The sequence below is a fragment of the Phaenicophaeus curvirostris genome, chromosome 3 (genome assembly GCF_032191515.1).
Source record: "Phaenicophaeus curvirostris isolate KB17595 chromosome 3, BPBGC_Pcur_1.0, whole genome shotgun sequence".
NCBI classification, from domain to species: domain Eukaryota; kingdom Metazoa; phylum Chordata; class Aves; order Cuculiformes; family Cuculidae; genus Phaenicophaeus; species Phaenicophaeus curvirostris.
In genome coordinates, this window is record NC_091394.1 from 88,399,683 (window position 1) to 88,543,408 (window position 143,726).

Sequence of the window (143,726 nt, forward strand, 5' to 3'; positions counted from 1 at the left end):
CACTATTTCTGGTTTAAAACTAGCATTATTTTATTTTATGATACTGTTGTGATCCTCTCATTCATCTTTACTGATGACACATTATCCACAAAACCCACTGCTTTCTTCTGCAGACTGGATTATCATTCTAAAGACTTGCAGTCCAAAGCTTGGGCTGCTATATTGGGCTATGGATGGCAACTGCAGTGGTGCTGGTCCCTCTACATCTTCAGCTGGAGGTGTATTTCAGTCTGGTTTTCAGCACAGAACACAGACAAGGACAGTGGCCCTCCCAGATGTCTGTATTTCTCTTTTGTGCTGGGCAAGTCCACTGAGAAGGTACTTGTTAGTGCAGCATATGAGTCTTTCTGAGCCTGGAAGGGGTGGGTAGGAAGACGTTATTAATTTAGTCAATGCTGCACAGCTTGTAGAAACACTGTCAGCTTCTGCCTACACACATCTCACCTCCTATTGTTACAGAAATTACAGCCGCTGAAAGAGATGAAAAAATAACACATTTCTCTTTTGGTTTTCATAGTAATAATGGAAATTCAATTCTTCTTGCCCCAGTGGTATGGGCCTGCTGTTTGGACTGGGGTCCTCTGAGGGACTAGGGCAGCTGTGGAGACATATTTCCCTGCAGGGGAGCCATCAGATGCCATAGGTGCACTTAACCTATTTTAATGGTTCTTGAGTGTGCGGACCACATTTGTTTGGGTAAATCTCACATACAAGGAGCCAGTACTTTCCAGGACTAATTCAAATCCAGCTGGTGCTTTCCCATTTCTTACCAGTGGAAGACCAGCAGTCCGCAAAGCTGTGGAGAGCTCACATGAAAACTTCAGCAGAAATTACTGAAGGCAGATACAAGTTCATGGTGACCCTAAAACTATTAGATGGCTTATCGTTGACTGAAAAAGAAGCTGCAGATGTGTCCTGAAAATAAAATGGGCAGTAAGTAGCATAGACATGAATGACATTATGAATTGTCTCAGGGGTTTCCAGGCTCAGAGAGATATGAGAGCTTTTTCCACCATCTCCACTTCTCTCTCAGGTTTTGCTTTCATTTCTGCTTCTCACAGGTTCCCACTCTGCCATCACACATAAATTCCACCCAGGCTCCTGGCTCACCCCCCTCCCTTTTCCTATTTATCACTAAACCTCCCATGTCAAAACAATCGCGTTGGCTCTGCTTTCCCCTTAAGGTTATACTTGTGTATTTATTCTTCCCATATAACAGCTATTTTGTCAAAATTGCCTTTTCACTGGAGTTTTATGCTTACTGATTTCATACCTTGCCTGTGTTCTTTTACAGCTGGGGCTGGATATCAGAGCGAAATGTCTTTTTTTTACCTGTGCTAAAACTGCCACAGAAGAGCTGTTGCTGGCACACCTCAGAGCGGGCTCCCCAAGAAAAAGCCAACTTAGAGTCTGTATGAGAGATGAAGAAAACCTACAGAATATTTTAAAGACTGTTTACTCTGAAGGGTGTATTGTTTCAGTAGCACATTTATTCCAGTCCTCTTTTCCTTTTTTTCCATTCATGTTAACGCAGGGTATTTTAAGAGCCCATCTACTCACGTTACTTATTCCTCACTTCAAGCCACAATCCTCTGTGATGCTACAGTAAATCGTTCTCCCTATGATTGCACAGCATCACGAACAGGAATATGATTTTCAACCCTATCTGTACTGAGTAATTTCAAAGTATTTCTACTCTTACTAGCTCTGGCTTAACTTCAACAGCTTGTACAATTTTGAGGACATTTATCGTGTATCTGGCTATTCTGACGCTGTTCTTAAATAGACAGAAGTGCCCGCACCGCGCTTTAGTTATAACTAGATGAATTTGGAGCTTGTACCTTTCTGGCTGGGTTCAGTCCTGCCTTTAGTCACGTTATTTCCATTCACAGCAGCAAGTTCTGCTACAGATAGGGGGGTGATGGCTTTTAAAAATAGCACCACGTATTTTACGCCATCTCTGAGCAAGGGTAAATCCGATTCTGAAAACGCCAGTAGGTGAAGCATCTACATTACGACTTTACAACGGTTCTTGGTTGTTTTCTGACTCTTCCAGCGTGAAACAGTCCCTCCTTTACCAACGGGACACGGGGCAGGAGAAAATGGTCCCAACTTTGCTTGCAGCTGCTCTGCGATGTTCGCAAAGACCCCGCGTGGGGAAAAGCCGCTCAGCAGAAACGGGGGGTGAACCCGCAGCGGGGGTGCCTGGGGGGAAGGAGGCTGGGGCGGAGGGGAGGGGGCTCGGGGCCGGGGGAGGGAGGTCGGGGGGCTCGGAGGAGCCGCAGGTGCCCGGGGCGGGTCTGGGCGCCGCCTCCCGCGGGCGCTGCGGCCGCCAGAGGGCGCGATGGCCCCGCGGTAGCGGCGCCGTGGGAGAGCGGGGCGGCCCCCAGCGCCCCGCGGGGATGGGAATGGGGGGTCCCCCCGCCGCCGAGGGCTCGCGCTCAGGAGGAAAAAAACGACTGGAAGAGGGAATAAATAAGTGTATCGATGGGAATTAACCCCCCCTCGCCTGTCTGGAAGCGTTCTGAGGGGGCGCCCTGGGGTATCCTCCCTCCCGAGCACGGAGAGGGATGCGCGGGGGCTGCAGCCGGCAGGCTCTGCGGGGCCGGGGACGCCCCGTCGGGGCTCGGCAGCGGCTCCGCGCCCCCTCCGGGCTGGCCGAGAGCGGGGCGGGGGGGCAAAGCGGGGGCGGCAGCGCCCCTGGGACCGTCCGCAGCTCCGCAAGGTGACCCCCAGCGAGGCTCTGCCCCCGCCTGCCCCCGCAGCCTCCTGTCCCGGTTTAATCCTCCGCAGGCGCCGGCAGAGGCGGGATCATCGAGCGGCGACCGGGGCGGGGGGCGCCCGAGCCACACACGCTCCTTTGTGCCGGGAGCCGGCGCCTCCCCCCTGCCCTGCGGGGCCGAGCGCTCGGAGGGGGCGGGGGAGGCAGCGGAGCCCCTTTCCCCGCCGCCGCCATCGGGGGGCATCGCGCTCTCCCCGCTGGAAACCCGGCGGGAGGAGGGGAACGGCGAGGAGCCGCCTTTTCATCCTCACTAGTAAGGAGCGTGTGTGGGTTTTTTTTTTTTTTTTTTTACTATGTTTACTTCCGACCTCTCCTCGTAGTAAAAAGCCAACCAAGAAAAAAAAAAATAGTAAAAAAAATTCATGGGAGGGTGTCGTAGCGGGGGTGAGCCGGGCGCGGCGCTGCTCGGCGGGGCGGGGGGACGCGCCGAGGCCCCCCCGGAGCTGCCCCCGCCCCCGCGGCGCCTCCCGCCCGCCCCTCGCCGGCGCTTTAAAGAAAGGAAAACGAACTAAAACTTCTATTGTACCGGCCGGAGCGCGCCGCGCCGCCTTGGATCCTACGGGCAGCCGCACGCCGGGAACGCGGCTTCTCTCCGCTGCTCCGTGTGGTTTATTATTTCTTTTTACACCGTGGTGGGAGGAAGACATCGACGTTCTCTCGGCGTTTTATCTTTTTTTTTTTTTTCTTCTTCTCGTATTTTTCTCCCTCGCCCTTTCTGGAGGTTTTTTGGTTTTTTTTAATTATATTTTACTACGTTTCCCCCCACCCCCTCCCTCGCCCTGCCGTTCCCCGCACCGCCCGCAATAATCGCCTCGCTACGTCTCGCAGCTGGCGCGTTGGAGAAGCCGGTGAGTCGCGGGGCTCCGCTCTTCCCACCCCTCGATCCTCCCGCGGTCGCGGCGCTTGGACTGACACGGGCTGGTGACACCGGGGCCGTGGGGACCCACCGTCCCCCCCGAGGGACGCCGGGCGGCCCCCAGCCTAGATCGTGCGCTCGGATTTTAGTTTTTTGGTGTGGCTTTTTAGCTTAGGGTTTGTTGATTTTTTTTTTTTTTTTATTTTTTTTTGCTGGGGGGAGGGTTGTTTCTCCCGCATATGCGCGGGCAGGTTGCGGTTATTGTACGTATTGCGTGTATATATATATGTATGTGTATATATATGTATATATAGGGTGATGTGGTGAAGTTTGGCAGGGTCCCCTCGCAGCACCCAGGTGGGTGGCTGGGGAGCAGCCTGGCTCTCGGCTAGAAGCCGCCGGGCTCCCGGGATGGGGATGGGGATGGCGCTGCGGCTCCGGGAGGGGGGGACGGGGGCTCCGTGGCAGCTCGGTGGCGGCGAACCGGGAGCCGGGGAGCCCCTCGGGGGGAGCCGCGGGGAGGGGGGGGTCCTGCAGCCCGGGTCGGTGCCGCCCGGTCGTAGCGCGGAAGGGAGAAGGGTGCAAAGGGAGGGAGGTCGTGCGTAGATTTTTTTTTTTCTTTCTTTCTTTATTCTTGTGGGTTTTTAAGTTACGAAACGCGGCTGCGCGGGGAGCCGGGAGGGAGCGCTGCGCGGCGGGCGCCCATCCCCGCGGCGGAGCGCGGCTCACCCCGCACCCCCGTCTCGCTCCCTCCCGCAGGCACCAGCCGCCGCGATGCCGCTCAGCGCCGGCTTCCCCAGCAAGAACTACGACTACGATTACGACTCGGTGCAGCCCTACTTCTACTTCGAGGAGGAGGAGGAGAACTTCTACCTGGCGGCGCAGCAGCGGGGCAGCGAGCTGCAGCCCCCGGCCCCGTCCGAGGACATCTGGAAGAAGTTTGAGCTGCTGCCCACGCCGCCGCTCTCCCCGAGCCGCCGCTCCAGCCTGGCCGCCGCCTCCTGCTTCCCCTCCACCGCGGACCAGCTGGAGATAGTGACCGAGCTCCTCGGGGGGGACATGGTCAACCAGAGCTTCATCTGCGACCCGGACGACGAGTCCTTCGTCAAGTCCATCATCATCCAGGACTGCATGTGGAGCGGCTTCTCCGCCGCCGCCAAGCTGGAGAAGGTGGTCTCCGAGAAGCTGGCGTCCTACCAGGCCGCCCGCCGGGAGGTGGGGGGGGGGCCCGCCGCCCGCCCGGGGCCGCCGCCCGCGGGGACGACGCCGCCGCCGCCACCGCCGCCGCCGCCGGGCATCGCCGCCTGCCCCGCCGCCTCGGCCGGGCTCTACCTGCACGACCTGGGCGCCGCCGCCGCCGACTGCATCGACCCCTCGGTGGTTTTCCCGTACCCGCTCGGAGAGCGCGTCCCGCGGGCCGGAGCGCCCGGCGGCGCCAGCCCCTCGTCCCTGCTGGGGGACGACACGCCGCCCACCACCAGCAGCGACTCGGGTGAGTGCGACCCACGCGCGTCGCCGCCCCCCGCGTCTTGCGAAATGCCACGTTAGCGAGGCGCGGGGAGGCTCCCCGAGGGATGGAAAACCTGGAAAACCGCCCCGACCTCCGCTTCGGAGGAGAGGCGGGTGGGAAAATTAAAAAAAAAAAAAAATAAACGGAGGGGGAAACGCCTAAGGGGGTCGGAGTCGGTCTGCACCGCCGTGTCCCGGTGCCACCCGCGGGCCGGGAAGGAGTTAACTCCCGCCCGAGAGCCGGGGGGGAACGTGCAGTCAGGGAGGTGCTAGTGAAAGTGGCTGCACCAGAGTGGATGGGGCTGGGAAAGTTTTTAGAAATGCTTCCTTAGGTATTTGACAGCGTGTTCCGCTCCCTCAAAAATTGGGTTTGAAAATGAGTTTGTGCTGAAAGCTCTATAGCCTTCCTTTTTTTTTTTCATTCATCCCCTCTCTCGGAATTTCCACAAATTAGCAGATCAAGCGAGATTCAGAAAACGTCTCTGAATACACATGTGTTAAGTAAGCTTTCTTTTGAGGCGTGGCCAAAGCCTTCTAAATCCTTAATTAGGGGCAGCTGAGTCTGGGAGCTTTATTGCGCTGTACTGCTGACAGCCGAGGTTAAACTTCCCTGCTATCTTTCATACGCTCCTCGGAATTACGCAAGATCTTTGCAGCTTTTGAAATCAGGGATCCGGGGTTTGGAGCGCGGTCTGTGTCCTATTGCACTTGAAGCATTGCTTCCTTAAAGGAAAGGCTATTTGCAGGCAAGTGGAGTCCAGCAGCGTCAAAGGGGTTTAGTAAGGGTTTATCGTTGAGTTCCTTGCTCTGCAGCTCAGAGTAACCTTCTCTTATAAACGAAGAGGTCTTGAGACTATTTGCACAGATCAGCTTTTAAGCCTTACGTTTTTGGGTTTTTTTTGCTTGCAGAAGAAGAACAAGAGGAAGATGAGGAAATTGATGTCGTTACATTAGCTGAAGCAAATGAATCTGAATCCAGCACAGAGTCCAGCACAGACACATCAGAAGAGCACAGTAAGCCCCACCACAGCCCGCTGGTTCTCAAACGGTGTCACGTCAACATCCATCAGCACAACTATGCCGCTCCTCCTTCCACCAAGGTTGAATACCCCGCTGCAAAAAGGCTAAAGTTGGACAGTGGCAGAGTTCTCAAACAGATCAGCAATAACCGAAAATGCTCGAGTCCCCGTACATCAGATTCAGAAGAGAATGACAAGAGGCGAACACACAATGTCTTGGAGCGCCAGAGAAGAAACGAGCTGAAGCTGAGTTTCTTTGCCTTGCGTGATCAGATACCCGAGGTGGCCAACAATGAAAAGGCACCCAAGGTTGTCATCCTGAAAAAAGCAACAGAGTACGTTCTTTCCATCCAGTCAGATGAACACAGACTGATTGCAGAGAAAGAGCAATTGAGGCGGAGGAGGGAACAGTTGAAACACAAACTCGAGCAGCTAAGGAACTCTTGTGCATAGGAACTCTTGGGCATCGCTTAGAATAACCCAAACTAGACTGAAACCATGATAAAATATTAATGTTTCTAATATCACTCATGAACTACACCAGTCCATCAAGTATGGAACTATTGCAACTGCATGCTGTGCGATTTAACTTGAGACTACACAACCTTGGCTGAATCTCGCAAGGGTTTGGCCAGAACCTCAAAACTGCCTCATAATTGATACTTTGGGCATAAGGGATGATGGGACATTCTTCATGCTTGGGGATGAACTCCCCAGTTTTTTTTTTCTTTTAAAATTTTGTATTTAAGGCATTTTTTCATATGAGAATCGAAAAAAAAAAAAAAAGTCGTCCCCAGATTGCTGTATATATTTACACATCTTATTGCCATGTAAATACCTTTAATAAAGTCTTTATAGAAAAATGTGCAACATTAATACGCAACAGTTGTGGCAACTGGATTTATACTTGTCTTGAACTTCTGTGCCATAACATTTCACAATTTTGTTTTTTATTTAAATACATTTTTTTCTTTTAAAAAATGATTTTTATTTTGTTTTTAGATAAATAAATATTTGCCCAAAATATAATTAGCTAAATTCTGTGTAAAGACTTTGCTTTGTCTCGCACTGTTGTCATTAGATGCTTATTTCCATGACATCCCTCTCCATGTCATCGTGGCAGTGACCTTACAAAGGTCAAAGAGGAGGTGGGTGAGAGGTGATGACACTTGCAGCTTAGCAGGGAGATGAGTTTCTTTCTTTTCCTTTCTATGAATTTAAGTAGATAAAATTATTAGATTAACATGTTTTTCTGTTAGACCAGTGTCTCCAGTGAAGGTGCAGGTAGCAATGTCTGGCTTGGCTGCGGTCAGCTGCCTGCTGGAAGTAAAGTTGAGGTAGTTTACTTTTACACCAGTCACTCTAGTGTATGGGCTCTGTATTCCTTCCAAATACATTTAATTACATTTGCAGAGCATGACCTCCATTCTGCACTAGAGACACAGCTACATATTTTGAGGGTTGCTTTGTAGTAGGCTCACCTTAATTGCTTCCTGTTTGATTTTGAATAGAAGTTAAATGGGATAAGAAAACAAACTGAGATGGTAAGTGTTGAAGTGGTTAAAACAACAGCGGTTTCCCTTTTTAAGTGCTGAAATCAGCAGAGCCAATCTTCCTGGTCAAACACCTTAATGCTTTATTAATATGAATAGTTACTTGGGATTTCAAGGAATACAAAGTTCAAGGACAAGGGCATGCAAAAACACACTATGGGAACAAGGGAAAAGTACAGCCATTTCTCACCTGGAGACCATGCTCAGACATACTTCTAACATTTGCCAGACACATTAAATCATATTTACATCTAGGAATTGTCTTATGATCACCTTTGGGGGAACTGTAAAGTACTTACTTGACACAGCTCCTAAGGTTAGATTTGTTATTTTTTTTTTCCTACTTTTACCCACTTACCTCCACGATAGTAAAAACTTGAGCAAGAAGTCAATGAGCCCTTTGATGGTGGGGAACAAAGTGCTTTTGAAAAAGTAGAACCTTGTATTTTTCAGTTTTCATAATTCCCATTAAATGCATGTTTGCTTGATTCCTAACCATTTGGCCAGATAGCACCAGTGGCAGCAGCTGAACTGTGACTGATAGTTCAGGTATTCCATTGATTTTGAGTTCAGAGCACAAAGCAGAAGAGTGTGGGTGTACATGGGGTGGGAAATGGAAGTAGCTTTTTAAGGTAGGTGCTAATGGTCTCTGCCCTACGAAGCCTACAGTAACAGTCCCAACAATTTTGCACATGAGGCTTCCAAAAGATATGTCTGAATCTCATTCAGTGAGTGCTGGGCTGAAGACTTCTTGGGGGAAAAAAATCATTGTTATAAAACCAGGAGAAAGTAAGCCTTTTTTCTTCAGTTTGTCTGCACTACCTGCTTGTAACTGGCCTTATAGAAGTAGTCTGCAGTTGCTTTTTTTTCAGTGTGTGGTTCAGATATTCACTTATGAAGAAAAAGAATGATGCAAAATGAAACTATTAATTGTATCTGAACTGTAAATCGGCACATATTCCAGCTCTGAATAACACAAAAGTTCTATCTTTTATTAGACAGGATAACTTATTTTAAAAGAATATGAATTTCACTTGCCTTTTGGCACACTCCTTATGTTAGGTATTGCTTTGGAACAGAAGCAAACTGTGGTGTGAGAATTTCTAGCTGCATCCCCATCCTCCAAAACAAACCAGGAGGTACAGATCCATCCACACACTATGAAAAAAGTCTGTCACCTTTGGGTCCCATTTCCATGTATTGGGAAAACCCCCTCGCTTCTTCCCATTAAATGAGGTTAGACCACAGTAATTAATAAACTTCCCCTTATTTGTCGGCTTCTTAAATCATTTGGAGAATATTTTGGGGTTTTTTCTAGCAGCAGAAGTTCCTAGGTCTTTTGGTGAATAGGATACTTGCAGTTATTTAATTTCTAACTCTCTTCTTTTAATTGAGCATCAATTCTTCTTGCCACTTTCCTACTTGAAGAGTATACTAGATCATGAACATGATCACAACTTGCCACTCCAAAAGACTATGATTTTTCTGGGATGACGTTTCATATTTATGACATTTCTTACTTTGTTGAAGGTACCGAAGGCACCGAAACAATACATTAACAATTTAACATTTATTTAATAATTTAAATAAATTGGTGAGGGGCTAAAATGTCTCCAGGTCACTAAACTGCTGCTACAATAAAGAGGAAAGTGGTTTCCACTTTCCAGCTCCACACTAGAGGTTAGGACATTTGGAATACACAGATATCCCACAGGAGTTTATGTGCTGGATGCAGTTAGTAGCACATTGTATGTGGATAGGAAAGTGTTGGGTTTTGCTGCTGTTTTGGAGCAATAAAGGAGATGAGCTTATAAAAGAAGCTTCTGATCCTCGAAATAAAATACAGTATTTACAGTGCTTGCCAGACAGCTAAACCAAAACACTACTTGAAATACAAGAGGCATTTTTAGCTTCATCTCTGTGCTCCTTTGCTTTCACAGGCGATTTCAAGCCACTTCTCTTCCAGAAAAGCACTAGGCAAAATATGGCAGCAAAGGAAACTAGAAACAAACCATCATAGTGAAAATAAAATTGCTTTTATCATATACTCTCACTATTCTCATTTAATAATACTGAATTTTAGGGTTCCATTTTCATTTTTTTCCTGTGTTCGTCTTTCCAGCCAACTAATAATCTGAATGACTTCAGTGTATCAACACAGAACATGCTGGGGGACCACTGGGATCTACAAAAGCACCTGTGTGGGCTTAATTCACCTCCTATCTGAATATGGGGGAAGTCCATGTTTCTTCCAGGGAAACAGACTCATGTCAGCAGAGGATGCTCTTGAAAATTTTATCACTGCCTATAAAGAAATCACTTTACTTGCCCCTGCCATAACCACTCTTGTTCCTGTAGCACTTTGCAACCATTGCAAGCACTTGAGAGATGACAAACATTTCATTAGAGTTGTATTAAAAGCAGAATTTCAGGTAAGTGGAATAGAATTACTGTAAACTGGAAATAAGCCAGGCCACTTCTGTTAAAATCTGAATGTATTTCAAAGCGGAAGATAGAGGTGGTTGTTTCATCTACAGAGATGAACCATCTTCTAATATGCTGGAGATTTTTTTTTCTATTATGGATCTGTGTTCGAGTCATCTGCCAATGAATTATCAGAAAAATAAAACTGAATGATAGGGGATCCTAACACAAGCAGACGGCTTGGGAAGAGATTTGGGATTTACTTCCCAGCTTATGGGTTTGCCCTTTCCTTATTTTAAAAGGACATCTTAGGGAGTTTCTGAAAAAAGACTGCTGACTGAAAACAAACTAGCCCCTGGTTTCCCTTTGAGGTTTCCACTCACATGTAGCCTAAAACTGCGTAGTTAAAAAAAAAAAAATCAAGAAATGAGATAGATAAGCCACAGAAGCTGGATTTCATTTCCAGTATAAAACATTTGACATTCAACAGGTTTTACCTGCTTTTGTGCCATTTACTCATCTCAGGCATAGCTATAAAGTTAGTGAGGACAGACAACTGTGTGAACCTTATCAAGATTCAGAGTAACAGCTCAGAAGTCGAAGGGAGGGTGCAAGGGTTTGGAGCATCTTGCTGATGGCAGTGGACTCAATGGTTTGAGTAATGCACATCACGGAACAGCTGCAGTTATTGTGCATCCAGGTGAAAACAGGGTTGAGTGAGACACTGGCCAGGCAGTGACAATATCACCTTTTAATCAGTTCTTGACTACATAGTAGTGTATTTTTTCACAGTTTTCTCTGTAAACAGAGACCACAAACCTTCTCCCTAAGTGCCCCCAGACTCCATCCTCCTAGGAAATGAGATAAGTTCATTTTTCTCATAATGAAGAGTATGACCCTTGGTGCTGAATGTTAGTGCATATGAAAAAGTTTTATTTGCCACTTACCAGAACTATTTAATATTTGTAGATACTGAATAAACCTTGCTTGAAGCTGTGACTAGTGCATGGGTGCCTGAGCTACAAGGCACATCTGCATGGTCATGCTTGAAAGCATGAGATGTAAGGGAGAAGTCGTTGGCTGAGAGTGGAGCTGCACGACTGGCTGACTTTGATGGCAAAGTATCTTATTCCCAGAAGAACTGCAGTTTCCAGCTTGATGTAGGACTTGCTGAGCTATTCCTTGTTGTACATATCTGGGAGAAAGCAGCTAGTCTGTTTAGTTCCTGAGTAATTATTATGGTGACTGCATTTTGTTGCTAAACTCACCCTTCACATATGTCTCTCTATGGGTTTTGCCATGGATTCTGTTTTGTTGAATACATTTCCATTCAAGACAAAACCTTTCTTGCAACCATGTGTAACTTTTCTTGCAACCTTCTGTGTCCCAGTTGTATGGAAATATGTTTCCCCTATAGGATCAAAATGAACAAGAAAAGAAGAAACAAAGGAAAAAGTGCAATGAATGAAAAGGTTTTAAAATTCAAGCTGCAAAATAGAGCAATCTGACTGGGTTACAAAGACTACCAAGCAGAAAAATTAACACTGCTTGGAACTAATTAGCCTTATCAACTCCTTCATGCTAAATTATCCATGATGACCGGGGACAGAAATAGCAAGAGGAAAAAAAAAAAAAAAACAAACATGAAAATTACAGGAATTGTGCTTTATATACAACTACTATGAGAAGACAAAACCCTCAAAATTCTGCAGGCTGAAGTGAAGTATGTGTGATCAAATACAAAGCTCTACTCCTGCAGCCACATCCCTAGGGACATCTCTGTGGATCACTGCAGGTTACAGCTGCACAGCAGCACTCCCCTTTCCCAGCACATTTTTCTTCCAGACACCACGCGTGTGCAAGGTGCTGCTCATAGGGATGCAGCTGCTGGTGTGAGAGCTTCTTTCCACTTCTCTTTCTCCCATTAATCTGCTCTGTGACAACAGCAGAACCAAACAAAGCCTCTTAGTGCAGGTAGTTTCTGTGATCTAGTGCCCAGCTGAGTGTCTGACAAAGCTCTTGTTGGCTTATGACCAAGGCCGTACTGCTCTATGGATGAACAGGGGAAGAGGGATCAACTCTGCAACTGTGCAGATAGAGCAAATGTCAGTTAAAGGACTGCATGCTTCCCCACAGTACAAAAACATCCTTGCTCTTCCTCCCTTGTAGTAAAGCGATGTCTACAATACCAGGTGGGCTCCACTGGACAGACCCCACAGTTCTCAACTTCTAAATTTATTCAGTCTGATTTCTTTAGTTTATTTAGGTTTACTCAGTCTGATATGGACAATGCTGTTTCCTAGAATTATTTCCATTTTCATGTGACTGCATTACAATCAGTCCTTAAATAATTTGGGTTTATTCATGTTGCATGTGTCCCAAGAAGAAAATCTGCTCAATAGTAACTGCTACCAGAACAAGACTTTCCAATCAGAAAGGCCAGTGTTGAAGTATCTAAAACTAACTAAAAATGTAGACAATATAGTGAGAGTGCTGGATCAGACTACAAAGATGATCTTCCCACCCCCAGTGTCTATCATGCTTTTTCCACTATTCTATGCTTAACTTTCAGTCTACACATTGAATGCAGGAATAGAGGAGTAACCAGAATTTATATTAAAAGGAGGTAGCAAGGTATTTTGCAAGCATTATGTTATAATCCATATTCCAGGCACATACAAATTTCAGAGGGAAATCAAATATGATCTGCTAGTTTCTTAAGAACCTGAGCAAAGATATTTCTGCCTTGAACAAGGCTGAGTTTTCAACAGTAAACAGCATAGCTATATAAGAGCTACAACTTAGCTTTTAAATATTAGATTTTGTTTATGTTGTGTAAGTATGATGGACAGGAGTGGAAAAGGAGGTGGTTTTGGTTTTTACTTTTGGTAATCAAGTATTTTTCATAGACAGAGATTTTACCAAAAAAAATTCAACAGTTTCTAATAGTTCACCACGTATTGGCTACAGACACTGTGATTCACAATGGATTCAGAGAAGAAAAGACATTTTATTTTGATAAATTGTACTGTTTAGTAATATTAATTCGATCTGCAAAATTCCTCTTATCTGGGGTAAAGCAGATTTTTCTTTGGGCACAAGTAAAATCTTATGTGTCCTCATTATCTTTCATCATTATGGTAAAGAATAAGATAACATTGTATTGTGCCTAGACTTTTACACTTTGAGGGAATGTAAAAGACTATATGAATATCTTATGAAGTGATTGCAAAATAGAATTGACATCAAAGTGATTTAACTATGTAACGTATTATTCCCTCCCTGTAAAATTGGATTCATACTGACAAACGCTTTCCTCCTCTTCCATTTGTGAAAGAGAGGAAAAAATATTACTCTCCTCCCCTTATGTTACAATATAGCATTTCTTCTGTATTTTACAAGAGCAAAAGTATTCATCAGCTTCTGTACTTTTATTCAAATTTAATTTTTGGCTTTTATGGTGCTTAATTAAAATTAATCCACCCCTTTCCCATTCATTTCAGCAGGCTGCCATAAAAGTGAGACCTGAGTGTGACACCCAAAACAGTGAACAAAAACTGAAAAAGCATTAAGGGGGCTCTGGGAACCAAAATAATTGCCACACAGTTATGACCTCTTAGCAGCTGGAGCAAAATATCTGGGCAGTGAGGTGACTGCCACAGAGGTCTGTGCAGCTGCACCATGCTGCTTGGCTGTGCAGGTTCTCCCATCCCTCTAACTCCTTTTCAAGTCTCTTTTTCTCTATATCACAGTGGCCAAATTCCCATTAATGTCATGCACTACTGTATGGGAATCCTACGTACCAGAAAATTTTAACCTCAGTTGATGTTTCCATGAGGTTCCTCTGTAAATGTGGCTGTTGCTGGCCCTTGAGGAGCTTCCTCAGAGGAACAGTAACTCCCATAGAAAAGTGCCAGCTCCTGGAACACACACTCCATGCACACGATGCAAAGTACCCATGCAGTGTGAACTCATTTTGCTAGTTCAAACCTGTTTAAAACTTTTTGAATAAAATCCTTGTCCTGCCAGACGTTATGGCAAATCTGGTATCCTACCACAGCCGCTCTAAAGTCATCATGAACACCCCATAGTGTGCAGGTCAAGGATGGCATTGATACGAATCATATTTTCCTGCTGGATACTCCAACCATGCATGGTTTTGATTTTGTGATTATGAGGTCACCACAACTTATTTATTCCCTAATTTAATTGGCTCTGTGTAAATTAGCTTCCAGTTCATACCTTAGTTGTCTTGCTCTGCATTGGGAGCAAAATCTCAGCCTCTTCATGAAGCACCACACAAACCACAAAACACTTATTGACTCCAGCCCAGCCAGGATTACAACCTTAATTTTGCAATCTTTCTTTAATCTTCTCTTAATTAATTTCATTCTGATATCATTATCTAGGTTGCCCCATTCATTTAGCATCACAGCATCTATCTCTTCATTCTCACTGGAAGCCTTTGGTAACTTTGCAAATGTTGCAGTTCTATCTCCCATTCCTACCTTTTGATCTTTCCTAACGATCTTCCTTTAATGTCTGCCGAGCTCAGCCTTTTATCAGGCAAAGCACTCCACCCACCCTAGTAGAGGGGGGCACTGCTCTGATCAAGGTAGGTATGAGGAGCTAAATTTCTAGTGTCTGCCTCTCAAGGTGATCCTGCTGGCCCGTCCTGGCTCTCCAGCCAGTTTGGGAACCGGTTCAGCCAAATCATTTTAAAACCGAAGGGCAAACAGGATTTCATAAAGTTTTGCAGCCCATTCCAGTTTTAACTAATTTCAGGACCTGCATTGTCTCTTGTGAGGGTTTCTTGGTAACTGCCTTGGGTGGACAGTTCTGGTGTGGGTGGGAAAATGCAGTAACCCCACTGCTTGCAGCGGGCAATTTAAGTTGAAAAGTATATAATCCATACTGTGATCTCATTCCATTTACCTTGGTTTATGAAATGAGCTGCTTTTTTTCTTTCTTTTTTTTTTTTTTCCCCTTGCCACACAAAATTACCGTGCTGCTGCTGCTTCTGTACAGTTAATCTTAGTGGTAACACCTGAGTATAGAAAAGCTGTTACCTCTTCTCCTTGGCTTCAGTGTGACTATGGCTGAGCTGATGTGAAGCAGAGACCCTGTGAAGAGGACAGGCAAAGCAGCTGGGTCAGAGTGGGAGGATCTCAGGTGCCAGGGTGCAGTGGGACCCCCCCTTTGGCCCCCAATCCATCACATACCACTGGAATAAAAATGCTTAGAATGGTTTGAGTTGAAAGGGACTTTAAAGATCATCTAATTACAACCACCCTGCCACGGGCAGGGTTATTTTTTCTGATATAATCTCTTCCTAGGTGGAAAAAAATTATATTAGCATGACTATGCCCTTGCTACATCACTGTAATGCACTGGATTTTTTAAAAATGTGTACATCTTGGGATAATGAGCTCACAAAATTGCTTAGGCAACTTAGACTGTGGAGGTACACAGTAATTTCCACTGTGCCATACATGACCTACCCCTTTGATCCCTGCAGTAAATGCTTGATGATTTATCTCTATATTGAGCTACTATCTGCTGATGGCGGACCATGGTGAAATAGCTAGCATGCTGGATATCTCCATGTTCTTCATCAGAGACTCACACACAGGCTGAGGTTGGAAGATACCTCTGGAGGTCATCTTGTTCACACCACCTCCTCAAGCAGGGCTACCTTGAGCAGGCTGCCCAGGACCATGACCTACAGACTACGACCATGGCTTCTGAGTATCTCCGAGGACAGAGGCTCCACAACTTCCCACAGCAACCTCTGCCAGTGCTCAGCAATTAACATCCTGGTCATTACTGCTGTGCAGGGTGGGTCTTGTTATTATACAGAATTTAATACAGAGTATGTCAATATTCAAAGGTGCTGAGCAGGTCCCATTGCCTCCAGCTATGGCTAAGGATGCTCATTGCTCTTAAGGATCAGGCAAAAAAACTTGCTGCAGTTTTCATCTCCTGAAGTAGTAATGATTTCTGGATGAAAAGATAGCAGAGAAAGGATAATTCTGGGATACAGACAGATACAAGTGCACTGCCTGCCCTCTGCCATTTTTTTCTGGGTAACTTTAAACTCTGATACACTCTGGCTCTCAGGCAAGACAGATTTTCAGAAGTTCTCAGATGTCAGTGGATGCACAGCTCAGCTAAAAGCAAGCACAAATGGAAAATCTTGTCCTTCAGTCTCTCCTGTTACATCAAGGATTTGCTTTGACCTCTTTAAAACTTACTTAGTCTGCCCTCATTTTCTCACTTTCATTCACTTGTACCTATTGGGATCATTTGGCTGTAAGACAAACCATCCAAACCAATTGGGATAGCTTCACTGTCATGAAGTGAGAAAACAAAAAGACACCCCTAAATCCTGAAGGCAGAGACCGGACACTGTTAGGGAGGCAAATAACAGCACGCAGAACCTGTGTGGTGCTGGTTTTCTTGAGTAATAGTCCATTTGTGTGATGCTTTTCATGCAACGCATGCTTTCTCTGCCCATCATCACTGAGGTGAAGCTATGCAACATGCCAACAAAATAAGGTGCTCTGCCTAGTAGTGGAAAGGTCTTTTCCCAGCACATATTACAGTTTGCTTAGACGGGTGGCTAAAAATGGTATGTTGATTTTAACCAAGATTGATGGTCAACATGAATATGCCGCCTGCCTCACTTCTTCTTGGACACTCAGCAGAGAGCCTGGCAGACCTTAAACAATGGGATTGCCTGTTGATTTGGGGATTAAAAGCTGCCTGTTGAAGCGCGCTCTGAGAAAATGTGCTAAGAGCTTCTGCTGAAGGGGCTAATTCATAATCTAGTCAAGTAGCTTCATAACCATGTCTACCATGAAAATTTGTTATCAGCATACTGTTTGAATCACAGATCAATGCACACTGATTTTGGCAAACCTAATTAGATTTGATGGGGAAGAACATGTTTGCATTTTTTAGGCTCTGTAGTTCCCATCTCTTTATGTGTAATTTCATTTTTGATCTGTTTAACAGTGCTTAATGGTTGTGAATCATGATATTGCAGACAAGTCAGCTGTCGTTATCCCACTTACACAGCCAACCCCATCAGTTATCCTGTACTGAGAATGGGAGACTGGGAGTCAGGACTCCTGTGCTTCCCAGTTACACCAGCCAGAAGTCACTGTGTGCTCTCTGTATGGCTACAGGCAAGATATTTTACATATCTGCACCTCAGTTTACATATCTGTGAACTTGTGTATACATATATATGCATCTTAGAGGCATTGTAAAACTTCATCGATCACTACTGCTTCTAAACTGCTTCCATGTCTTTTGCTTCCACAGCACAACTCAAAATTAATTATTATTTGAGATGTGGAAGGTGCAGAGCCTTGTGCTTATCTACCTTTTTTAATACTGTGGCTATTCTGATTTCAAATTTGCCTGTAACATGCAGTCGCTTAAATTTCCTCTTGGTATAGCAAGGTTACCAGCTACATGGGGGTCCATCACGAGGTCAGGGCTTTAATGAGACACTCGATGAGACTAAAGTGGTGTGTTGGTGAGAAGCTTATGACAGATGCCCACACCAGATACTTCTTGCCCCTTCTTAGGTCTTTTCTTCAGTTCCTGTGGAGTTTACTTAGCAGCTGTTAACCACTTTGTCTGCATATTTATATACCCATCCCAGAGGGAATCCTGTACCTTGTAGCATAGGAACAGCAGCATCACACCTATGGAAAGGGCTTCCAACTCCCAGGACATTATCCTCTTCCAGTGCACATTCACCTCTGACACGGAAGCTGGGAAGAAAGGGGCCAGCACAGGACAAAGGATGAAATGGCTGGTTGCACCCAGGCTGCAGCCACTGCCTGGGTGGCAGAGATGCAAAGGAGGGTGTTGAACCAGGTCTTCCACTTCTTACAAAGGTGCTGGATCCTTACATGAAACGTGGTCAAGTGGTGCCACCATTGCTAGCTGTGCTAAACAGAGAACAAATCTTATAACTGCCTTTCAGGAAGATGCCAGCCCTGCAGCCACAAACCAGCCCCCTTGAGTCCCCAGAGGACCCAGACCCAGCACCTGCCCTATGCTGCCCCTACATCCATGAAGCACTTTGGGATGGTTGAACCCTAAGGTGAGTGCGCAGACAGCAACTGGGCTTGAGAGGAGAGGGACATTAGGTCCAGCATGGGTTTCACACGCGGTCCTCCACTCCCATCCTGCTGCAGAACGAGGACTGTGAATTGCCCTCGAGCATGAGTCATGGCTTTGTTGTGTCAACATGGCTGTCGTGACACTTCAGGAGCTGCCAGTGTCACTCTCCCTTGAAAATTGCTCACATGAATATTGTATATTTGGTTTAGATGGAGAGATTAGCATAAAGGCTAAACCACAAAGTAAACAGAAAGGGAAGGACCCTGGGGATACTGTGGTGGTGTATGCCAGCTTGGCTGGTCTGACCTGTTTATAATGTCTAACACAATCACAGGTGCCAAAGAATAATCAGAGAGTTAAACAGTTTCCTCTTTATGATTTAGCAACAGGATCCTTGTGTGAAGAGGGCAGGGCCCCTGCTGTTTTCCCACGAGCCGAGTCCTTCAGATATGGGGAAGCAGACACAAGGCTCTTCTCCAGAGGCTGGTGGCGTTCTACCTACTCGGTCTGTCCTTTGCTGCTGTTGAGACATAGAATCTTCATGTGGGCACTGCCAGGTGCACAGGGCTCTCCTGGTCTCTTCCTTTCTTCACAGGGTCAAGGAACACAAATCAATGCACCCTGGATGTCTGCATCCCCATAGCTGGGTATCTCCAGCCAATTGTCAAGCAAAGCATCTCCTGGAGGATGTCCCCTGGGTTCACCACGCTTGCTGTGGGTTCTCTTCCTAATGCTGCAGAATCGGCTTCAGTGGGCTTGCACTATCTATCTCATCTCCTGTGACCAAACCAATGGCAATTACCTCTTGTCTGACTATGTCTTCATGTCCTGGGTTTTCTATCCCTGCTGACAGCACCACCACATTTCACTTCCTCTCCCAGACTTGCAACTTCTGTTATGATCTCTCACCTTTCACACAAAACAAACAAGCTTGACTCCTCCCCAAAGACTCAGTCAGTCCTTTTCTCAAGGGCTTCCTTGGGAAATCTGACTGGGATCCAAATGGTGCTGTTTCTCTCTGTCTCTTGAATTCTTTCTTCTTTCTCTCATAGCATTTGCTTTTTCACCACTGATGCTAAACCTATGCTGACAGTTTTGTTAACTCTCCCCCAAACTGAAGCATGCTCATCTCTGGATCTACTTTCCATCCTGTCAGTCCGACACAAATTTAGTAATGCAGACATTTGATTTCATTTTGTCCCACTGCTTTCTTGTTTCTTGTTTCTTAGATCACAAGTTAGTAATTGCAAATACTCTCTGTAATCGCAAATGGATAATTTTCGGCTCTCTGCCCCACAGACCATCTTGCTGCAGACTCAGACAGGCATCACTTTGAAATGTCACTCTTTTTTCTTTTTATTTCCTAATTCTACAAACCTGGGAAATGCATGGAGCATCTGAGTCACATGCTCTCATAGTTGGGCCATCCATGACAAGATGGTTCATATCAACCTGCATATCCTCTTTCGCTGCTCCAGAGTCACTGCTAAGCTACCCTGAATCAGAGCCTTAAGAAATCTCCCACTGCTTGGAAGATGCTCCCAGTTTTGCAAAACACCTTCCCTACAATCTTACACAGAAGGTTTAATCACACAGTTTTGGGGTCCTAGCACAACTGAGACCAGCTTCACTAATATAGCTGTCTTATAAAGTGGATTATCTTTTTTTTTATCTACTATCTTCCTCTATGCTCAATATAGCAATCGAGAGAGGTACTAGCCTACATTTATGGATAATCTGTATGAAGAAACAGACAGGCGGGAATCTAGTGACATAATTAAATTTGAAAAAAAACCCCAAAACATGAGTTCTGGGGAGTGGAACTTGCAATGATGATGGTATATTGTGCTCCCACAACTCTGAACAGGGATATTTCTTACACATTTTGGTAGTGACCATACTACTGTAATACCTTCCCCCTCTTCATCCTTCATCTTACATCCACCATTGACAGCACAAAGAAAGCAGTGGAAGTCTTTCCAGCAGCTTCAGAAAGTTTCCAGTCTTTGCTTCTGCTCTATTGTTGTCACTGAATCCTAGCTCTTAGAGCTTTGTCACTACCAAGATCACAGGTGAGTCACCATTGCCTAGAGATAGATCACTGTTTGGGGGCAGGAATGCATTTTCTCCATTACAAGTAAAATTAAAAGAGCAAGGAGTTGTAATGGATTATGATAAGCACTATTGCCTTGTACCATTATTTTACCATGGAACAAACTTGATTTTGGTAAATACAGCAGGAAGGTGTGTGCATGGCTGAGGAGAAGAGCCAGTTGTGTCAAATCATAACACCTGCTGCAGAACAAATGGTTGTACGCTGGCTTTGAATACATTCAGGATGGAAATTACGTGGTTTCTAACCTTCAGAGAAGTAAAGTTCTAAGATAATAACCAAGAAGGTGATGTGAGGACAAGACATTGATGCTCAACGTGATGCCTTCATGGGCAATCTGATGTGAAATGATGGCTCCTATTAGGAGAGGAGCAGATGCAATAACCCAGCCCTTTCTTTGGAGCATCTGAGATGACTTGGGTTTTTAGAGAGTTCCAGAATGAACCTGTAACAAGATTAATGCCTGGACGAAGGAAGGTATAATTATTGCTATCATTGCACATTCGCAGCTGTTTTTTTCTGCTATGTCTCTCCATGATCCATGGGGGGGTGGGGGGGTGGTATGTGGAATGTGTGCTGATTTACCCTAGCCTCCACTGCACCTACCTGCCCTGGTTTAGGACTCTTCACTTTCCTTCTGCCTGTGGTCAACAGTTGGAGGCTGCCACGTCTGTGCTGTGCTGACTGCAGGGAGCACCTGATAGCTCTCATTGGCTCCACTGGCACTTCACCTGACTTGGCCAGCTTTGCCTGACATGGATTAAAAAGCACTCACGTGATCCCTGAAGCCAGCAAAGCTGGTGGAGCCATAGACAGAGGAGCAATAGCAGACTGCTGGAGGGCAGAAACCTTCAGCTGGCACAGCCTTGTTGCAGCTTGGCCCCTTGTCTTTGCCTCAGATCTTCTTTTGGCCCCGAAAGAATATGCTGCATCATTTGGCCTTGATTTTGCTGTGTTTGACTTGTAGGTGTGAGCTTAGAGCAATTCAATTGCCTCGTGTATGTGTGCTAAGCTGCCGTAAGGCTGATTATACTCAAGTACTTTATTGACACTGACTGAATATACTCAGGTTGTAATGCAAGAGGATTTTTGGAGTACAACCATTAGAAAGTCTGCAGGGCTGAGCAATACAAACACAAAATATATTCTACATGCCTATGGAAAGAGGCTCTTAAGTGTTACCTCCTGCAATAAGAAATGCTGTGTGCGATGGAAATAGTAGGTTCCCCCATGACCGCTGAGGTTCCAGCCACGCCATTGCTGGGGAAGGTGTTTGGTGGTCACCTACCACCACCTTGCCAGCCTCCCTCAGAAGAGTTATGGTATAAACAGTGATTTGTGCATTTTTATGGGGTCTGGAGCCTGACTTCCTAACCTCTGGGCTGCCTCACAGTGTATGGGGGCAGCAAGTCCTTCTTCCACTGGTCACACAAAAAGGCAGGCAAATGCTTTCACTCTCTTTTGTATCATGTTTTCCTGGCTTTGTCACGCTGGGAATTGTATGTGAGATACCTATCTCACATCACAGTGCACACAGCTGTGTTCACAGCCGAGCTGCTGGTGCTGCAGTGATACACAGGTAAGTCTGTGGCACTGGGAAAAAACAGTATTAATTTGAGCTGATGTTTAACAGCAAATTTTGTTTGTATTTTGCCAAGTAAGAAGGGAGTCCTAGGCAGAAAGGAATGACAACTCAATTTTCAGGGCTATTCGATACACATTTCTCTCCTGCTCTGGCAGCCATGAACTGTGAAGGAGCCATCAGGGCCCCACTTAAGGGCAACACCCACATGAAGCCAGAGTAATAGCTCCATACCATTGCTTCCCCCAAACTCTAGAGCAAGAACAGGCTTTGGAAAAAAAAAAAAAGTGTCGGACTTTTCCAGCATTTGGGCTCTCTTCAGCTGACAAAACAATCCTTTGATCTCAGGAACCATAGATTTTAGCCGTTTTCTCAAGTTCATTGACCTCAGGAGGTAGTCTATTTAGGACTTGGCCTCGAGCCAGCTATAGGAATATGGACCAAAGCGATCTCCTGCTGCAGCATGTTGGTGAAGGGTATAGCACAAAGACCTTCAATCTGCCTGATCAGGAGGGCTCTCTCTGTGCGCATGCAAAGCCTCTTTGTCCAATCCAGCATTGTGTCTTGCTTAAACTGCAGCACCACAGAATTGTAGTTTGGATAAAGCTCCATTTTATCCTATAATTTTGTACCTCTTGTGCTAGCATTTGCTTCTCCTGTAATGACTGGGTTGTTCTTGTAGATCAGCTTTTTATTGCAACATTCAAAGCATTGTAAGGGGTTGGGAACATATTTACTAACTAAAAGAAACAGTATGTGCCATTCATATTTTCAATACTGCTCTGCAAATCTCAATATGCACAATATAGACTTACCCTAAGCAGATGCTGATGAGCCTTACAGGGCAGAGGCAGCTCCCAGACCAAGCACCACAACCCAAGCTGATGCAAACAAGTACTCTCAGGTTGGGCACATGGTAGGAGAGCCACGCTGAAGTTCCCACGTTGTCGCAAAGTGCTGGCACAGAAGGATTTTAGATTCTTCCTGGTCAGACTAAAAATAGTACGGGTGAAAAAAAACATGTGCCATTGAAAGCTTCTTCTTTGAGTTCCAGCTTGGAATTAAGAAGGATATATTTAATTTTTCCCCACTTCATTTAAAAAAAACTTTAACAAGCAAAATAAAGCTTGTTTAGTCCAGATATGGAAGATCTGCCTTTGTTTTATTGTTTCAGCAGTCTGCCGCCTGTTCTGTGTTTTTGATGGTTTTTTAAGGGACTGCGAAGCTACTTCCCATACTCAAATGTGGGATGCATGTATCCTTCTCTCATGTGATTATTTAGAGACATCCATGATATTTCAGCACTTGAACTCAGAGACAATAGGATATTTTTTGAAATCTGTGATATCTATTAGCAAGCGAATTTGTGGAGTTCAGGAGAAATGGGTCTGGAGGCAATTTTTAAGGTTAAAAAGCAGCATAAGATGAGCTGGAAAGGCTCCTTTGCTTCACAGTTGCTAATGTCAAAGCTGACTCCGCTCTTCTGTGGCCTGTGCCAGACCATGAGAGGGTGGTGAGGCAATGGAGCAGGCTGCCAAGGGAAGTTGTGGATGCCCTCTCCCTGGAAGTGTTAAACAATGGGTTGGATGGGACTTTGAGCATGCCGGTCTCATCCCTGTCCATGGCAGGGGGGATTGGTACTGGATGATCTTTAAGGTCCCTTCCAACCCAAACCATTATACGATCCTATGATTCTACGATTCTATGATGTGGTTCTGCAGCCTCCTCCCCTGCACATGCTGTGAACCATTGTATGATTCTATGGTTCTATGATGTGGTCCCGCAGCCTCCTTCCCCGTGCACGCTGCAAATGATCGTAAGATTCTATGATTCTTTGATTCTATGATTCCACGATTCTATGATTTTATTATTTTATGATTTTATTACGTGGCCCCGCAGACTCCTTCCCTGTGCACGCTGCAAGTGATTCCACGATTCTATGATTCCACGATTCTATGATGCAGTCCCACAGCCTCCTTCCCTGTGCATGCTGCAAACCATTCTATGATTCTTTGATTCTATGATTCAATGACACGGTCCTGCAGCCTCTTTCCCCATGCATGCTGCAAACCATTCTATGATTCTATGACTCCGTGGTTCTATGATTCCATGGTTCTATGATTCTATGATGAGGTCCTGCAGCCTCCTTCCCCACACACACTGCAAACCATTCTATAGTTCTATAGTTCTGTGGTTCTATGGTTCTATGACACGGTTCCACAGCCTCCTTCCCCGTGCACGCTGCATCCTATGATTCAATGATCCTATGATTCCACGATTCTATGATTCTATGATCCTATGATTCCACGATTCTATGATGCAGTCCCGCAGCCTCCTTCCCCATGCACGCTGCAAGCCATTCTATGATTCTTTGATTCTATGATTCTATGACACGGTCCCGCAGCCTTCTTCCCTGTGCACGCTGCAAAACATTGTAGGATTCTATGATGCTTTGATTCTATGATTTTATTATTCTATGACGTGGCCCCACAGCCTCCTTCCCCGTGAATGCTGCAAACCATTCTATTATTCTTTGATTCTATGATCCTATGATTCCATGATTCCACAATTCCACAATTCTATGATGCAGTCCCGCAGCCTCCTTCCCCCTGCACGCTGCAGCAAACCATTCTGTGATTCTATGATTCTTTGATTCTATCATTCTATGGCTCTGTGATTCTATGATTCTATGATGAGGTCCCGTGGCCTCCTTCCCTGTGCATGCTGCAAACCATTCTATGATTCTATGACTCCACGGTTCTATGATTCCATGATTCTATGACACTGTCCTGCAGCCTCCTTCCCTGCACACACTGCAAACCATCCTATGATTCTATGATTCTGATTCTATGATCCTATGATTCCATGATTCTATGATGCAGTCCCGCAGCCTCCTTCCCCGTGCATGCTGCAAACTATCCTATGATTCTATGGTTCTATGATTCTATGGTTCTATGATTCTATGGTTCTATGATTCCATGATTCCGTGATGCGGTACCGCAGCCTCCTTCCCCGTGCATGCTGCAAGCCATTCTATGATTCTTTGATTCTATGATTCTATGACACGGTCACGCAGCCTCCTTCTCTATGCATGCTGCAAACAATTCTATGATTCTATGACTCCACGGTTCTATGATTCCATGATTCTATGACACAGTCCTGCAGCCTCCTTCCCCGCATGCACTGCAAACCATTCTATGATTCTATGGTTCTATGATTCCATGATTCTATGATTCCATGATCCTATGATGCGGTCCTGCAGCCTCCTTCCCCGTGCACGCTGCAAACCATCCTATGATTCAATGATCCTATGATTCCATGATTCCATGATTCTATCATTCAATGATCCTATGATTCCATGATTCTATGATTCTATCATTCCATGATTCTATGATGCGGTCCCGCAGCCTCCTTCCCTGTGCACACTGCAAGCCATTCTATGATTCTTTGGTTCTATGATTCTGACTCTGTCAGCCGCGGCCCCGCGGCCTCCCTCCCCGCACCCGCGGCTCTCGGGGCTCCCCCTGTCCTCACGGCCCCGTTTCCCCCCCCCCCGCCCTTTGCCTCACGCGGTGCGGGGCGCGCGGGGGCGGGCGCTGCCCCGAGGCTGCGGCCGCCGGGCGCGCGGGGCGGGGGGGGGGGGGGGCGGTGACGTCACAGAGCCGCTCGCCAGCCCCACGTTCCATTGAGGCGAGCGCGTGCTCGGGCGAGCACATGGGCAGCGGGGCCCGCGCCGCTCGGCGCCCCGGCCCGCCGCGGGGGGCAGGTGAGGAGCCGGGGCCGCGGCCCAGCGCGGGGGGCCGGGGGTGGGGCTGGCACGCTTCTGGCTTCTTTATTTATTTATCGATTTGTTATTATTACCCCTTTACCCCCCTTTTTTTTTCTTTCCATCTTCGTCCCCTCGCTGTATGATTCGTGTCACCCCGGTGGGGGCTGCAGGTCGCGGCGGGGTCTGCAGCTCCGTCCCGGGGTGGGGGTGGGGGGCTCGCGTGCAGATGGAAAGGGGGGGGGGTGTGTGAGGAGAGGAATCGCGTTTCGCTTTATTTATTTATTTATTTGTTTGTTTGTTTGTTTGTTTTCTAAAAGGCCGGGTCGACGTTAGGCTAAAAATAGCAATCGCCAAAGCCGAAATCCGCGCGGACTGGGGGGGCCGGGGATGCTTTCCAGCCTCAAGGAAAAGGGGTCCAAGCTTTGCCCCGGGATGACGCGGCCGCATCCCCCGCGCATCCCCCCGGGATGCTGCTCCGGGGCACTGGCTGCCCTCCTCCTCCTCTTCCTTCTCCTCCTCCTTCTCCTCTGCTGCCTTGGCCGGGGCAGGATCGCGGGGTCCCCGCGGCTCTCGGGGCGGCGGGGGAAGGGGAGCGGGGGGTGTTGGGGGGTTGTGCCCCGTGCAGTTGCGCGGACGATGCGCGCAAGCTGCGGGTGTTCGCGGGGGCGATTTATCTGCGGGGCTGGGGCCGTCGTGGACACGGACAATCACGTTTTAACCTGGGTAGCACGAGGGCCCCGGGGAGTCAAGAGGAGAGATTCCTTGCATGCTCCAAAAGACGATTTTTACAAAGGTTTTTTAGGCCGTCTTTTCCTTAAAAAGCTGTGGATTTTTCAGCTACAACTTCCCTAGGCCGCATTTTATTTTTGAATCTTAATGCTGTTGAAATGTTTTTATTGACAGGGTGCTTTAGGGACTTCGCGTTCAAGTCTTGGTTGCTGCATCTTAAAATATTGTGCAGAGAAATGCCAGCAGAACCCATAATTGTATCTGAAAGATGCTGGAGGCCTTCAGTGAGGTCTTTTTGATCCCACTTGCATTGACAAGTTTAGACATGTTTGCCTGTCCACATATCTGGTGAGGCACAGCGAGTTGTGAACCCCGTGCTTGTTCCGCTTTACTCCTATGTTAAAAGCCAGAAATTGTTTAAGTCATTGATTTGGAACTAAAAGCTTTTCTGGGGGTATATTACAATATACTAGCCGTTCCTAAGTAAAAAGAGCATGATGTATTATGTACATGTTATAGCGTATGAAATGGAGTATTTATTTCTTCATGGAGCAGACATACAGTCTCACCGCTGTCAGTCTGTGCCAACTGTTCTGGATTATCGTAAGACCACTTATATATGTTGTTTTAAAATATGAGTATATTAAAAAAAGATCTAGCACTGAAGTGTTAACATCACTGTAAGAAATAAGGATATAGTCTGCGATTCAGTAGTCTCTCATAAACATCCGGTTTCCTTTTGATTGTGATTTTTAAAATTAGTTAATAAGTACGTATATTTTCCAAGCACATGGACCAATCAGATGCTCTTTTGTGCTAGGTGCTGCGTATCTCTGATAAACTGCAGGGAATTTCAATTATCTTTTACATACCTTGCATCATTTTAGCAATGCATCTCTAACTTTGTTTTTTTTTTCCCCTCTCATCTCTTATAGTGTTAAGTCATGAGTCTGGCTTACGGCTAGCTTAGCATTGTTATAATTCTGATGGATCAGACCATGCCGTTGTGTATTTTAAGTTACATCAAGGTAATCAGTTGTACAGGTGCAGTTTGTCAGGCAGAGGGAATGCCTCTATACCTGTTAGGAGTAAAATATGCTATATATCTCTACTTCCAGCATCCCTGGGAGAGCAACTGTGCCAGACTGACTGCGTGGGGACAATGAGAGCAGCTCTCTGGCTTGGCTAAGCCTGATTTTTCATCATTTGCATCTGTACGCTGATGTCCACGCAACGTCAGAGCAATTCTGCAATAGTGAAAATAAGGATGGGTTAGGCCTGCTGCTGTTGAAAGGCCCATCTGTTGCAGAAGTGGATTTTGTGTCTGAATTAGTTCTTAAAATGGAATATTGGCTCCCTGGGTGAACGTGCATGCTTGGAATATGACTTCGGTGGGAGCTAACAGCTTTCGGAGGTGATGGTGAGTTGTGTCTCCCGATGGCGCAGCACGTTTGTGCAGTTCTGCAGTCATGGTGCTCTTTCTCTGTGCCCCTGCCAAACCAAAGCATAGACTTTGGTTTAATTAAGGACTGTATCTGCTAAAATTGGAGCTTATGCTTAATTCTTTGCAAGATTAGAGCCGCATCTTCCTGTTTTTAATCAGAATGCTTTACAAAGCTTATGCTTCCTGGCTGTATGTATTTCACTAACTTTGTGCAAGGATTTGCTGACAGGGGAAGATACTGGCATTGCTGGTGTGGAGCAGGGCTAGAGAAAAGAATTATACCTGTATACTTTTAAGATACTGGTACTTCTTGTGTTCTTTTGTCATCTTCCAGCTGAAGATGTTCAGTGGGTTATTTCAGTATCACTGCTTTTCTACTGGTTTCTTTCTTTAGGCTTTTTCCGTAATTATGCTGGTGCAGCTCTGCTAGGACTTGCGAAGTAGGGCTTAGAAGTATGATATCTTAAAAAAATACATATTTTTTTCCCTGTTGGTCTTTGCAGACAAAAGCATTGTCAGGCCCTGAGAAGGGGAAATGCTCGCTTTTGTGACCTGGGAGGTGTTTCTGCCACTTGCAGCAATACTGAGAGTTCATCTTTTGCTCCCAGTACGTGACTTTATTGAAGGCTGGTGTCATATACCCGTAGTGCAGTGCAAGGCAGCACTGTATCTTGTCAGTTAAGTAGTGCAAGTGGATCTGTCAGAGCCATGGTGGAGCATCTCAGCTAATCTTCTCTGTGCATTGCGGCTGTAGAGGCTGAAGCGGTAGGCACACTGCACCGATTCCTCGCTGCTGGCCTAGGGGACGGCAGCGTGATCTGGGGTCCTCTGAAAGCCAAGAAGGGTGCTAGGCTGCAAACTGAACTAGTGGAGAGGAAGATGCCTACCTTGTCAGGAAGCTTTAGCCTGCTTGCAGCAAGGTGATTGAGATCCTACTTTGAAGCACAGTGCGTTATTTTCTGTCTCCTGGTAGCTTTGGCAGTGAACACCTGCATAGTTACTGGCAAGATTTATGAAGAGTGAGGAGGGAATAAAGACGTCATCTGTCTCTGGGACCCATTAGCACTGCATCTGGGCCACGTTTTCCCTCGTTTCAGCTGCATCTGTTCCTCAGCCTGTCTTACGTAGCAAAGTGCTCAGTGCCCTGGCAAGAAATACATCTGCAGCTGTGCATGGTTTATTTATACCTGGAGATGCAGTGCCAGCCCTTTGCTTGCAATGTTGGTACAGTTCTGTGGAGGACAGAGGTTTTTTTTTTAATTAACAGCGTTGCGATAATGTAGCGTGCTGAGTCTTTTCTCCATTCTCTCTCTGGCAAGTGCCAGAGACCATTGGGGATGGGGCTCATTGGTGGTGCTTTTTTCCACTGTTGCTCCAAGGGTGACACATGAGAAGCAGCAAGATGCTTACCTGGTGCATCAGCTCCACTCGGCTGAAAACAGCAGTCTGTAGGGTGACACAAACATGGGAACCTGCCAGGCACATGGAGCGATATGGATGGTTTGCAAGCATCTAGATCTCTATGATCTAAAAGCCTATTAGTGCATCCCTGGGTGATATCATTCTTTATGTGAATTCAAAGCATGGATGTGAGTATCAGTGCAGAGCTGTATCCTACAAATCAGGAATTGGGTGAGTATCACCCAGAGTTTCCAGGCAGTTTTGTCCCACCCACTCTGGTGCCTGTGCTGCCGTATCTTTGTTGTTATTGATATCTTATATTTGTCAGCAGATACTGCAGTTGCATCCCCCATCACCTCAAAGGAAAAGTGTGTGATCTGTGTGTGATTTGCTGCTGGTATAGTGCATCAGGCAGTAAAGGGTTCTTGAATGCAGCCGTGGCTGGCAGCCAGAACCAGTGGCTGGTGAATATTTCAGTTTAGTAATTATGGAGCAGGTCTTTAATGGCAAAGGTGATTAGCCAGTGGAACAAATGGCCAAGACAAGGGCAAATTCTCTTTCTCAGTCAATTCTGTCTTAAAACCTGAGTCAGGAAAAGCAATAGAAATTGTGTATAGAAATTATTTGGTGGATTGTTGCAAATCAGCTCAGTACAAAGTCCCTTGGTGGGAGAGAAAGTTTGATGGTGCCTGCCCCCTACCATAAGGTTGTGTTGGGTGAGCATTAAGCTCACTGGTGCTGCTGGAGAGTGGGCTGAGCTGAGATGGGGCATGAGGAACACCCTGGTGAGAAAAAGCAGCTGAAAGCCCTGTAAGGACCGTGCATTTTCATGGAAGAGTGTCATTGCCATGAGATATTTTGGAAGACAGTGTTTTGTCACCTTTTTTGCATGCCTCTATCAGGAACACCGAGGGCCAAAACATGTATGTGGCCAATTGCTGCAGGACATTGAGAGCTTCCAGAGGGGAGATGTCATCACCAGGTTTCGCACCTACAAGCTGTGGGCTTCTTCGGGCACAAGACACAGCTTCTCTCCCAGGGGTAGGAATGAGTGGCCAAGAAGCCTAAAGGAAGCCCCAAAATGCTCTCTCTGTTTGGGGAGAGGAAGTCCCTACCACAGGAGCATTGCTAAGAGCTGCAGGCTGCTTCCTTAGGGGCAGGTGGAAAGCAGAGGTGGTGGCAGAGACGAGACTACAACCATCATGTAGTTTATTAGGCAGCTTGTGGAGTCCCACAGCACAATGCCAGTTATACTGGGAAACCCCAGGCTCTGGATCAGGACAGTGCATGGATTTTAAGGTGGAAAACTGGTCCAAGTCCTCTTAACCACCCACCATCATCTTCCCTCCATCCAGCCGGTATGATCCAGTCTACTTCTTGTTTTGCTCTGAATGTACCTTCTGTGCTGCCTGGTTTCCCTGGGTAACAGCTGGTTGGGTGCTTAATCTGCACTTTAGCTTTACTGGTGGAGTTCAGCTGGTTAAGGGGTATATAATGCCAGTAATGTCTTTAGTGTGGATGCAGCATCCTGATTCCTTGCACTGTGAGAAGCCATCGTGTTAGTACTGCCACAAACTCTTCTGCGTTTTGCAAGGTTGCGAACCCTACAAGTTCAAAGTCACCAAGAATCAGATATGGGCCAGCCTCTCTGCTGCCATCTTACCTTTGATCTCAGGACATTTTGTGTCTTTCCTGAAGTCCCAGCTGCTGGATTTAAGAGATTACTTGCCTCACTTTTTTCCTCTCAGTCAGAAGAACTAAAACTTCTGATGTTTTCACTGGTGCTGCAAAGGCAGCATCCTGTGGGGCCCTGTATAAATCTCAGCTGGGGTTGGGAAGCTATTACTGATGACGTAGAAAGGAGAAGGAAAAAACCCGAGTATTTTGGGGGAAAAAGAAAGCCAAAACAAAACCCACAGCAACTTAAAACTCCTGATTGGCTTAACATTTTGTATTTTGAGGCCTGATTTTGATCATGTTGTAGCCATCTGTTTTTGAAAATGATGACTGAGCAAACTCCTGGCCAAAATGAAATACATGTTGCTTTGTGCAGTTCCCTGCACAGGTAGGGAGTGAGCACTGAATGCCCAAGTGGAAGGGGCTTGCAGGCTGTGCAAAGAATGAGTGATGCAAGAGGCTGGAGTATTACTGTCTGTGTAGGTTTAGGAAAGGTGGTTTTTCGTGACCAGTTTTCAGACAGATGCTGTGTCCTTGCACCCCCACAGTGCTGCATCGTTGCCATACATGTGATGTTGTGTGTGCTGGTTCACATGTTGGAAAATGCAGCCGTCGACTTGTGCCTGAGCGTGTGGAGCAATGCCCAAAGCCCAGGCTGTGCTTGAGCCCTGTATGTTACATCTCCTTTGCATGCAAAAAAGTCTAGCATGTGTCTTTCTTTGCTAATATTGAAGTTTGGTATTATTATCATCGTCATCATCACTATTATTATTACTATTATTATATTAGCTGTGTTGCAGACATAAAGTTTATTATGCATTAATGTAGTCATGCTATAGCAGTTTCTACATATGACATACCAAACCCCCTTTATGCATCAGCTGATGTTGTAAATAGGTAGCCACACCTGTCAGTGACCTGTAATTTAGCACACAGAGCAAAAAGCTACCATAAATCCTTTTGGAAATACTTAGCAGTGTTTCCAGCCCTGTTAAAATAATAATAAGTTGCTTGTTTTTTTTCCTTCCTTTATGAGAGTAGGGAAGTCTGAAATACACTTTCCCAGAAATGATTATGGTGTTAAATCCAGCTGAAGGCCTGTGACAAGTGGGGTTCCCCAGGGCTCAGTGCTGGGTCCAGCCCTGTTCAATGTCTTTATCAATGACCTGGATGAAGGCATCGAGTGCACCCTTAGCAAGGGTGCGGATGATACTAAGCTGAGTGGAAGTGTCAATCTGCTGGAGGGTAGGGAGGCTCTGCAAAGGGATCTGAACAGGCTGGACCGCTGGGCTGAGTCCAGTGGGATGAGGTTTAACAAGGCCATATGCTGGGTCCTGCACTTGGGGCACAACAACCCTATGCAGTGCTACAGACTAGGAGAAGTCTGTCTAGAAAGCTGCCTGGAGGAGAGGGACCTGGGGGTGTTGGTTGACAGCCGACTGAACATGAGCCAGCAGTGTGCCCAGGTGGCCAAGAAGGCCAATGGCATCTTGGCTTGTGTCAGAAATGGTGTGACCAGCAGGTCCAGGGAGGTTATTCTACTTCTGTACTGGGCACTGGTGAGACCGCTCCTTGAGTACTGTGTTCAGTTCTGGGCCCCTCACCATAAGAAGGATGTTGAGGCTCTGGAGCGAGTCCAGAGAAGAGCAACAAAGCTGGTGAGGGGGCTGGAGAACAGGCCTTATGAGGAGCAGCTGAGAGAGCTGGGGTTGTTTAGCCTGGAGAAGAGGAGGCTGAGGGGAGACCTTATTGCTCTCTATAACTACCTGAAAGGAGGTTGTGGAGAGGAGGGTGCTGGCCTCTTCTCCCCAGTGACAGGGGACAGGACAAGAGGGAATGACCTCAAGCTCCACCAGGGGAGGTTTAGGCTGGACATTAGGAAAAAATTTTTCACAGAAAGGGTCACTGGGCACTGGAACAGGCTGCCCAGGGAGGTGGTTGATTCACCTTCCCTGGCGGTGTTTAAGGCATGGGTGGAGGAGGTGCTAAGGGGCATGGTTTAGTGTTTGATGGGAACGGTTGGACTCGGTGATCCGGTGGGTCTCTTCCAACCTGGTTATTCTGTGATTCTGTGAAGCAGAGGCCAAGAACTTTGTGCTGCAGCACAGGCAGTTGAGGTGCTGGTTAAGGGATGTAGATAATGTTTGCTATGTGAGTTGCTGAATCATTTTATTCACAGGTATCTCACATCTGGCTCTGATTCTTCTCATTTTGCTTTTTGAGGTGGAGTAGGAAAAGCTTTGTATTTTTCTTAAATTTTAAAAAGGTTGCTACTAGATTGTATTATAAAATACTAAGAAAAAATACACATGTATGTTACAGTCAAAAATAATCAATCAATCAGCCTTATTTATAAACTTTGAGGTAGGGCTGGAGACTCCAGAGGGTTCTTCCCACCAACACTTCTCTGTTTCTGTGATTATAGAAGAAAAAATGAAAAGCTGAACTTCAGATCTCTGTAGAATGAGATGGAAGGAGGCTGAACAGTCATGAATGTGCAAGATTAGTAAGAAAACCTATTCAGCTGAGCACGTTCAGAGAGGAAGAAACATGCTGCTCTTTGCAGCCCAAGAAGCTGTAGCAGTGAGAAGTTAATCTTGAAATGTTTTCCTTATCTCAGTTAGTTAGTATTAAGACCCACCAGACCTGCTGGTTACGGATAGCTTGGATAGGTGATGGAATTCCCAGTACTCGGCTGTGGATAGGATTTGGAGACTTTTCCCTGGCAAGCTATTTCTTCTCTCTACTCTACCACACTTCTGCTTGCCTCTTTCATCTGTGAACATGTTGGGGTAGACGCTGCCTTTTGTGCAACTGTTCACAGCTTGAGAACAGTGGAGCCCTGATGTCAGCTGAACTATCAGAGCTTCACGGAAAATTATCAAGGTCCTGTACTTATGCTTGACGTGGTCAGAAATGGCAACAGTGACTTCAATAGGCTGCTCTCTTGGAAGGGGAGGTCTAGTGGTTACAACTGATGCAACTAGACAGGAAAACATGCTTTTGAAAACTTGTCATCAAGTAGCTGTATGGAATCCTGCAAGTGCTGAAGGGTGGGAAATAAAACTTTCTTTAACCCTTAGCTTAGTGTGACACATAAATGTGAGTACTGGCTTTGTATCTTCGTAGGTTCATTGATGGCCATTCTTCATGTGGCGAAGCAACGGCAGGAAAAGGGGAAAGGAAGAGAGGTTTCCAATGATTTTATAATTTTAGTTTTAAAGATAAACGCATCAGATAAAATTTACAGGTTACTAGATGGTAAACACCTTTCAGACAGTTAATACTGACCTGTTCAGAGCACAATATGTCTGTTAGCATAAAGCACAACATTATGTTGCTTGGTGTTGTAGGCTGTAAACTACTTTTGGTACCCAGTACCCCTGTCTTCCTTATAAATCTTGCAAACCTAGGAGGCTTTTAGCTAAGGCCTTGTTTTACAGGATGTTCTCAGTCCTTTTACTGAATATTTTTCTTGGGTACTTTTGTGAGATGCATTACAGAAAATAGGATCATGACTCCGTGCATCTCTGCTAGTTAGCTGCTAACACTGCCTCATGGAGCAGGGTGGCATGGGAGCAGGTAGTATGGGAGGAATTAAGCACCGTGCAGTCACTTGTACTGATACACCATGACTTGAAGAGCTTTCAGTTGGTCTTGCTAATGCATTTCATCTCCTTCTAATAATATTAGGAGTGCTACTATTCATAGTGACAAGCACCTATGTTTTTTTTCTGCTGCAAAAATCTGTTATCTCCGCTGTGGCAGCAGAAAGACAGGTAAAGCTCATGAAAGTACAAGATACCATCAGGGAAGGGGTCAGCTTGTGGGATCCTGAGAGCTGTGCTTTCTTGGAAGTCTTGAAGTCTGGGCTAAATCTGTTTTAGGCTTCCCTGAGGCGTGACAAAACCTGTGAACCCATGAAATACTGCTTATAGCATTAGTATTTTATTTGAAGGTATTAAGGGGTTTTGATGCCTTTTAGAAGCTGGAAAGCATTAAAGCTGAGCTCATGCAGCTGTGGTTTCACTGGAGGCTTGGCCAGTACAATGGGTCCGCCCAGAGAGGCTCTTGACCTCCTTCCATGGTGGTAGTCTGCCAGAAGAAGGAGCTTAAAGTCATGTCCAAGCCCTTTGGGATGTCTGGTACCGCAGCAGAAGTGATGAGATTGCCTCTTCCCATCAGTCTACTCTACTGTTTAAAAAGGCTTATAGTGATAGGACTAGGGGCAATGGGTATAAACTGGAGAGGGGCAGATTTAGACTAGACATAAGGAAGAATTTCTTCACTATGAGGGTGGTGAGGGACTGGAACAGGTTGCTCAGGGAAGTTGTGGATGCCCCATCCCTGGAGGTGTTCAAGGCCAGGTTGGACAGGACCTTGAGCAGCCTGATCTAGTGGGATGTGTCCTTGCCCATGGCAAGGGGGTTGGAACTAGGTGATCTTTAAGGTCCCAAACTGTCCTATCATTCTACGATTCTGTTGGAGACCCACACTGGCATAGCAATAGGTGATGTCCCTGGGTAACCCAGGATCAAATGACCAGGGCATGAAGATGATCTATAGCTGTTTAACGTTTTGCTCCCAGCAGGACACCATTGGCTCATGGGTAAGCCAGTGTTTAAAGCTGAGCTCTAACAGTGCAGAAAAGCTGCTCGGCATGAGGAAGAGGTTGAAGAGTCTGCCACTGCCATGCTGGTTTTGTTGGCTGACAGTATATGTCCATAGCTGATTGAGTTGGTGGCTTAGGAGCAGTCTTGGATTTCTTCTGATCATGATCTCTTCTCCAGCAGTGCTGGTGTTTCTGTCATCTTTGGCTGATTAAAAGCTGCAGTCCTACCTCCCTGGGGAGACTTCTTCTCTTGGTCTTGACAGTCACTGCATCTTGGCTTAACTACAGCTATGATATACCAGAGTAGGAAGCCTGCGAGTGAAGGAAGCTCCAACCAGTCCAGAAAGCTGCAGCCCATTTCCTCTGCTGTGTGGACAGTTTGCGGTGTCTTTCTGTTGCTGGCTTCTGCTGAAAAGGCAGATAGAGTTTTGAGATCTTTTTTTCTCTTTTCAGGGTGCTCACTGTATTATTTCAGGTAGCAGAAATACTGCTTAAAGCTTTGTGCCAAACACCATAGGAGCTTTCTGCAGGGGAATGAAGCTCTGCTCTCTGAGGGTTCAGTTTCACATGGACTGGGCAACCCCAGAAGATAAAGACCTCCACAAACCTCATCATATTCTGGTCCAAGGCAGAGTATGTTCAACTGAAGGTCCTTTTTGTAAATATTTAGCAGCGTTTTGTATAGTGTTTAAAAACAATTGAGAAACATACAAGCAAAACAAGACCAAAGGGCTGGAGGAAAGAGGAGAAACAACATGTATCAGATGTTAGTTCATCACTTAATAAAGTACCCAAAGGATAACCTGCTGATCACTGCAGTATTTAAAATGAACATTGAGGAAAATACATTTGACTGTAATTTCAGTTTACCTGTAGTGGTTTTTTTCCATTTAAGAAAGTAAAAAAAGGAAATAGCAAGATGGAGGTATGTCCCCAGACATCCTTAACTCAGCTGTCCCTTTCCTCTCTCCACCCCTTTCAAACTAGGGAATTACCAGGAATTTTCTGCACAGATAAGATTGAATTGTAACATGCTGCCAGATTAACTGGTCAAAGCAAGTTATTTTACCTAGTTGGTGTGTTAGATGCTAATTTTAGGGTTTTTTTAATTATAATTATGTTGCCTCCTTTATCACCTTGTGGACAGGCTCATAGATTTCAAGTTAATTCATATATGACTCTTGGTCCCCTTCTGTTTTGTACGTGATATTTAAATAAACAAGCACGCAAAAGAGGAAACGTGAATTCAAGATCACGATGGACATTGTGGCCATGTTAATTGGGAATTGTTCTCTGTGTGGTTTGGTGGATGTGGTGCTTCTGATGTGGATTACTGCTTACTGCTGATTTTTTCAGTAATGGGGGTTCTTTGCACCGTTTCCATTAGTGGTTTAAGTGGGATTTCAAAGAACAGAGAATGGGTAGGTCTTTGCTTGTTTTCTGCTGTGGTTCACCCCTTCCCAGCTTGCTGTCTGAAGCAAGATTTTTAGATGTGCCCATCCAGAGTTGCTATATCTGGTGCGATGATGGTATCTCCTTTTTGCATATCTTTTGTTCCGTTCTGGTTAGTCTGCCTTATTTGCTTGTACTTTCTATCTGTATCTTGTTTTTACCCTTGGTAATTTTATCTCTGGGGCAGAGACTGGCTTTTGTATTCTGATTTTATATAATGTCCAGCACAGATACATTTAGTATCTCAAGCTCTTGGTGATGCTATATGTAATCCCAATAACTGATAGCAGAGATATGCTTCCTGAGGATCTGTGCACATGATGGAATTGTGGTGGTCATACATGTGCAGCTGTAGCATGAATTTTCTTACATGGCTTCTGTGTAGTTACTCTGAATAGCAGTAAATGTTGCAGCCAGCTTGGCAAAAGAAGTGCAGGTGAAAATGGTCTGTGTTGATGTGTCAGAGCAAGTGGCGGATGGTGAAGTCTTTGTTTTTATTCACGGCAGTGTAGATAAAGCATGGCACATTTTTTCTAATTGTGTGTGTGTGTATGCATATACCTGTATCTGACTTTTATATGCATTTTGATATAAATATATATGCACACAAACGTGTGAAAGCATCATTGCCTCTTTAGCTCCAACTTTGCTTCCTTCTCCTGGTTTCCCTCTGCTTCTCTCTTTCTGTTTCACTTCATGTTTGAGCTTTATGCCTGTGGTGTTTTTCATAGATACGTTTCCCTTTTCTTCTGACATTTTTTCGCCTTTCTTTCCTATTCTCACTTTTCATTCTTTGCCTTCTTGTCCATGTGTTGCTGCTCCAAGTTGTTTTATAATTTCTCTTCTGCATGACTCCTCCTTTCTCTCACCAAGGCAGGTCGGCCAAGCACCCTGTTAGCATCTTTGCACACTCTGAGAGTTCATGGCCTGAGGAACAGATGCAGCTGTGCCCCGTATTTCTTGAAAAAAAAGGAATAAAAGACTCAAAGCTGCTCTCATTTCCTTTCTCTCTAAACGTCTCTCTCTAAGTTTTGTCTTCCCTTGCCTGCTCCAGATTGCAATTTCTGTGGCTGAGTAGATGTTTCCGAGATCTGATGGTAAGAATAAAATTGGGGTTAGTGGCTGTAGCGCTTCTTCCCTGAATCCTCAGCTTGGTGATGCTAAGTGGTGGCCTGTGGTCCCCTTCCTTCCTTGGCAGTTTCAATCAGCACTCTGAGCCTTAGCATCCTTCTCTTACTTCTCTTACCTTTGCGCTGCTAATTTTAGTGGTCTTCTGGCTTGCTGCAGGGGTTTCCCACCTGGTTTTACTGTCCTCTGGAGGGATGTGGTCCTTTAGAGGGTTGCCGTGCTCTGGTAGCAGAGGGCTTTCGGGACAGTTGATGAGGCAAGTCCCCATCCTCCTAAGAAAATGCTGCCTGGAAAGTGCAGGCAGGCAGTGCTGTGAGCAGAGGGAATCTTAAATGGAGTTGGGGGCACACCCTGCACATTGCTTCCCGCTTCTGTGCGAGCACCGAGTGCTGTGAAGCAGTGTCTGTTAGGGGATGACTTGTAGACTGTAAAGCTGAGTGTTTTGACTGCTTCCCATTATAGAAATGGAGGGATCTGAAATGGGAAGTGCTTTGATGTTGATGATCTGAAGAACATGCTCAATATCACTTGACAGCAGACATTTTATTCTTGGCTGCATCAGCCTTGCAGCAAGCGAATTTGTTGGGTGGCTGTGCTTGCACAGCTGTTTTGTTTTGGTTTTTTCCCCAAAATCCCAGGACTCAGCACTGCATTTCCCATGCTGGAAAGCCAACACTTCCCAGCCCTGGTTTGAGGCATTGGTTTCTTCGATGGGTGGCAATTCCTGAACGTGCCCAGCCTGTGCGCTCCATGGAGGTCAGGTGAGGTGAGCTCAATTTAGGCAAGTGGATCTGCGGAGGGAACTTTCCTTTGGATAGATGGAAAGACTTTTTATTTTTTCTTGGAAAGATGTAACCTGAGCGGAAAATTTCAAGAGATATCATTAAGGTGAATAAACAGAAACCAAACTCCCCGCTTTCCCCTTCATGTCACTGGTGATAATACATTCTTAAATGAAACGTGAACACTCAGTGTCGTGTTTCATTTAAGATGACTCTTCATCTCTTTTTTTTTTTTCTCTCTGCAATGCAGACTGCTTTCACAAGTATTGCAAGTGTCCCATGCCATCCAGGCCCCAGCCCGTCAGTCCCCTTGGACGAGAGGCTGTTTCAGGCCATGGTCATAACCCGATCTTGCGGATGACCCTTGCACCCAAGGATCACTTAATGCCAATTGTTAAGGTGCTTTGCGGTTTTCAAGATACTTGGGCCTGATCTTATTTCCTTGGCACACCCAAATGGGATTTTTTTGCCGTGGTTTAATTTGACTTTGGAACAAGTTGTTTATCTACTCACAAGTTTGGTGCTGTCAGTCCATAACACACAGCACTTGAACTTCTGTAGTACTTGCAGCCTTTGGGATGGGACACTGAATGACACTGGTTGACTTCGGGGGTGCAGAAGACCTTGCCTTGGGAAGGATAAAGAGCAGGTCATGGCTGGCAACCTGGCAGGCAGCTCAGAAAAATTGCTTTTAAAAGCCAGATCTACTTAATGCATAGCTATCACTGAGCAAGTTGACCCAGCTTCAATGGTGAGGCTTGCGATGCTGCTGGTCCTGCATTTCTGAGCTCAAGTATGGTAGACTTGCCCCAGTTATGATATACTGGGGCAGATGCTTGTGTTTTTCTTCACTGGCATTCTGTCTCTGGCCCTGCTCAAAGCTTAATGTTTCAGAAAAAAAAGAAGTGGGAGAAAGTTAAATAGATGGCTGAAAAGTAGCCAGACCTTGTGAGCAATTTTCTACCAAAGCATTTCAAGCTCAGTTTGACTTGTGCCCAAGTCATGCCTGCCTAGTGGAGGACTTGGTGATGATTTGTAGGTGGCAGATTTCAGCAAGCTTACAGCCTGTAAACAAATGAATGTTTTTCTTTCTTCCCACCCCCCCCAGTAACTAAGTGTGTGGCCTTTGCTACTTGAGTGTCTTTCCAAGCAGCTAAAAATTTTTTTCTAAGTAAGTGAAATATGTTTCTACGCTGCAGTTGAGAGATAAATATAGCTAGTGAATTGAAAGAACGCCATAGTATGTGTTATGTTGCCTTACCCAATATTTTTTTTTAATTTCTTTTTCTGGTGATTCTGTGCTAACTTAAAATGGAAAAGCTCGTGAAAGATGTTATTTTTCCCACTGAAAGAAATTACATGCCAGAATGTCATCCATTCCTTTAAGTGCAAACAGTAGAGGATTAAACTCTCCACCCCTCTTCTTCAGCTGAGTGTTGTGTTTGGAAAGCGGGAGTATTTGCAGCTGAGCCAGCTCTCATAATCATAATTCAGGTTGAGAAGCGCAGAGCAGCCTGTGATTAGCAAAGTAATTATTGCACAGTGTGTAAATTGAGAGGTGGGTTTTTTGACATGGTGAGAAGAACGCACACTGCAGCTGCCCGGGGAGGCAATCGGCTCATGTCACCTTGTTGATGTTCTCCATGTAAAGCTGGGTGCAGAAACCACATGGAGAAAAACATGCTTGTAAAATGATGATTGCTTTTGAGCTTTCCAGTAAATTCTACTGATGAAAGAGGAGCCAGAAAACTTGCAAATAAGAGTTTTACTCTGCTTTGATCCCCAGGGTAATTTTTTTTTTCTTTTAATTTGGATGCAGTTGTTGGATAAGTTCTCTCTGCTTGCTGGGAAACGAAACTTTGACTGTCTGATGGCTCAAGACCTAAAAACTGGGCTAGGAAACCTTCCAAAACTTCTCCTTCATGGGTGCTGGTTCAGATCTGGGCCAGGAGGATTGAGAGACATCTCTGTTATACCATGGTGCTGTGACATGTATAAAGCCAAGTTTGTAGGCTCATAGCTGATGACTCGTTCCCTTAACATCTAATCTGTCCTGCTGCATAACAGCGAGCTGTGCATTTTACGCTTGCTTTCCCTTCCATGCTCTGTCGGCAAGGGCTGAGTTTTTCCTGGCAGTGGGCAGTCGAATGTGCCAGAACTGCCAGTGCAGGAGGGGTTGGGAGGTGGCACTAGGCACACAAGTGCCATTGGCCATCGCTGGTGCAAGGCTTTGGGGCAGAGCTTAACACTGGGATGTTCAAAGGCAGGCCCAGACAGCTGGTACTGATCTAGCCCCCCAAAATGAGCAGAGTCTGGGAAATGTTTCCTAAGGATGGTTTTGGGATCAGCATCCTCAGATCTGAGCTGTCGTCCTGCCTCTGCCCAGGCTGCTGCCCTGCCTATGTACCCTCTCTCTTTTCTTTTTCTGTAAGTTATCTGCCTATAAATATCGTGCCAATAGAAATAAATCCTTAAAACAAATAGGTTTAGGCTAAAATGAACACAGGGTACTCTTGTGGGTTTACAACAGTTCAACTGAAGTCTAGTAGACAGTAGATCTCTTCCAGACTGCCTTAAGTATTTGCGTAGGACTTATACAAATAGGGCTCTGATTTTCCTCCATGATGCCTGCTGCTGCAATTGGCAAATAATAATAATGGAAAAAAAAGCCTTAATTAGGTTTGTTTTACTTGAGGCAAGCAGGTGGAGTGCATCCTTTGATCCTTTCCAACCTTTGTTTTCTGTCATTTCATCTTTTTCTTTCCTATATCTCTTTTGTTGACAATAATCAGAAAGATGTGTGTTTGTGCATGTGTGTGCATGTACGGGTATACATACCATACATTCACATACACATACCAGCTCTTTTTCTGTATTATGAAATGCACATATATTTTTCCCTGTCTCAAAGACAGCTAGTATTGCCTACATGCAACTAAACAAGCCGTTGAGGTAATACCACCGTGTATAGTTCAGGAAAGCCCAGTGAACATTTTTCTAATAAGAGGATATTCTGGTCCTCTTGATAATCAGCCCCCCATTGTAAACTCATTTTGAGTCACAGCTTTAAATCTTTGTTCCAGTGGAAAAGATTTTTATGGGCAGCCCAAACAGGCATTAAATCTTGTTTTTTTAGCAGAGTTTTAGCAGAGTTGCTTAAAATAGTACAGATTCTGAATCAGAAAAGTAACTCCAAGGGAAAGGATTAAAACTGAAACAATACAAGTCGTAGTTGGGTGGCACAAACCTTTAGTCCCACCCCAGACCCTAATAGAAATTTGGCAGAGGCATCAGGCTGGGTTTCCTCACTGCATGACACTGCATGCTTGTGATTGCTCTGCACACTTGTGTTCCCATCTTCTCTGCTAGTGGTCACTTGTCTTTTATTTTCTGACATTCCTGTTATTTTGGAAGTTAAAACTATGCTAGTTCTATGCTGATTTATTCCCCTGCTTCACACACCTCCCCTGTGTTTGCAAGGAGAAGGCTTTCCTGGAAAACACGCCAGCATTTTGGAAACATGGTGTCTCCATGATTTTGAGTTTTGACCTCTTTTTCCTTTCCCTTCTTCCATAATGCAAGTAGCGGATCATCAAATGGGCCTGCAGCTCTTCCCACTAGTCCCACACAGCTTATCCATTGCCTTTGTTTTCAGTGCTCAGCATTGCCATGGCCCTTGGGATTATGGTTTTATCATGACAGGGCATTATATTGACACAGTCTGTGCCTTGGGGAGGGTGCAACTTGTGTCACCAGTGAGGTGGCAGGTGGCTCAGAGGAGTCAGTGCCCAGGTCAGGATGAGTCTGGGAAACCTGTCCTGATTTTCCAGTGGTGTAGAAGATGCTTCTGGATGCATGGTGAATTTTGAAGGCAGCGCTGTAGCAATGAAGCTTAAAGCTCTTTTATCTTTTAATCTCGTGAGACCCCACCTGGAGTCCTGTGTCCAGCTCTGGAACCCTCAGCACAGGAAAGACATAGACCTGTTGGAGCAGGACCAGAGGAGGGCCACAAAAATGATTGGAGGGCTGGAACAGCTCTCCTGTGAGGAAAGACTGAGAGAGTTGGAGTTGTTCAGACTAGGTGTAAAAAAGAATTTTTTTATGGTGAGGGTGGGGAAACACTGGAAGAGGTTGCCCAGAGAGGTGGTAGATACCCCGTACCTGAAAACCTTCAAGGTCCTCCCCAGAGGAGGTTCAGATTGGACATTAGGAAAAACATCTTCACTGGATGGCTTAGCAAGCACTGGAACAGGATGCCCAGGGAGGTGATTGAGTCACGATCTCTGGAGAGGGATGGATAGGTGGAGAAGGTGGGTAGATGAAGTGCTTAGGGATGTGATTTAGTAGTGGACAGGTGTGGTTGGGCTTGTTGATCTCAAAGGTCTTTTCCAACCTAGCGATTCTATGATTCTGTGATTCCATGAGCAGAGCTCTGAGCAACCTGATCTTGTTGAAGATGTCTTTGCTTATTGCAGGGGGTTTGGACTAGGTGATCTTTAAATGTCTCTCCCAACCCAACCCAGTCTATGATTGTATGATTCCTTTTGCTGTTCATTCCTGAGAAATCCTGTGTTGAAAGGCAGCATACATAATTTTCTCCTTCTTGTCCTGGTGCTGGTCTTAGTGCTGGTGTAGCAGATGAGTACCCCTCACGTGGCATTGCCCATGCTCTTGCTGTGCTGCAGATGATGGATGCATGGCTGCTCGTGCAGCCCCTTCCTTATCCTCATGAGTTCTTGATGGGGGACCTTTTCCTGACAGGTGGGAAGGGACCTCCCTTTAACTGGCGCTAACTATCTCAGTGAATACCTCTGCTCGTATGCATTTAGCCTGAGTAAACAAGAACTGTGCTTTCATTGCTGCTTTATCACACAGGAACAGCAGATACAGTGTAAAGAGCTTTTACACTGCACAGGGCATGTATATATATGTGTGGATTTCTGTTCCTCTGTCTCGAGTATTTCCTTTGTTCTCCTGTCTGTGATACTAGAGCATCTTTCCAAAATTAAAATATGACAGTGATCTTAGTCTTTTCCTTATGGCTGTCCTTGAGCAAGGAGGAATGGTGAGGTTAGCATATGGAGCTGACATATTTATTATTGATGATGCCTTTTAAATGATTAAACAAATTTTCCTTACATTATTTAGGGGAATTATGATATTCATCATTAATGGAAGGATGTCTGGGGAAATGTGTGATTCACACTCACAAATACTTTATCTCATCCTTTCATTATTTACCTCTCCCAGCTCTTGCTTGTCCTTTTGGAGTCAGTATTTGTCCTTCTGTCAATATCTCCTGCTGCTTTCCTCCATGGTGTAGGTGACCCATGGCTGTACAAAGGTGAGTTGTCTTTTCTTCTAGACAGGTAAATTAACTTGCAGTGTTGCTAGTACTTACATAAGGAATGTGATAATCTGGGTAAGGAAATAAAGCTTAGAAACCCTCAAGTACATTTGAGAGCTCTTTCTAGCAAGTGTCATTCGTATTAATGTTCTTTATTTTACTGTCAAGGTTAACTGGAAGCATGAACAACTCTGACATTAGGTGTGCTTATCTTTCCACAATATGATGCAGTATCACAGCTGGGTTTTATTGTAAAATGAGACAATGGTAACTGATAATTTGTTTGTGACAGGGTAGGCTTCCCTCTGCAGAAGATGGAAGTCCTTCTGCACCCCTTAGTTTTACTGAATCCATAAGTCATTACAGCACATTTTTTGTTCCACAAAGCAGAAACACTGTTTCCAGAGTGCCCTTTTAATAGCTTACCTGCTACCCTACAGGACATCCGCATCCATTAGTGGAGCTTGGATTGACCTCTATAGTAAATTCAGTTTTTTAAGTTGGTTGTCTTAAATCATTAATCTAAAAGCTATTTTTTAAAGAAGATATTTAGATGGAATCTTAATTGTTGATATTTGTTATTTTGGCTGAAACTATGTATCTGGCTCATGCAAAGTCTGGCCCTGTGAGGTACCCCCACGCTCCATATGGAGATGGGAATCTCACCTTAGAAAAACCTGTACTTTGAGTCAGTGGTTTCCTCTAGACCATGCAGAACAGAAATAGCCTTGAGTAAAAAAAAATCTAAATAAGAGATTATCCCCTCCATTCTACCTGTCTTTACTAATGTTTGTTTCTGGCTTTCAGACTCAAAAATCCTCCCTGTGGGAGCCTGGAAAGGGGTTAATGCTTTTGTAACTTCTCTCCATACAGCTCTATAAGGAAAAACATTTGGTTTGGTACTTCTTCACCCTGTTTTATTGATGCCCTGCTTGCCCAGCTTCTCATGCTGGAGGAAGTAAGGTGCTTCTCACCTGGCATCTCCAGCTTCCTCGAGTGCCCTTACACAGTCTTTCTGGGAATAGTTGGGTAGTACAAGCAGGGACCTCACAGGTGTGTGGCAGCTTTAGAACACACTGATTTTGGGAGTCGACCCAGAGGGAGCTCTCTGAGATACTTCAGCGCTTCATGTTTTGCAGCCCTCATACTTTGGGCAAGCTGTTGAACTTTGAGGCACTTGGTTATGCAGGACACTGTGGTGTATTAGGGGAAAGGAGGCCCCACTCTATGGCTTTCACTGCTGATCGGTTCAAGTCCAAGAACAAAAGGATTTATTGTTTGTTTTTTTGATCCAACCTAATCTCTCTACAGAGGCTCTGTTTAATGTCTTAGTCTTGTTTGAAAACTGGAATTTATCTGCTGCTATTATTATCCCAATGCAAAGGGGCCACGAGACTTTTTGTTTGGTTCAGCCTGGCCTGGATCACTTCATGCTTGGGGTTCTGGTTGCAGGATGGGCTGCACAGGCCATGTCCTCTACAAAATAATACTTTCCCCCTTATTCCACAGCAGCCTGTCTTACAGCTACAGATCTTTTTGTTCTAAAAATCACCAGTGGGGTGACAGGCTGTGTGAGATGCTTCTGGTGGTCTCCTTCCCCATGGCAAGGGATACTTCATCACCAGCAATACTGAAGACTCAGAGAAACCCCATGCAGCTCCACCATCCTGCTCCTGGATTCCTTCACAGAAAACTCTAACCCATTCTGCGAGCTAAACCGGGTCCTTTCGAAGTAGGCACTGCTGCTGCATGGGATGCTTCTTGTTGCCAGCATGAGACTGCCACCTCTCTGATGCTGTAGTCCCATGTCGGATGTTTTCCTCTGTGTCTCCCAGGAAGCACTTGGCATCCAGCTGTCCCTTGCACCGTAGATAACAGCCCATTTATCTCCCTGTTTGGGCTGTGCCTGTGCTCATGGTCAGTCATGCGGCTCCCACGGGGCAATGCCGGCTTTGCCTGCACTGAGCATCCGCACGGGCACGTGGTCAGGGTGTGCAGAGCTCATCCCCTCTGGCCTCTGATTTGGCGGGGAAAGAAGGGAAAAAAATCCCTGAATTCTTCACCGCTGACTGTAAAGGGCAATTATGTAGCAGGCTTTTGGGCAGAGGGAGCTCAGAATGGTGAGGCTGCTCTGAATCTGAGCCGTGAGGCTGCACCGGATGAATCATGGGGGGGAAGCAAAAAATAATCTCTGAGTCATAATCCCTAGATTATGATTGGATTTGCTTTGGGCTTTTTTTTTTGTGCTCGTGCTTGCTGACTAATGCATAGAGAAGCAGCAAGACCAGGGGGGGACCACATGCCAGCAGCTGCTTGTGCTTCTGCCACCACTGGGTAGCAGGGCTGGGGGGGAAACACACTTGAAATAGCCCCATTTTGCAACCAGCACCTGCTCTTTGAGCATCTCAGAATGATTTACGAAGGGATTTAATATGGTGACGGCCACCCAGCACCCATAGCTTGGTGATATAAATACACTGAAGAGCCCTTATCTTCCTGGAAATGTTCCTACAGCTGCCTGAGCCTAAGACCCTGAGGAACATGAATTCTGTGTATTTTTACGGGGTATCTGATGTTTGGCATTTTATTCTGTCAGCCAGCTCTCATTGTGAGACATGTATAAAATCAATATTCATTTAATAAAATAGGCCAGCCCCTAGCCCTTTACTTGCACGGCAGCGGGGGCAGGGATGGAGTATTGAACTGAGTCCCTGGAACTAGTGCCATTCGCGGAGGCAGCAGTGTTAAGAGGCGGTGGCCATCCCCAAAGATGTGGCAAGAGACCGTGGTGGTTGCAGGAGGTTAAGTTGTGGGTGCCACAGCTGGTTGCCCCAGAAATTGCAGCTTGTACCTCGGGAACCAAGTTTTTGGCTGTCTTGGTGATTGGTGATTGGTGTCTTTGGCTGATTTCTTGGGTGAAGTAACTAAGCAACATTAATTATGTTATATCACCAACATAAGCAGCTGGTTTACACTCAACGTGTTTAAAAATCTTCTTGAGTATTTCTTTTGCTTGAACTGTACAGAATTGAAAGCTTAATGCACAGATGCACGCTCATACTTGCACACACATGCAGAAGAAAGAGATGTGGGTGATTGAAATTTCAGTGAGCAAGTGTTTTTGTTGGGATATGAGACTGTTCTTGTTGCCTTACAGTGTCCTTAATTAATTTTTCATTATTACAGGTATTGGTGATAGGATAAATGTTCCTCCCCAGAGAACAGCTGGTGGCATCCCAGTCCAGGGGCACAGCTCAGAGCTGCTGGTACTGAATCTGAGTTTCATTCCCCTTTGGGTTTCCTACACCAAAAACCGCTCTGATGGAGTGACAGTACATAGCATGGAGTTTATAAGTTGATTTGGGGTTTTATTTGCCCTGTGTATGGTTATTTTTCAGTTTCCTGATTGCATATGTTGCATCCCCATAGGAAAGGAGGTGGTGGTGTTTAGGGGGACGGTACATGTTTGGGTGATAGGGATGTCACCTATATCTAGTAAGGTTACCCGCTCCCCTGCAAACCAGGTCCCAGAAAGAAATAAGCTTCTCCAGAAAAAAGAAAAAAAACCCAAAACCTTTTTCTTATTTTCCTTACCATTTGCCTCCACAGAGTTATTTCTAAATTGTTAGCATTTCATTGGCATAACTACATTGGTTGGGGCTGTGGCTGTGTTTTGGAATTTATTTTAATTTTCTTTTCATCCATTTACTGGCTTCTGACACATCTTAAGTACAAATCAAGCCAAGGCAAATGTGAGATGCCTTGGTTTCTTGTCTATGGAAAGGAGCTATATGCCTTTGGTTGTGAGGATGGGAAATTTACAAGTCTCTGGATATGGATTACTTTTTTCTTCCTTGTGTGTGAGATTGAAGGGGGAAAGGAAGTCTTTGGATAGTACAGTAAAATTTGTATTTTTTAAGTACTGAAGTTTTTGCCTGCATGGAAAATCTTTAATGTTTTGACATGTAATTATTTTACTTCTTATAACTACATTACTTAAAGGAATGGAGTAAATGCTTTTACTCTGTTTTGCTGACCTGGAATGCAGACGGACCTTTTCCCAGTCAAATCCAGCACATTAACGTAGGATCATTTCCCCAACCTGCCTGATTGCTGCCTTCAGTCATTGTCTCAGGCAGCCTGCTTGAGCCAGTCTTGCCTGCTGAAGTGATGTGACCTGTGATGCTGTGATGACAGCAGCCTCTGGCACATGATCAGGCAGGGCCGGTTGTAATGTTTTAAATAAATATCCATCCAGCTGAACCTGGTCAGGGGTCTGAAATGAGAAATGGATTCTTTTTGCAAACATCCCCTCCTCTTACACTAAATCTAAATAAAAGGGAGATACTAATTAAATTAATGCACTCCTGGCACATAGAAGAGGCTGCAAGTGAAGCGATTAGAGAAGCTTTACTGGAGGGGTAATGCACCACCACTTGTAAGGCTTTGATAGAATGAGGGCAGACTTGTATGAGATGCTAAATTTCCTCTTTGCTTTATAACTGCATAATTCCCTGTGCTTTCACAGGCCTCCTTACTTGCATATGGTTGTCCAAACGTTAAGTAATCTTCAGCAGCTTGGGGCTGTCGGTGGCTGTAGTTTCTTGTCTTGAAGGACAGAGAGGCTTCATGCTAGATGTGGTTTTGCTGAAGGTGGAGCTCCTCCAAGAGACTGGTACCCGGCTGCCAGTGCCTAGGACAACCCAGCCTGGCACAGAAAGACCTATCTACACTCAGGCTTGTTATATTCCAAAGTAAACTACGGTGCTACCTTAATCTGGATCAAAATTCCCAGTTATTTCTGAGCAGCTACAACTGGAGCATTTTAGGCGATGTATCCTGTGGTTTATTATGCTAGAGTGGCTTCAGATTTGTTCTCAGCTGGTTGGCCCCATGGTTTATTGAGTCTGGAAAATGTGTGCTCAGTTTTTTCTCTGTGTCGATGAGATGTATCTCAGCTTAGGTAAAGTTGGTGCTGCAGCTGTGCCTGTATGCAGCTGGGCTTTCCCATTCACTTGGCTGAGAATTAGAAGGCAAACCTGGGGAGGGAACAGCCTTGTAAGGAGGTGGGGGTGTCCTGACCGGTACAAACCCACTGGACCCTGGCAGCTCCTGAGTCAATCCTTATGTTAAAAGGCAGTGGAATACAATAAATGAATCTATTTGTGTATTCTGGTAGTTGTATCAGAGTCACTGGGGACATCCAGAAGGAAATGGTGTCACACATTGGCAAAGCAACAGCTGAATTTACTGGCTTAGCTTAGATTTGGTTGTTGAAAATCTGCAGCTGAGAGGCTAAACTATGAGTCTGGGACTTCAAAGTAATTTGTATCTAAACATATGGATCTGAAAGCTGGAAACTTATCAAAGCTACATGCAAAGTATCTGAGTTCCTTTGAAAGCAAATAGCTTGGGAGAAATTTAAGAGGTAACCTCCAAAGACGTGGTGGAATTATTTGGAGGATAAGAAACCAGAGTATCTGCTGGACAGTGGAATGGAGTCACACACTGGGAGGTGGTAGGGACAACCTCTCTCTTGAAGTCAGATTATATGGCATATATCATAGCATGCATAGTGACCATGAAAACATAGAGTTCGTGATTCCTGGTGAATTAAGGAGAGGGGCCAGCAAAACCATTGCCATGGACTTCCATAGGGACAGGGAACTCAAGAAGAGTACAGGGATCTTGTTAGGCCATGCAGAGAGAAAATTAGAAAGGCAAAAGCCCAGCTGAAATCTGGCTACTGTTGTAAGAGATAACAAAAAAAGTTTTTGAAAATACATTAACAACAAAAAGACAAGGAAAATCTCCATCCTTTACTGAATGCAGGGAGGAGCATTGCCATCAAGAATAAGGAAAAGGCTGAGGTACTTAATGCCTTCTTTGCCTCAGCCTTTAATAGCCAGACCAGTTATTCCCAGGCTATTCAGGCCCCTGAGCTGGGAGACAGGAATGGAGAGCAGAATCCCCCATAATCCAGGAGGAAGTATTTAATAACCTACTGTGCTACCTGGACTCTGACAAGCCTATGGGGCTGGATGGGATCCATCCAAGAGTACTGAGGGAACTGGTGGAGGAGCTTGCCAAGCCACTCTCCATCGTTTATCAGCAGTCTTAGTTAAAAAGGAAGGTCCCAGACTACTGGAGGCTTGCCAATGTGATGTCCGTCTAGACAAAGGGCTGGAAGGAGGATCCAGGGAAACACGGGCTTGTCAGCCTGACCTCAGTACCAGGGAAGATTATGAAGTGGTTCTTCTTGAGTGTGTTCACCGGGCATGTGCAGGACAACCAGGGGATCAGGCCCAGCCAGCATGGGTTCGTGAAAGGTAAGTCCTGCTTGACTGTCCTGATCTTCTATGACAAGGTGATCCACCTAGTGGATGAGGGAAGGGCTGTGGATATTGTCTGCCTGGACTTCAGTAAAGCCTTTAACTTTGCATCCCATTGATACCTAGTCTGAACCTGCCCTGGTGCAGCTTGAGGCCATTGCCCCTTGTCCTGTCCCCTGTCACTTTGGAGAAGAGGCCAGCACCCTTATTTCTACAGCTTCCTTTCAGGTAGCTGTAGAGGGCAATAAAGTCACCCTTCTTGAGGCTAAACAACCCCAGTTTCCTCAGCCGCTCCTCTTAAGACTTGTTCTCCAGCCCCTTCACCAGCTTTGTTGCTCTTCTAAATTAGGAAAAATGTCTTTGCTGAAAAGAGTGGTGAAGCATTGGAAGAGGCTGCCCAGGGAAGTGGTGGAGTCACCATCCCTGGAGGTGTTCAAAAAACATGTAGACATGGTACTTAAGGACATGGTTTAGTAGGCATAGTTGGGCTGATGGTTGGACTCAGACACATGGTGTAAATTTTGGGGTTGTCCTATGCAGGTGAGAGTTGGACTTGATGATCCTTGTGGGTCCCTTTTGAATTCTGGTCATTCTGTGATTCCGTGATTCTTGATGATCTTAGAGGTCTTTTCCAACCTTAATGAGTCTATGATTCTATGCATGTGAAGAACATAGTGATAGGGGTGGGTGCCTTGCCTTGTCATTTAATTACTGGTGAAGGGTAACAAAAATCAGGCAGAGCAAGCTTGCTTGAATGCTTTGGAACTTCTTAGAGGAGTGTTATAATCTGTATGATATATGGCATTCTCTATCATGGTGTGGTTTTGTCCACGTGAGTAATTTGAGCTTGATGTTTAATTCATGTCATCCATACATAGCCCAGTGCTGAGAAGTGATTCGCTGTGGTGTTCCTCCTGCCCTCATTGCTGTGCCTGTAGGAAGGGATAAATAATACTTGTTTTCATTGCAGTAGCCTTTTAAACCTCTGGGTTTCCATAGCATCCACACGTCCAGAATGGGTTCCTATCATAGGGAACGGTTCTAACAGTTGTAGCATCTAGGTGGTAGATGATAAGCAGCAGCCAATTAAGAAATGCTGCTAATAAGAGGAGGAACACAAGAGTGTGTAACGCAGCTGGGATCACGAGGGTCTCTTCCGTAACCTTGCAAGCAGCCAAGGCATATAATCTCATTAATAAACTTATCAAGCTGCATCTTAAGACTGCTTGGGCTGCCTGCCCCACTACTTCTGGAAGGCATCCAGAGACAGGCATGGCTAGCGACCTTCTCACTGCAGTCTGAAGTCATTCAGCTTATACCCATTTGTTCTTGTGCCAGTACTGTCCTTTAGCTTAAATCACTCCTTTTATCATGCAGACAGCAGTCTCATCCTCTCTAAGCCATGCAGGTAGAACGGGGGAAACTCAGGAAGCTCACTCTGCCCTTTCAGCTAAGAGGGTCTTGGCATTCCGCATCTGCTTCTGGCAACTCACTCGTCTAATGGGCTCTGTTCAAATGCATCCTACCTGAACATAAGTTCCCAGGTGGGACACAGCATTTTGGAGGCAGTGCATCCTGCTGTTACTGTTATAGCCTTACATCTTCTTTAAATCTAGCAGAAATACTTTGCTTTCTGGCATTCTCCAGAGTGGAGTCGTCCTGGAAGCTCTGCTGCCCTGACATTCCTGGTTCTCCCTTCCCAGTTTTCGGCAACAGCCAGGGTGTTCAGTAGTAGCGGTGTTGTGTTGGTCATCTTCTGATCCCTTGTGCCTGGAGAAATGTGGTGTTTGATCCCAGCCCACCTGCGGAGAATGCTGAAATTTCTAGTGGGACCAGCCTTAACTAAAACCAACCTTTGCCCAGTTCTGTCACCAAGCCCTAAGCTTGGTGTCTTTGCATAAAGAGTGTGCAGTACTTGAAAGAGCATCAGTGAAAGCTGTTTATTTTTCATGGCTGAGTCTTTACCAGGGTTGTTTGGCAAAAAGACGCATTAAAAGTGTGTGTAATATGATAGCATTTTTATTTTTAGTTACAATTGTGGAAGTAATGATTGAAAAGATGCAGTTGTAATTCTGCAGTGATTTTGTTATAGTCATGGGAACTAATTGCTTTAGAGCCATTACCTGAGCTACCAAGCTGAGGAGTTGAGGTCAGGATGCTACATAATCACAGTGACATAACAGACTTGCTGCTGCTGATAAGATGAAATATCTACTTCCAGTTTTCTGCAGACTTTGGATGTGTTTAAACTATTTGGATCTTTTTTAACTGGGGATCACAGGGGCTGAAGTGAAACACCAAAGCTTTTAAACAGTGCCATGGTTCACCTGGCTTTCGAGAGGTCTTCCTCTGTGCTGTGAGTTCATTGCAACTCCGGTTACTCATGCAAAGAAGGCAGGACAATCCCCTGCTGTAGGTGGACAAAGAAGCTTTTTGCAGCAGTACAGTTTGAAGTAGATGTGTACTCTACTGTATATAAGGGCTTTATCTCTGGGAGAGGTTTATCTATCCAGTTGTACTTGCGGAGCTTGTAATTTGAGGTCCATCTGCCTGTCTGGCCCTTAGGAATGAACAGTCAGTGCAGAACAGATGGTGACAGGGCCCTTCCTTTCCTTGCTTCATTTCATTTGGGTGGAAGGGAAAGGAAGGGGAGAAAAAGAGAAAAGCTAGCAAATACAAGAGCAGAATTTCTGCTGCAGCTGTTGGAAACAGTAAGTGAACCACAGTGTGATGTTGTGGGTGTTTGTTTTATATTTCCTCATCCAGCTTTTATTACGTTACAGTCCTGGCTGTGGGAAGGACCATTCTCAAGACTTGGTGCCTTGCCTTGGTGATTCCCTGAAACCAGATGTACTCCCATTTACTAGAGTGCAGAACCCACACAGTGCTCTGGGTGGCTCTGCCTTTATGAAGGTTTATCATTTCAAAATAGTCATGGAAACTCATTGCTGCAGAGCTGAGCTACTAAACTGGGGAGTTGAAGTCTCATGACTACAGTGACATAATATGCAAGGTTTTGATGTGCAGAAGATTCAGCTGACTTACACCATTTCTCCTGGAGTTTGTCTGGGGATGTGTGGTAGCGGAGACTGCCACGTGAAGCAGCATCAGCACATTAAAGTAATCTGAAATGGGTTGCTGTTGGGTGCTGTGTGCTCTTACGTGGGAGGAGGGGTGGAGAGCAGTGGGTAGCAAATGCTTGGGCTGTCTTGCTTCCACTCACCTGGGCTGCGGAGTCAGCATCATTCTCTACTGCCAGACATGAAGTTTTACCCTGGTGAGATTCAGAATAGATCTGATGGAACAAAAACACATGAAGAAAAATATCAGAGGTAAAATATGTGTATCTATATGTCTACATGGAAGTATAGGTTGGTTTAAGCAGTGACCCTGTGGTTAAATGGACCAGCAGGGGTGGTGGCAGCTGGTCTCCCAGCAATGCAACCACTGTGGTAGATGTTGCCATCTCTGTCGGCTGTCTGCTCTACTTCCTAGAGGCTGCCACTCTTGCCATGGATGGCAGGAGGGGAACTGTGTCAGCTTCTCAGCTGCTACCTGTTGCTGCTGAGGAGTTAGTTTAAACTGTTGATTTAATTAAGCTAGAGAATGCACCAAGTTGTTTGTGTGCACTGGTGGTAGGTTCTGGCAGGAGTATCCTCTCACACCTGCCAGCTGCATGGGTCTGCTCTGCAAAATTTCTGAGGCTGGAGACTGTGTTGAGCAAGAGCAGTGCTTGGTTTTGATCATGTCTGGTGATTGTTTGTCACTATGTTTAAAAACCATCCTTTTCAATGGAAGGCTCATCACATGGTCTCTGGAGGGTTGATAGTCTTCAGTGTTATTCCTGATCCCTTTAAATAAGCAGAGCTGTGGTCTTTAGGTATTATGGCCTAAGGTGCCTCAGGGCATCCTAATGAATAGGACTTCATTAGTGCAAATGAGCCACTTAAAATAATATACAATAAGCTACTGCTGGGTACCGGGTGTTGCCATCCGTGGGGATGCTTGAGGGCTTGGATTCAGAAGGCCATTTCACAGAGGTCCCTTTCTGGGGGGCAGGGAGAGAAAGAGGATGGCAGGAAGTGGTGATATTAAGGCAGTTGAGGATCACAAGGTCTCTCATTCCTCAGTGTCCCACAAATGGGGCTATTTGTAGTGCTTCATTACGCTGTGTTAAGAGTCAGAAGAGAACAAACTCCCACCATCCCTCCCAGTCTCATGTGTGCTTTTCAGTGGCTTTATGCTGCCAGTGCTCATGAGAAAACTGGAAGGTAGGATGCTCTCGTATCAACTCAGGTGCACTGATGGAGATCTCCGCCAATGGAATTGTTTTGGTTCAAGGAAAATCAGCAGTTTCCCTCTTTTTTGGGTCCTGACTGGTGGTCATGCGGGTACATAAATTACATGGGGAACTAAGTGACAGCTGTGCACATTCCCCAAAATGGCTGAGTGGTCAGGCCTCCTCAAAGAAAGTTAAAATGTGCTCAAAGCTGTTGCAGATACTTCACCTCTTACTTGCAACAAGCTGTTTGCATCCAGCTTGAGTAGCCAGGTGGACCAAGGTTGGCAGCTGGGAGCAAGTATAACCCTGAGAGGGTGAATTCTTACACAAGTTTGGCTTCTACTGGTGAGAACAGTAGTTAGCAGCTAAACTAGGCTTTGTTAACTCAAGGCCAGATCTTCCGTGTAGGTGTGGAAAGAGCAGGCTGGCTTTGGCATGTCTGGATATCGACATGATGCATTTCCTAGTGGTAGGTGGTGGGAAAGCCCACATCTGCTGTGAAATGAACACTGCTTTCCTTGGAAAATTACTTACTGAGATAGCGATGATGGACAGCTCTCTCTTGATAAATGTGACTTCACAGATCATATTTTCAGCGTCATGGAAAAAAATGGAAAAGTTTCGTAAGGTGTCAGACTATTTAAAGAAAAGGTCTGGAGGTTAGAAGTGTTTCCATTCTAAAAATAAACACTGAGAATGATTCTTGAGCTTAGATCAGGTTATTTCAAGATCAAAATCAAGGCCAAAACAGTGCAGTATAAGTTGCCAAGTCATTTTTATCAGCTTTGCTAATACATGCTGCTTTTGAGGTAGGAAAAAATGGTAATATCTACCAGGATCTTTCCACTCTCTTCCCGAAAGGCTATTCCTAAGGAGTCCTGACTCTTCTGTCAGTCTTATATTCAAAACCCTTTTAGTATGTTGTGTGAAGCTTTTTTCTTTTGGTATCAGTTTACCCATCAGGAATAAAACTCTAATTTGTAGTATCTTTTTGGTACGGTGATGTGTATATAGTGGCAGTGTGTGGATGACTTGAAAGTGGTTTAGAAGAACATAAAGACAGATAGCTAAATAAACAAACAAACAAATAAATAAATACATAAATGCCATCAATGTGAATCCAGATAGGCAAATCAGAACAGTAGCAAATAAGTAGATAAATACTTGGGATTTGGGTTTTCTGACGCCTCAAGTAGTTGTAATAGCTTAGAAGTACATCTTGCTGGATGTCTCAGCTGTAGTGAGTACGTGAGCAAGAGCCATTTGGGCACTGGAGAGGATGTGGAGGAGTTATGACCAGGCACTAACAGCCTGGTCCAGGACAAGAGGCAGTGAGAATGTTTTGACTGAACTAACATCACACCAAAACATCCTCTTTGTGGCACTTTCTTCTAGGGTTATGCATTTCTGTAATGTTCTCCCTCTGTGCATCTTTGTTGCTGGCGCTCAGATTGTTGGTCTGTTGTGCTTTGTTGCCGGGCCATAGAGCCAGGGAGTTGCTGCAGGAAAATCCATCAGGGCTGTTTGACATGCTGGTGATGCTCTTGCTGTGCTGTCCCCTGGAAAGGGAGCATCAGTCCTCTGCTGAAGCTGCTGGTGCTTTTGCTTGCATCGTGGTGTGGTACAGACTTCGTGGAGGGGCAGATGGGGACTGAGCCATGGAAGGAGTCACCAGGCATGGGAACAGGCTCCCTTTTCCTGGAGCAGCCTGTTCTGATCCCCCTTGCTATGGGAGTGGCTTTGGGCCTGGGGTCCCACCCTCCTTGCCCTTAGGTCTCTGCATCCTATGAAGACACAACTCTGATCCTGGGACTTGTTGGAACAAGCAGCCGTGACAGAGATTGTTTTTCCAAGATAATCTTTTATTGGGAAAGCGGCTGGGCAGATGTAGGTGAAAGGTGATGCCAGCAGGCTGCTGGCACAGGTTGACCAGTACTTTCCAGGCTGTATCCTTGGCTATTTATAGCCTTGCTGCATCATGCTGCAGCTGCCATCTACCTCTCAGTAGTTTCAGGATCACAGGGCAGTGTTGGGACCGTGTGTGCCGTGTCAGCTGCAGGAACACATGCCAGCAGTTGAATTTGCAGCAGTGTAAGGTTTGCTGGGTTACATCAGCCAATGTGTAATCTGTTTGCCTGACTTCCAAATAAGCAGCATTAGATGGGTCAAAGGAGGGCAGAAGGTGTCATCTTTTTGAGAAAAAAATGATTAGGTTTAATGTCCTGTACTAATTGTAATTTTTTTTTGTTCTTTGCTAGCCCTGAATCATAAAATTCAGTTGTTACTGTGTGACTTACTATGATATTCTTGATGTGTTTAAGCACCCCATACTTCTTTCTTTTGTTTTTCTTTAACCTTGGGAGCTTCCTTCATCAAATATATCCCACAGTCTGATTATGTACCACGTGTTTCATCTTTGCATATACTCTCATAAGTAAATGGGGAAAATAAATGGAGAAAAGTATCTGGAAAGGCCTTTAACTTCTGCTCCAACATCATCCCTAGGAGGAATGAATTCAGTCTAGGAAGGACAAAAAAAGGGTATCTTAATGAACAGTCTTCAGAATGAAGTTATTTCAGTTATTTCAGCCAGATAGCCTCTGAATCCTAGCGGACTGGATGAAGACTTACAGTTTGAGGCTACCATTGCTTCATTTAAGGAAAGATAGTATCTGCCTGCAATAATGAAATAATCTCTCTCCATTCTTGGTGATACAGAAAGGGCATCTAAATGAAAACAATCTTCTGTTCTCTTGCCTTGTCCCTGGGTCAGATCATGACCATGAGGGAGAGGCTGAAATGGGATTCTTAGTGCCTGGGATGAGTTAAGTCAGATGCTGCTTAGAAAGGCTGATCATCTTCTCAAGCAACTCTTGGGAAGGAAAGGAGTGAAGCTCAGAGCACAGGCAGCAGCTTTTCATTGAGCGCAACTTGCCTACTTCGGGCAGGTGGTGACAGATGGATCTGCTTTTGGTGTTAATGTGCACAGTAGGTAAGAGACATCCCTGGCTTTGTGTGTCGGTGTTGGTGGGCCCTTCTACTCCCCAGAAGCCCATATGGATGTTTTAGCTGAGCCTGGGACAGGGGAGCCATGGAAGCAGTGCACGGTCAGTGCTGAAGAAGCAGTTGTACATACTCCATGTTTTTTTCCTCCCCATCCAGTGAGTTCAAATGGAGGTATAAGCTGCTTCATCCAACTGACCCTACCTTTGCTTGCTCACATACTTGCTTTCTTTTTTTTTTTTTCCCCAGAAGCAAATCAAAGAGCAGTCACATGCATCTCTCTCTTGGCACTGAGGCAGTGCTTCCTGTAACATCAGCGGCCAAGAGCAAAGAGGGCAGTAATGCCTAACCATGGGATGTCTTGGCAGAGTTAACCCTGCACCATGCAAAACGTCATCCCTGCAAAAGAGATGGGACCTTATGGAGTGTTGTTTTGCTGAGACTCACTAAGCAGGTCTTGTATATAAACGCAGTATTTAATTGCATTCACATAGAGCAAGTACTAAGTGGCTGGGAATTCCTTTGATGCTTCTAAATGCTGGTGCAGCAACAAAATAATCCTATTTTAGTTATTTTTCTCTTATTTTTCATCATTCTAGTTTGAACACCAAATTGTGGCATTGATTTCAGAAGCAGCACACAAGCTCTTCAGAAGACCTGGGTATTAAACATTTAAGAGCCTGGACATGACTAAAATAAAAATATTAGTAGTAATAAATACGTGAGAAGAGGTGTAATACATTACCAGTCTTGGAATAACATTTAAAAAATCTCCTCTTTGGAAGGAAGGTTGCAGGAAGGTTAGTTGAATTTGCATCTGCATTCAGGCATCAAAATGATGAGGATGCCAACCTGGGGAGGCCATCTATCCACCCAGCTGAACAGGAGCCTGATTGCTGCCCTGTTTGTACATGGTGCAGGGTTGGTGGGATGCAATTTCAGGGGTGAGGAGCAAACAGATGGTTCCCTGCAGTTCGCTGGCACTATTACACTGTGTATTTATTTGGCAAACATAGAGAGGGTTGTACAGGAGCCAGACGTGTTTTCAAAGGTCTTGTTTTTTGTGTTTCTGTTTTTTTCCTCTTGATTTAGGGCCAGTAATCTTGACAAAGGATGGTGGTGACAAAGGATGGAGGTGACGTAGGCAACAGCAGAGTGATGGACATGTAGGGCTGACTGTTGGTTTTGGTGAGGAGGGTTAAAAACATGGTGTATGGTAGGGAGTACTCTGCAGGTACGAAACAGTGAGCATGACATGGGGCAGGTAGAGATGGAGTCCGGCCCGTTATGGGAATCTTTGCATCAGCAGTAAAGGGGCTTGCTCTTGGATATCAGCAGAAGAATTAGTCCTGGGCTGCAACTTCATAATGTAACTGTATGACGCAATAAATAAGACTTTTCCATGCTGGATTTAGTTAAATCCATGCAACATTATGTTTGGATGAAGCCTAATCGTACACCGTTATGAAAACTCCTAATAATAATATTTTCTTTCACCTCAAAAAAGTCTTGAGCTCATGCCCGTTGACTTCACTGAGCTGCCCATTAAAGCTGCCTGTAAAAGTGGGCAGGCATTTATTTGGATTTGCTAGTTGAAATGAGTCAAATTATTCTGTGGGTTTCGATTTAATGGCAAACACTTTCTGTTATTATTTATGGAATATTGAACATGTGTCCTTAATAAATGAGAGCTTTAAAAAAAGTAACAGGAAGACAGAAGCCTAATCTGCCAAAATGTCTCTGTGTTGCTATTCCCAGAGATGTTTTGAGATCTTCACCTCAGTTGCCTTTATGGAGCCGTGTGCCAACCCCAAGCACATGGGGCTTCTCCTGGGCTCTGCGGGGGTGCTCCAACCTCAAGCCAAGTGTGACAGTCTACAGGAAAAGTCATTACTACTGGGCTACTGTTTGGTTCTTGGAGGAGGAGGCAGCCACTGAGAATTCAGCTTTAAAAGGAACCAAATATTAATCTTGAAGCACGTCAACCATGCAAGGGGTGATTTACACTCATTAAGAAATGTCCTTTTCATTCTTAGCCCTTGCCCTCTTGCTGCTTCTCAAATATCTTTGGGGTAGTTTGCTTTACTTGCGAAAAATACTCCCAGCAGAAGCAGTGTATAGTTTCCTGTGGGTTGATAAGTTGAGGTGGTCCAAAGGACCATGGAGAGGAGCAGTGGGCTCAGAAATATCCCTTTTTGGCCCTGTTAGACAAGCAAATCAATTTGATGTTTCTGGGGCTAGAGCTGGATTGGTCCTATGCCATAGTGATCAGACTTCACCAGCACTGGGGTCTTCATCTAAGTCTTTGCGCCACTGGTACCTGCAGACCAGCTCCACTATCCCAACTCTGATGGCTGGCACATCTCTACCTTCTTGGAGCTGAAGCAGTAGCAGTATAGATGTTTTAACAGTGAGAATTGCAAAGCCAGTTAAATAGAGAGATTGCAGGAGGCTGCAGTGGCAGGAATGTGTGTGACGAAAGCAAATGTCGACTGCAAAAGAGATGCCTTGAACTGGTGGACTTTATCTTTGAAAAGTAAGGGGCTTGTGTCTTCTGTTCTGTTGGGTTTTATTTTAATAGCATCTAATTATTGTCTCTGTTAGCCACTTCATAATTTTAGCACAACTCCTTTGCTCTCGGAGTGGTGTAGTCTTGTGACAATTTCAGCATTTGTTTAACTGTAAAGCATGTTTTTAGACTTCATGGTGACAGCCTAGATCCTGAAGTCTTAAAGAATAGGCTTAAGATAAAGAACTGAAATTGTAATGAGCAGGAGGATTATTTTTGTAGGTGGCTCAGTGATCCCCCCGCTCCTTTAGTGTAGGCCTGTAACTAATGCTGTAGACTAAACGTCTTAAATAAAAGGTAGTGAAAAGTGACTGCAAGCTTGAGACTGAGCCACTATCTGGGAAGCCAGGATAGTTCACAATGAGCAAGCCAGACTTGGACGGTTGTGGGTTGTTTTAGCCAAGGCAAGAAGCGAGTTTGCAGCATTTCCCAGTTTCCCAGGAATCCTGCAGTGATGCCCATCAAGGGAGCCAAGCACGAGCTGCACATCAAGATGCAGCTGAGAAGCACTGAAGATGGAGCAGCAACTTGGTCTTATACCTGTGAGAGCTCTTGCAGATCTCTGGGTCTTGACGTGGGCTGGTGGCAGAGTTAATTGTTTAATTGCTGCCATGTGCCTGCATGTGGGACTCAAGGAAAGAAAGAAGCTCTTGTTTGAACCTGCCGGTGGCACGGGAGGTGAAATAGTGCCCAGTTGGGTGTGAACAGTGAGATGGAAACCTGAGTGAGCACCAGTTTGCAGTGGATGGGCAAATACCAAATGTTTGTTTTGTAAGGAATTAAAAGAATTAAATAATTTTATTATGCTGTATGCTGTAGCAACTTGTGGAGTCACCAAGTGGAGAACTCCGGTTGGTTGACTGAAGTGCTTCCCTTACTGTCAGGACCACCCCTTTCTCCACCCAGATGAGGGAACCTGCCTTTCATTTTGATGCACAGATCTTCACTTTTCTTTTAGTAGTTAAAGTTGATGGGTAGAGACTATTGATTTAAATAAGACTCTTGTAAAAAAGAAAGCAAACAAGTAAAACAAAACCCCATTTCCTCCTTCACTTGAAGGGGCACAGCTTATCTCTGCAAGCTTAGCCTGCATTTTGTAAAACAGCTTTGAAGCCAGAATACACAATCCTGGGAGAGCAGGAGGCATGAAATGCTGTCCTTTGCTTTACTTCCCTCTGCACCAGATATGCAAATCTGATTTCACTGTCATGTGCATCCCATGCCAGCAACTGTAGGGAGAGTGAGGGGGTTGCAGCTCGTTTGGTCTCACCCCTGCTCAGCTAAAGTTGTAATTGCAAGAGAAGGGCAATTTGTACTGGGATCTTGCACAGATGTTCTGAAATGAAGTAGGAGAAAAAAAATTGGATTAGGTTATTTCTAATGAGCCAGCTCATTACTGAGTGACCCATACTCATGAAGTATCACTCAATGGTCTGGTGCGTGTTCCTCCTACCCAGGAAGCCTGCTTGCCTCTCAGAGGGAGCACAGACGTTGTCTGAGCTGCAGCTGGTTCAGGGCAGAAATGGTCATTCTTGACAGACTTGGATTTTTTATGATCTTTCAGTTTTTCCGTGTGAGATGACTATCTCTTTAGAATGACGCTTTGATTGTAAGGCATCTTTTACAAAGAGGGGAGTGTGTGGAATTCTCTGTTCCATACTAGAGTTGATTTTGATAGCATGAAATAAAATGATTTTTCTTAGTACTGTCTCCTACTAAGTTTGCAAACATCCTTGTCTTTAATACTATAAAAAATTGTTCCTTTGATGTTTTCTGTGCAACAGGCTTCCATTTATTAGGAGAGTGTCTCCCTTCACTACTCATTAAGGAATATATTGAAGATTTTTTCTTAGTAAAACTATGTCACCTGGAACAGATGGAGCTTAAGGTTATTAAATCTTACTTTGAAAGTGGTCCAAGGTGATATTAGGTGCTTAAAATGTTAAATTGTGGGTCATTTGCTTAAAATACTGCTTATTGTCTTCAAAACCCTTCTAGGTTAGAGGAATAGGATTCGTAGTAAGCCATCCCAGCAGTATTTTAAATAATAGCATCTCTGCTTGTAATCCTCATTTGGTATAACTTTGTGAAGGCAAAATAGGGTAGTCATGACCAGTATTTTGTGTGAGAACTTGGACTGTAAAAGTACAGCTCCTCAGTCTCTTGGGTGTTGGTTCAGGTTGGTTGGCAGATCTATACTGAGTGTGGATGAAGAGTCCTGGTGATGTGAAGGAGGTGAATTTGTGTGGTAATACCTTAAATGGAATTTCCAGGCTTACATTTTAGATCAAAAGTGCACTTTCTTGTGGAACTATTATGAGAATCAGTAGTTCTTGGAACCTATTTTCTGTTGCGCGTACTTTTATCAAACAGTGTGTCTTTGGGATGAGGCTACGTTGAAGTTCCAACCTACAAGGCAATCTATCTGTGCTTGTCTTTCTCCTTCAAACATCTTTTACTTGGAGTTTACAGGAAGGGATTGACTTTTGGAATGAAAAATGATAGAGTGGCACATGACAAATGGTTCTTGCCTCCATCTTGTTTTCCTAAAATACTCTGAAATACAAGCAGTGGGTTGTATTACAGAGGGCATCTAAGATTGATAAGCAGAAGCAAGTTTACCGACTCTTGGGTGTTAATGAGCAGACTGTAATGGTCTCCTCCTGATTTGCACTGATAATTGTGTGTCTTCACCTGGTCCAAGGCTGGTGGAACACCTGTGAAGTGCCCTCCTCATTAACCTCCTTCCAGCCATAGCTACTTTATCTGATCTAAAGTCCTGGGATGTGACTGTTGGCCAGACTTCACAGAATCACAGAGTCAGAGAATAACCAGGTTGGAAGAGACCCACCGGATCATCGAGTCCAACCATTCCCATCAAACACTAAACCATATCCCTCAGCACCTCATCCACCCGTGCCTTAAACACCTCCAGGGAAGGTGACTCAACCACCTCCCTGGGCAGCCTGTTCCAGTGCCCAAGGACCCTTTCTGTAAAGAATTTTTTCCTAACGTCTAGCCTAAACCTCCCCTGGTGGAGCTTGAGGCCATTCCCTCTTGTCCTGTCCCCTGTCACTTGGGAGAAGAGGCCAGCACCCTCCTCTCTACAACCTCCTTTCAGGTAGTTGTAGAGAGCAATGAGGTCTCTCCTCAGCCTCCTCTTCTCCAGGCTAAACAACCCCAGCTCTCTCAGCCGCTCCTCATAAGGCCTGTTCTCCAGCCCCTTCACCAGCTTTGTTGCTCTTCTCTGGACTCGCTCCAGAGCCTCAAGATCCTTCTTGTGGTGAGGGGCCCAGAACTGAACACAGGATTCGAGGAGCGGTCTCACCAGTGCCGAGTACAGAGGGAGAATAACCTCCCTGGACCTGCTGGTCACGCCATCTCTGAAACAAGCCAAGATGCCATTGGCCTTCTTGGCCACCTGGGCACACTGCTGGCTCATGTTCAGTCGGTTGTCAACCAACACCCCCAGGTCCCTCTCCTCCAGGCAGCTTTCTAGACAGACTTCTCCTAGTCTGTAGCACTGCACAGGGTTGTTGTGCCCCAAGTGCACGACCCGGCATTTGGCCTTGTTAAACCTCATGCCATTGGACTCAGCCCAGCGATCCAGCCTGTTCAGATCCCTTTGCAGAGCCTCCCTACCCTCCAGCAGATCGACACTTCCACTCAGCTTAGTGTCGTCCGCAAACTTGCTAAGGGTGCACTCGATGCCTTCATCCAGGTCATTGATGAAGACATTGACCAGGGCTGGACCCAGCACTGAGCCCTGGGGAACCCCACTTGTCACTGGCCTCCAGCTGGATTTCACACCATTTCCCACCACTCTCTGGGCCCGGCCATCCAACCAGTTTTCCACCCAGGAGAGTGTGCGCCTGTCCAGGCCAGAGGCTGACAGTTTCTCAAGCAGAATGCTGTGAGAAACTGTGTCAAAGGCTTTACTGAAGTCCAGGAAGATACATCCACAGCCTTTCCCTCATCCAGCAGCCGAGTCACTTTGTCATAGAAGGCGATCAGGTTAGTCTGGCAAGACCTGCCTTTTGTGAACCCAAAAGGCACTCGTGAAGCCCTTGGAAACATTCAGGTTACTCCCAAGAATTTAGTGTCACTGAGGGAAAGGAAAAAGGAGCAGCAGCCTTTACTTTTTTTTTTCTTCCCCCCCAGGGGAAAGGATATAGGAAATATTTTGTTTTTAGCATTTTATTGATTTCTGTGTTACAAGGACGTAAATATGATGGGCACATGGTAGAAGAGACTGTTACTGGTGTCCTTCAGTGACTCAAAAAAATAAACAAGTTCATGCTTCCTTTCTGATACAATATTGAAGTCCTGTTGGCCTTAAAGCCTCTAATTTTACCACTCTTACAGCTATGCCAGGTTCAGTCTGTAGCTTGTTTAAAATTACATGCCTAAGAACAAGGAGGTGTCTGGGTTACCTACCCACTCCTGGATTGCTGCCTTTCAGCAAATACACCTGCAGCCATTCACTTAAAGCGAACTGGAGGATTTGTAGAAAAATAGAAAAGTTTTTTTTTTTCTTATTTTTTATCTTCATTTTGAGATGTTCACTCTGTGATTAGGAGGGGAGTTTGATGTTGAACTGACTACATGCTATACACAATGCTTGGTGGATGGAGCAGCAGAGGCAAATGCCTCTAGTTGCATTCTTGTCCATAATAAAGTAACAGCTGGAGTTTACTGCAGCAGATTGTGAGGTTTAACAGGTCTCTTACTGCACTTAGTTCACATGGCTGGGTTGTAGTGAACATGTTGAAGTGGACAAAAAAGCCCTTTCCTTAAAACAAAACCACAGACATAGAAAACACCCTTTGTTTATTTTAAAACCAGTGCACTTGGGACTTAGTAATGGTCAAAATTTAGCAAGTGGAAGCTCCTTATTTTCTCTTCCCCCCTATATTTCTTATTAGCAACAAGTCTCGTAACTTTTTTCACATGGCCATTAATCATCCTGGAGCTCTCCATAGCAAGGCACATTTTGCTTGCTGCTGGTTTCCTTCAGCTCATGTTGACTTGTTCTTGCTCCCCTTAGAGACAAATCATGGGCTCAGAGTGCTGCTCTCTGTATTGAAGCTGATGTCTTGTTTACTTAGAGCTGGACGTGTGCTCAGTGCATTGTGTTTCCTCGTGAATGATTGGACTCCTGTTGTGTACTAGTAACAGAGGTATTCTTGGTCAAGGGATGAGGAAGATTAATGTGTTTTTCAAGGGATGGCCCATGACTTGCAAAATCTGGATGTTCTTTGAGGCTTTGCTGCCAACCTGCCACATGACCTTCAGTAAGTTATTTAGGGCGAGACCTAACTGTTGGTGTTAGGCGATACCCATAGGCAGGCTGCAGGGAAGACCCTCCAATTTGAGGGAGAGCAGAAGGCTGCTGAGAGCCTCGAGTAGAGTGAGCTGGAGGTGGAGGTAGGATCTTCATCACTGGCAGAGTGCCTAACCTTCATGACCTGGTGCATTTTAAGGGAAGAGTCCAAGGAACTGGAAAGTTGACTTTTCAAGGCATCTCTCCTAGGCACAAGTTTGAACTTCATGTGCATCCCACACTGGGAAGCACTAAGACAGTATCTTCTGCTTACATTCAGGCATGGGAAGTGCTGAGGATCCCCCATACTAGGAAGGCAGATACTTAAAATGAACATTATTCACCTGTCATTGGTTTATCAGTTGCCCTAACCCTTATATCTGACTAGAGGAGCCCATATGCTAACGTAAAAACATGACACGTGCAAGATGCTGGTCCCTGAGCTTTTCCATAGCCCTTAGGTCCTGCTGCCATCCAGCTGGGCTTGAAGGCAGAAGATGGGAATGATATGAGTGGAATAGTGTATGCAAAGTCGGGGGAGAAATAAAGGAAGAAAACAAGAAAATTATGGTTTTGCTCACTGGACAGTGAGGACTGTCGCTCTCATCTCCCTGGAGAAATGAGCAAAGTACATATTGACACATCCATGGTGGAGCCAAGACTAAAAGCCCTGCTGCTGCTCTGGGCACAGCATGACAAGGGGCTGGGTCTACGGGGCAAGTCTCATTTCTCTGGTGAAGAGATTTATCTCTGTTTACATACTCTTATTTTACAGGTAGTTGGTTTGTAGAGAAAATTATTAGCTCAAGGATTTTAGGTAGGTGTTCTTGCAGTAGGGAAATAAGTTTTACAGGCATTTTGAGTGTCATACAGTATTCAAAGTGGCTGAGGTTCATTGTGTAATTGGTGGGATGGGAGTTATTTTGGGGAATTCAAGTCCTTTTTCAGAATATTCTCATCAGCTCAGGGGACTGGGTCAGACCTTCTCCAGCTTTGGTTCATTTAATGGCAGGGAAGTTAGGGAATATTTAATTTACTAACTCTCCCCATCACCAGAAAAAACTAGAAGCAAGGGTAAGGCAATTTAAATTTCTTTTTCCATGAGTGAGCAGACTTCAACTGCAACTCCATCTGCGAGCCTGTCTACAGATGACCGGTTGCCTTGTACTGATTCACATGCTGGGTTCTGTAGTTGACAACCTAAGCACATTGCAAATACACCAGATTTTCACGGATTATGGTGTCATCCAGTCCCATTGATAGCATTACAACCCAGGTTAGCTTGGGTTGTGGTAAAGCTGTGTCTTTACTGCAGAGAAGACAATTCTTGTTGTTTTCTCTAGGTACTGCGGAGAAGACAATTCTTGTTGTTTTTTCTAGGGAGGAAGAAGTTTTGATTCAAAGCAGGTTTTTGTACTTGAGGTGATTTAAACATGATCAAAGTCAGTGGAATTTTATTTAAAATATCACATGATTCTCCTAATCAGCCTTATAAAGAGTGTATCTGGGGGGAAAATGTTAGGGGTTTGTACATTTAATTATTCACTTGATTTTTTATTTTTATATCTGATGACGTTTCTGGTGTTTGAGGATAGCTAGGACTTTATTGACACAATTAGCAAAACAAATTATTATCACATCTTTTATTTAACCCTGTGCTATTTGCTATTTGCTTGCACTTTCATTACTCCTTTGCTCAGTTACATTACACAATGATATCACCTTCCTGTGCTGCTGCAGCTAAAAAAAAGCAAAAAAAGCCCCTCCGTTTGGCTCGCAGCTGCTCTCTGCTGTTTTTATTACAGATGAACCAGAAAGCAGTGTTGGGCAAAGAGTTATTTGAGTTCCCTTTTGGTGCTTGCTGGGCATTATTTCCTGGCCTGGCAGTTGCCTGTGTTTGTACGACAGTTTTCATGTCTTAAAATAACAAACAAAAATTCCAGAAACTCTATTCTCAGCACAATTAGTATGATCAGATTAAAAAAAACCCACAAAAACAACACTTCCCCCTCCACCTCTCTGATTATGATGGCATTGTATGTATCAAATACTAGAATCTTTATGACTAATTCCCTGGGTATTTTCAGCCGCATTGCTGGGACGTGTTTATTTTCTTTGAATATGGAGGTGGGAAGCATGGCTCTGCCTGGTAGGAGGTCAAAGAGGGTTGTTGTGCTCAAGAGATGCATGTTTCTAAGATGTCAGGGGTAGGGTCCTGCTCTTGGCCAGATCTTGATGCAGACTCCTAATGCTGCAAACCATCAATGGGTATGTACCTCTGAAATCCAAAGTCAGGTGGTCCTGCTGACCTGCTGCCTTAAAACCCTTTTTGTCCTCGTCTTCCCTGGTAGAGAAAAAACCTTATTAGGTTTAGAAAGGGTGGGAAAAAAAGAGAGGGGAGGAAAACAAAAGAGGGTTTTGTAAGGACCCATTAGTTATGTGAGAACTCTTTCAATTGCTGTCTTGTTGTCCTCCTCTCACATAATCCGGCACCTGTGAGGCATCTGGAAGGTGTGGCCCATGGTGTGTCAATACTCAGTATGACACTCATTTAAATAAACCACACAAATGGAAAGAAAAAAGGAAAAAACTTCCTATTGTGCAAAAATAAGTCAAAATATATGAGTTTGCATGAGAATAAGCCTTGTCAAATGTGGTAAGAACTGTTGTGTAATGGCCTGTCCCTTTTCTCTCTCTGAAGGTCCCTGTCGTATGTGTCCCACTGATCTGGAGTAATGTTTGGAGGAGCCTGGCAGCGTGGTTCTTTTGGGAGCTCCAAGGATTTATCGTATCATGGAATGCCCCCATCAGTATCATGCCCTGCATCAGCATGGCCCCCCAAACCCTCTGAAGAATGCTGACTGGAACATTGGCACCTGGAAATTCCTGCCATCTTTTTACACTGTTTTTTCCTGGGTAGCCCCCTATCATTTGGGAAGGAAGCCTCTCTGGCCTAAGGATTATAGCAAACTGGTCAGTGTCTGGAATACCTCCTCTTGTGTTTTCTCAAGATGCAGCCGTTGCTTTACCCAGCAGAAGGATATTTTTTTCTACCCCTAGAACTTTTCTAGTCCAACAGCACTCATGTCCATCAGGTATGTACATGTTTTTTTCACTCACTATCCAGTTTGATTCCCTGATGTTTAGGAGTTAAATAGTTTTGTTTCATTGCTAGCCTCTGCTAAAGGTAAGACCTTCCAAAGTCCTTGATGCCGTGCTCTGAAGGTGGATTTTCCTTGTTAGGACACAGATCCTATTTGAGTTGTTTGTGTGGAGGATTGGGTCTAGCTTCTCCTGAAGGTTTTGTGCCTAACCTGAACTTCACATGTAAGGAAGGGGATGGAGTTGTACATATCTATTGCTCCTTATTCCTCCTCCTAGATCATCCTAGGCCTTTAGGCAGCTACTTACTGTGTTCATAACCTACAGCTGGCATTAGCCATGTGTGGATCTGCTTCTTGGGCTTCGTTGTCTGGTTTCAAAGGAGATGACACAAATGCTTAATCCGTTTTTCCTCGTCTTAATTTAACAATATTTCTGCTGAAGAACATAATTTTGAGGATGATTTATCCCATAAAAAAGGAGATGGCTTTAAATTTTAAAATTATAAGTATTACTATTCAATATAGACATGGATAACTCAATAGCTGTAATAATGATAACCAAGTTTGCATTTTTATAGTAATTTTCAATGACTATATTAGATGTTTTTGTGATGCTGATTGATAAGCTTCTTTTCCCCTTTTTTTTCAATACCAGAACTGGATGGTTGTGTTGGTCTCTGTGGGTATCAGTTTGCTGTGAAAGTCATCCTTTCTGGCAACTGCGTTGGTTTGGGTTGAATCTACTCATGTATGTGGGTGAACAGATAGCTCCTTTTAAAGGACAGATAAAAAGTTAGCTCCTCGAGTCTGGCTTAACTTACTTATTTTTACTATATAAAGAGGAAAGGAAAGAATTGAAAATGCTTTGCTATACATTTATTCTGCATTCCCATCAGCATTTGTGAGGCACCAAAAGTTTCATCTTCTTGCTTTGTAAGCGTGATTTCACACCAGATTAAAGGAAGGAAATGGGGGTGTAAAGCGTGTGTGAGGGGAGGCAAAATCGGTCACCTCACTCTTGAACTTGACGGCAACCCATGGGCCAAATGGAGATGGTAGACAGAGATTGAGGATAAAAAGGTTCTTTCTTTTAACTAGCAGGAAAGGCAAGTGCTTCCTGTGCCTCTAACATAGGTTAGAATTAACCACGGGGGTTTGATGAGTGAAACACAGCATCGTGCCAGGTTGGTGAGAGTGGTTAGTTGTAAGCCCCTGTTTGACATGACTGCATGTTAAGATGGGACCTTCTCTAGGAGGAGGACTGCCTGTAGGCTTAGACTAGGAGGGGCTCCTCAAAGAGGATGGACACCCCCTGGTGTTGCTTTCATGGGCTTTATGCTTTGCTGCAGAGGTGTCTTCTGGGGCCAGGATGTTCAGCATTTGACTTCCCCCCCTACTGAACTGTTCTGCTTTGCTCACTTGGCATATAGCAATCCAGCTTGAATGACATAGAAAATATACAGAAAAGTGATTGAATTTCTTCTGCATGATGCAGTGCCTCTTCTGTATGTGTGAAGGCTTTCTTTGGTGGCCAAGAGAGAGCAGAAGGATAATTAGAAAATCTGTATTCTGCAGCTGACGCCTCCAGCCACTCCATCTGCACCTCTGGTGAAGTTGCCAAATAATTTTGCTTGGGTCTGCATGTGAAAGGTGATACCATCATGTATAATGGTATTTAGGTTTTCTCTTGTCTTCTGGCTTTTTTTCCTTCAGCACAGAGAAACAATTTTCTAAACCCAAATAAATGTTGCTATGTTTTACCTGGGCTCACGAAGCCAAAATCCACTCTCATTTACATCTGCTGCAAAGTGCTGATTTACATCAGCAGCAATGGCCCTGGCTGGGATTTCCAGTGGGATCTTGGGATCTTGGATCCCACTGTCTGATAGCTTGGGCAACCTGTAATCCCATTGTCTTCCCATCTCACTGTCCTCTTGGACCTGCTGGATCTTCTGCTGGTGGAGCCAGAGGTGAGACATGGCCAGACTGTGCAGGATCTGTCCCTGGGTGCTACTGTAGAGCATGTTTAATGAGGGCTTTGCTCAAAGCCTTCTGATCCCATATAGTGAATAAAGGCACTACTAAAAAGTCCAGAATTTGGCCGTGTCTTTGGCTTGGGTCACAGTCCTTCAGAGTTTTTCTTCCTTAATCCGAGCTTACTTGTATGCGTGACCAAGCCCCATCTGTGTGGGTTAATCAGGAAAATTGTTCATCCCATGTTTCTCTCTCAGGAATTCAGAACTGAAATTCCCATCACTGAAATTCCTGGTATTTTATTAACTAGCCCATAACAACTTCTAAGGCACCTAAGAAAGATAGATCACCAGCAATGTGAGCTTTTTATCTACAATTAAAGCAAACACCATTGATATCTGAAGCCCTTTTTTTTTTTTGTGGCCAGCTGTTTGACAAAGATGTAACAAACCAGTCTCTAGTTGTTCCCCTGAGATGTAAAAAGGTCTTTTGTCAGCAGTGCATTGTGGCAGAATGAGCTTTATCTTTTGTATGTAAGCAGCAGCTTGGGCTTCCCTCCTTGCAGGCAAAGAAAAACCTGACTAGAGCCCTGAACATGTCTAGAAGACTTGGAGCATATGTTCAAAATGTGTGTGTTGGTCTCCTCCTAGCCCTTGTTGTGCAATCTTTCAGGAAGAGCATCTCTGTAATTTGATGCAAGGGAGTTCCTTGTGTTTTTTCTTGTTTAGAGAGCCAGAAGAGGTTTAATCATCACTTGTACACAGGTTTCCTCATGGATCTCGAGGATGAGGAGAGGTGTTGGCTACAGTTCTGGAGTACAAGCATCGCTTGAGGTCACCCCAGAAAATGGGATATGAGTTGCTCTGCTCCAGTGCTGCAGTCAATTTGATGCTTCTGGAGACCGAACTAAACCTTCGCATTGCCTGGGTAACCTAAAGCAGGCTCAGAGGTGCTTGCTGTCTGCGTTGTGTGGATCTGTGCTGACACCGAACACGGGGAAAAGTCGTGGTAATTGTATCCTGACTCTTGCATTCTGCATTGCCCCTTGCAAAAGGAGTCACGCAGGGCCTCCAACCAGCTGAGGACCTGCCAGTACCTGGGAGTGGCCTGAGAATTACAGCTTGGCAAAGAACAATGTTTTGGTTGCAGATTTACAGCTGTCTTTTATGAGGAAGAAAAATCATCTTGGGTTTTGTTCAGAGCTGGTCTCACCCTGTGCAGACAAGGGCCAGCTTCAAAGAGAGTGTAATGGAAGGTCTTTCCCCTCAGTCAGCAAGAGCATCGGGCTGGGGGGCTGCCAGGTGCATTCCTGGGTGCTGGTTAAACAATGAACTGCATCAGCATTTAAAATGCTTGCTGGTAAAACAGCAAAGACTTCCAGCCAGAGTGCAGACTATAGGGTCAAAATGTCCTTTAGGGAGTAGGTCTGCGGACAGATGCATGTTATTAATTATAAAAAAACCACAAGAAAGCTTCAGTCTGGCTGCATGTGAGGGTAACGTATTTGGGTGTGTGTTTCAAAAGCACATAACTGATTATAAAAATCACTGATGGTATTAACAATGGTTGGATGACAGTGAAAAGCAGCCACGGCACATTGCAGGGATGTTCTTGTCATGACTAACCCGTCTCACTCTCACTGGAGAGGAATTTTCTAGTGCCCAGCACAGACAAGCACTGAAATTGCAGGTTTGCAGAAGTTTTCAAATCTCTCCCCAGCTGGCAGCAAATAAAGGAATCACAAGTATTTATTGGCTTAAGGGAAAAAAAAAATAACCTCAAAGCTATAAAATAAAAAGCTTCATGCCTTTTTTTAGGGAGTCTTTCTTTATGGATTTGTGAGTCAGATGCATTGAAGCCTGACAAAGGAAGAGGATTTAATCGACAGATGCTCTCTCTTGCTTGATAGTTTCCTGCTTCTAAAATGAGTCCCAGTTCTCTGGAATCGGGGTTGAAACGAGTTTCAGTTATCAGTTTGTGGGCAACCTACCTTACCACTTCAGCAAGTTGCAAGGCTTGGGGGTAGCAAATGCAACTGAGTGGTTTTTAAAGTTTCTTGTCTTGGCTGCCAAAAGTCTATTTGCCACTTCTAAAATACTTACAACTGAATCTTTGGGTTCTCTTCTTCCTCTCTTCAGGAAAAGTGCTGAAGCACTGATGCTGAAATTGTGCTTCTCTCTTGCTTTCCCTGTACTGCCCACAGGGTTTGGAGGAGAGCATGCCCAGGGCAAGGGATGCTGATGTGCTCATTCTACTATTGTTGACCCCAGGACTGCAATGTGGAGTACATTGGCTTGCGCTCACTGTGCAACAGTGAGAGCCAGCTCGAGTGAAGCAAATTAAATGTTTTTCTCAATCCTTAGATTATGCTAAAGCTTTCCCTCATTTTGCAGTGTGTTTTTTTGCTCCTTAGGTCTGCCCCTCTCTTGGCGTATTTTCTTGTAGCATCTCAGCATCTGATATTCATGCCCAAACAGGGCATCTAGCTGGGGATATTCAAGGCCATATTTTGTTTATTTATTTCTATTTATTTATTATTTATTTTTAAAGTTCTGAAATAATCCTGCTAGTATGAATTGAATGGTCCTCTATTTACCACTTGGAGATGTTGCTCGGCACTTTATATTGACATAAGCATCATAGCCAATACTTTCAGAGTAAAAGTGTTTCTTAATGTGAGATCTTTGCTTTTTGCGTGAGCGGCTGCATCTGCAGGTGCTGATTTACTATGCACAGTAAATACTTAACTATCTGATGACTTGCTGTGCTGCTTCAGGTTGCAAAGAAGCAGTGAACTATCACAAGACGTCATTCCGGCGAAGCAAGACTGTGTGCTCGGCTCTCGAATCCTTTGCATTGCTTTGAGGGGCTCTGGAGAGCTGGAAGTGTAGACAGGCTGTTTTCTTGGGCTCCCTTCTTCTGAGCAGCATTATGTAGATTACTACTGAGGAACTTCTAGTGAAATTTGTCTCATGCCACGAAAATGTAAAGCCTCTGAAGCTGGCTGGCATCCCAAGGCTGCGAGAGGCCCTTGGAGGGGCCGTTCAGTGAAGGTGGCAGTGTTTGCACTGTCCTAAAGCCACGAATGGGACATGATCTGACGAGTTTGCAATAAAGTTTTAATCGTCTCCAAGCTGTTCTGGTTCTGATTTTGGGCAGCAGACAAAAACCACCAGCCAGGAATGGCTGCTACACAACCAGCCTGCCACCTAGGAAAGGTGTCTGCCTGATCTTCTGGTCCTGCAGAAGGAAGCCCAGTTTAGAAACACAGAATATTGTTTTGGGCAATTTTTTTTCTGAGGGTGTTTCTTGAGCTGGAAACAAATGTCACACCCATCCTTGTGGCTTTTCCCTGGCAATGTTTTGCGGACCCTGTGGTTTCACTGCCTTTGCTTTTGCAGGAAACCATCTCCTTCTTTTTACCTTTACAGTGTCAAAACCAGGAGGGTGAAATAGAGACCTGAGGCTCCGGCAGCAAAACTGGGACCTGAGCGTGTGCTCTGCAGCTGTGCAATAAAACCCTATATATTTTTATATAGGTTATCGCAGATAAGTTGAAAGGTGAGGCACAGATGCATCCCAAACCTGGTGCCTATGGAAAGTGGACCCTCACACACCATCCAGGCGAGAGGTCCAACTCCAGCCCAGGCTTGACACAAGAGTTTTTCTGGCCAAGGAGGAGTGTTGGAGACATTCCCTGGGGTACTGAGTGATTTTGGGACCTCCACGATGCTGTGGCTCTCCAAGGGCCACAGGGACTGTCACTGCCCTTTGGCTTGGCCTCCTCCACAGCCTGAATCTGCCCTCCTGCTGACTGACAGCAGCTTTGTCACAAGCGAGTGCTGAAGTGCCATCATCCTCTCCGCTGGCACCATTGCCTGGTTGTCATTAAGCGCTTTGCAAGGAGCATCTCTTTCTGCTGGGTTCCCTGTACAGTTTTATCCAGGGCTGCATTTGCATCAGCATCAGGTGGTCTTCATTTGACCTTCACCCTGCTTAAAAATTAAGTACTGAGGTATTAGAAAGAGAAGTAGTCTCCCAGATAAGCATTTTTCCCTGCTCTTCTGATATTCATGGGGGAGCTGGCTTGCTCTGCCTGTGGATGACTAAGAAGGAAATTCTTTTTTGCTTAGGATAATGCTGAAAGTTCACTGGAATTTTTTTTTATCATGAGTTTATCACTTCCTCCCTTGGAATTCCTAACTCTTACTGTGCAAGGCAGGAAACAAATAACGGTGACCACAAGATATGGAATTTGTCTTCTGTGGAAAAGATGCTGAACAGCTAAATGGTGCTGTTCTCAGGTTTGCTCTGCCTTACATGGGAGGGTTGCTCCATATCCAGTTGTATAAACAGACTGGATAAGAGTAGTGAATATTCTAGCAGGTACCATCTTTCAAATGTGGGGTGTTTTTTAACGTTGGAGTTAATTAATTCTCATATCTCTTGGATGTAGGCAAGTGTAAGCTTGCTCATCATACAGATGGGGAGGAGGTTTGGATTTATTGCAAGTCTCTTGAGACATGGCAGGGTCAAAGTCAAGTTTATGTGTAAAGAGTTCCTGGTTCACTTTGTTAATCTCCAAACCTCCCTGTTTTTATAGAGGGAGTCTGGATGTGTGTATCTAGAGAACACAGATGGAGTTTGGTCAGATGAGCACCTTTGAGAGACTGTTTTTCTGCTAAACGTGTGTTTATGCACACAGTGCTTGCTTCCCAGTGGTGTTACTGTAATTGCACTGTTGATCCTTCTGTGGAAGCTTGACAGTGCTGCTGAAAAGCTTTGACACTGCAGAGCATTGTTTATTTGTGAAACTATTATTATATTTTGAGTATCTATTATTCATCTCTTGTGCTAAAAGTGACATTATATCATAAAATTGCTCGTAGATTTCAGAGCTTTGAGGAAAAGCTGTTTTTTGTCCCTGGCACCCTGTGACAGCATTGGGAAGTGCTTTACCCTTTGTATCTCTGTAGTCCTTTTTTTATGAATTGTGAGTGATGGCAGGAAAGCATAAAAGAGTGCAGGGGAGCTGGTTTTGATGTTCATAAAAGGCTTTGATAAAAGATGCAGCACATAGACTTGATATTTTTCCTATTTTTAACTTCTTAAGAGCATAAAGCACTCGGATCCAATATTTATGTAAAAGGGAAACAGGGGGGCTGTAATTCTTTTTTTTTTGCTTCTCTTTTTTTCTTTTTTAGGATCAGGTGAATTCAGATGGAAAAGTTTCTCTTTTCCATGCCCCAGTAAAATTTGCTTTCTTCCATGAAGCATCCACACCTGTCTTCCATGAAGCATCAGTAAAGCAAACCCCATGGCATTAATAGCATGAATGATGCTGAAGGAGACCAGCTGTGGTTTCGAAAGCTCCTTGGTCACAGGGTTGTGCCTTCAACCTCCTGGTTATGACTGGCTCCAGTGGACCCACTAGCCATGGTGATGTGTGTGGTGAGGCATACGCTTTCAATAATAGGTCTCTGCCTCAAGATCTGGAGAAATAAAATGTGGAAAAGCTGGGGCAGCTTCTTTCCTTTCTCTGAAAGTCCAATTACAGTAAAGGCATCTCTGTAATAAGTAGCTTTGCTTGCTCCATAGAGATGAGAGGCTGTGTGAAGGTTGGGTACATTGGGGTTTTACTGATGAAAGCTTTTGTCATTATTTCCAGCCTCTTACATGTTGCAGTCTCCTCTTTAATCTCATCTAGCAGCGTGGCTTGCTTGCGGTGGGCCTGTGTTCTCATGCACATTCATGTGGATATACATATGGGCACGTCCATAAAGCTTCATCAGATGCTTTTCTGTGCATGTGTGCATAGGCATGCCTGGATAAGAAACACGTGTGAGAAGGAGTGCAGATAGCATGTGCACACGTGGCCTGACCATTTGCGGGATTGAGTTTTTCATCCGTGCAAGGGCCTTGGGTCTAGATATTGAGCCTTGTAATGATGGCAGCCTGCAAACCTCACGTTGAGATCCACCTGATAACAAAAATCATCCTCTTGCTCAACACCACATTTTCTGTTCTATTGGGGTGAAATGCCTTGTGAAACACCCTGTGCAGGGGGGAAGGGGTTCTGTTATCCCCTGGAGAACCCCAGGACAGAGCAACATTGCTGACTTCCACTTTGCTGCAGTGCTGATAAAGGGTTTGTCTCAATGGGATGAGCACAGTGGGGTTTTTAGTTCTTCAGCAACGTCCAGTCATCCAAACGTTCAAATCAGGTGCTGAGTTTGAAGAAGCTGGACTTGGGCAAAGACCTCCCAACCTCTCATCCATCCGAGGTTACTAAGTGCCTCCTGGCCAGTTCCTTATACAGGAACTTGTGTGTGGAAGTGTAAAAACAAAGGAAATTGCCAGCCTTGAGTGATCATCAGAAAATGCTGACAGATGTGTTTGCTTGGGTAGTGTCTCCCTGCCTCTGCTGTTTCTCTTGGAGCTTGCAAAGCCGGACACTGAGCATCTACAGGGCAAGATGCTCCTTTGAGGTGTTTTTGGCATAACAATGTGCCTTCTTGATAGCCTCACCTCTCATGTGCACCTTTGTGGTGGTGAGTTCCCAGTTATATACCAAATGAAGGAGTGTTTAGCTGGGTCCACACATTACTCTATAGGATGAAGAAATTGAAATCACCACATCTGACACACAGTCTGTTTTTTTCTTGGTCCACCCATGAAAATATGTAACACCAGATGCAAGAAGGTGCTGTCATCTTCTGCTGTGTGACTTGTTGGGCTTACCTGGCTTATAGCAGAAGTGTGTTGATGTATACAGGTTGTTCAGTTAGCCAAAAAGTTTATGTATCCTCAGTTATTCTGTAAGATATGGGAAGACTTTGTTTTGGCGTTGGAATGGACACTGTGGTAAACTGGAAAAGCTGTTGCTGAATCCATGAGGGACAGAGGGACGAGTCAGGGTAGGACCTGTTCAGCCGGAGTGACACTGTGCTGTACCCGACCTGCGTCAGGTTGGTTGTGTGGGCTTGGACTCTCCGAAGTGTTTGCACCCTGTCTTTGTGCCTGCTGTGCAGCAGCTCAAGTGCTTCAGTTGTATTTTCAGAAGTAATCCGGCCACCTTGCTGTGAGTTGGACAGGACCTATCGGGGACTCTCCAAAATCTGGTGCTCTGTGGCACTGAGCAGAGCGGTGCCAAAGCATCTGATGAAACATGGACCTTGGCTGGTGGGAGCTGTGGTTCATCTTCTTTTGAAAGAAGCTGGGAAAGGTGCTCCAAAACAACTGCCAGAGAAAGTGTCCGGATCAGAGGTCTGATAAGTGTCAGGGTCCCCTCTGCTGTACTTTCAGGCTCTTCTGTAATCAGCTGTCATTTTGGGATCTGGGCATACTGGAGCTCAGTGAGTGTGAACTGAAATGTAAACAAACGGTGGCTCTTGTATAAATATTTAACTCATGCTGTTTAGGAGCTGCAGGGAGCAGAAGAAAAAATAAATTTGAAGTTCATGACTGTCTAAAAAGCTATCAGAGGATGGCACTTAGACACCAGATTGGCTGGCATGTAGTTTTTTAATAGCTATTCCACCTTTTTTTTTTTTTCCACCCCTGCAGAGAAAAAGATGTATTTAAACATCCTTTGCAGAGACGTGAGGTTGCACCCTTCCAATGTTTCCATGGCTGTCTTGGGGATTCAAATCAATGCAAAGGTTTTCTTCAGCTTGGCTGGTTGAGCTGGGTGCCCAAGAGAAGCCACAGTACAGAGTAGATGGATGATGTTCCCTGACCCTGTTGGACTGGTCATCAGAAGTATGTGCATCTGTGTGGAAGAGGGCGATGTGTCTCTGAGTGTGTGCTGTTATCTGGCCACCTTGATACCAGGACAGTGGTTTGCACCAGAGCTGGCTGCTGACAAAGGAGCTGGGGTCCCCAGCAGGGTTTGTGTAGACAACACTAAATCTTGGGTTGCCACATTGTTCCTGCTCTTGCAAAAGCTTCGATAGTGCAGTAGACCTATCCCTGTCAGCCTTTTTTTGCCTCTTAAATATGAAGATAATATCCTTTTTTTACCTTGCACAGCTCTTGCAAGAATGGGAAAGAATGAAACATGCTGATAACAAATGATATCAGTAGCCAAGATGGGCAGAGGCATGTGTGCTTTGAATAAAAGCAGGGAACTACACTGCACGGAGGAGTCTGGAATGATTGATTAAAAAAGAAAAAAATAAAGTTCGATCATTGATTATTTTCTTTCTCCCTCTGCCCCCTTCCATCAGAATTTAACTATGCTATGCTATGCTACTAATATAACAATAAACCTGAAGTATTTGTCATGCTCTGTGAGGCGCATTGCAACTGCTTGCACTGCGCCTTGCCCCTGGTTGCAGCATATTGGCTCTTTCTGTACCAAGATGCTTGTCGTGCCCTATCCCTGTGGTTTAATGTTTTGCCTGGAAGATTTATGGCAGAGAAGCAAATGCTGGAGAAGGGCAAGTAAGAAAAAGGTAAATTCCCCATTTGCCAGCTCACTGAAACCACTTTTGGAGTTTGAAAGAAAATGTTGGTGTTTGAGTTTTGCTGTGGTGGGCTTGATGTTTTTTCTCATGCAATAGTTTCTTTTACTTCCCTTCCTAATTTAAAAGGAGGGGTTTAAATTGTTAATCTTTCACCTCCAAAGCAAAGGGATTCCAAAGCCTTTGGCAAATCTCTGCTGAAGCATCTAATATAGAAAAGAATCTCATTGTTTTTGACAACTCTGTCTTTGACTGAAGCCCCTCCTTTTGTCCACAAGAAGCAGCCCCTCCTTTTGTCCACAAGAAGCACTCAATCTGCAAAGGTGAACAAAGAGCTTGATTTAAATAGAAGGCAGTTTTCTCCAAAGATGTTTGCCCAGGAAACATAAAGATGATAATAATTTTTATTTTTTGGCATACCCTTTGCAGATGTCTGTGTTTCTGATTCTTGCTGAAGCAAGACTCTGCTGTGGGCGAGTGCCGATGCTCTGTCTCAGATGCTTGGGTGCTGCCTCCAAGGGGTGGGTGCCCTTACCTGGTCATTTTGGCCACAGTCCCTGAAGCATCCTGGAGGTGAGAAGCAGATGCGGCTTCTGACATCCGTCTGTATGAAAGCTGTAGTTACAGCTCAAGGCTCCCATTAGATTTATGACATATTTGCCCTCTAAGCTCCTCATTCACTTTGGATATTCGTCCTGATTTTATACCCAATCTCCTTCTTGCTACTTGAACTAAAGAATAAAGTATTATAACTTTGGCTCAGGGCAGCTGTCCAAGGGATATATTGGAAAACACTTGGCCTTTGAAAAGAAGGACTTTAGTCTCCAGCCCTGTCAGTCCCTCTGGCTCCTGGAAGTTTTCCTTCCAAATGGTTTTCCTTCCAATTTCTCAGAGAAGAAATTTATGGGTTTTTTCAGAGCTATGATTAATACCATTTTTACGCTTCATTGCAAAATGCTGCACAATGAATGAAACCAACAGGGTGGTGGTTTACGGGGGGAGAGGAAAAAAAAATCATCAAACATACACTTTCAGATACTGTTTTGGAAGGGGGTGTGTGTGTGTATTGTATAATCTCTTATAAACTGTAGGGTTGCATTGCTATTAAAAGGAAGGGGGAAAAAGGCTTAAACCTCATCTATGGAAAGTATGTCAGAAATAGTTGGGAAGTTGAATAATTACAGTCTTTTTGCACCAAGTCAATGAAAACCAAGTTAACGTACAGAACTGCTCTGCAATACATCTTTGTATTCACAGAATAGTTGAGGTTGGAAAGGACTTGTGGAGGTCATCTAGTCCAACCTCCTAGCCCAGGCAGGGCTACCTGCAGCCAGTTGTCCAGGACCACGTCCACATGGCTTTGGAATATCTCCAGGAATAGAGACTCCATGACCTCCTTGGGCAACCTGTGTCAGAGCTCGGTCATCCTTGCAGTAAAATTAGTCACAGTGCTTAGTATTCCAGCAAGTCAATAATGGTTGGAGCTGACTTGAGCATGCAGGGGATATGGATCTGCAGGTGGCTCGAGCTCAGCAATGTCTGCTTGAGTCTTGAGAACTAGTTGGGCTTGAGGTTGTGCTTGTAGCTGAACCTCCAGCTAGTTCCTCTGACTTCTGCTTCTGTTCCCTAGACAACATGTGCCTATATGCAGTCGGCCAGTCACTTTGCCACAGGAATCAGGGACTCATTTATCAGTATATAATGAGGCTAATTACACCTTTGAAGTACTCAGCATCAGCAGAGCTGCAGCATCAGGTGCTTCCCCAGAAAACTCCATCTCATTGGCAGATGCCAGTGAAAAGAGGTGAAGGGGTTTACTGTGGCTGCATGCCCAACCTTTCTCCATCTTGGGGACACAGAAGATGCCAGTGCATGTGGGAGATCATGTAAACTCCAGTGGGAACACTGGGATCAGCACAGATTTGCACCCTGGTGGCTTCATGTGCACACATGGGAAGCAAAAGCAAAGTCTAAGGCTGTGCACAAGACCTGATTCCTCTGCTTGGCCTCTAGTATCTCCTCATGTCATAGAATCATAGAATCATAGAATCATAGAATCATAGAATCATAGAATCACAGAATCATAGAATAGTTTGGATTGCAATGGACATTAAAGATCATATAGTTCCAAGCCTTCTGCCATGGGCAGGGACATGTCCCATTGGATCAGGCTGCTCAAGGTCCCATCCAGCCTGGCCTTGAACACTTCCAGGGAGGTGGCATCCACAACTACCCTGGGCAACCTGTTCCAGTGCCACACCACCCTCACTGTGAAGAATTTCTTCCTAATACCTAATCTTAGTCTTCTTCTCTCTGATTTATAGCTGTTCCCCTCATCCTATCACTATATGCCCTTGTAAAAAGTCCCTCCCTGGCTTTCTTGTAGGCTCCCTTCAGGTACTGGAAGGCCTACTCCGAGGTCTTCTCAGAGCCTTCTCCTCTTCTGGTTGAACAGCCCCAAATCTCTCAGCCTGTCCTCGTAGCAGAGTGCTTCAGCTTTCTGATCATCCTCATAGCCCTCCTCTGAACCCATTCCAACAGCTCTGTATCCTTCTTAGGTTGGGGATTCCAGAGCTGGACAACAATACTCTGAGTGGGGTCACAAGCGAAGTAGAGGGGCAGAATCACCTCCCTCACCCTGCTGGCCACGCTTCTTTTGATGCAGCCCAGGACATGTTTGGCCCTCTGGTCTGCAAGCACGCATTAGGAGGTCATGTCGAGCTTCTCATCAAGTGTCACCCCCAAGCCTTTCTCCACAGGGCTGGTCTCAATCACGTCATCCCCCATCCTGTATTGAAACCACAGATTGCTTCTACCCAGGCGTAGGACCTTGCACTTGACCTTACTCAACCTCATGAGACTCCTCCCTCCACAGAAAACAGTAGATCTTTTTGATTGTCCTAGGTGCATTATTTTTTTCCAAGCCACTTTCTTTTTTCGCTATTTTGTTTACTGATAAGTGATAGGAATAGCAGGAATGAGATGAAGGTTCCCAATGAATGCTACTGCGGTCCACAGATGCATCCCATCAGCACATGCAGCCCTTGTGCTACTGACAGCGGTGTTTTCTCATTAAAAATAGACCACAGACAATGCCACTTCCTGAGGACTGTGATTTATCATTTAGTAACAAGTGGTTACTCATTTCCTTTGGAAAACTTTCTGGAAGTGTTATTTTGCTTTCTCCCCTTGCTTCCTTTTTTTGTAAATTTACTTCAGAGGCCTGCATTACCCTTCAGAGCCATTGAGTCTGTTAAAAGAAATTTTCCCTTTTCAAGTGGAAATAATATTTATGATTTAAAGAGCATAAAAAACAAGTCTTACCTCTTTGGGCAAGAGATTTTCTTTGTAAGCTCCTTGCAGCCCTGAAGTCCTAGTTCAGCCAAGAGAAATAGCAATGGAGTGACAGCTGGGTAGGTGAGACCTGGAAAAAAGTGATGGTGCTGATCCTGGATATGGAATTGGTGATCTACTTGATCTGACTTTAAAGAAAATTTCAAATAACTTCAGAACTTGTATTGTCTGAATGGCCAGCTCTTAACTGTGATACCTCTTGGTATAGCAAGTACTCCTGAGGGATGGAGGGCTTGCAGACCTATTTGTCAAACTCATACAAAGTCCAGTGACTTCACCAAAAAAAGTGCTGAAAGCTCTTGAGTAGTTCTTGAGTAAATCCTGATGGCTTGATAAACAAACTTGGGAAATATGCTGAAGATGAAATCATCAGAAGTGGGTACTTAAGAAGTTAAAAGAAATGGCTTATTATTGGATCAGAAAAGTATTTTGAGGGTCATAACAGACTGCATAGTAGACTGCAGAGGATATAGAAGATGAAATACAACCAGAGACATTGCAGGTACTTTAGGACGTGGTACCTTCTCTTACAGTCCTTTTAATGAACTACAGGGGTAGTTTGAAGACAAGAGAAATAAATGCAATGAAGAAAAGTGCAAAAAAGTGCCCGTGATCGAGTGCATATACATACCCAAAATGAGCAGTAACGGATTAACTGCAGAAAGGGACCTGGGGACTGCAGTGAATCATGAGCTCGTTGTGAATCAACAGTCAGGTGCTGTTACAAGAAAGGCAGATCTTGAATAGCCCACATAATAATGCCAAAGGTAATAATTCAGTCACAGTTGTCATATAAAACCTTGTGTGATATACAGCATCCATCCTTCTATTTTTAATATGAAAGAGGCAGTTTGGGAGGATTAAGCTTCTGTTTGGGAAACTTTACTTATGAGGAATAAGTGGAAGATTTGCATATGTTAAACTTATGAAAAAAAACCGCCCTAGACATGTCAGGCCATAGTTTGATAGGATGCTCAGTTCAGCCATAATTTTAGAGACAGGTATCTCTGGTCTCCTGGTGTTGGCTGTACTGTGGCTCATCATGTGGTTGGTTGTGTGTCCACACTGTGAGCTGGGATGAGAAACTTTTGTGAGAGTAGAAGAAAACAAAAAGTGTCCCCAAAATTGTTTCAAAGAATGGCTTTGCAATTTTGCCGAGACAGCATGCAGCAAGAAGGAAGGAAAGGGGGAGTGGTTGAGCATCAGTTTGGAGTTGATATAGCAGATTTGAGACATCCAGAAAGGTGGCATAGTACAGCACGCAATGTATATCTATGTCTGTGGACAGGACTAGAAGAAAATCGTGAACAGGGAAGTGCTTTGTCTGGATGCTGCCTTCCAGTGCATCATCTCTGTCATGGCTGGTAGCAGCAGGCTAGGCTGGCATTTCTCAAAGGGTAGGTGCCAGCTCCTGGTGGGAGTGGTGAAGGAGAATGAGATGCTGGAGCTTTTCCAAAAAAGCATTAGAAACCGCTTTGTTAGCAGCACAGCAGCCCTTCCTGGATGGTGGGGCGAACAGTCCTTGTTGCTGAGAATTGCAGCCGAGTCCTGCTTCCTTCTTGGCAGAGCTGAGCTGGTGTTACCTTGGAGAGTGGCATGAAGACAAACAAGCCAAGAGAGGGTTCAGAACCGAGTGGCTCTCTGAAGTCCCTCCTGACCCAGCGTTTCTGCAGTGCTTGTATCCAGATTTTGGCATGCCTTCTGCCCTTGTCAGTTTTGCTGAGGCTGAGTGTCCCAACACGTCCTGCTTTTCTGAGTCCTGATTTCTGACATTACTATATTGCACTTGGTTTTTCAGCTCTTGGGAGGAGTTTGATTGACCACAAATTGGTCACTGTATGCTGTGATGCGAACCGATGATTTCCTCCCCTGTGGATGCTAAACCAAATACTCCTGCAACTGCTGTGTGACAGTGATATTACTTGTCTGGTGTTTGCAGCTGGTGGGAATGCTCAAGACTAGGTGATTCAAGCTGATACTTAGGCTTATGATTAAATGCTAAATTCCTGATCTGTTCTGCCCTACCAACTGTACCTCTAGAGAAAAGAAGGGTTTTACTGCAATTAGAAAGGATATTCTGGTATTGGTTGGTTGATAATAAGAACTCACAGCATCAAAGCTGAAATGGTGTTCTGTGTTTCAAAATCACAGGAGGATATAAAAGTGCCTTGAAGAGGAAGATCATAAATAGGCATACCTGCTGGGTACACCTGGTCTGTTTTGTAGGCTGCAGAGCTTTCCCCTGTGGTTTGCAGGGTTCCCTTGCCTTGCTGCTTCCTGCACAGTGCAGCACACAGCATCTGTGCCAGCTGTCTCAGAGGATGTAGGTGTGAGCATTACTAGGAAAGCTTCAGTTATAGCTCTGTTGATGCTAAAAATTCACCTAAAAATATAAATTCTTGCTCTGCTTGTTGGTGACGTGCTGGCACTGAATCTGACTTGCGTTTATCTTGGTTGCTTAAAAAAGGAAACAGCATGGTAATTTGTCTTGAAAAGGGCACAAAGAAAGTGAAGAAGAAAACAAGTGATTTGCTGCTATTCATTGCCTTTTCAAGGCTAACGGGCTGAGGTTTACACTGGGGATAAGTCAAATTGCCAGGCAGTTCCTATGCGCCATGTAATATCAAAAGGAGTGACCACCAAATGCAGTTTGTTGGTGGTCTGGCATGGTAGAACTGCTAATGATGGAGCTTTGGAGTTCTTCAGTACGGTTGTAGTGGCAGCTCAGAGATGTGTCTTTGGGCATGTGGGAAACCCATCTTCTGCAAAACGCAGTGGGTGGTTTGGGCAATGCTGAAAGTCTTTAATTTTTCGAATCCTCGGAAGAAGCTGCGTGAGCCATGAGCACTAAGGGTGAGCTTTTTTGTTTCTTTTCCATAGCTCCCTCCAAATTTGCACTTTTGGAGCATTCAGAATAATGTCTCTGGGTTTGCCCTGTCTTCTTCCGTTCGCTTCTGCTCACTTTGACTGCTTCCTTCCCCAGCTCTCCTATGAAATTTGGACAAGTGTTGCCTTCTGTTCCTGTTCCCACCTCTTACCTTCCTCAATACTGTTATTTCCCAAAAATAAGAGTGAAAAACACTACTTTTCTCCCTGGAGGGCACCTAGGCTGGTGCCTAAAAGGGTGATGGGCAGCTGGAGGGGAGCATGCTGACCTTGAAATGCAGGGTAGGCTAACTTGCAGAGCTGCTGCAGGGAGCCTGTATCTTGCTGTTCACTTGTTTCATGCACAGGTGTGCTCTTTGCTAGCATTACCCTTGCCGTGCATTTTTCAGGTGTTTCTCTGTTCAAAACCAGATGTGTCATATTAAACAAGAAAAAATCCAAAACTAGGACTGGTAGGAGCTGTGGGGCTTGTGGGCTGGGTTGGGTCACTGCCTCTGCCCAGCCTGCATAGGAAGAAGAAACTCCTGCTGCTGAGCTACAGCAACTGAGTCGAGTCCTCTGGCCAAGAAGCACTGCCTGCTTGCAGCTGGCCAGGGTGCCTCGGAGCATCACCGGCTCCAGCTCTGTGCCAAACCTTGCTCTGCCTTATGCACTGGTGCAGCTGTGAATCCTGCTCTGTGTGCTGACACGGGGACCATGCTTGGCAGCATCTCTGGAGGATGGGGTCATGACACCCTGGCACACTGCTGTGCTTGTGTTTAGTCCATGGAGGTAGTTCTGATGGCTCTGTCTACTGCAACCTCTGGCCACACACAACCCTTTTGCCCAGCTCTTGCAAATGTTGGTGGTGCTCCTTTCTTCTGTAGATTCATACCCCATAATCATTATTATCAGCATGTTTTAGCAGGGCTACTGCTGGTGTGTGCTTTCTTCTCTCTGCTGGACTTGGTAAAAAGCTATGTGGAAGAGTTGGTTCGTACTTGGTCCAGGGGAGAGCCCGCATCTGCATCTGTCCTTCTACCCACCCACATCTAATGGGCAGAGGGATGTGTTGGAGTAGAGGAGCTTAGTGCAAGCAGGTCCCTGGGTTTCACACTCGTCATTGCCCTTCATCTGTGCTCAGGATGGAGAGCAGCTGTTAGGGTTTCACCACTTGCCAGCCCTGATCTGATAGCAGAGCCTGAGAAAGCGCCTGTACTTGAAGCCACCACAGCCACAGAGCTCTGGAGTAGAAAAGGGGTCTTGTGTTAATTAATACACACTTCACCATAGAATCATAGAATCACCAGGTTGGAAAAGATCCACCGGATCATCAAGTCCGACCATTCCTATGAACCACTAAACGATGCCCCTCAGCGCTTCGTCCACCTGTCCCTTAAACACCTCCAGGCAAGGTGACTCAACCACCTCCCTGGGCAGCCTGTTCCAGTGCCCAGTGACCCTTTCTGTGAAAAATTTTTTCCTAATGTTCAGCCTAAACCTCCCCTGGTGGAGCTTGAGGCCATTCCCTCTCGTCCTATCCCCTGTCACTTGGCCAGCTCCCTGCTCTCCACAATTTTCTTTTAGGCAGTTGTAGAGAGCAATGAGGTCTCCCCTCAGCCTCCTCTTCTCCAGGCTAAACAACCCCAGCTCTCTCAGTCGTTCCTCATAAGGCCTGTTCTCCAGCCCCCTTACCGGCTTCATTGCTCTTCTCTGGACATGCTCCAGAGCCTCAACATCCTTCTTGTGGTGAGGGGCCACATTTCTCCTGTGAAAACATCTTTTGGGTGGGTTCATGCCTTGCCTGGGCAGTACCTGTGTGTAGCATTCCTCCTGCAGACACCTCTGTGCCATAGTCCCAGGGTGGATGCTTGTGCGTGCAGGTCTGCCATAGCTTTGTTTTCACCTGCTTATTTACAGGCATGGTTGCTTGGGGCAAGGCATCAAATGTGCTGAAAGTGGAGAGCCTCTGCTGGCAACTGCTAAACAGTGATGGACTGGGCACTGCTCTCTGTCCTGGCTCCCTCTTCCTGTTACTGTCCTCATTTTTCTACTTTCTTGCCTCCAGCTCCGTGGCTGGGGGCTGCCAGTGACCATCCCAGTGGTGAAGCCTTGGCCTGACATCTTCCTCTCCACTTCCACTCTGCATTTCCCTTCCTCTCCATCTGCCAGGTTGCTTTAATCGACTTTGGCTCCTGTCCCAGGAACAGCCTCTAAACACACACAAACCAGGAAGGCTAAAATAACACTTAAAAATTGTTAAATAAATAGCGATCAGGATTTACTGAACGGGAAACACAGCTTAATTTGTTAAAGGGGTTTTTTTTGTCCTCCCTCAGATGGGGGATTTGGGCACATGGTGTGTGAAGCGTTTCTTGTAGCTTGTAATCTGCCTGTCATGGCCCCAAGTGGGCAGAGAAGGGTTATGCGACTCAGAGTTACTAAACACTTACAGTAAAAGTGTAGTCATCCTGAATCTCATCCAAAGTGTTTTAGGTTTTTTTATTTTTTTAATTTCTTTTTTACTTTTTTCCCTTTCTCCTGGCAGGATGCTGCTGCGTCACTTGCATTCTTCACCCCGGCTGCCTTGTTGGGAACGCTGAAATCCTCTGAGCCAGGCGGTAACTCTTTTAGGGCTGCCAGCAGCAGTCTAGGCAGTTACATCGTGCTCCATTCCCTCTCCAAGAGCTTTGTGTACAGGACAAGTGCATCCCCTCTCCTTCAACAGAGGAGCAGCTACTCACATGGGCAGAGGTGCCCATCTTCCTGAAACCTGAAGAACACTCATTGTCTCTTAACGCCTTTTCAGATCTTGAGCAAAAATAGAGAAGCAGTTATTGTTTTGTGAGAGAGTGGGGGTGGGAAGCTCTGGGTAAGTGTTTGGAAAACACCCAGGGAAAGCGAGTGCTGGCAGAGGCTCTGCCAAGTGGGAGCAGAGATTGACTTGGGCACTGAAATGTGTGTGTCAGGGTGAGAAATGGACTTCTTGGGCAGAACACAGGGAACTGGCTGCATCCCAGCACACATCTCCCTCCTGGAGCTCATTCTGCAGGAGCCCAGGAAGGTGGCACAGGACAGGAGGGGAGGCAGCAGTAGAGGCACTGAGGCTGATTGTCTGCTTTGCTGTGGTGCCGAATAGGTTGTCTTTGCCAGTTCCTCCTTTTTATTCCTTCTGTCATCTCTCAGAAGATGAGTCCTTGCCTGTCTGCCTGTCCAGCCAGGTTTGGTGCATGTTGCCCACTGCCCATGTGCAGAATACATTATCAGATCTTTGCCCGGCAGCTACAAAGGTATCCCGAGGTTCAATTCATTGGAAAGCAAGATGCTTTCTGAGGTTGTGCTGGCAACTGCCTGTCTTAAGCACCAAAAGGTGCCCCAGTGCTCTGCACTGAGGATCAGGTACTGCTGCTCTTCGTAAGTAAAAAAAGAGTCACAGTGAGTGGATTTCTTTAAAGGTTGTTAATTGTACAGTCAGCTTCTCCCCTGGCTTTTACAGGGACTGTTTCTGACAAGGACTGGTTTCCGTACCAGCTTCATGGAGGTGCCAGGGCTCCATAGCATGGGACTGAGCTGCAGTCCCACTGGGTATCAGGGCATCTGCACTCTATGTTGTAGAGCTTCAGGCATCAAGTTTTTTTGGTTTTATCTGGGTTACACCATCTCACCTGCCCTCCCTCACCTATGGTGGGAATGCATGGGCTGCACCTGGGCTCACCATCTCCATCGCTCCTTGCTCGACACCATGTTTGGGTGAGTGAGGCAGGAGATGTGCTGCTACTCTGGGACCTGCTGCTCTTTCAGACTCCTCTCCGTTTCTTTTTATACATGGATTATCCCAATCCAGTGTTCTGAATGGTACAAACTTCTGTGTGTTTTGGAAGACAGTTGTTTCTTATTAACTAGCTGAATGGGGAAAAAATAACCTTTAGTCCCTGTAGTGGAAATTGCACAAGTGACAATTCTACAGTTCTGTCTTCGCAGCCCCAAAGCTGCTAATGTAATGTTGAGTTGTGGGTCGTAGAGGGGCTTTGCCCTCCTGCCACACTTGCTGCAAGGGCTGCGTGTCTAAATATGCAATGAAAGTTGAGTAAAACTACTGGCATGGCCTGAGTGGGAATACTCAAAATTGACTTCAAATGGAAAAGGAGGAGTTGCCGAATATAACCTGCAAGCCTTCAATTCATTGTAACAGTGATATCTGAGCCTGGTTATAGAATCATAGAATAGTTTGGATTAGAAGGGACATTAAAGATCATTTAGTCCAACCTCCCTCCCAGGAGGCAGGGACACCTTCCACTAGGTCAGGCTGCCCAAGGCCCCATCCAGCCCAGGCTTGAGCACTTCCAGGGATGGGGCATCTACAACTTCCCTGGGCAATCTGTGCCAGTGCCTCACCACCCTCATTGTGAAGATTTTTTTCCAAATACCTGATCTAAATCTTCCCTTCTCTGATTTATAGCCATTCCCCTCATCCTATCACTACATGTCCTTGTAAAAAGTCCCTCCCTGGCTTGCTTGTAGTCTCCCTTCAGGTACTAGAAGGCCTGCTCAGAGGTCTTCTTGAAGCCTTCTCTTCTCCAAGGCTGAACGCCCCCCCCCCAATTCTGTCACCTGTCCTCGTAGCAGAGGTGCTCCAGCTTTCTGATCATCCTCATAGCCCTCCTCTGGACTCATTCCAACAGTGCCATATTCTTCTTAGACTGGGGATTCCAGAGCTGGACACAATACTCCGAGTGGGGTCTCACAAGAGCAGAATAGAGAGGCACAGTCACCTCCCTCACCCTGCTGTCTATGCTCTTTTTGATGCAGCCCAGGACATGTTTGGCCTTCTGGGCTGAGAGCGCACAATCACAAATAGCTATCTTGAACATCAGTGTTGCTGTGGTGGTGGAAGCAGCTGATTCTGTATTGGAAGAGGAAGGTTTGGTAGAAGATATAATAATCTGTCTTAGCTGTTTTAATTTTTCCCTTTTCATCCCAAACTGTAAATGCAGAGTTTCATCCACTTTGAATGGGTCTTTTTATGTTGGCCTGCCTTCCAGATTGGGTAGAATCATGTTTCTCCAATATATAAAAACAGTCTGGCAGCCTGGTGTTACACTTCAGCCTCCCAAAGAGACATGCAAGCATAAAGCAAGAAGATTCACTGTGTACTAAAATACTCCACATATTAAAAAAAAAAAAGTAATAAAACCCTCTGTGAACATCTTATTTCAACTTTGCAATAAAATTCACTGGCCAGTAAATGGTGGATTTCCTGTTCCCATGGAGAAAGTCACTTGCAGACTTAAGAGTTTGCTGTGGGAAAGGGTAAAAAAAAATAAATCAAAAAGATACAGTCTTGGTCTTGCAAACAAAGGTTGCCTTGGATTGCAGTCACATGTTGCAGTTCAGCCGATCTTGCTCATGCCAAAAGGGGAAAGATTCTAGTACTTGCCTGAACCCCACTGAACTGGTTTAGGGAATTAATTAGAAGAAAATTATTCACCTTTTTTTTCTTGGCTATTTTTCTCTTAGATCCGATAGCCCTGTATTGTCTCCCCAGGTCAGTGGAGCTAGAGGGAACTGGGACAGCAGCACATCCTTTATGATGCTTGGCCATTGTGTGAATTTAACTGTGATTTAAAACTACCATCAACGAATGTCTTCTGGCTCTTCTTTGTTGAGCATGAACAGTTTCTTAGGTACTTAAATGGGGGATGCCATCGAGCTTTTTAAGTCATTCGCAGTGGCTGAGTAGGATAGACTATCCAGGCAGAAGCACCTGAAGGAACATTTGGGGGTTAATTGCAACCCTCAGACGCATCAAATGAACTGATAAGCTAATACTGGTGAAAAAATCATTATGTATGGTTTTGTATTCAGTAAAGGTTAAGGTCAAGGTCAAGCTCTTTCCCTTGGGTGCATCCCTCTGTCCATGCTGGATGGAGATATACAGGAGGCCATCATATGGCTGGACATTATGTGGAATTACACAAAATTCACTGCTTCATCTTCACGTAGTTGATGTTTAGGTAGGTATGTACGATACATGCATTATATACAGCTTTTTGGAGCAAAGCCAGCGGAACAGGTTTAGCTTTCCTCCTGGGCAGTTTTCTCACGGCTTGGGGCTTGCTTCTAATGTTTACAAACTGAATCAGGTCCCTGGGCTTCTGAGAGTACTTTCTCCAAGGCATACAGTCTCAGCAGAGACAGATATTGAAGTTCTTTCCAGGATTTTGTCACCTTGCCCTTGTGCATGCTGGGTGTGGAAGTCCCCAGGAGTGCCGCTGCCCAGATCGAGCCAGGTTCTTGCCTTTGTGGTACCCCACATATCTTTAATTGGAGGAGAAAGTCAAGTATTCATAAGACCCCTCAGACCTTTTAATTTCAAATGGGCTGGTGGCTATTTTCTTTTTTTTTTTTACACCAGAATGTTATGATTAGGGCTGTTAAATTAAAAACAAGGAGTGAAAAGCAAATTTTTCTTTTAATTTTACAGTGAGAAATCATATCTCTGTTTCTTGAGCAAGGGAGAATGAAAAACTTGCCACTTCCCATGTTTCTTGTGCTCCCCTGTGGCATTGTGCAGCACCCGGTGCTGAAGATGAAAAGCTTTGTTCTGTGCTACCTTCAGGGCAATGTGGATTTCTCCTCAAAACCCTCAGTTCCAGTGACTGGCTTTATAAATGCCTAAAAAATGAGGTTTGTACCTTATCTCTTGGGAGATCGTTGATGGATCCATTTCTCAGAAAGATATTTTATTCACTCCTTTAATGCTGTGCCACTCCCTTCATTCAGGTGCCTGGAGTCTTTTATCACATCCCCATCTTACTCATTGCTTAGCCAAGTTGGGCATATTTAGTTCTTTTAATCTTTCCTTGTAACTCAACTGTCTTTAATCATCCTTCTTGATGTCAGAACGTTTGATGCCCATTTCTACTGCAAACAAGCCTAGGTTTTTTTCAGCATGCATGTGAATCTCCTGGGAAAGGTCCCAGGAGAGCAATCCTAGCTCCACGGCCAGTTGCCCGGGCTCGTGCCTGAATTCCTCAAAAGCTCCCTCGAACGTCTCGGTGTGGGCGCCAGGGAAGATTTTTGGCTCACGTTGTATGCTGTTGGACTTGGCACCCTCTGGGAATAATTAATGTGTTAATTTGTTGGATGTGGGCAGCAACTCCCCCCAAAGATGTTTTATGGGTTGGGTTTCCAGAGACAGGCTTCTCTGGGCATCTTTAGGAGGGTGCAGATGCTGATGCTGTTCATGCAAAAAGGGGCCCAGAAATGTTACTGTAACCTGTGTTTCCTTCCCAGACTTGCCAGCAACAAGAGTGAGAGAGGTGCTTCCACAGTCTCAAAAGCAAAGCCTGGTGATCAGGTTTTTTTAGGTGCTTGTGCTGCAGGTCAGGGCAATATTTCTATGTTCTGCTAAGGTTAGCAGCCCCTTCTTGCTGCTGGTATTGATGCTATATTTGCTGCATAGTTCATCTGTTTTGTATTCAAAAATAATCATTCACAACTTCTTAAATCAGTTTGAACCTAAGGATTGCTGCTAGCTGTTACAAACTAAGCTATCCTACCCTGCATCCCCTTAGGGCAGGGTGTTTAGTCCTGGCTATGTGAAGTTGAGTGCCTCTTTTCCTCCATAAAGATTTCCTGAAGTCCCTCCACATGCCTCCTGGAAATCTGTTATTGCATTGGTAGCTGTTTCAGAAAGCCCGACTAGACCTTTTTCTTAAAATAGCCGAGTTCAGGTGCTGACTCAAGGAGTTAAGGCACCCGATCTCTAGGTTTGCTGGGTCTGGGCCAATGCTGTATAGCTTGGGGTGGCATCCCTGACATAGACTTTGAATTACAGAGGCTTGACAGGGATTTGGATGGACAAAAAGCTTGCCTGTCCCTCTCCCACATCCCGTTCTTCGGAAATGCTTCTTGTACTCTCCCAAATTTAGGAGTGCAAAGGTAGCTGGGTTAAGCATGCTGAGTGATACGCCCTCCTGGGTGGAAAACTGATTGGATGGCCAAGCCCAGAGAGTGGTAGTAAATGGTGTTAACTCCAGCTGGAGGCCAGTCACAAGTGGTGTTCCCCAGGGCTCAGTGCTGGGTCCAGCCCTGTTCAGTGTCTTTATCAATGATCTGGATGAGGGCATTGAGTGCACCCTTAGCAAGTTTGCAAGTAAGCTGGGTGGAAGTGTTGATCTGCTGGAGGGTAGGGAGGCTCTACAAAGGGCTGGGCAGCTGGGCTGAGATCAATGGCATGAGATTTAACAAGGCCAGATGCCAGGTCCTGCACTTGGGGCACAACAACCCTATGAGTGCTACAGACTAGGAGAAGTCTGGCTGGAGAGCTGCCTGGAGGAGGAAGACCTGGGGGTGTTGGTTGACAGCTGAATGAACATGAACCAGGTGGCCAAGAAGGCCAATGGCATCTTGGCTTGTATCAGAAATGGCGTGACCAGCAGGTCCAGGGAGGTTATTCTCCCTCTGTACTCGGCACTGGCGAGACCACACCTCAAACACTGTGTTCAGTTCTGGGCCCCTCACTACAAGAAGGATGTTGAGGCTCTGGAGCGCCTCCAGAGAAAAGCAACAAAGCTGGTGAAGGGGCTGGAGAACAAGTCTTAAGAGGAGTGGCTGAGAGAGCTGGGGTTGTTGACAAGAGGAGTCTGAGGGGAGACCTTATTGCTCTCTATAACTACCTGGAAGGAGGTTGTAGAGAGGAGGGAACTGGCCTCTTCTCCCAGGTGACAGGGGACAGGACAGGAGGGAATGGCCTCAAGCTCCGCCAGGGGAGGTTCAGGCTGGACACCATCCCCGGAGGTATTTAGAAGACAGGTGAATGAGGTGCTGAGGGGCATGGTTTAGTAATTGGTAGGAATGGTTGGACTTGATGATCCTGTGGGTCTTTTCCAACTTAGTGATTCTGTGATTCTTTGATGAGGCTATTCTGATGGTAATAAAGGTCTCCTTACCCTCCTCTGCCTCAAGCTGCTGTAAGATACATGGCTGTGTGATGTATGACTGCTGTGGCAAGGGGTCCTGTGGCCTGGGAGGAAAGAAGGGAAGGGACTCTAGCTGATGGGAGAAACCAGACTGCTTGGACCACTGACCAGCATGGTAGTAGGGACCAGATCAACAGCCTGATGTCACTGTGGCTGTTGCGTGCAACCCTTGGACTAGTACATAGAGGTTCAGCAAAGCCTGGAGGTCACCACTAGAAAAAGCTCACATCCTCTCAATGATGCTGATGGGATCCTCTGGGTAATGGAGCAGGGGTCCACTGCCTACGCCTCTTTTCCTCACAGCTCTTGACTAGCCCTGAGTGAGTACCACAAGAAGGGCATCCCTTCACCATGTTGAGCTCACTACCTCTCCTGTTTCCACCCATTACATTTTAGAAGCATTTGAGGGCTTGCTTTAGAGCTGACAGTGACATCTCAGGAGGACCTCATTGCGTTTGCTTTGGTGACCTATTGCTTGATCATCATGAGTGTTCATTGTGGGACAGGCTGTACAGCTCCATGCCTGATTCCAGACCGTCCGCTGCTGCAGAGAAGCATGCTGCCACCTCAGTCACTCATGGGAGGCTCCTCTCTGCTCCCCAATTTATATGTCTATTTAAATGTAAAATATATGTATTAAATGACTATTTGTATATTAAAATATTTAATTGGATATGGAAGCCGCAATTTATGTATAATTGTTTTGCAGTGCTGCCTTATTTTAAACTCAGGAAATGGATCTTCTTGGTTGGTGGGAGGAGACAAGGTTGGGCTTGCTGACATTTCTTTTGTTGTAATGTCATATAGGTCTCTGTTGACTGTGAAAAGGAGAGAGGAGGAGCATGTGGAAGGAAGGTCATATCCTGCCAGTGTTTCCTGGGGAATGAGGTGAGTGGTGACAGTTTTCTGCACTCGTGAGCCTGGAGATACAAGCTGTCTTGGGCTTCCCTGCACCCCTTGGGTGAGACCTCTTCTGTTGAACCTCCCAACTTCATTCTTGCTTTGGGTTTCCCTATGTTTTGCCTCTTCAGGGCTGAAGGGAGGATTTTAGACTGCTGATATGCTTGGGGGTCTTAGAAGGGCTGGAGAAAACCTCGAGCATGCTGAGGTCTGTGCATTACACAGACTTTGTTTCTGCCTGTATTTGGACTTCATAGCAAGGGACTTCGCTCCTCTGGATTGAGAGATTTCAGGCTGTGATTGCCTGCAACTGAACCAGTCACCTCCCAGCCTCTTTTTACAGTCCTGGAGGGAGATGGATATTTTTAGGAAGTGCCTGACCCTGACCTGCTGTAAGTGTCTTCATGGAATGAATCATTCCCCACGATATGGGGAATACGGGTCCAGAGAAGGGCTACAAAGATGATCAGAGGGCTGGAGCACATTCCATATGAGGGCAGGCTGAGAGAGTTGGGCTTATTCAGCCTGGAGAAGAGAAGGCTCTGAGGAGATCTTATAGCGACCTTCCAGTACCTGAAAGGGACCTGCAGGAAAGCTGGAGAGGGACTATTCATATGGCTTGTGATGATAGGATGAGGAGGAATGGGTATAAACTGGAGAGGGGCAGATTTAGGTTTGATGTAAGGAGGAATTTCTTCACCGTGAGAGTGGTGAGGCAAGGGAAGTTGTGGATGCCCCATCCCTGGAGGTTTTCAAGGCCAGGTTGGATGGGGCCTTGGGCAGCCTGGTCTAGTTGGATGATCTTTAAGGTCCCTTCCAATCCTAACTATTCTGTGATTCTGTGATTCTATACCTGCTCCTCCACACTGTCAGTGCAGCAGGGACAGTTTATTTGTATGTAGGGTCTGCAACGCGTGATGTCTGCAGTCTGTGTAGGACTGGATTTGAGGGTGCTTGCTGGTGGCTTTGGGTGTCCAAACCCACTGCATGAAAGCTTGGGCCTCTCCTAAGCTGCCCTTAAATTTTCTTCAAGGTTTGTACACAGCCTAAATCTGTGAGCTACTTGTCTGAGCCTGCTCTCAGTGTTTATACACCCTGATTGGCAGTGTAAATATGTTCCTGAAGAACAGGGTATCATCACCAAGGCACTTTCAGTCTGACTGGGTCATCTCACACTGGCTGTTGCAGTCCCAGTGGGGACCAACAAGGTAACTCCAGCCCCAAGACATGACTCCAGCCCCAGGAGCAGCTGCATGGAGATTTTCTGTGAGGCTGCTGGGGCTTCCTGGGAAACTCCTGAGAACCAACCCTGGGCTGGTCTAGCCTCTCGGTTTACAAGTAATGTGGCTTGTGGTTTTTCAGCCACAGGAGGGTTTAGAACGATGGGAGCCCTATGGGAGCCTGACACCTGCAGCGGGAGTATCCACATCCCAGTAACTATGCCACTGCGTGGCAGGCATCAGATGTGGTAACGTGAAGAGCTGAGACCTCTGTATCAGGGCTCTGTTGATTCTCATCTCCCTTTTGTGTATTTGCTTTGTCCACCCATGTATCTGCTTTTGCTGGGCCACCTCCTCCACTTCACCTCCTCACCATAAGCTTTGTATTTTGTGGACAGGAATGTTTTCTCTGCATGTTTGCAAAGTGCTCAGCATGTGCTGGCTAGTCCCTGTTGTAGTGTGGATAAATATTGAGTAGAAAAGGTTATAATCTAGATGTACTAGCTGTCATACCTAAGCAGCTGCGACTGGAAGATTTTTGGTACGCTTTTGTTTCTGCTGATGCTCTCAATATGCTGCCAGAGGTGCAGCCTGTTGAGAAAGGGATTGATGTTGTTGGTCAAGATAGTCACCTTAAATCAAGGAACAAATATAATTTCTAGCAGTACATCACTCTTGTTTAGTTTTAAGTGGGCAAAGGGAACGTATGTGTTTGTTTTTCTTATATATAGAGTTTCTACTGCAATATACTGTTAGCTTTTCTGTGTTTACTAGAAAGTTTGAGTCTTTTCACTGCAGCCCTGAAGAGAGGAAATGCTTCCTTTTATAGTCAGGGAAACACTGTCACATAGAAATGGTGTGACCCTTTGCCTGAGCCCTGGCCCCGTCCAGGTAGGAGACACATACATCACACATCTTTGCCTTTCATCTGTCTACCATGAAAGAGACGAGAAGATGTTGCAGGGACTGACAGTGCCCATGGGTTTGATGCTTGCTTCTGCCACTAGTCTCTTTGCTCTCTTGTCGTGCCTTGATTCTCTGTCCAGAGAATAGGGATAAGTTTGGTCTTTGGAGTTGTGGTGGGAGTTATGTTAAGGTTGAGCAATGTAACAGGAGTTCTGTTGTGTCTAAGCAAGGGCAATGCTTTCTGCAGTATCAGTAGTTGCCAGCAAAAAGCCTTATTTTTACTTCTCTGCTGGCCAACTGGCTGACTTTTCCATGATAAAGTTCACTCCAGCTTTTTTCCATTCTCCATCCCTCTTTTTTGGAAACATCTTTGTGCTGGGCTCACACCTTGAACATCAGCAAGAGCATTCAGGGCTCAGAGATGCGGGGCTGCCAAGCTCATTACCTGGTGTGAGGCTCTCTACTTCCCTTGGATGTGGTTTGCTGGGATACTTTGGGATTCTGGGACAGGTTAAGTGGGGAATGGTCTCATGTCCATCTTGCCAAAGGTAAACTGAGCAGCCTGCATGAAGTAGGGAAGATTTTGCAAGTGGGGGTAGGTGGAGAAGGAAGGTTTTCTATCTACTTCCTGGCAGCTAAGAGCTGGTGTTTAGTCAACTGGGAATTGCCCTAAAGGCAAAGAATAAGGATGCAAATGACTTTTGAAACATAAGAGGAACCATCTGAATGCCCCTTTCTGCAGTTTACCTCCATCCTGGGTAATTTGCATAAGGCAAGTTGATCAGCCCTGAGAAAAGGCAGTTGGGTCAAACATCACAAGATGACTGTCAAGCCTTGTCAAGATCTTGCAAAGATGCAAAACCAGGGTGAAGTAGTAGAGGCCAGGGCAGGAGACATGTACTGCTTAAGAAACACGAAAGGGCAGACTGCGTCTTAGGGTGAGCAGTGTGCTCAGGCACCAGCAGCATTTTTAAAGGCAAGTAATTTCTAACGGTGCCTAGCTGGTGCTTGTGAAGTCCCTGCAATGGAGCTTCCACCAGGTTTTGCAGTAGTTCAGCTAAATCAATGCTGATCCCTGGTATAGGATTGTGCATAACAGCGTGAAAAGATCAGTGCAGTCTCAGGAGTGGTTGGTGAGCAGAGCTTGCTGAGCTGCTGCCCATTATACTGTTGCAAGCATGACATAAGACCAGTTAGTTTAAACCTACTTGAAAGGGCTTTTAGGCTGTGCTTTGCCTCATGTTTGGTGCAGTAGCAGTACACAAATCCAACCAGTTCCTGCAGCTCAAGGGGGTAACTGGTGAAGTGGTGGCATCCCCTCACTCGAAACCACTGTGGATTTAGGAGCCTTCTTGGCCTGTGTTGGTATGCTCACTGTGGAGGGGAGTGGTGCTAAGTTGTTGCTTTTCCCATTCTACCATGATGCTACTGTGCACAAATTTTACACATCACCTGGACTTACACCCAGCCATGGCTTTAATGAAGTTAACTTTTTTCCTGTGATTTGGACCTGCACACATGTCCCTGTGGGTCACCATCAGCTCAGCCGTGGCCACAGATGGTTGGTCTCCCCCCATCTCTTCCCTGTGCTTTCCTGCAGTGACATGTCCTGCTTTGTTTCATTGGTAGTTTCACTAATTTTCCCACTGTTAGTGAGCATTTCCTCAGTACTGCCCAACCAAGACGCTGTCTCTTTCACTGTGAGGGTTAAATGCTTTTTTATTTCGTAGGCTTCTCCTCCCTCTTTCTGATTTCACTTGATATGTGCAGGATGTGATGATAAAAATCTGTTTGAACTGTCTCCTATTTCAGACATTTTTACTTCTTCAAAGTAGCTGTGTGAGATGATGAGCATGTGTGTGGATACCTGGATGGGGAAGTAGGGAGGGAGAAGCAGGCTGGGCAGCTCCATGCTCTCTGCAGGCTCCATCCTCACCCAGACATTTGATCAAGGGTTTCGAGGCATTGTATCCTCTCTCAGCCATTGCTATAGATCTGGAAAAAGTGAATGGTCATGTTGTTCAGTCTGGTATTCCCTCAGCTTGTTGCATTTTCCTCTTCCAAGATTTAGCTACTCCTCCTCAGCAGCTCCAAGCATTGTCTGGGCTAGCTGGCAACTTGCCACATTTGGTGGTTACTGGTATCGGTGCCTAGAGAGAGAATGGTATTGGTACAGATTCATGTAATTTATTTTGCAAATTGCATGGAATGGCTGTGTGGGTCTCGTGTGTTTGTGAGGGGGTCCAGTAGCAGACAGCTTATATTTACTTGAATCAGGTGTTTTCTGGTCTTTTTTTTTTAGGTTTTGCATCAATGGGTTGCTCAGCTCTGCTGCTTCCTGTCAAAGTTAACGGTGTTTATGGTTGGATAAATCACAAACATTTAAAAAGCTCCTCTCAGAGGCAGTTTGTATCATCTTTTTGTCTTCTCACCCTCCCCATGTCTTTGCTTTCGTTTCCATGCATAGAACTGCCCTGACCTTGGTGTCTCCCCAGGGTGTGGACTGCATTTCCTGGGAAGCTTAGGGACGTAGCAAGGGGAGTTGAGTTGGATGATATCATCCACACATGGTCCATGGAGGGACCTGGAGGGAGTGAAGCTGGGAGGGAGGCAGGAAAGTCCAGGGGAAGCAGTCAGGCCATCAGTGTCTCTTGCAACACAGAAGGATGCAAGGGAGAGCCTCCAATACACAGGCTGGGAAGGACCACAAGATAACTCAAGTGCCACTAGCGGTGGAGGAGGGCAGTTAGCACCTCCAGGGACGGAGATGTCCCCACATCTCCAGATGACTTCTTTAAATGCTGTACTACCTTGTTTGTAGGAAAGTTTCCCCCAATGTCCTACACAATCCTCCCAGGTCACAAACTGTGGATGTTGCCCATCATTATATAGTCTTCTGTCTTGACTGTGATGAGAAGGATGTTGGAAGGGCTTGGGTGGAAGCAAGGAGAGGTCTCCTCTGGTCCACTTGTGGGCAACAGAGTGGACAGTGAATGCATCAGCAGTGTATCACACAGAGGTGTCTCCTTCAGGAGATGCTCTCCTTGTGGGGATGTTTTACCTAGATAAATGTGACCCCTTTGTGGAAAACCATGTTCATTTTCTGAATTATGAAGCTGCGTCTTGAAAACCAATGTGGACTAAAGGGGGTCGAGAAGGAATAATTATTAAACCAGGGGCGTATTCTGCTAACCTCTGAGTGCTCTGGGGGTAATGTTTCTTAACAATAACACTGAGTCATAACTGCTTGCTCTGTTGCAGTCTGCAGCCTGATCACTATTGAACTTGGAGAAGATGGCACGCTGGAGCCAGGGGTCTTGACTAGTCCACATTGATGGGGCTGGTGGGTGCATGGTGCCAGTGCACCTTCATGGAAGTAGGGATTAAAACTGGATGGCAAAACACATGAACCAAACTGCCCAACAGCTGCATATGTTGGGCTTGGATTTCTTCTTCTTCTGTTCAGGTGTGTTTGCCTTAATTTTTCAACTGTATTCTCAAAACAAGAGGACCTGAGAGGTCTTTGACAGCAATAGGTGAAGGAAGGGGTCACCTTTGTGAGAAGGGGCTTATTGCTCCAAGCAGGCATGAAGCTGCTGACTTAGAATGAGATGGGTGGTGGTTTTCCATCTTGTCATTCCTTGTGGTCATGACAGGGAGAGCTGATGTTGCTGTAAATTGGCCATGCCTAGTGACATGCCAGGAATACCTCCTTACTGGGTTGCATCTTTCCATGGGAATGCACCAGATATACGTTGTGATGGGGATTAACTCATTAGGCCTTACCGTATAGATAATGCTTTACAAATTGTCTTTTCCTGGGGCATTTCCTCCCTGGGCATAGTCCCAAAAAGCATAAAGTGCATTACTCTGGCTATTTTACATTACTCCCAAGTGCTCTGGTATTTTGGATAAACAGCAGAAGCTGCAGCTGTTTCACTGTGCTCCTGCCCAAGGAGGTGCTGCTGGTGCAGGCGTGGCTGCTGGGCAGTTGAGCAGAACTGGATGGAATGGGGAAGAAAGGGCATTCCTTGTCCACCTGCTGGGAGATAGCCTACCACAGAGGTTGTTCTGGAAGGGATGTCATGGCAGTGGGGGAAAGTGGATTGTCTTGCTGAACTGAATTTTCATAGTTCTGTAACAGTTGTGCTAAAAAAAAAATAAAAAATTGATGCTTCTTGGGATTAATTTTCTTGTATTTTCTGAAAGCACAAATGGAAGCTTTTAAAGAGGTTTCATTTTCCAAAGGGGGGAGGAGCTCAAGCTTGAGTGTGGAGCACCCCAGTCCTAGTGTTGCTGCATACATCCTTAGTGACCTGGCAGCCAACATTCTGGCCCACTTGGAGCTGTTGTAACAGCTTGACTGTGCCAGTTGGAGCTGATATTTTGTGTACTTCACTGCCCCTGAATGGCAGTGGGTAGAAGTCAGGTGAAATTAGGTGAGAAGTCTAAAAAAACCCCTCTGATTTCTAATGCAAGCTCCACATAAATTCGGTGGGAAGAGGGGGAATAAATGATGCTTTGAAGTAGTCTGTTCCTCCGTGGATCATATAAAGTTTCCAGATAGTTGGCTTACATTAGATACTTAACTTCTAGACAGCTAAGGTTAAGGAGTGAGAATTCCCTGCTTTTAACTTTGTGATGTCTCTGTTACTTGTATGTAAAATGAGTTTAATATTAAGTCCTTGTTTCCTGAAACAGAGGATTAATACAAAATTTGGACCTGCTGCCTGGATACAGCTGTGGATGGGTAACTGTGTTTGGGATAACAGGATGATCTTGGCCACAAGCAGCCTGTTTGAAACTGCCAGCACGCAGAGGTTAATGAACACGCTTGTTTTCCTCCTGATTGTTAAGGCTTTGAAAGCGATTTTACTGCTGCACACCACCATAAACCTTTTTATTTAAGATGCTCCTTTCATGAAGCTTCAAAGAGCACCCGCATTGGACTGAAATCGAAATTAGGAGAGATTAGGACAATTTCACTTGAGGTTTCTGTTGTGGTTGCAGGAGGGGAAAAGAGGGTGATGTAACCAATGTCAGCACCTCACTTCAACCTGCCAGTAGAGCTCCTCTGGGGGAGAAGGGGATTGAGTTACCCCTTGCCTGTAATTCATCTCTTGTGTCCACAACCAAATAATCCAGCAAAATGGAAAAGGTTTGGAAAGCTAAGAAAACTTTTTTCTGTAAGCCAAGCTGGGCAAGTGATGCTCAGGGCTGTGTTGGTGTTTGGCGTACAGATTTCTCTTTGCAAAGTGCTGGGGAGGGATTTTCCTAAGCGTTTTGCCATAAAAGTCCTCATGTCTGTCCTCATGTCCATAAAGTGTGGAGCAGAGTGTGCCTCTTCAGATGCACTATGCTTGCCCCTGTCTTGGTGCTAGATCTTAAAAGAGAATCATTGCACCTAAAAATTATGTTTTGCACTTATTACTGATCAGTATAAGTGTTGCCTTTATTCAATTTTGATTAATTATTGTTCAGTATTATAGTAGGCTTTATTACAGATCAGTAGCACCTTGTGTTTATTACTCTTACTTTTCTAGAGGAGTTGTTAAATGCTTCCCATGCCTGGGATGCTCATGTGCCCCCTTCGGTACTCTTGGAAATGTTATCCAGTTGTCATAAAAGTTCTGACTCATTTTTATTCATGTTCAGTCTCGTTTTGTTCTATAACTTGATTGTTATGAAGTCATTGAACTGACTATTGTAATTTATATGCATTTGGCATTATTGACCTTCTTGCCTTATTTTGGTTAAGACTCAGGGATGCCATCCTGGCATTCCCTGCCAACATTATTTTTTGTCTATTTAATATTGGACACATTTAATATTTTAACATTTAATATTGTCTATTTGATGTATTCCATCAAGGAATTTCTTTTGAAAAGTTATTTCTGGGGTTCTGCTGATTTTTGCCATGTCAAGGCTGCATGATTTTAAGAAAATCACATTTCAGCAGGAGGCTGGCCTAGGCAGCATGCAGCTTCACTTCATGATGCCAGGGAACTTGCAACATCCTAATGCATGTAATCCTTGTTTTTTATGGGATATCTCCCATGGACCATCTGGCTAATTTTTCTCTTGTGAGATCTGACTTGATTGTCATCTGATGTGGTACGTGAGGCTCCAGGCCAAGAATGTCCACTTGTTTTGAAATGTGATAATTATTGTTCAAAATAGTCTTTATTTTCATGATCTTATAAGATTTTACCACTTCCCTAATCAGCTATTTTTATTCCTGGTTTGGCATCCGTACTCCTTGTACTGCTAGGTGGAAGCCCCCAAATTGTCGAGTTACAAATGCTCATTGGCTGTGTGTGTGCAAACAGGCAAGGGTTCACAAATATAGTCAAAGCAAAATGGGGAAAATAACTTTAAAAATGGGGATAAAACTGCCCTGAAAGGGGAGGGTTAATGTGCTGGTCTGTGACTAGAATGTCGTAGTCATGGATGAAGTCTGGATACAGCAGCTGGGACAGAGTTGATGTGTGTGATAGTGGTGAGTGGAGAAGATCAGTGGGAGGAACTCTGCAATGGATGGCAAACATGAAAGGAAAATTCTGATTTGGATACGGAGATCATTAATTGGGACAAGCTGGTTCCCCTGTTGTTTCTTACATACCTTACTTTGCTACTTCATTTACTTTGCTTTCCTAATGTGCTTGCTAGGATTATGTGCACAAATGTAAAAACTAGGTAAAAGGACATTGACAATGCCGACATACTTTTGGGACAGAAAGTTAACCATGGGAGCAATTCACAGAGGAATAGTCTATCTTCATGGTCAACTCCAGCCTGAAGGAACCTGTGGAGCAAAATGCCCACTTAACGTCCCATCTTTTGGTTCTGCTTGGAAGAGGACATTCTTATTGCATGGACATTCATGGCCTTTGTTATGATGGCATCTCTTTAAAGCCTCTGCATGGTCATTACGGTATCAACTAAGGAGATGGATACCTGGTCTGTTGTCACTTTATCGGTTGACATATTTGCCTGATGTAAATCACAGTCCAGCTGAAATGTGGTGGACTTTGTTGTAGGCAAGTAAAGATTTCCAAGAAGATCTGGAATTTCTAGATTGATGACCTGAAAACAGGCACATAAAAATGTGTATGATGTGGAGTGGAGAGGTTGGTTTATTCGTTTGAGACATTTGACTTTTTGCTTGGAGGAGGATACAATGCTGAAATTATCAGAGGTAAATGTGCTGTGTACCTTGACTGCCAATTTTGAGGCTTTCAGCTGAGACAGGCATTGCTCCACCTCCAACAAGAGTCTCAGCTTTGGCGTGACAGGGCAGGCTGTAAACTGGATTTCAGTTTGATTTTATATCACATTGCTGGGCTGAAAGAAGAGGCAGCTCTTGGCCTAAGGAGCACTTCAGTTTGCCACTGGCAGGGTTGTGACTCTGATCTATGCTGATGGTCCTCCATCCTTTCTGCTGGAGTTGTTACTGGTGGTTGAATCAAAAATACTATTTTTCTGTGAAAGAGGAGACCTTACAGTGTGATAGGAGCCCCAAAGGCTTGCAACACTAAGCCTGAATTTTGTCACAAAATGTCACCTTCAGTCAGCAAGAGCTTTGAAGATGGAAAGATTTCAGTAGTGTGAAGTTACTGAGGGAGGGAACACACTCAATGTAATTAGCTTAATATTTTCTCAAGCCATAGAGAGTTCAGGATTGGTCGGTGAGTTTATTGGCATGAAGAAGCCTCCCAAAATCATTGTGGATTGTATCAGCCAAAGGGGACTTTCTTTTCCGAGGTTGGATCTTAGATCTTCCAGATGAGGCAGGTTGAATATCATTGTAGCTACCTCTGCAGGAAGACTGTGGCTGGCACACTGGCAACAACTCTCAAAAATATGTATTATTCCTTTCACAGACAAAGCTAGAACAAGAAAAATGTCTTGTGTCAACCTGGCCTTTGAAATACAAATGAGTAAGACCAGCCTCACTTGTAAATGTCACGGTGTGCTTTGTGCGCTCACTGTGTGGTGCGGTTGCTTTTCTTTCTTGGTTTAATGTATTTTCAGGCTTTTGCTTCAAGTGATGGTTTGACAAAAGGGAAAGGAGAAAAGAAGAGAGTCACCGTGCTGTGTGTGGTGTCCTGCAGGGCTGTTTCCCCCCTGGGGAGCTGCCCTGACCCTAGGTCAGCTTGAAACCATCGGCACAAACTCTGTACTCCTGTGAAAGTCCAGCTGCTGATGGAAGTACCTGCAGCCTCATTTTGTTATGTTTTTAAATCTGGGGGAACAGTGCGCAAATGGGCTCTGTGCAGCTCTTTGTTTTGACAGCCTTGGCTTTTTCTATAGTCCTGCTTAGGGTCTTTTTGTGTCCATGCGTCAAGCAGTACATGCTAACTGGGTGAAATGCATTCCTCCTGTCGTAAGGATGAGTTATCCTGTACTGGACCACCAGCGAGTGTCCATGCCTGGCCAGCCAGGCAAGCTTGCTGCAAGCCAGAGCACTGTGCTTGCCAAGTCACTTGTAGGGTCAGTTCTTTACTGCCTTTTGCGTGATGTAGTTTTGGGGTTTGCACTAACCCTTGCAGCTTCTTTGTGGATTTCTTCTCAAAACTGGATCATGAGGCACATACAGAGCTGAGACTGGAGTAGAATATGTTGCTGGTTACAGAAACTGTGTTATTTTGGGTTATACAATGATGGACTTGCTGGTTTTTATGATGTTTCTGTTCTGTCTGTGATTAACCTGATAGGGACAGTAAAACAAAAAGTAATGTAAAAAGTGAATAAAAACGTCAGAATGATATTTTTTGAGTGCCAGAGGATGCTCATTCTCAAAACATAATTGTTTTAAACTAATTTGATGATTATTTCAGGTTAGCTTTACAGAGTTCAGTCTGCGTAATGGGTGTTTCCGTGGAGTTAATCACAAAGAACTGCAGTTCCTTTTACTATGAGCAAAAATAGCTCTCAGTCCGAGGACAATGTGTAACAGCAATGGCTGGATCTGTTGACGTAGCCAGAAATATACAGCCAATAAAAAAATAGTCTGGAAACATCTCAGAGGTCTCTGAATCTGTGCTGAAAATCTCTCCGAAACCTTATTTGCAGTTGATGAATAAAGTTGTTGAGAGGAGTAGTGGGAGTATGGCAGTACAGGAGATTCTCTCTGGGTTCAGATGGACCACAGAAACAGGACCATGGAGGTGCTCATCCTCCTTATCTCTCACTCTGCCCATCTGCAAGGGCTGAGCATCTCAAACTGAACTTAATGACATGCTTTTTTACTTCAGTCTGAGGGAGGAGGAAAGAAACTTGTGGCTGTATAGATTCCAGGGCCAAAATTTTGGCTGATGAGTTTTGCTATATCAGAGATGTTCTCTGGGTATGATAGAGCCCCGAGAGGGCTTATCTATCCCAGTTTGGATGCTGCAGTTCTAACACCCATAGCCAACGCTGCATAGTGGGTAAACGAAGAGACCTGACTGGCACAGAGGTGTGTTGGTGCCTTGGTGTAGGGCTTCTCACGGTATCCCATCAAACCAGCATTATCCATCATTTGAGCTCTGGGAGATGGACTGTGCTTTCCCCAAATCCATGCTTGCGTGATGGCAGGCGAGGGCTGGGAGCTGGGATGCACCTCCCTTTCTCTGACATGCTCAAGGGGAGCACTGCACCCCTCCTGCATCCCAGACTGGGGCCCTTTCTCCAGAGGATGCATCTCTAATCCAAACCATTTGGGTTTGGCAGGATATTGAGGTACTGTGTGGTGTGGACAGGACAGCTATCATATGCATCCTTTCTGGCTGGTTATTGTGCTAGCTTGCAGTGAATTCCCTTCCCTCCCCGTGTTCACTATTTTAGTTAAAAACATAAACAGCCTGGTGTTGTGTAATGGGCTGCTGGGGCTGTTGCTTATCCCCATGATGCTCAACCATGGAGGATACACGCAGGAGCTGATGCTCCAGCCCTGTGCCTGTGTGCCTCCCCGTGCATGACTGTGTTTTAAAAAAATGCGATGAGAGATTTCCCAGACCGAAATGGGCTCAGCTTTTCTTACAACACTCTGAGCTCAGCTCTTTTTTGCAACACTCCACTTATATGGGTTGATATCTTTCCAGGAATCTGGAGTCAGGATGGAGATCCACAGCCAGAGCACCGGAGCCTCTGCCAGAGCTCGCTGGACAAAGCACTGAGCCTGCTGCTCCTTGGGCAGGAGCCTGCCAGGCAGTTTGCCCATAGACTGCCGGTATTTAGTATGGTAAAACAGGGGCTTATAAAAAGGTTTAATGGTGGCAGGACTGTGCCAGTTTGCTTGGTTATGTTCATAAAATAAACAGTGTTGTCAATTGAAGGCAGGGGCTGAAATACTCCCTCTAATCCCTTGCAAACAGCCCTTGTGATTGGTGAAGATTTAATGTCCCTCCTCTCAATTTCTTCTTCTCTGCCTTTTCCATGTCTGTTGATAATTTTGAGTCTTTCTGCTTTGTGTTTCTTTTAACTTTTTGTTCACTTAAAAACTTCTAAGGTGTGCTGCAAGTTTATATGCTTTTGCCTTTTCTGTGTTAAGTGGTACATGCTTGTTGGATCATTGCTGTTATCTCAGGTTTCCTGTTTCTTCCCGCAGGCTTCTTTTGATTTGAAAGATGCATTTGTTGGAAAAATGAAGATTTCCACAGAAATGCCCATCGTACCTCTGAGGCTTTTTAAGCATAACTCCTGTTGAGCATCTATTCTGTTCTACCTTAGTTGTTAAAAACTGATTAAAGGAACAGGAATCCCAATTTCAGCTCTTTGTAATGCACTTGTGACTTTTCATGCATGCTACTTTTGCTGTTGGGTGTCCAGCAAACTGTTTGGTGATGGCTGCAGGTTCTTTCAGGCAGGCACATGAGCCCTCAGTATCGCTGCCTGTCGCAGGAACCACAGCAGCAAGGTGGTGGCCCCTGCGGAGATCTGCTGCAGTGACTGGGAGGGTTTGTGGGAAGCTCTACAGGGGAAAACATGTGCTTCATTTCACTGAGCTCCCTCCTTTGGAAACTGAGAAAAGGTCCAAATTTATGACTTGCTGCACCTTATCTCCTTGTGTGATTTCTCCTCTCTTCTCCTCCCAGATGGCATTCGATTTTGCAGCCCTGCAGCTGACACAGTCTAGGTAGGAGCATCATGGGCTTCTTTGCAACACATTGGCCTTGTGGTACCAGGCTCACTTCCTTCAGTGATACTCTGAGGGACAGTGATAGCGATAAGTCCCCCCTCTCATGTAGTGATAACCCCTCAGCCCAACCCTCCTTCACTGGGTGTGTTGTCCAGTCTGCATTGTGACAGTCAGCAGAGTCCTTTGAGGCCTGAGCATCATCTTGTTCAGGTGGAACCTCATGGATGTGGATTTTCACAGGAAGTTTGACCAAGGTTAGGTTTGAAGCTCAGGGACGTACCTATGAGAGGATCTTCAGAGATGCCCCATGTGCATCATTGGGCTCAGAGAGGAACAGTGTTTTCTTTGCATGGTGAAGCAGTAAAGAGGCCAACTGTGACCTCATTGAAATAAATTTCAGAAGAAAAGTATTAAAAAAAACTAATAATAAAAGAAGAAAAAAACCCAAAAATAAAATGTTGAGTTGTTTTGAGGTCGTGCAGCTGCTCCTGCCTGGGAATGAGCCTCTGGCAGTTTGCAGTTCCTATAGGAAACAGAGCTGGGGAGAGGAGGAGTTTGAGTGGTTTCAAGTCCGGAGAAGGACACTGAGATAGAAGAGTTATCCTTGGGAAAGGTGAATGTAATGTCATTTGGTGAAAGAGCAAGAGAAGGGAGTGGATTGGGTGGGTGCATTGGTTCACAAAATGATTTATTTCTTAAATTGCAGATGTTTCGTACTATTAGCATCCAAATGGCACCAGCTGGTCTGTGAGTCAGCATCTTGTTGAAAAGCTAAGAGCAAAAGAGGTATGGGGCATACAGCATTTCTTTTATTTTTTGGTTGCTGAATATATTGCTCTGAGGAGTTAACAGTAAGACTGTACGTGGCCTATTTTGGGAGCACTATTTCTTTGAAACACAAGGCATTTATAGTTTTTGCTCCATTTTTTCTTTTTTTTTCTATGCACTGTGTTAATATTCAGACTTGATTTATACAGAAAACAATAAAAAGCAACAAAGCTTTAACCTAATTTATTTTGCACATGCCATTCCCCAGTGCTCTGGATTGTAAAACAATAGCAGGAGCTACTGTCTTGTTCCTCCTCCTCATGAACCTGCTCTCAGGCAGCAAAACTGGGCACTGTGCTGCTTTCTGCTCCTGTGCCGTTCTCAGGTGCTGGTTTCATGATGGTTACAACCCGTTGCTGGCACCACGGGGTGATGCAACATGGCGTTGATCCAAATCAGCCCTGGGCATTCAATTGCCTTTCCGTGGGATCGGGCTGAACTTGCTGTGTAAAGGTTACGTTGTCTTGCTGTGTTTGGGCTGGCTTCTTGCCAGCTGTGGGAGGACAGGTGATACCAGATCAGATGCAGAATTAGTGAGTCGCATGAATGGTGCCTGAGATATGACTTTACCTGGTACCGTTTTTGAGCAGACCTGGACAGACCAAGCATCACCACATTGTGCCACTTCGTGGAGGTCCTGCAGTGGCAGCAGGGGCTGCGGAGCCCATGCCAGCATCCTGCTGAACCGCAGCCTCAGGTCCAGTGATGACATTATTATACACAACTTACACAGGGGTTTTTTAAGTGACTGAGTGGATATTACTGTCATTTACAAAAGTATTTCATGCCAGCTCAGAGTGTTAATACAGTGAATCATGGCTTGATGCTCTCTGGTTTGTGTCCCCACAGTACTGGCCTTTCCTGCCTTCCTCTGCCTCTGTAACATATCCACACTGCAACAGGACTCCTTCATGCCCTTCCCATTTATCCCCATGTTATAATTCTTGCTGCTCTTACACCTTTTGTTAGCTTCTGTCATCCTTGCTCTGCCTTCTGATGGTTTGGAAACTTATTTGGGGTTTTTTTTAGGGCTTGGTTTTCTGCAAGTCTCCTGTTTTGCACTGCTTCTCTCTCTGTTTGAAGCATCCTCTGCACAATCATAATATTTTGTAATGGAGCCAAAATACAGACAACTACCAAAACTTGCCTAAAAGAATGAGATCTAGTGATCTTTTCCACCAGAAATCTTTCAGAGTCTGCAATGTCTGCATTCACGCGGTCCATGGGACAAAGACAAAAAAACATTCAGGGAGAGGAAACTGCACATGGGACATGGCAGGGACATTCTGGGACATGAGGTCCTGTGTGCTGCAGGTTGGTGTATCCAGCTTTGCTTCCTGCACAGTGCTGGTGCTCTCCCACCGGTGACTCGTCCTCCCTTGGCCACCCAGGACCGGTTCTCCTCCTGTCGGGCACCTGCTCTTTGCCTCTAGCCCCTCTGTCCTTTGCCTTAATTGTGGCTCCTTGCCTGCATTGCCACAGCATGGAGGTGTGTGCCAGCCACTGCCCTGACTCAGCCCTGCTGGGACATCTCCACTCCCTCACCCGGGGCTGCGAATTTTTGGGTGCTCATTTGGGGCCGTTTCTGATGCCCAGTGAAGTCAAACTAATCACCTCTGACTCAGTCCTTGCATCCCCAAACTCCACAACCTGACACAGAGCATAGTCTGCCTGCATCCTCACTAATACTATCTGTGCCCTACAGCTTCAGCCACCACATTGTCCCTTTGAGCCTGGCCATGCAAGGGGTGTGTGGTCCAGCTTGACTGAGGGTGGGATACATGACACCATAGCACCAGCCTTAGAGGTCATGGCTGACCTGGAGTAAAACCTGGTCATACAGAGTAGGTTTTTTGTGCTGATAGACACGTTGTGATGAATTTAGTTCAGATAAAAGTGACCTTAATAAAAAAAAATAATTATCTGTTGGAATTGGTGGCTCATGGAGCTGGGTCATGGCCATGCTGCTCACAGGCAGCAGTGCTGGTGCCAGAAGGCAAAGCATGACCCAGAGGGAACATACTTAATTCAGATCAGTGGAGCGGCAGTGGAGCCACACCTCAAATCTATTGGAACCCTTTCTGGCAAACCACTTAAAAAAAAAAAGCATGTTCTGGTGTGGTTTAAGGAACAGAAAAGAAAGCCCAGCATGTGGAATGCACAGGTTGCAAGGCAGGAGTTACCAGCTTGCTGGTATCTGTAGGAGTGATCAGAGCTTCATTCTCCCATATACAGTACTATGACATGAAGGACAGCAGGGGTGAGAGCAACTTTCCAGTCTGCTCACTTGCTTTCCTTTCCCGCTTGAGCGTTTTGTGCAATTTTCAAAGCATTGTGTGCATATTCTGTTTCTCTTCTCCTGGACTAAGCATTTGTCTTCTCCTTTTCCTTGACTGGTTTCTTCACACAAAGGTAGGGAGTGGCAAAATATTTTTTCAGAGATAAGATAAATATATTCATCTGGGGATGGGTGATAGCTGAGAATAGATTTTGCTGTTTGTTTAAAGCATCTTGGAATTATTAAGGAAAACCAGAGGTATTTCCTTTAGGTTGAGCAACTTACAAATGTCCTGCCAACCAGGCTGAGAAACCCCAAGCTAAACCAAAACCAAACCCAACACCATTCTCTTCAGGTGCCATATTTGCATCTGATTTGAGATTTTAATTATAGGCAGTTTCCCAAAACCTCAATGAGCCTTTTCTATATATTATCTTCTTCCCTGCCTTCTCCTTCTTGTCCACCTCTCCCTTCTGCTGCTCATTGTCCATATGCTGGGCTGTTCTGGGAGGTGCTGGGCTGTCACCATTCCTGCCACTGAAGGGGATGGTACCATGGTTGGTCAGCTGCATCAGCTTCTGAAGAGGTTTGGTGTGCACCAAGGCCAACTGTGGCTCTGGGGAGTGGGGAAAGGGGACCTGGGTTTGGTGATGATGAGGTGTTAAGACTCATGCCACATACTGGTCCTCACCCTTTGAGGCTGCATCCACATGATAAAAAATAGGATAAAAAATAAAGTCAAATACTTCAGGACTCCTGAAAGTGTAAACGTGTATGTCATTGATTTTTTTCCCTCTAAACTGTCTTGAAACTAATCCAGTGTTTCCATAGATAAACACAGCATGGGATATAAGTTTATTTCAACAGAAGGCAGAAGTCTAGTACACCATAAGCTCCTTTTATTTCAGTATGTGACTGTCTTGTCACCCATGTACATCTAAAAATACTCTTTCTTCTCATGTGTTTACTGAGATGTTGAAGCTAAGAATGATTGAGCCTGGTGGTTGCTTGGATGTTTCATCCAGCATTTCCAGGTGCCCTCTGTACACAAGGATGTTGACAATACAGCAAACATCCCACCTTTAAGGGGCAGGTGTTACTGGAGATGCCTTTTGATAGTCACTCAGAGTCTTAAAGCTTTTCGTTGTACATTCACATTTATCTTTGTATTGGCTAAGTTTCAACTCATTTTCTTCCCTGTGAACAATTTCCTTTTTGTTGAATAAACTATTCCTCACAAACCATAGCAATGAAGTCACTGCTGTTGTGGAGATTTTATTTGGCTGGGTTGGTTCTTTAGCAGCTGTTTCCACCCCAGGGTGGATTTCCCTTCATTATGCACTTTCCAACTGGTTCTCCAAATCTTTCTCACCTTGTGGATTCCTAATTTGATGGGAGTGTGGGATCCTTTCAAGGAAATTTAAGTCTTCTGACAATAGAGTTATGTTTCTGTATTATTTTCCACAGACCCATACAACATGGTACATGATTCCCCATGGACCAAATGGCTTAAAGCCACCATTCTAACAGGGCATAGTAGTGCCATTGTCCACTTAAATCTTGTGCTACTAATAGTAGTTATGGTTATTAGGTTTTTTTTTTGATCATTGATGATTTATAGCCCTTCCATTCTCATGTAATTGTTGTAGAGGACAAAATCAAAGGTCTGTCTGGCATTTGCCCAGGGCACTCAATTTGGGCATATGAGCTTGGGCAGAGTGCTGTACTGTTGTGGCTCTGTGGCTTTTGTCTTAAGCTGGATTGAGTTCCAGTCAGCTTTGGGCATAAGTGGAGCAAGCCGAGGTCTGTCTGCACATGTCTGGGTAGACGCATCCCACTTGGATCATGTGAAATTCCTGCTCATCAGAGTCTTAGAGGAACCTTCTCGCCTTTGGCTGTACCTGTGAACTGTGTAGCACTGGATGTACAAAATAATCAAAGTGAGCCTGAAAATGCCTGTAACATGAAATTGTTGCATTAATTAAAGCCAAGGGAGTTGTTTATGTTCAACCAAGCAAAATCTTGCTGTTTCCCAGAGAACAGTGTTTTGTCCTTGCACTTCTTGGAGAAAACCTGATTGGAAATGGTGGTAGCTGACCTACAGGACAGGTGATTTCAAGGTGATAGGCCCAAGCTCTTGCCCAAGAAACATCTTCATTTGCCTGTGTACAAAATGTCTGGTGTGAGCCATGGGAAATGCTTCTTACCACGGAAGGCAGAGCACATTCTCACTTTATGCCTAAAGTCTGTAAGGTCTGGCTTATGCCAGGCTTCTCCTGTTACAGCGTCAGTTCAGACCAAGTTCAAATAAAGGATGAGTGAGAAAGAGGGGAAAACAACCAACCCTGCTGTGTGCGCATCTCCTTTTTGTGCTGTGGTGCACAGGTCTCATGTGGCTAACGGATTTTCATCAGTCAGCAAGCTGATGGCACCGTGCTGCATGGGGCTGCCAGCACTGATAGTGGAGTGAGGCAGGCTCAGCCTTGCAAGTGGCATGGGCAGCCCTGGAGCCTCTTCTGAACAGCAAAGGGAAAATCATGTCTGTGTGGGCTTTTTCTCTTTCAATGTCTTTCAGCCTGCTAGTAGCAGGCACGGAGCCATGCAAAGCTGTGATTCTGTGTCAGAGCTGCCTGGGCTGTGAGCTGTGATACTTGCAGGATGCAGTCCCACCTGGCTGTGTATGTCCTTTATTTGATATCTGAGCTGCCAGTGCACATGTAGGGGGTGAAGCTGCAGCAGAGTTTGGACTAAGTGCTCTGAGGTCTTGCTCAGGACTGCCCCCCGTCCCTGGAACTAAATGATGGTAAGGGCTGCTTGGTAGTTGTCACCTTTGAATGCCAGTATTCGGAGATCCAGACCAGCTCATCTGGTCCCTGGGAATACAGTGACACTGCTGAGGAAGGGCTGAGAGAACTGAGGCTGTTCAGCCTGGAGAAGGGAAGGCTCCGGGGAAACCTTATGGTGGCCTCTCAATATTTAAATACTATAAGAAAGTTGGGACAAACTTTTTAGCAGGGTCTGTTGTGACAGGACAAGGGGTAATAGTTTTAAATGAAAAGATTCAGACTAGGTATAAGAAAGAATTTTTTATGATGAGGGTGATGAAACACTAGAACGGGTTGCCCAGAGAGGTGGTAGATGCCCCATTCCTGGGAACATTCAAAGTCACACTAAATGGGGCTCTGAGCAGCCTAGTTTGGTTGAAGATGTCCTTGCACATTGCAGAGGAGTTGGTCTAAATGACCATTAAATGCCCCTTCCAACCAAACTCTTCTGTGAGTCTGTAAGTCCATGATACTGTGATTTCCAATCTTGTAGAAAGAATGTCACTGGGGTGCAGTCATGGTCGAGTAGTCAGGCAAAGATCACACTGTGTTCTTCCACACGTAAGAAAAGTCATCATGGGATGCCTTCCATGCTACCGAGAGTGATGAGTCAAGAGATGTTAGTAGTAGCCAGTGGGAATGCTTTGTGCTGCGATTTGTTTGGGAACAAGCAGGATGTTTTTGTAACTAGATGCAACAACAGGGCACCTCGATCTTCGTGTACTGTGAAATGTTCTCAGGTAACATCATGGCAACATTATGCAAATGGACTTCCTGGCCATGTTCTTTGCTTCAGGTCTGAGGATCATAACTAGTACAAACAGATATCTCAACCCTGATGAGTGTTTAAATATGGTATTTACTCCACTGTGACACATCAGAGCCTATCGTTCTTTGTACAAATGTTGAATCAAAGGCTGTCCATCCTCCAAGGAGCTTACGGTCTAGATCAGTGATGGAAGGTTGTGGTTTGATACATGCAGATAGGGGAGTAAAATAGGGCTTTATTGATCATCTTGACAGACATGTCTCAGGATACCGGCAATCTCACAGTTATTGAGTTTTCTTGTAAATGTCAAATAAGGGAGAGTTTTGATGAAGTTGATGAGGTGGTTTAATAGACATTAGAGAGGAAATCCTATGAGGCAAGAATGGGGCAGGGAGGAAAAAAATACCCTTCAGTATCAAAGATCTTTTCCACTGGCTGACCGAGGAGAACAGATTCCTAAGCAGAAGTCAACAGAGTAAAACTCGACAGCAGATAGTGGGTACAGTAGGTCATAGGTTTTGCCTTGAAAGTTAGGAAGCTCTTGTGTGATGAGATAGGGAAAGGGAGGAGCCTTGAGAAGGTGAAGTGGGATGGGAAACGATCTCTGTGGTGGCATACCCTTTGGTCAGAAGTTAGGGAAGGGTAGTTGTGTTGGCTGTGATGTGGAAAAAATAAGATCTTTGATGGCAACAGCAGCTTTGGATACTGAAAGGAAGAATATCCAAAATGTGTCCAGGGACTTAATTTTGTATTTAAGGAGACCGGTCTGGAGTAAAGAAGAAGGTCTGAAAGGAGGAGGGCTAGATGTGTGTATCTGGTGGAGGTGAAGGGGAGGCAGAGAAGGACCATGGCCAGAACTGCAAGGCCAATGGAGAGGATAGCCTGGCGTTAAAATGGAGGATGATGAAAAGGTAGAAAGGGCAAGGTTTTGGAGTTTCAGAAGAAATGAGAGGTGATGCAGTCAGAGGCAGGTCTGAGGAGCCAAGGCCAAGCACAGAGGGACCTTTGGATTTTGACCTTTGGCTAAGGAGGATTTTTCTGTAAAATTCTTTCAGTAAAAACATGAATAAATAATGTTATTACTTCCAGATTCACTGCAGATAAACTGGTGCAGATAGTGGGAAGCTTTGAATGTAGCATCATCAGAAATGACATTGTGTGCATGCTTTGGTCAGGAGCCTGTGCTGCACAGTGAGGTTTCTGCCTGGCTCCAAGCACTTTCTACCCACCTCCGCACACTCGTGGTAGGGATGCTATTCCCATAAAACAGGCATGTGCTGATGGCTCCGCCTGGTTACACAAGATGGCTCTGGAAAACCTCAGCTCCTAGATTACAAACATAGCAGGGCTCTGTCTGCAAAGGTGTAAGGTTACAAAACACACACCCTCACACTCCCATGGCTTAACCAAAACCACCTCCTTTTTAGCAGTTTGTGAGGGTTTATTCACTACAGGGCAGCACAGGAATGCAGGAATGTGAGCAGCATTAAACCTATTCATTTGGCAGGGAGGCATCTCCTTTCCCCTGCTCCAGCCTGCTTGGCTTTAATGATAATTGCACCTCTTGAGTCGTTGAGCTGGAATTTGGCCACGCTGGCTCTCCCCGCACAAATGTGTGTGGCACAGTGCTGGGAAGGAAGGCTGGAGCCAGGAAAGAGCTTAGGTTGATGCTTTGGAGCAGGGCTGTCCTTCCCTCTGGGAAGTGCCCATCATCCCACCCTGCATCCTGCTCTGCATCCCACACTTGCACCCCTTCCCGGTCTCCTGTGCTCTTGGCAGCTGCCTGTTTCCAAAAAGACTCTTGTGCTCCTCCTGGTACTAGCTCTGCTAGGGAAGAAAAACTTCTACGTGCCTTCTCCTCAGGAAGCCAGTCAGCCCTGCAAATGGCTTGAGCTGAAGTTTGAATGACTCCTACATCTTCGCAAAGAGCCTGTCCTGCAAGTCCTGGGCCACCCTGCCTGTACAACGCTCCGCGATTGCTGGCATGGGCTCTGAGACAGGAGAATGCTCTTTTCCTTTTCAATCTAGACAAGGCAGGGGAGGACAGTCACTCCCTAACTCTTGTACTCTGTTGGGGATTTTTTATATTATTATTATTATTTCTTTAATGCCTTTGATTAACCATCCTCAGATGTGTCTAAAAATGTTCTGGCATTTAAAAATTAACTATTGATTTTAAAAGCCTCGTCACTTTAAAAATAGGTAATGAAAAAAAAGAAAGTAGCAGTAATTTTTGTTGGCTTGTTAAGAATTTGAAAGATGCAATAAAATTGGCTTTTATATTTATTTGCATTGTTCGTTCCCAGAGGAGGAATGTGATGCTGAGGAGCTTGACCTGGCTACTTGTGGTAGCTGCTGCCATCACCACTCATGGCTCTGCTGCTGGTGTTTCACTTCAAAGAGAACTTGGGGAAACCAGTAACACTGGATCCGTAATGCAAAGACAAATTCTATGTGTTAGCTGTGGATGCAGAGACTATGTGGTTGCAGAAGTGAGCAGTGAGGGCATGATAGCACTGTCAAGCTATTAGAAGAAGCTGTTACAGTTGAATTTGAGCCAGAGAGACACAGAGGTTCTTATTGAAGGTAGTGTTAAGATCTGTGTTTAAAGCACACTGGTTTTGAGGGTCTGCAATGAGGATGGAAGCAGCCTAATCCAGTCAAGTAGCTGGGGACCACTTGCTAGCAAGGGACCCCAAGGCTTCTCGTGCTGTGCGGTGCCAAGGCAGAGCCTTTCTGTGCCTAAAAGACTAGATAAAATCAGTCATGTTTCAGCATCTGGGATGCATTTGGACAAAGTATACCAACTGCATTAGAATGGGAAAATTTTAGTTAAACTTTCTTTCCCGAATAGGACTAAGTGATGGTGAGTTGAGCAGTAAAGAAGCATGCATAGTGATCCTGGATTTGGGTTGTTCAGGTACAGTGCTTCTGTACCTAACTTCTGAATTCTAGGCCAAGCCACTAAGCCACTTTGTGCCTATGGTTCATAGCTGAACAGTGGGAGCTGGAGAGGAGGTGGCCTCCATGCTCTGTATCAGGGTCGGGTTTGGTTATGGGTATCGCTGGTAGATAGCTCCTGTCCAGTCTGTCTTGATCATGTTGATGGACTCATCTGGAGGTGTAGCCTTTAGGCATGTAATCCGTAGTCACTATGATAATTATAGAATCATAGAATTGTCTCAGTTGGAAGCGACTTCTAAAGGTCCTTTAATTTTTTATTTTTATGGTAATTTAAGAGGTTACAAGAAGGCCGAATAAATTAACATGAGGAAGATAAGGATATGAGGTGGACAAGACGGAGCCACTAAAGCAAATGGAGGAGTTAAAGATGAGCAAATAAGTCTCTGGAAAGGTGAAAGACTTTGGGCTGCTGTCTCCATCTGGCACATTTACTGCACTGGACTGAGAAAAAGCAGTTGCTTGACAGCATGTTGGAGAATATGGCAAATATAAATACTTCGTTTCATCTTACATTTTGGTATTCCTTCAGTCAGGCCGGACCTGCTGACCATGGAGTGTTCTCCATGGTTACCTGTATCAGTAGCTCAACAGTTGAGCATCATCACAGATGCAACCCCTGGCTTTGTGTCTCCTGCTGCCGGAAGGATCCAGCTTTGCAGCATTTGGGCAACTCTAAGGTCCTGTTTGCTTTGACAGGGACCCTGTACAGTGAGGTCCACTCCACACTGTGTGTCTCCTGTTTTTCTGAAATGCCCTCTCCTGGTCACCCTGGCATATAGTTGTTTAATTAAGACGTTGGGCACGGATGGTTTGGGACTGGACAATGGTAACAACAGAAATCCTCTATGTTTTTTGGTGTTTTTTTCTTTGTAAACACCGGCAGGCATTGATGTTATTTCATGAATGGGGAAACTGTGGCACATCTGCCACCTCCTCTGACAGCCCTTGCTCTCTCAAGAAAGTCAGCATTCCCAAGGTTTAAACCCAGGTCATTTCTGATGGGGGGGGAAGCAAAAAACCCCGAGTCAGGTATTTCAGACTGTCCTCTTAGGAATGACAGTGGCCACCGCTTTCCACCTTGTGTGATGGTGGGGCATGCTCCACCCTGGGAATTACGTCAGTGCCACGTAACCACCCCGGCTCACCTGCCAGTAACTTGTACCCTGCAGCAAGACAGCATGGTGGGATGGAGGATCTTGTGCCAAACCAGTCCTGTCTTCTCCTCTCCCAGCAGGCTGTTGGGCAATATTGGATGCGTTGCTCAACCTTTCCGAACTGCAATTTCTCCATCAGGATGATGATGCCAACAGTGCTTAAGTAGTCTTTGGACTGCTTTGAGATTTATGGAAATGAATTAGAAGAGATACAAGAGGGTGTGGGGGAAGAGAGGGGATGCAAGAGCCAGGAATTTAATTGGGAAATCTTTTTCATTATATTGCCTTTGTATTTATTCTGATTCCATTGCTACCATTGGCTTTCTAGACCTATATCAAGGCTGCAGCTAGTGCAGGACCTTGAACCTTGCTGTTGCTGCTGGATGATGCTTGACATCATTACTGTGCTAACAGCAGTGGCAAGGCTGATAAAAAATATTTGTGTCTCCTCTTCACGATGAGAAGAAGTCCTGGCACCACAGTCTGCCCAGATTTAACTACAGGTAATGGAATTTTTCCTACTGACATCTTAGGATGATGCACGGCTGTATGGCATGGTCTTTCACAGCATCCTTGCTGTGCCAGCTCTCCTCTATGAGCTTTTTTGTCTTGCGACAGGTGGTCAGTTGCCATTTTGGGACTTGGACCATGCCAGCCGTGTGTTGCTCAGTCAGGCAGGGCACAGCTAATGACTCTGCACTTGCTCAGCAGTTGTTGCATCCCTCTCCTGGGATCTCCAGCTGAGCTCAGCCCTGCGTGTACGCACACGCAGGGGAATGGGATGAATTCTGGCAATCCTTCCTCCTCCTCCGCGATGCTGGGACTGGCTGGCGAGCCAGCATCAAAGCAAAATTTCCAATTCGTGTCTGTTTTCTCGGAGGCTGCCTGGCTCCAGCGTTGGCTCTCAGTGGCGTTGAAGCTTGCCTGGGAATGGGTGCGACTCCCGCATAGCTCCTGGGTCAACTCTCATTAGAAAGGGCGTATGCTTCTGAAAGGGTGAGCTGCAACCCTCGTTTTGTTTTGCCGCATAGCAGCCAGGCTGCAAAGCCAAGATGCAGAGCTGGGTTTCTTCCCCAGGGCTTGTTCTCACCAGTACTCACCCTGGCTGGCAGCCCTGGGTCGTGCAGAGCGGTGATTAATGCTGTCACAGTGGCGATGCCCTGGATGGCCAAACCCTTCCTGCGTGTGCTGGGCTGTTCTGATAGAACCCTGGTTGAGTGCCCCATTGGAGCTGTTCTGTGATTTGGAGGAGGGTCTCACTCCTTGCCCTGAGTTCCCCATGCACTCTGTGATGGTGAAAGACATCTCCAGGGTAGAAGTCACAGCCCCCAGTTCTGGTGCTACTATTCTCCAGGGCACTCCCAGAGCTGGTGGCCCAGATATAGGAATAAAACCCACAGTGGGTACTTCTAGCTAGAAAGAGAGGAGTGATGAGAGAGTTAAATTGTGAGTTGTTCTACCCTCTCCAAATGAAGTGGAGAGAGACAGCCTTCAGAAGCTCCCTGGGGATGGTTCCCAGCTTGGCAGTGCTCAGTGTTACTGGGATTACTGGGTGAAACACAGAGGTCCTATCCTCACATCTTCCCATTGGCCTATGCCGTCATCACTCATGTTTCAGGTCCATCAGAGTGCAGCAACCAGAGTACAGGACATCTTCGTGTCCTTTGATGGTGTTTTAGCTTGTACTTACATTGTCCCTGGTCTATACTGAGCTTCATCTGTGGATTTCACTCTTTAGCACCTAGTCAGAATCAGCTTGTCTTGGGTTTGCAGCCAATATTTCTAGCTGGTTCCTGCAATGCTCTGGCATTGTACAGTAAGCCAGTCAGCTGAAAAATTGGATCACTTTTAGCCAAATTCAGTCCAATTTTTGTGTAGTGCACTTATGTAGCAGCTAGTCACTAAAAAGAGAGGCACTTGGCCATGTTTGGTGGCTCATACCTTCTGCAGCCAAACTACGTTACCGTGAAAGGCACGCATCCTTCTGCTCATAGCAAAGGATGGCATTGAGCCTGCTTGCAGTGGGGTACCCATCCAGCTGATGTGACTCTCTGTTTTCTCTCTTCCCTGGGATTTTATTCTGTAGATTCAGTTCCCCAATCTAATTTGCACTTTTGCATAGCAAACCAGCATGCACTGGCATGGCTGAGAGGAAGGAATGAATGGAAATATTGTGGGTTGGTCCTGGTGCAAAAAAGCTTGTGGGGGAGAGCAACAGACATAATTGTATTGAAACCTTGGGAATTGCAACTGAATGGGGACCAGCTTTCTGTCTCTCCATTCTGTCGTGCTCCTTGTGGTGGTTTGGTTGACAGTGTTAAGCAGAAAAGTCTCTGTACCCAAGTACCTGCACACAGTTTGTTCCTTTGAGCTCTTGCTTTTAGAGTTAACAGCACAAAATAGTGGATATGGGAGAATTTTCAGTATTTCTTCTCACATCGTAATATTTTTCCATATTTGCTTCCCATCCTTATACTCCTTATCAGCATTGGTCCAGAGCAAGACCACCCCTAGTAGGTATGAGGTTGAGAGGAGCTGCGCCAAGTGCCTGGCTTGGGGCTGGATGCCCACACTGGCCTTTTTTTGTCCTTCTTGCTCTGGATGAGCCAAGATCTCCTTCCCAGCCACTGTGTTTATGTATGGCACATGTGGAACTGGGTTTTGAACCTTTTGCTGGCTGATTTTTCGGCAGTGGGTTGCTTGCTCATGTCCTCACTGCAGTGCTGAGAAGGAGCCACCAATCTCCAGTGCTGTGGTCCAGCAGGTGGTTATTTCTAGCTGGCCTGAAGGATCCCCTTTTGGAAGAGAGGAGAGGGGCAACATCCTTCCTCTCCATGGCCTTCTTCCAGCACATGGCATTTCTGAGATGCATCATTTTCTCCAGCACAGTGTGCAGTAACACCAAACCTTCACTTTTCTTTGATCCAGGGCTTTTAATGGAGCAGTGTGATGCTCCTGTGCTTGCCAAACAGCTTTGATTCTGCTGTGCAATGTGGTGTGCATGTGTCCAGGTTGACAGGGCTTATAAACATCCATTTCCTAGCAGAGCTTCCCTTGCAGAAGTTGAGAATAAATGAAAGCTAAGCTCACTGTTGCAGTTTGAGTGTATAGGGGTGTTTTTTCCTAATGACCCATTACTTTTTAGAATTTATTACTAGATCCAAGGGGATGCTACATCATTGTGTACCTGCTGTGTCCCTTCGTAGCTCATAGCTCTCATCCCAGGTGAAAAAGAGGATGTTAACAGCAGCAAGGTCCCAAAAAGGTGTTTTCCTGTAAAACATGGATGAATTGCTTTAATGGGAGGTGGCTCACTGCAGACTTGTGGCCAGAGGAAGATGGATGGTTTTGAGCGGGGGTGTTGTGACCCGAAACTTACGCCTGTGACTGGGTCACTGCCCTTCTTTCAAGTTGTTTTCACTGGGCTGGAAGCTTTGTTGTTACATCCAGCAAGGATATGAAAGGTTGCTTAACCCTTTGGTGTGCAGTGAAAGCAGAAAGGAATGATAACACAATAAATCCAGAGCAAGACAACCACCTCAAAGACGACCCTGAAGGGCTAGAAAAAAATCCACAAAGGAGTATGCTGGGTTTGTATTGCCTGCTCAGCAAACAGCCTGCCTCTGAGCTGGGCTTGCACCAAAGGTTTATTCAGAAATTCAGTGCCATTCAGGATGTAAGTCAGGTAACAGCACTTTCTTCCTCTCCTCTCTCTCCCTTCATCTTTACTCTAATGCATTTGACTGAATTACAGTGCAAATCTGTGGCTGTATAAATACCAAGGCAGGGATGGAGGGGGAAGCCAGCAGAAACCACAGACATTGTTTAGGTAGTTCTTTGATGTACTTCACCCATGAATATAAACTCCGTGAGCCTTGTGGGATGGTTTTGGGCTAAAAGGGGCTTGAGACTGGTTTGTTGGGTACCTTATAAAAACACTTCAGGGACGTTTCCCTTCCCATCCTTTCTCTCTTAATGTGTGTGCTCTGCAGAAAAGGTGCTTGTGCTCTTGGCTCCCAAGATTAAGCCCCTTTTTTACTGCACCAATACTGTTTGGGATCCACAATTTGCACCTACATTAAACACCTCAAAGGAATTAAGTCCAAGCCAGGCACCGCAAGGTGTGATAAGTCACACTTCCTTGCATATACAGCCTGTTAATAAACTCTGTCTGTGGAGGACAAACAGGAAAATCATGAGTGAATGGTTTGATGAGTCTTTGGAGTCTAGAGACAGAAGACAGTGAACAAAAGGTAGAATTTCTTCTACTAAATTAGCATCTTGGCCTTTGCTGAGCTCTTTGGGAACAATGGGTCACACAAGGTGGGTCCTGCATCCACTGTCGGAGTCAGGAGCAGGACCACACTGGCAGTGCTGGGTCTGAGGCGAGGAAGGACAGGAGTTTATTTGTTTGTGAGTGCCTGAGGAGGACTAGTCCATGATACTTAAGGTTGGATGCTTAAGTACCAGCTCCCAGGAAATTGCCATCAGAGTAATTAGTGTGTGCTGACTTATTTGTACAGTGATAACAGCAGGAAAGTATCGAAGCAGGAAAAACAAACACATTATTCATCTGAACCTTCAATCCACAGCCTTTACCTGGCAGTACACTATTTGCGATATGCAGGTCTATTTTTAGGCTTTCAAGTCAGGCAGGCACTTTTTTCTTTGTTTTGTGTTTTGGTTTTTATTTTGCTGACATAATTTGAAAATAAATCTGTCCTTAGAGATAAACAAGCACGTTTTTAAAAATAAGCCTTTTGAATACCAAAGTGTATTCTGGGAAGTGCTGAAGCACCAGTACAAGGCTTTCAAAACTTGTGCCATTGCAGGTGGGATGGAGATGCTGCAGACAGCAGCTGGGCTTGGCAGGAGGATCTCACTGTGCAGACGTGGCCTTGGATCTTCAATGAGATCCCTGTTTCTGTGAGAGGTATTTGATGTGGCCATAGACATCTTTTTTAGACGGGGTTCCCCTGCTCAAGTGACGAGCGCTGCTTAGCCAGCCACGTTAGAATTGCCTTTTGAGATGTGAGAACCGAGGAGAAGGTTTAGGAACTTGGTTAACTATTATTATTAATGAGAGGCTGTGGGAGAATGGCACAGGGTCATAGAAGTTTGTGGTTGTGAGGCGCCCGAGGAATATGTTTGAGGAAGGGCATCCCTATATGTGTGAGTGTATGGAAGAGCTGGTAGAGAGCAGGAACTGTTTGGAAATCAGGAAAAAAGTGGGTGTGGAGAAATGTGTGGATTCACCTTGGAATGGAAACAATGGGGATGAGAGTGTTTGTTCCATCATTCCTTTCCATCCCTCCCCTTTCCTTCTGTGGTGGTGTCACTCCTAGCTACCCACAGCAGCAATTCCCTGCCAGGTACTTGTGTGAAATCCTTTGAAAGTTCCTCTTCTCCTTTGACAATTAGAAATAAAAAGGGTGGGGGCAGAAGACAGGCCCCAGGGTTTCTCCTGGAGATGGATTTTGTGAACAGCTGAGGAATCACCAGGCAAAGCACCTCCCACAGCCAGCGGCTATGTCTCAGGCATCCCCGTCTGCAAATGCAATGCAGATAAATTGGAGTTAAAGTGCCTTTTTTAAATACCAAAGGCTTTTAAGGATTCGAGCCAGCCATCAAAAAGGTGAGTTACCTTCTCGGTATCTTGAGATCTTTGCATGGAGCCTGCATGCCTCCCTGGGAGGTGGGGTTTAGGCAAACACTCAATGCTAAATGATTGAAACTGGTGACCTCCCTTTGTGACCTCCCTTACACAAAATTCAGCCTGGTTGACCCAATGATCCTTAATGTCTTACAGTGATTTCAGTGCTTTGTAGCCCCAAATGTTCATCCCCATCCCTAGCTCCCAGTGAATTTTCCAGCCTTCATGTGCAGGTCCAGGCCAGGGTGAGACTGGATTTTGACAGCAGCCTCCAAGTTTCTTAAGGAACGATAGCACCTCTTAGATTTTTGTGCTATAGGTTAGTTCGCTCTTAATCCTATCGCTGTCAGAGTGGGGCTGCACGTTTTAACCTCTTAAGGAAGGAGAGACAGGGTTGAGGGAAGGCGTGTCAAAGACACAACCGTGAACCAACACCATGATGATTAAAACATAGTACAAAGCATCCAGGAGTTGGGATTTGCTTTCTGTTTGCAGGAAGGGCTGGGTCAGGGCATTTACATCCTTAGGGCTTTTCAGCTTTCTAAGAAAGGATGCAGTGAGGAACCACATCCTGGGACAGGTTTTTGAGGCTTAGAGGACCCTAGCAGATGTGAAAGTCCTGGAGTCCAGAAGCACTAGTGCAACCTGGAAGCCTAAGTATGATTGACAACAATGGATGTTTTGGAGCATCAGAGTTGGGAGCTTTGTTCACAAGTAGGGCACTTCCCTCAGGAGCTTTTAGCCTGTGGGCATGGACCTCCTTATGCTCATTCAGCCTATGTGAACAGAAAAATTAAGATGTAACAGTAATAAATTCATCAGCAAGGCATAAAAAGACGGCAGATTTAGAAAGTATGTATGTGTGCATAATAGGCATATGTACTTGTAAATAAAGCTAGATACTTAAGACTACTTTTACATATCCGTGACTCTTAAATGTTGTTTCTGATTTATGAACACTTCTCAATCTATAAAATTTTTATAGTCTCTCTCCTGTTTAGAAAGAAAGGCAAAATTTTGTTGTGTGTGTTTTCACATGACTTCAGAAGCTTTTGAGAAGTGCACCAAATCTTGAGAGTCTGAGTGTCTTGAGAGGCAGTGTGCATCTGGATGAAGTTGCATGGTGTTATTTGTTGAGGTTCAGGTTGGAAGAAGGAAGGAAACCCAAGACAATACACCCTTCCCCACCAGCAGAGCTGGTGAAGCTCTATGTGCTGTGCATCATGGTAACAACATTTTAAGGGGAGCTGTGTCCTCTCTTCTGGGGAGAGTAGGTTCTTTTCCTCCTCCAAAACAGTTGTGGGGCGTCAGGTCAATCCCAGAATCACAGAATTGTTTAGGTTGGAAAAGACCAATGCAATCATTTGCATCATTCAGATCCCAAACTGGCCTCCTGCCAGACTTACAACATTGACAGGGGTTGTGGTGGTTTGCCTTTTGATGATGTTGTGTCATTATTGCTGCTGTTAAAGACAAGTTCTGGCAGGGCTCCATTCCACACCCTCCCCAGGTTAGCTAGTCCTCCTCCTTCCACATTTTCTTCCCCACCCTCTTCCTAAGCCATTAAGACCTAGCATGGTCAGAAGCGAATCTCCATATTAAAATATTTAGAGGTTTTCTAATGCCAGATGCCAGAGAAACAGTTCCTATGGGCTTCACAGCATTTGAGCTGAGTGACTTCAAAACACTTGTATTAATATAATGCAATACTAGCTTGGAAGAACATGTATCAGCAGAAATTAATGGGTTTTCTTTAACAGCTGCACTCAGCTCTCTCAACAAATGCACTCAGCTCTGATTCATATCTCAGTCATCACTGGCACTGCTACTCCAGCTTGCTTTGCTGACCCTTAATTTAGGAGCACAAGAGATGCCAATTGGGGATCTCCAAACTATCCTCTTGCCATCTCTGAGTTTTAGGGAGCCACAGATTTGCTGAGAAGGTGTTGTTCTGCTAACCGTTTTTTGAGTGATGGGCAGTCTGATGTAGTATTGCTTGTGCTCTCTGTAAGAGCCTCCTGAACATCATCTCTAGCCTGGAGGCATGATCTGATATTTATCTTGTGGCCTCTTCATGAGAGCGCAAACCATTAGCAGGTGGGGCACTAAGGCACAGGCTAATTGAATTGCTACTGCCATAAGCTGGACCATGGGGAAGGAGAGGGAAAGGATCCTGGTCCAGTGTGTCATACATTGCAGTGCCAGTCTGTAGGTGTCACAGCTCCAGGCTAAATCATAGCTATGTTTGGAAAACCACATTTTCTGCATCTAAAGCAGAGAAGCCCAGCAGCCCTTAGGTAGCTTGTCCAGAAAAACTACCAATAGCGGTGAAATCTCAAAAGGAGGAATTGAAGAGTGGTGCCAAAACACGTCTGGTCTCCGTTATTTTAACTGCTGTTTTAAGAAGGTCAGAAAGTCACCCTGCTCTGATAAATAACTGTCCTCTTGCTCGCTGCAGTGTGACACCCACAGAGGCCCTCCTGGCGCACTGGCTGGTAGAGCAGGACCGCGCTCAATGATGGGGATTTTTGGCTTAAGGATCTGGGTAAAGTGATTCCTTTCTCAATTGTATTTCTGTTTCTGCATCCACTAGTAAATCTGACTGCCAAATATCTGTGGCCAGCTCTGCCAGAAAGCTAACTGAGGGACACCCCTCCAAATAATGGCCAGTATTCATCTCTGATCCTCTTCTCTAGACGTAAAAAAACACAAACAAACAAACAATAAAGTTTTGTATGCCTTTCATAGAATCACAGACTAGTTCAGGTTAGAAGGGACCTTGAAAGATCATGTGGTCCAATCTTTTATGGAAAATAGGATGGGATTATCTAGCACGGTGTCCAGTTGCACCTTGAAAACCTCCAATGACAGGCACTCCACTGCATCCCTGGGGAGATTGTTCCAGTGATTTGTTGTTCTTACTGGAAAATATTTCTTTCTTATATTCTGCTTTGTTTCTGCCCTATCTGTGTAATTTTTTTACTTGTTTTTGTCTGGTTGTGATTTTTCACAGTGCCTTAGCTGGAAAAAAAATTGGTGTTGGTTTCTTGGTTTAACAACATCGTGTGTAGCCGCTCATGGTGAGGATCTGTCACTTTTGCTGCTCTTCAGCAAAATTCACATCTTGGTTCTGATGGCATGTAGAGGATCTGCAGGATGGGAAGTGATCCCTGGGGCTGCAGGGCCCCAGTCACTGAAAATTTAGCCTCTTGTTCTCTATACTTGATTGACAACTAGATTTTAACATCATAGTACTTGTTTAATTTGACCTACTGTATAATAGAAATGCCTTGAATTAGTTTCTGCTCTGGGTTCAGCAGTTGTGGATGGACCCAGATGTGCATTTTTGGAGAAGCAAGAGACATAAGGTGGAATCCTATCTTATTTTAAAAATTGCCAGTGCTGGACCATTGGCCATGCCAGTTAGAAGACTTTGGCCTCTGTTAATTAGCTGCACTGTTGAAAACCAGTATCTTTGTTCTTGATTTGTGTTCTGTGGAGCTTAAGCTTCCACCCTTTGGTCTTATAACTTCGTCTGGTAGACTGAAGAGCACTCTTCCTGACAGGTACTTACAGGCCATGAGATGCCTTTCAACTTTCTCTTTGATTGACTTCCTTGAGCTCCTTGTTACAAGCCTGGTTTTTTTCCTTGCAGCTTTCCTCTGAACTCTCTCCAGTTTTTCCAGAATTGTCCTTGAAGTGTGGATACAAGTATTAAACCTTGCACTCCCATCGACTGTGCCAACCCAAGGCCCAAAGATAACAGGCCCCCTCTGCTGGTATGTGACATTCCTTATTTGTGCATCCAAGTGTTGTGGATCTGCCATGTGAGCTCATGTTGGGCTAATTATGCCTCTTACCTCAGCCAGTCCTGTGGGTCTCATATGTTTGAAAGATTTCTATATAGCCATTTTTTTAATATGCCAAGTGTCTCATTAGTCTTTTTGATTTTTTATCCTTGGTTTGCATTCTGAAAGGAGTTTTAGTCCAACTTTTCTCACTCTACTGACCACATATCAAAAATCTTTATATAGCTGAAAGCTGCTAGGAGCATATTTTACAGAGCTGAGGGAAAGAAGATTATTCACACGAGGGAAATAACACTGAGATGTATCTCCAGTGTGTGGTGGGACAGGACAGACTACATGTGACTGGGCTTGAGAGTCCTGCAATTTTGTTGACCTCTTCTGCTCTTGATGGATCGTTTTCTCCTATGGAGATGAACCGTGGAGATGGCTTACCTGCAACCCCATGGTGCCAAAGCTGTTGTTGCTGGCCACAGAGTATAGCACTGAGCTCCTTGCTTGGGAGTCATAGATTGGCTGCCCCCATTGAGGATCTGGGGTAGTACTAGCATATTTCTAGACATTAGACACAGAGGACTGACTGCATTTTGAAGTGAACTGCTTTTATTATCATTTTTATGTTGTTTCTTACGTATAATAAGTCAGAGGAAACAGAGGTGTTGATCTGATGGGGAACCTAGAAAGCCTCTTGGTAATAACAACCAGATGTTTCTTTAGCACATGTGCTTAAGCCACTGTTGAAGTTGGTGTATTCAGCAGCCCTGCTGGTGCATTTTACTGCCTGCTGCTATGTGTCATGTTAATTTATTAGTAATGCAGGAATGGAGGAGGGGGAATGTTAGCAGCAGAAGCAGGGATAACCAGCTGCTGAGGAAGTGTGAAAGAGGAAGGCTATCCAGATCATAACCCAAATTACTCTTGCTTTTACCATTCCGGTGGTGTGTTTGGAGGTAGTCTTGCATGTAATTTTCCCCTGTTGTAAATATTGTGCCCCAGGTTTGCTTGGTCACAGGTCGCTGTTTACCTGTGCTGTTGCAGCTCAGTCATGCAGGCAAGACAGTTGTCCGTCTGAACATTTTACGGTCTGCTTGTGCAGCAACCAATGTGTGAAAAGATATTCCTGTCTGTCCCCTTATTTTTGGGAAGCTGTTTGACTCCCTGGTTTTATCTGTGTTTAGCACTTCAATGCTGGCTTGCTAATCCCTGTGCCAGGGTTGTCAGCATGTGGTGTTCCTCCCAGAGAGGGTTGGCTTCAGGACAGCTCAGCTGCCTCGTGCCAGGGCTTCGGGCCGCCAGGATTCTACTGGAAGCTGTGCTTTTAATGTCAGTGTGTCAGCGTCATGGACTGCCCAGGGGAATATTGCTGGCAGCCTGAGGATGATACTGCATAATTCCAGATGTCCTGAGCCGTGCTGTCTCCTTTTAGGCGGCACAATGCAAACCCTCGATTTACAGTCACAGCCCTTCCAAAACGTACCTGGTCCTAGTGTGTAGTGGAACTCCTCACACCAGACTACTTTTTCTCCATCTTACTTAATGACTTCTGTTGCTGGCTAATTTTTCAGCATCACAGAGAACACGTCTTCAGAGCAGAACAGTTTGTGGAGCTCATTGGAAAGCTCTGTCATGGACACCTGGTCTTGAAAAGTTCTCAGCCACCAGAAGTTCTTTGAATAAAAGAAGAATCTCTTATCTCCTCAAATCAGGCCATCACCACCTTTCAGGGGTGAGGAGGTGACATTAGAGGTTGTCCAGGTTAAAATGGGGGAGGAACGTGGAAGCGCATAGTTGGGGTGTGGCAAAGCACTTCACTGGGGAGGAAACATTGAGTGGTGTCTGTGAGATGGATGGCCCGAAGGCGTAAATCTTGTCCTATTCCTGTTTCTTCCTCTGTAATGAGGGACACAACATCATGACCTGGACAAGGATGGGCCGTCAGGTGCATTTGGTTACATGGCAAGGAGCAGACCTGGCCCATTGATTCACGGGATGGAAATGCATGTGATGAATAGCGTTGTATAACCCAAGAGGAGCCTGCAGTGGCTTGGTATGTGTGTGTGAGGACCTTTAGAGAGCCAGGCCCCCAAAACAGTGTAGCAAGTTTTGGAGCAAGAGAATGTGGCATGCAAGTGCTTGACACGTAATTATAGAAAGCAGCAAGAGATGGTCACAGAAACTCATCTCTCTGGAGCTGTGTTAGACCCTGTTTCCAATTCCTGTCTTTCCAGTTGTCATTCCTGTGCAGCCCAGGAGTGCCAGAGCAATTTATTTCCACTACACCAGTTATGAATTTGTCAATTAAGTGATCTGCCTCTCTCAACATCTCTGATCCTCCTCTCTCAGCTTCCCCAGCAAAAATCTTTGAGCCTTGGTGGCTTTGTAGCTCCTTTGCCATACTCTGTGCCCAAGAGAGGCATTTCTGGCAGTATAGACCAACCCTCCTGCTTTTCCGGCCAGCCTGTCATTTCACCATGGGCCTCCCTGACCAAGAACATTAAATCTTGCCATCCAAAAAAGGCTTGTAGACCTCTCCTTTGCTTTGATTCTCCATCTCTTTCAAATGTTCCCTGAAAGCAGATGGAGGCTTGTAGTATCTTCTCAGGACCATTATGCTTGACTGTGAGATTGAGTGAACTCTCAGCAAGTTTGCAGATGACACCAAGGTGAGTGGTGCAGTTGCCACACCAGAAGGCTGGGATGTCATCCAGAGGGACCTGGACAGGCCGGAGAAGTGGGCCTGTGTGTACCTCATGAAGTTCAACAAGGCCAGGTGCAAAGTCCTACACCTGGGCTGGGGCAATCTCTGATTTCAATACAGCATGGGGGATGATGTAATTGAGAGCTGCCCTGCAGAGAAGGATTTGGGAGTGCTGGTTGATGAGAAGCTCGACATGAGCTGGCAACGCGTGCTTGCAGACTGGAAGGACAAACACATCCTGGGCTGCATCAAAAGCAGCGTGGCCAGCAGGTTGAGGAAAGTGATTCTGCCCCTCTATTCCTCTTGTGAGACCTCATAGAATCATAGAATCACCAGGTTGGAAGAGACCCACTGGATCATCAAGTCCAACCATTCCTATCAATCACTAAACCTTAAACACCTCCAGAGAAGGTGACTCAACCACCTCCCTGGGCAGCCTCTGTCACTGCCCAATGACCCTTTCTGTGAAAATCTTTTTCCTAATGTCCAGCCTAAACGTCCCTTGGTGGAGCTTGAGGCCATTCCCTCATCTGGAGTATTGTGTCCAGTTCTGGAATCCTCAACGTAAGAAGGATATGGAACTGTTGGAATGGGTCCAGAAGAGGGCTACAAAGATGATCAGAGGGTTGGAGCACCTCCCATACAAGGACAGGCTGAGAGAGTTGGGCTTGTTCAGCCTGGAGAAGAGAAAGCTCTGAGGAGATCTTATGGCTACCTTCCAGTACCTGAAGGGGGCCTGCAAGAAAGATGGGGAAGGACTGATTGCAAAGGCTTGTAGTGATAGGACTGGGAGCAATGGGAGTAAACTGGAGAGGGGCAGATTTAGACTGGACATAAGGAGGAATTTCTTCACCATGAGAGTGATGAGGCACAGGCACAGGTTGCCCAGGGAAGCTGTGGATGCCCCATCCCTGGAGGTGTTCAAGGCCGGGTTGAATGGGTCCTTGGGCAGCCTGATCCAGTGGGACGTGTCCCTGCCCATGGCAGGGGGGTTGGAACTAGATGATCTTTAATGTCCCTTTCAACCCAAACTATTCTGTGATTCTCTGACTGTTTACACCTGGCAGGTGTACACAGCACAAGCTCCTGGAGATTCTGAAAATCTTTAGTTCCACATAAAGTAGCTACATACTGTGTTTCTGCTTCTGTCTATACATGAACATCTCCTGTTTTTGACAATGTCTGCCTTAATATTAATCAACATGCAATACAGTCATTTTGCTAGCATTTATAAATCTGTAGTTGAGCACATAAGTTCTTTTAGGATAGATTTTACATGTAAAACTAACTTTATTGCATCAGACATTAAAGCCCATTTAATTTGATTCAAGTAGCTCGATGTTCCTTTGTCAGCATTTGAGCTGACTGGGATTTTTTCAGTAATGTGTCACTATGCTGAAATTGAATGCACCCTTGGGAGAGAATCAGCTTCAATAAATACCCCTTTTTGGGAAAAGCATAATAACATTTCTGAAAGGGCTGGCTAATGACTGTACATCTAAATTTTCTGACTGTGTTTATATTCTAAATTACTCTTTGTTTCTAATGCAAGTTACAATGAAAAGTGTAAAAATTCATGACACCTAAGGCAAATTTTCCAACTGTTGAAACAAAGTGCTTCAAATCAAAACAAGGTTGAATTTAGCATCCTTCAAAATTTCAAGATTTTTGATTTTTTTTTCCAACTCATTTAGAATGTGGAAAAAAACCTAAAGATCGTGAAACCCTCCAAGGATGATAGAATTGGGCTTTATTCAGCTTTCTTTGACATTCCTTGTTCATCTCTGTTTGAGTAGCACCTTCTGTTTGCTGAGTTTGTTGGCAAGAACATGGTGTTCTTCTATCAGCACTGTGAGGTCAGGGTATCCCTTAAAGGGAGAACCAGACACTGCTCTCCCATGGAGGTAAAAATTTCAGCTCTTTTAATACTGACAAAAATCATGTATAAAACCTGAAAGTTTGTCAGTCTGTCCCAATCCGTGTATTAAAACTCTGTTTTCTTTATAGGTGTGTCCACGGTTTGGATGATGAAGCTTGATGAGCTGCAATTTGGTTTGGATTACAATATTTCAAAAGACTTGCTGGATTCTCCAGGCAACATGCTCTCAACTTTGAAGACAGGGAAGCTAAAGTTGATATCTCTAATAACACAAGGAGAAAGAAGGGAGCTGGCTGCTTTGCACAAGTAACTAAAACCAATGCTATGTTGCTGTTGGGAGCACTCAAAAGGAGAAAAATCTGGAGTAAAGCTTTTGTTTTAGAGACATGGGTTTTGCCCAGGAGGAAGGCACACATGGGACAATACAGGAAGAAGGAGGAGAGATGGTGCTACAAGCCAGTTTCTTGACCATCTAGAGCAGAACTGAAGCTTCAAAATAAGGTAAAAATATACTCTAAACCAGCCAAACATTTTCCCTTATTCCCACCTCATTCCATTATCCATCAGATAAGAAAAGGGATGAGTCCAAGCATTGATTTTTGATGAGTGGTTTCTCCTACTGCCCCCAGTCTCCCCCGTGCTCCTTTGCCCACTTCCCGCATCTTGTGTCACCCGTGCCTGCCTCTACAGAGCCCATTGCAAAGGCCAGCAGAAACTTGAACAAGCTTCACATGAAAACGGTGAACAAATCTCTGCAGTCTTACTTATCCGTATATCTAAGACTTAATTTTTCAAGCTTCTCTGCTCACAATCACACCATAAATACATCACTACTGAAGGAAGCTCTGTGCCTTTACTTTGTGCCAGAGTAACTTGCTGTTTTATTTTTGGAAGTGAGTCTGACAAGACCCTCACACTCATCCGTACTGTTTGCAGCTCCAGAGCATGGCAGTGATGTATTTTCCAAACTGATGAGATACAAGGAAAGCTGGAATACTGGGCTTATCAAGTTGCCTTATCCACAGCCAGAGGAGGATAAAGAAGGGAGCTGTAAAACACAGAGAAAAATTATCTGATTTCTAGTTACCATATTTGGAAAGTTGTAAATGATTTGTTGCAGAAAAGAAAGTTGAAACTTGATGTATTTTTTAGTTTCCTACCTGCTGCCAATGATTTTCGTTTTAAACACATGTGGCTCCTCAATCGTCGTGCCCTGGGCTTAGGAGTGCTGAAAGCATTCCTCACAGGGGAAGGTTAGCTGAGGTGGCAGAAGGTGTCTTGGGCTTGGTCTGTTCTAGAGGTACAACTCAATGGGCATGAGGGGCGTGTGGCTGTCTTCTACTGCACTTTGTGTGGTGCAACTGGTTCATGTGATCATGTGAAGGCTGTGTGGTGGTAAAGGTGAGAAGGGTTGATCAGACTCTTCCTCTGAGGTTGCTGTGCATAATGTTGCTGTGAAGGCCATGCCAGCTTGTGAATGCGGTCATTTATCATCATATTATCATTCCCTAGTAAATTTGGCAACTATGAAAGACACTGGAACAAGCTCAATTTAGAATAAAATCCTCTCATTTTCTGTGGATCAGAGGCTTCCCTGCTCCCCGTCACTCATGTGTCTCACTGCTGAGCTGGAAGGACCATCTCTTAGTATATAGTGAGGAGTTGTTAATCTCTGTGACTCATTCAGTCGTTGGTTTAACTGCTGATATTTCCACTGAGAATGCCAGTGACTTGGGTAAGTCTCATGATGGGAAGATACTGCTGTCCAGGAAGCAACACTGATTTCATGTCAATGAAGAGAAGACAATCTGACCAAGTGTGTAGCTATTACATTTCTACATCAGGTTTGAATCAGAGAGAGGAAGGACACTTTCAAACTCTGAGTTTGGCCCGGTTCCTTGGAAGCACCAAATTGAAATATTTGCAGATTAAGCATGAGTTCCTGTTTCAGAGTGGACATTGGGATATTAATCTTTAGTCTGAGAGTGAAATTCCCTCATGTAAAGGTGATAGGGGTGAAGTATGTGAAACAAGTTGGACAGCAACCATGCCGATGAAGATGAGAGAGAATAAAAGTGACTGTACAGAGCGAGACCAGGTAGTTTGATATCTCCCTTGATCATAACTAAGAGACAAAAGAGTATAAAAAAGTAAGCTCTCTGGAGATGAGCCTTCCCCAGCAGATCCTCCCAGTAACCAGTGGCTAAACATGCTAAGTGCTTCTTGGGAGTGTCCTTGAGTTGTCTCTGTGGATCAAATGCTCCTGCCACAGCTCAGGTTAGGGTGTTCATTACTCTCAGCTGCCCAAGCAATGAAATGTCTGGCCTGATATCATGTTTATATGGATTAGAGCAGGTCACCTGAGTTAGAGGTGCTAAGTTGGACTTGGCAGGGGAACATCACAGCGCCAAGTGCACCAATGGTTCAGCAGGCCAGCAATTTTAAACTGTGCTGTATGTCTAGGGCTTATCTCAGTCCTCAGTCCTGTGTAATTCTGTCACTTAACCCCTCTACTGCCTCCCCTGGATAGCATCTTCTGGCACTTCATACAGAGCAGCAGTCATATACGTGGGTGTAAGTTCCTGCGTAATGAGCAGGATTTAGTGAGAGAAACAGACCTCAGAAAAATCTTACGCAGCCCCATCTTCATTACTTGTGTAGTACTGTTGTCTCCTCAGTGGCTTGGTGCTTGGAAAAGAGAGATAGATCTTGTATCTCACAGGAGCCTCTTCCAGGTCTCAAAAGAAGAATGGAGTGTAATTTGGCACTTATTATTTCATTGCATCAGCTTTTCTGAGTCTGGGAGTGCTCTTAGCACAAGCAAATAAATTATCCGTCTCATTTTGCTGTGTGCTCTGCAGCCAGCCATATGTTTGAGCCTGATAGAGATTCTTATCTCGCTGGCTAAAATTACTCAATGGAGGATGACATTTCTTATCAAGGGCTTTGCTGAATCAGAGAGTGGCCCTGGCACCCAGCTCTGAGACACTGTTCCTCTTTGTCCAGCCTCCCAGCCTGGCGATAAATGGATTTGTGTCTGCAGGTCAGAGGTGTTTGCGTCAAGGTTTTGCTGCAGATCGAGGCTCCAAGGATTGTCTGTATGTGCAGGAGAACATGGGACTGAGGAGAGGAAACAAGGCTGTTCATTCCACTGAAACCAAGGGGCTTGCAACTGTGTGAACACATCTTCATTTGGAAGGTCCTTGTATGCGTGACTGATAACATCAGGATTCACAGCCAGTGGGAGTGAGGGACTGCCTTAGAATCATAGAATCATAGAATAACCAGTTTGGAAGAGACCCACCGGATCATCGAGTCCAACCATTCCTATCAATCACTAAACCATGCCCCTTAGCACCTCGTCCACCCGTGCCTTAAACACCTCCAGGGAAGGTGAATCAACCACCTCCCTGGGCAGCCTGTTCCAGTGCCCAATGACCCTTTCTGTGAAAATTTTTTTCCTAATGTCCAGCCTAAATCTCCCCTGGCGGAGCTTGAGGCCATTCCCTCTTGTCCTGTCCCCTGTCACTTGGGAGAAGAGGCCAGCACCCTCCTCTCCACAACCTCCTTTCAGGTAGTTGTAGAGAGCAATGAGGTCTCCCCTCAGCCTCCTCTTCTCCAGGCAAAACAACCCCAGCTCTCTCAGCTGCTCCTCATAAGGCCTGTTCTCCAGCCCTTTCACCAGCTTGGTTGCTCTTCTCTGGACTCGCTCCAGAGCCTCAACATCCTTCTTGTGGTGAGGGGCCCAGAACTGAACACAGTATTCGAGGAGCGGTCTCACCAGTGCCGAGTACAGAGGGAGAATAACCTCCCTGGACCTGCTGGTCACGCCGTTTCTGATACAAGCCAAGATGCCATTGGTTTTCTCCCACTGCACGGGAATGCTTTGCTTGAAATTAGGTTGTGGGAATAATCATCCCCTTCTGCTAGTAGCCCTAGCAATTCTCCAGATTTACTCAGAGCTTGCATAAAGCTCGTGTCTCTATTCTCCCACCTCTTTAATGGACTGGTCTCTTCTCTTTTTCCCTTTCTCTCATGTGCTTTGGAGTTTATCTGGTAGCTGCTGAGGATTTAAAGTGCTGTCTGAGCGCTTAGCAGGTAGGAGAGAGTTAGAAAGAAGCAACTGCTTGTCCTTCTAGCTTGTCTGTGTACAACATACTCCTTTTTCCATCTCTTTGCCTTTTTGGAGCATAGAACCAACAGTTTGGCTTCTGCAATGCGTCCAGGCAAAGCTTTCAATGGAGAATGGAGGGACCTGTTGGTGGATTGTCCTTTCCTCTAGCTGGGCTCTGTCCGTGAAGGCAGATTTGTTCTCAGGAGCCCTCCTGGGCAGAAGGCAAGACCAGCTACCCCCAAGCCACACAAGTATAGTCAAACTCTCTGTAAGTGGTTCCTGGAAAAGGCAGCTCTGAATTAGCATCTTCGTTTTCTCTGTGCAGGGCAGTGTCTTCACCAGGTCAATACTCTCCTTACAGTGTTGTACTAAAGACAAGGAAGGGTCACTGTCTCAGCACCGCATAGATCTGGTAAAATGCCCTCTTCAATGTGTAGGGATCAAGAGGGAGCATCTTCTGCATGTGCATCATGAGTTTCTTTTGCTAAATGGTCACTCATGAGTTTTTCAGATTTTCTGTGACCATATCAAGTTATTTCACTCACCATTTAACTGTAAGTATCTTCAAGCTTGCCTGAGGCAGCTGCATAATGCACAGCAGGAGACCAGGTCCCCGGAGTTCAGCATAAGACTTAGGTCTTTATAAGGTTGGCAACCATCCTAGGTATGGTGAGGACGTTGCACCCGAAGGTCTCACCACGAGTGCCCTCACTGGCTCAGCCCTGGTGTGCATTTGGGAACATGGAAGAGATTGAGAACAATGCTGTCTGGCACTAGTGAGAAGACCATTTCACTTTGAAGAGCCAAACCACCAGCACCACTTCCTGCAGCACCCTGTGAGATGCTTGGAGATAACAGCCTGCCGTGGTGTGGCAGCAGGCCAAGATCGTGCCATGGGTTGTTCCTCTGGGAGGCTCTTCTGCCATTTGCAGCAGCTGTCCTCTTTGTCAGCCTGTGAGAAATGCTGGGGCTGGTGGGTGCAGTGTCCTCAGGGAGCTCTGTCCCTAGGGAAGGGCAGTGGGGGTCAAAGAGCAGGACGGTGCTGCCCTCTTTGTAAGTGGCACCGTCTCTGGAGACATTTAGCCTTGCTGTTCCTGTAACCATGTCAGCAGCCTGATTTTGAGGTTTTTTTCCATGTCCTTCCCCTGGCTTTCTGTAGTGCAGCCCAGCATCCTTACAACTCACAGCAGCGGGGTCCCAGGCACTCCACGTGCCATCATGTGTGAGCTGTGTCCTTCTCCCTTCATACTTTCTCTCTTCGCTGTTTTCCTCCCCAAATCACGCTGAGTCACCCTGACCTCGCTGCAGTGACCTCGGGCTGGCCCGTCAGCCTCTGGCCTGGTGCCACCAGTTGAGCAACTGCTGCCCAAATGCCAATGCCCTGAGGTCACATTGGGATGGAAACCTCTGGGACAGTAAGATGACGAGCCAGCACTTTGGCTTCGCTCCCTGGCCAGGTCCACACAACATTGCAGCACAGTCAGGTTTTCCCCATTATCTACCTCTTGCTCAGGTATCTGTTTATCACCAGTTTGCCTTTGGTACAGCACTTCCCCATCGTGTGGCAATGAGTGGTTGCCTCAGGGGTGGATTGCAGGTTGTCACAGGGAAATGTGGTGCTCAGCGCTGGTGACCGGCATAGCCAGGTCACTCGCAGCTGAGTCAGCCCGGCTTATCCTGCCAAGCACCTGTTCTTTATTGAACTGCAGGATTAAGTTGGGTTTGTTAAAAAAAGATGAGGTTTTCCCCCCTAACTGCTGAGTGTGTGTTCTGTTGGTTCTTCATCTCTGGTGTGAAGTCTTTGTGTGGGTTTGAAGTCATTGCAGATAATCTTGGCTGAAGCGGACTCAGGCAGCGTACCTTTGGGTGATGTTGCAGCAGAGACCTGTGGAGCAACCTGTTGGGGCTGCGGCTGACTGTGGCTGGCAGACGTCCCATGTGTCTCTCTGGGAGTATGGGAATTGGGGCTGGAAGAGCTGAACTACCAAATATTTCCAAATACTTCCATCTCCAAATCTGTTTAGCACAGCTGCTGCTAGGCTGGTAGGAGTTGTTGTGTCTAGAAGAGCTTCCAAAACATCTGCTCCATGCTCAGGACTTCCTAGAACTAGCATAGACTCGTGTGTGGAGTGGGACAAGACAGCAGAAATGCATTACATGGTGGGGAAGAAGCAGACAAGCTCGGTCCTTCTCATTTTGTGCAGGTCAGAAAATGTCCATTAGAAGGAAAATCTTCAGTAAAAATTAACTGGGAACCTTTTCTCTATTTTTTCTCTGTGTCTTGAAAACACAGAGACTGGTTTCAAAGGTGCTGTAGACAAATACTGTGTCCTGCACTCTGTGCTTGCTTGGACAAATTCTCAGTGTAAACTTTTCCCCATCCAGTTTCTGTCCTCACATCCAAATTGTACTTGCTCATCTTCCTACCTGGTATGTTACAGTGGCAAACGGCTCACTTAAGTAGTTGCCATCTAGCTTTAGTTAAAATTCTTGATGCCTTTTTGTCCCAAAGAATGAAAAAAAATTAGTTTTCATCTTTATTGCTTAGGAGTATTGGAGGGTAGAACTGGGTGCCCTTGACTTCTTCTGTGATTAAGTACACGTGTTAGTCCTTTCCTGATCTGAACCAAAATTACAGTAAATCTTGATGGCTTGTGGCAGGAGTCTTTCATCTGCATGAATGTTTGTGTAAGTGAAGGAAGCATTGACAGCTCTTGTAGCCAACAGAATGTGTAAGTCCTGGCAAGGAGGTGAATTACCATGGAATTCAAAGCATGACATGCTTCTTTATATACTCTAGCTCAGTTGGCAAGAGGGAATTAGTTCTTACAATCTGATGCTATGGATGGAGATGGGGTTGTTTTGTGCTTTCTGAACTTTGCCAGGCATTCAGGAGGGTGGTGCTGCCCCGTCCCACGAACTCTAGCTGACAGAGCATTGTAGCGTGCTGCGCTGGAGTCACTCAGTTCCTTTGGTACTGCAGAAATAACTTTACAAAGCAGTTGGTCCATAGAAAATACTTTTCTGCTGATCACATCCCTTGCTAGTGTTGGCCCTATCGCTCTGGGAGGCAAAGGCAGGAAGAGTGAAGGGCCAGCTGAAGGTCCTCCATTTGCAAAACCAATCTGATTTTATTTTATTCTTGTTTAAATGCATGATCTCTGAACTATTCTTTATGTCATCTTCCACTGGGGTTTGCAGAATTATTCATTTCTTTTGAAAATTTTAAAGAGGGAAGTGTCCCAGTGATGCTTTGAGACTCCAGAGGACTGCATGGGATGCAGACAGGTAGTAAGGCCAAGAGAAAGGGATTAGAGGTCAAAGCAGATGCAATTTCTACAAAATTATCATAAAGTAATTCAGCCTCATGAGGGCAATGAGGAGCAAAACACCTTTCCAAGGAGAGACAGAGCATCACTACTTTGCTTGTGTGACGCAGGGAATGGTCCAGCTCTCTTTCCCAGGGGATGGGCTGGTGCATCTTTTCCATCTCTAATGTCTTTGCTTCCTCCTATCTGATGTAAATAATTTAGAAGGATTGAAACATGATCATGGGGCCGTCTGTGCAGGAGGAAGGCTAAAGCTGAAGGCCTGGCAGCATGCAGGGGACCTGGTGCCTGTTCTTTCTTCATGGGCAGTGTGCCAGGCAAACAAGTGCTGGATTGATGCCCGAGCCTTACAAAGTGACTACCCAGTTGTTTTGTTCTTTCTGTCCTTTTCTCCATGTCTCCCCCTCCCACCCTTGTTTTCCTTCCTCTTCTTTTTTTCATCCCACATCCATTTCTTTTTCCTTTATGTCTTTCCCTTTTCCCCACTATTCACCGCAATATTCTGCACATGAAAATTGGCTCTTTTTGCTGGACAGTAGGAGTTTTGGGCTGTAGTTGAGCTGCAGGTATTTTGGCCATGTAAGAGCTAAACAAAGGGGCTGCCACTTTTGCACTGGGGATGAAACATAAGGATGAAAAATCACCTGTGGATGCAGAAGGGAAGTCTGCAGGGTGAGAGATGGTTTGAGGTGGCAGTAGGTGGGAGGTTTTTTCTCCATCTTTGAATTCAGAGTATATTAGTAGGCAATGAATGTAAAACTCATTTGGAAGCAATGCAACCTGTGTTGCAGCAGTTTAAGGTCAGGTTGGATGGGGCTTTGAGCAACCTGATGTAGCTTGGACTAGGTGATCTTTGAAGGTCCTTTCTGACCCAAACCATTCTGTGATTCTGATTCTTTAAATCCTGCAAGTTGTGGTCCCCTTTTGCAGTTGATCTATTTGCATTAACTGAGAGAGGAGAGATGTGGCAGCTTCAACCCATTCAGCCATTACTCGTGCCAAGTAACAGCCAGCAGCTGCTGTGATTTGGAGGTGACAGGTTCAGTAGAAAGGTGGAGGAGTAGATGAGCCCAGAGCCTCAGCATTCCTTCACCTGTGCAGGTGTCAAAGCACCATAAAAGGCCACAGACAAATACCCATGAACCTACAGAAATATTCTTTTGGAATATCACTCTTCTCCATGTCTGTGGGGAAGCAGGTCTGCCTGGGACTGGAGTTGAGCATAATTACTTAGAAAAGTTGCATTTGTTGGCTTATTTCTCCATGAGCTTTCTCTTGGCATGTCTTCCTCTGGTTGTTGAGAGGTCATTTAAATGGGCAATTGCTTGTCCCTGTGCCTGGGTGGCTGGTCTTGACAGTCTTCCCAGTGTCATTCATGGGTGTAAACTGAGAATATGTATATTTTTAAACTCAGGGCTTTTGTTGCATCAGATGCAGTGGCATGGTTTCCTTTTTGTGCTGTCTCAAATTTATCCCTCAAATGTGTAGTCTTTCAGCACCATTGCAAAGTATTCCAATAATATTATTGTTGACTCCAGTATTAGTTATTTGTAAGAGCAGGATGCTCATGGTTTCCTGTGACTCTATAGTATTTTCATTTTTTGGCTTCTCTTTGAGACCCGTGTAAACCGCTCTTTATTTTCAGAAAAGCGTCTGTTTTAGTTTCGTGATTACTTTGTTCTTTAGACTGAAAGGGGCCTCAGAGCATTTTAACCTCCTGCTTCCCCTGCCCTGTAATCTCCCCAGGGTTTGCCAGGCTCTTTCCCAACATGAATGGGGGGCCAGAGTGGGAGGAGGGAAAGCAGGGGGCTTCGCTTCCGATGAAGTCAGCTGAACTCCATCCTGCAGCGAGTGAGCTGGGAAGGACATGCTGCATCCGCTGCTCCAGATGCTGCCAGCACTGGATTAGGCAGTGCAGGCTAGGAAGCCGGTGGGGACTGTGTTGCCCTTCCAACAACCTTTGCGTAGCAAGCTTTCCCTGACAGGAGGATGCATGAAGATGTTAAAAGTTTCCCTTTTCTTAATTTAATTTCACTTTGCTTATGAGTTAAATGATTAAAAAAAGGAAAAAATCACTTATTTTGAGAGTTTATGTATTTTTTTCACTTCAAAGTATTGTTCTACCTTTAAGTAGATAAAAATCCTTTGGTCCATCAGATATGCAGTGACTACCAGCACTGGAGAACACCTCCATCTCAGGGAATTGCTATAGCCCAACCAATAGCGATATTTTAGAAAAAAAATTAGGTCATAGGTTTGAAAATGTTCCATCTGCTTGAAAAAGATGAAAGAAGAATGCACCTGATGTGTCCCATCTTTCCTCCTAGGGTCATAACTTGGTGCCTCTTTCTTTAATACGTTTCTGTTGGTGGTTTGCAGTGTATTACCTCTGAGTCCCCATCCACAGCAACAATGCATTGTACCGTCCCCATGTACCTGCCAAAGTTCTGGGCTGCAGCAGTCCTACAACTGAATGTCTGTGATGAGCAAATTACAGAAGAGAGTGGCCATCTCCCTTGCTGCTGCAGAATCTTGTGTGAGATCAAACACCTCACCCAAGCTCAAGGAGGAACATTGCACAGTAAAACTGGGACTCGAAGCACTGACGACCAAAGATGTCCCAGCACCTCGGCCTTAAGATAGGTCTTCTCCAGGAACTGCTGGAGCTTGGAGAGCAACTTGGGCTACCTTGGGCCACCCTTGAT

The 143,726-nt window shown here is 45.4% G+C and overlaps 1 protein-coding gene and 1 long non-coding RNA gene across 2 annotated transcripts; both read left to right on the forward strand.

The window, feature by feature from the left end:
* Positions 1–3,299: 3,299 nt before the first annotated feature.
* On the forward strand, positions 3,300–7,204 carry MYC (MYC proto-oncogene, bHLH transcription factor). The gene is made up of 3 exons (XM_069854658.1): positions 3,300–3,630; positions 4,398–5,130; positions 6,057–7,204. Exons 2-3 carry the CDS (start codon positions 4,413–4,415, stop codon positions 6,617–6,619), a joined length of 1,281 nt encoding a protein of 426 aa, XP_069710759.1. The 5' UTR covers positions 3,300–3,630; positions 4,398–4,412; the 3' UTR covers positions 6,620–7,204.
* A 20,449-nt stretch (positions 7,205–27,653) lies between these two features.
* LOC138719399 (uncharacterized) lies at positions 27,654–108,355 on the forward strand. The gene is made up of 4 exons (XR_011337211.1): positions 27,654–27,898; positions 68,532–68,925; positions 95,384–95,464; positions 107,688–108,355. It is a non-coding gene; the product is annotated as an uncharacterized lncRNA (long non-coding RNA).
* The last annotated feature ends 35,371 nt before the right edge of the window (positions 108,356–143,726 follow it).

What these genes read in the sequence shown, in the direction of transcription:
- MYC (XM_069854658.1), top strand. Translation starts at nt 4,413, where the DNA reads ATGCCGCTCAGCGCCGGCTTCCCCAGCAAGAACTACGACTACGATTAC. An exon ending in CACCACCAGCAGCGACTCGG is followed by an intron (nt 5,131 to 6,056) that starts GTGAGTGCGACC and finishes TTTTGCTTGCAG; the next exon opens with AAGAAGAACAAGAGGAAGAT.